The sequence below is a fragment of the Amblyomma mixtum genome, chromosome 3 (assembly GCF_055824585.1).
Source record: "Amblyomma mixtum isolate Tamu chromosome 3, ASM5582458v1, whole genome shotgun sequence".
NCBI lineage: Eukaryota > Metazoa > Arthropoda > Arachnida > Ixodida > Ixodidae > Amblyomma > Amblyomma mixtum.
Genome location: NC_143014.1, coordinates 34,529,005 through 34,673,183, shown reverse-complemented (window position 1 = coordinate 34,673,183; position 144,179 = coordinate 34,529,005). Strand labels below are relative to the sequence as shown.

Here is a 144,179-nt window from a genome sequence, read left to right as displayed (position 1 = left end):
TCGGAATGAGCACGCGGAAGCTGTAAGTGCCCCTCCCTCTGACGGGCTTCTCCCTCAGCCGCCGGCACTGGGAGGCCAGGGGTAGCGCAAAGAGCCGCGACAGGCGGAGCCGTGGGGTCGTGCTATAGCTGGCCAACCGCGTACGGCTTTCGTGAAGCTCTTTTGGCTGCGCGCTGCGTTGGTACGCTGGTTCCGCCGCCACAATTACAGTCGCGCTCTTGCTCTGAAAGGGACCGGCGCGCGAAGTTGCAGTAGGCTTAAAGGCCGTGCAAAAGCTGCAGGCTACAAAAGGCACTGTTTCTTGTCACCTTATAGCGAAGTTTCTGCGTTCAGGATGAGCTTCTTTCCCCTCCTCGCCCTAGGCAAGCGTGGACTTCTAACGGCACGAAAGTCATACTTCGCAGGACTGTGATATGCGCGAGGGGCCCGAATGGAAGCTGCCTTTTCCATTTATTTTATTTTTTACTCGTACGTGCCTGCTCTTTTTTTTTTTTCCCCTCTTCGTGAGCCGCATATTCGACGAAAGCGGATGCCGTATGGCGACAGCATACCTGTTCATACTTTCTTGCGCCGCACGCACTCCTTGACCCAGTGAGTTATGCAAAGAAGGTGAGCGCTGGCGCTCATTTTGAATGGGGCTCATTCAATAAGCCCGTTTATAATTAATCCTTATGAATTTTCAAATGCCAGACTGGCACTGTGAGCTACCCGGCTTGCCGTATTGGAGAGATCGGGAGAAATTTCATTTTAGCGCGCACCGAAATCTCAGTACAGGGGCGCGTTCTTGTATTTATCCATAGAAAAGCGGCCGCCGCGGCCGAGAATCGTTCCCATGACTTCTATTTTGTGCGTGTGCCATATGGAGCTCCTCGCCGCTCCTGGTGTCGGCCTGCCCAAGCGTGAGAGTCCTTTGAGTCCAGTGAGGCGCCGTCTTTCTACGTTCCAACATGCCTTGGAGAACTTCTCACGAATTCCTTGTGTAGTGCGGCTCCAAGTTGCGCATTGAGACAGCCTTTCATTTCATCGCGCTAGAACGCTCAGAGCCCAATTGAAGACCTCCGAGCTGATCAGGTTGAGTGAAACCGCGCATGCACATAGCGGTCACGGCCGTATACGCACCAGAACGGAGATGGCGTACAGGGTGCGTTTCTTATACGGAAAACGTGGTTCGCCCTGTGTTCCGCGCTGACCTGGTAAAGGCGGGACTGAAAGGCTGGGATGCGTTTAGCAGGCGCTTTCAAGTTATGGACAGCAGCTTGCCTGCATACCTCGGAAGGAAAGTATGCAACAGTTGTATCTTGGCGGTATCACCTATGGGGCCAAAACTCGGAGGCCAACGAAGAGGCTTGAAATTGCACTGAGGACAACGCAAAGAGCCATGGCAAGTAAAATGACAGTGGCTGCAACGTTGAGAGGCAGGGAAAGAGCAGGATGGGGCAGGGAACATTAATGACATTATGTAATGCGGAGAACGGATAACCGATGGTGTGTTACGAAAGGGGAAGAGTCAGGAGGGCAGGTGAGATTAGAAGCCTCGCTGAGATAGGGAGGCTAGCTGGACAGGCCTACTCGGAGATCATTGCGAGGGGACTCAGTTCTGCGGTGGACACGTGACCTGGCTAATTATGGTGAAGATAATCACCGGGAACCTCTGTCAGCATCCACCTCTGACTGCGCACGTCTACATATGAGAAAGTCACGAGGTGCATGAATGGCATGGAAGAAATGGCAGCATACTGTTTCAAAAAGTTCAGTTTTTTTTTTAATGGCTGCGAGCGTCCTTTCACGTTTAACAAGCACTGTGAAAGGAATGGGAGTGCACACATCACCTTCTCTTGTGAACTAAAGTCTCCAGGATGCGTGATTGGCGATCCAGCCGCGTACGTGTGATGTGTGCCATCGTACGTGTGATTCAACTAGCAGACGTTAGAGAAGGCGAAGCCGACTTTCAGCTTCACAAATGTGGTTTGGAGCCAGCGGGAGCGAACAGAACTAGGAGCATCGGTTGTTGCTTGCTCGTACTGGAGACTTTTGTCTCGAATAGTAGTAACAGAGTCCTGTGGTAATACTTGGCGAAATCAGAATGTCCCGAGGGCTCGGAATGCCCATCGCTGGGCTACTAGTCGCCTTGAAGTGTATGCAAACGGCGGACACTCTTGGCGTTTTAGTTGATGAGCACAGATTGTCGCTTACTTTTGACACTTTCACAGTTTGGTAATGGCTGACAGTGTCTTCTTATTTCTTTTTCAGTCACGCGAAATCACTCCTCAGTGAGTCTTCCGAGGACGACTTCATCTCTTCTCTCTACGACGACGATGATGACGGAGAAGAGAGCAGCCTGTGAGCATACATAGCTGTCGGCAATTTTTCAGTAGGATGTTTTTTGAGCTCCGCAAACGCTGTCCTTTAGGAGGAAACAAAGGGGAAGAAGGAAAAAGGATGGAAATAAAAAAAGAAGGAAAGGAAGGAAGGGAAAAAGAGCTGGCAAATCTCGAGGCGACGAACGTTGGGACGCTGCTGCTGCTGGCATTGTTCTTGACAGCAGTCACATTGTTGCCCGTTTTTGTTTTTTGCGCGTTAATATTCTAATCTCAGCCGCGGCGGGTGACGCATTTCTGCAATAGTGAAGTCTGTTTGCTTTCGGCGGCTCTTGTACAAAAGTCGTCGTGATTCTCAGAACCGACATTCGAGAGAGGTAAACAAGGTTTTGTTTCGCTTGGCGAGCTTTGTTAAACTGACACGTTTTACGGGAAAAAGACTAGAAACAGGCTTCAATGTTTGCGGAATTGTGCCCAAGCGCAGCGTGCACAAACAGGATACATTCATAACGCTAGCATTCAAAACCTTTCACCTGCGACGTCCAAACCATCTTTGTTGAGAAGGGACCGGAGGAACGAGGCACGCCATTTAAACAACACTCGCAGCTTCCCGGGAAGCGGGAAATTTAGGACAGTTCTGTAAACGACCCGAGAAAGGGTTGACATACCGCGGCCCTGCAGAGCGTCTGGCTCGAGGTGGACAGAGAGGGCGCATTTCTCGCACTTCTCATTGAAAGTTCGAAATTAGTGCGCAGTGCTCTCCAATGGGTAGCATTTTAAAAAATTTTGAAGACTATTCGCGTGGCTATTGCTCAGCGAAGCCACACAGAGCAAGAAAAAGAAAGCAATGTAAATATGAAGTAGTAATCGATGACCTGTTGTAATTATCACCTATTCACTATGCGTGGGAGAATTATAAAAAAAAAATATTGAAAGTGCTTAGTTAACAGCGTAACCTGTTGGTATCCCCTGATAAATAATGTGCTTGAAGATTTCTTACTAGACGCCTTGGGCGTCATATGCATGATACCATGTCATGGTTTTCTGCATTTGCTGATATCGGGTGCTGAAAGCAAAGAACTTTCTTGAAGCATTGACTGTATTTGAGAAAAGCGTTACTGGCCCTTGATTATTACGAAGTATCCATGGCCTCTTTTTTTCCAGTGTGTGTTATATACAAAAAAAAAAAAAATCTTCGTGCATAGCGACTAGATTGACCGGAGTAGTGATTGAGAAACTTAGGTGTTCTTTTGTTTCTCGTTTCTTGCTTTTAGGCCAACTGGTGCGTTTGAGCTACTGGCTAGTGATAGTGAGCATATAGCACGCCTCACCCGTGACGCCGCACTAAATTTTATTTCTGACTTTATTCTCCCAGCAAGGCATATTTTCGTATATCTTTACCAGGGGAGATTCAGTTTAGCAGGTAAAACAGATTAATTCTTGTTTGCACATTTGCCACTTAATGCACTGCCACTAAATACATGTTTAACAGAGGTATACGTAGACGTTAACTGGAGGCATGGTCTTTTAAAAGGTTCACGGAAGTATAAAAAGACACTGGTGCATGTTTGACCTACCTGCCTAGCAGTATGTCACGTTCCCAATTGGTTGCACGTCGATGATTGTTTTCACAAGCCTTGAACCAAAAGTGAACGAAACTATTCATAACTGCAATGACAGCTAAAAATTTGCCGCGACTATGTGAAATATTTTCCGCCAAGCAGTTGTCTTCGACCGCCACAAAGCAGATCGAGTGGTGCCCAGATCTCGCACGTCGTAAAAAAGCTAGCGAGCTTGTGTCGCTTACAAATGAATAGATGGCGCTGCAGATAGGAAGCCCTTAAGCGATACATATGGCTTGTTTTCTAGAGTTAGAACGGTCCGTAAATAGCGTACGCCTTCACGCCCGCGTCTTGATGAAACACGGAAAGCGACGCACTATACACGTGTTTCTCAATATCGAATAGGGTGATTGCGGGCCGCAAAAGGCCCACTAAAGGAACTGCTTTCACAATATGGCGGCTGGTGTTGGTTGTTTTTTCAGAATAAGTTCAGGCACGGCAGACAAATGAATGAAAAAGACACGAAAAACACACAACACTGTCAGTCTCTCACTCGGGCACGCCCCTGAAAAAAGCAAAGATATGTGTATCACTAAGAACTAGAAGTGATTAAGGGTGATTTCAAAATACGGCTCAAGCCTCTTAAAATAGGCCCTGTTGCACCCAACTATTTCGTTTTGGCCACTCCTTTGTCTGTTGGTGCCTTAACCCTATGATGTACTCAGCCATCTATCGTTATCGTAATGTGTCCATGTGCAAGACAGCCTAGGTGAGGCACCTGTTTGTAGCAGTGATTGGCAGGAACTTGGGCTATTATTAAATCAAGCGTGAGGAATGGGAAATGCACGAAAGCAGGGGGAAATTGGAAGGTGTGAGTGAATACAGCAAAGCGAGATTTCTTGCCCGCTTGCGCCACGGACTCCCTCTTTACACTTGAAATTAACCTCTTTTCCACGATTCTGAAGAAACATGTGCAAAACGAATTTTTATAATAAAGCTTTCAAAATTTCCCCACCTGAAAGTAGCGATTCGCTTAGTTTGAATGCAGCAAGACATTTTACTGTAGTGTACGGTCTGACTGTGACTACAGGCTTGAGAGAGAGCCTACGAGTTACCTGTGGAGATAGTTGGAGAGAGCAGTACTTATCGAAAGGGTTTCTTTTTTGGGAATATTGCTGCACGGCACTGGAGCTATTATTAAGTCTCCCACGCGGCAGCTTTGAAGGGATTGCAGGGACGCGGAAAAGTATTTCGGGACTTTTTATTTAGCTTGGTGCGGTCCTCCGAGTACAGGTTTTGCAAACTTCCTTGGAAACGGAGCATCAGAAGTTAATTAGGGCGCCTACGTCCTTTTGGGCTGTTTTCATCCTGATGTAACCTTACATCGACGTTCGATCCCAACGCGTGCTGTCCCTTATTTGGGTAAAGAAAACTAAGCAATCAGAACTTCACACATGCATAGTGGCGTTGACACAACCCTGCCTCCCGGGGAGGTATTTACTGGAAGCCGAGACAAAGATTTTCCTCTCCACCTATTTTAATTAAGTCCCCTTTCGTAAGTAAACTCAGAGGATTCCGTTTCTTATTTCAATAATAAAAAAGGCGCTCCTTTTATAGCTGCCTTGCTGCTTTATCAAAAGTGCTGTAAAGGGTGACATTTGATGACACTGAGGCCCGTATTCTGGCCGTGCACGCTAAGCGGACATGTACAGTTGGATCATGAAACCTGGGGAAAAACCCACCTAGGCGCAAATAATTTGACAAGGACACAAAAAGAGACGAGGAGACAACGGACAGGCGCCTGTCCGTTGTCTCCTCGTCTCTTTTTGTGTCCTTGTCAAATTATTTGCGCCTAGGTGGGTTTTTCCCCAGGTTTCATGATGAAAAACCAACTAGCCCGTCAACATGCCTTACTGATGTACGAGAGGAGCCAACAGCCACAGAAACCAAGGGACACAGGGCATTTTTAATTAATTTATTTATTTTGTGCTGTTGTTCGATTATAATATTACTGGATATGTTATCGGTTAAACCTAATTGATTAGAAAAGCAGAAGAAAAAACAACCACATGCCGCCGGTGGGATCCGAACCCACGACCTCCGAATTACGCGTGCGGTGCTCTACCGCTGAGCTACGGCGACGGCTGTCAAATCTTCTGCTTTCGGGAGTATTTATGTTTACAAATAACCTAACCTTTAGAGTGTTCATCAGCGCCACCCACGTTCTTAAGCGGGGGCCCGTAGCACGTCCTAAGGTACCGCTGATGTGACGTAGAACGTCATCGAACGGCGAGGGTGGAAGCTGCGTGAGAACCCTATTATGCTTCCTATGGCGTCAAGGCTGCCAGAACCGAGGCCCTCGCTAAGCAATTAAGCAAACAAGGGAAGGGGAATGAGGGCTCGTTATAAATATGAGAGGAGCCAACAGCCACAAAAACCAAGGGACACAGGGCATTTTTAATTTTTTTATTTATTTATTTTGTGCTGTTGTTCGATTATAATATTACTGCATATGTTATCGGTTAAACCTTCCCTTTCCCTTGTTTGCTTAATTGGTTAGCGAGGGCCTCGGTTATGACAGCCTTGACGCCATAGGAAGCATAATAGGGTTCTCACACAGCTTCCACCCTCGCCGTTCGATGACGTTCTACGTCACATCAGCGGTACCTTAGGACGTGCTACGTCCGCCGCTTAAGAACGTGGGTGGCGCTAATGAACACTCTAAAGGTTAGGTTATTTGTAAACATAAATACCCCCGAAAGCAGAAGATTTGACAGCCGTCGCCGTAGCTCAGCGGTAGAGCACCGGACGCGTAATTCGGAGGTCGTGGGTTCAGATCCCACCGGCGGCATGTGGTTGTTTTTTCTTCTGCTTTTCTAATCAATTAGGTTTAACCGATAACATATGCAGTAATATTATAATCGAACAGCAGCACAAAATAAATAAAAAAATTAAAAATGCCCTGTGTCCCTTGGTTTCTGTGGCTGTTGGCTCCTCTCATATTTATAACGAGCCCTCATTCCCCTTCCCTTGTTTGCTTAATTGCTCAGCGAGGGCCTCGGTTATGGCAGCCTTGATGCCATAGGAAGCATAATAGGGTTCTCACACAGCTTCCACCCTCGCCGTTCGATGACGTTCTACGTCACATCAGCGGTACCTTAGGACGTGCTACGTCCGCCGCTTAAGAACGTGGGTGGCGCTGATGAACACTCTAAAGGTTAGGTTATTTGTAAACATAAATACCCCCGAAAGCAGAAGATTTGACAGCCGTCGCCGTAGCTCAGCGGTAGAGCACCGGACGCGTAATTCGGAGGTCGGGGGTCCAGATCCCACCGGCGGCATGTGGTTGTTTTTTCTTCTGCTTTTCTAATCAATTAGGTTTAACCGATAACATATGCAGTAATATTATAATCGAACAACAGCACAAAATAAATAAATAAAAAAATTAAAAATGCCCTGTGTCCCTTGGTTTCTGTGGCTGTTGGCTCCTCTCATATTTATAACGAGCCCTCATTCCCCTTCCCTTGTTTGCTTAATTACTGATGTACAGTTGGTTTCGCGCCGATTGGTTGGTGTCCAAGTGCTGGGGTGATAGACGCGTGAAGACAACTTAGCCGTATTTCGGCTGAATCCGCACTTGGTATTGCACTAAAAATACTGCGAATAGTGCGAAAATAGTGCACTTGGTATCGCACTAAAAATGATCGTAAGATGAAGTGGAAAAGTAAATTTTGCAAGACGTGCTACAAATACCTGCTATATATATAAAAAAACGTTTAAAAGCAGAAATGGTTTTATTTAAAGGTGGGTGGGAGGGGGCCTGGGGGGGGGCTTTTACACAACTAACGCCACCCGAGACGGCGGTGACAGCGACATTTGACCTATTTTCTTTTTGAGCAACGAAATGTGCCCCTTTCACACAGTGGACACGTCCACTATGTGAACACTTCCAAAATACGGGCACTGAACAGGAAAGCTAGCAGTCGCATGTTTGCAGCATTTTTAGGCCGCGGATACAACGGCTTAATTCTCCAGTGTCTGGACAGGCATTTGAAGAACCAAATGGTTATCTAAAGAAGCTCCGGAGAACGCGTGTTTTGGGAGTCACTGCACGGCTGAGTGATCCCGTTTCAGTCCATAATAGTGGCACCTGTGGACCAAGTTAGCGCACTTAATGCTTTATGCTTACTCTGGGCAGGGAAACGGGCCACAATTTGCTTGCTCGCTTACTTCGAACCGAAATGGGAACAGAAACCGGACTGCCGCGCAATATCCAGTTCATTAATGCGAATGTATAAGGTAGGGGCGACTTCTCAGTTGCAGCGCACAAGCAGCCGAAACGTTTGCGATCGTTGAAATCACCTTAACAGCATGTGCGACTGCAGCACAAAAATTTCAGGAAAAGAATGTAAGGAAAGGCGTATTTGCACACATCAGACGCAAATCAAGTCTGCGTTTTTGATTTGGAAGAAGAACAGCGAAGATGTAGGCAGGCTGTTGGTTCAAAAAAAAAAAAAAACAATGCTGCCTGCTAAAAGATTATTATTATGATTATGGTTGATTGTTGAGTGCAGGTCCCTCCGGCAGCGTCGCGACTATCCCAAAGCTTTCCTCCTTGCTGGCGTTGCTGCAACACTACTCGTCCTGGCGCTGGTGGCCATCGTCTGGAAAAAAGTGGAGAAACCGGAGCCCGTGCCTGAGCCGTCAGGTGAGGCAATCCGAGATGATGTGCTCTATGCAGTGGCATACTACCGACTTCCACTGAAAAGCGAAGGATCCCAACAGCTAGTGCCCGTACACGACTCAACTCTATAGCCGAGTGCGCACAGAAAGGCCTGACAAGTGTTCAAGCAGGACTTGAAATGACTGCCGTTGTCTCGCGTAAATCTTGTTAAAAAACCTTTGTTTTCCCTCTTACAGTCCTTCAGACCGCCGCGGTGGCTCAGTGGTTATGGGGCTCGGCTGCTGACCCGAAAGACGCGGCAGCGGCGGTCGAATTTCGATGCAGGCGAAATTCTGTGCGATGTCAGTACGCGTTAAGAACCCCGGGTGGTCGAAATTTCCGGAGCCCTTCACTAAGGCGTCCCTCATAGCCTGAGCCGCTTTGGGACGTTAAACCCCCACAAACTAAACTCTTCTAGTTCTTCGCTCTCGTTATAAGGTTTTAGTCGTATTCGAAGCGGTTTCCTGTTTAGCTGACGCACCCGTTTGCTGAAAGCCTGTGCCATCATCGAAGACTCTTTCATATTTGTAAATAAGGATAGCGCTGACTCCATCAGCTCCTTCATGCGCACTCAGAGAGCACCTGCCACGAACCTGTCGCCTGTCACGAACCAAATCCAGCAGTTATGCTTTTTGAAGCTTTCTTTAGTCTGCACCTCATTGACGACAGCATTTCATGCCCTGTGACAGCACTCGTGTGAAAACAGATATGTGAGCGTCTTTGGAACTTGAAACGCGACTTGCGCGACTTGTTCTAAGGGAAAATACAATGGAACCTTGCCCTTGGCTACGGATCTGTGATCGCTGCGCCGGCGAATGCTGTGGCTTGTCCCTTAAATGAGATGTGAATCATTCCAGAGCAGTGAAAATTAATTTTACCTATGCGGAAGCGTTTTTTTGCCAAATTAATTTGCGACCTGTATGTATTAACCAAATCAGTTCCCCACTATATCGATCCTGTAATGCCCGGAAACTGAAAACGTTGGATAAAAGTTTTAACTTCCAAGATTTAATCACTAATGGTACTTTCATATGAAGAAATAAAAAAACTAGGAGATTTATTAAGAAAAGATGATTACGGCGTATTTACATTTTGACAATTTTCATTATTTCTGACTGCCCCAGGACGACAAAACTGTGCGCAAGCATGCGAAATTTGAAACAGCTCCATCAGATGCCATTGCAGCATTGCGACGACAGAAATTTCAGGCTTTCTGCCTTTAGGGCTAGCGCCTGCATGAATTTTTCCTCCTTCTGCCCCATGCTTTGATAAATATGTCGGAAAAGGCCGTTTCTGCAAATATGCTAACAAGATCCTCGAGCGGAAATGAAAATTTTCATTTCTACGAACTCCGTACTTCGCTGTGGCTCTCATTTCATTCATTTTATTACCTTAAAGACCCCGCTAGGGGTATTACATAAGGTGCGGGAAAAAATAAAATAAATGGTCTCTTTCCACGTGATGCGCGGAAACACTTTCACGGAACATCAAGGGACACGTGGTGGTAGCGATGTGGTGGGGAATGTCGTTCCAGTCGGCTGCTGTTCTTGGAAAGAATGACGCTGAAAAGGTGGTAGTCCGAGTACGCCGTCTTGAAACTTGAAAAGGGTGACCAGTGCGCGAAGACAAACGTAAAAATAAAAAAAAAGATGAGAACCAACCTTGTTTTCACTATGGTCGACGTGATTAAATGCGTTCATTTAACCAGTTCCTCGTTGCTCGCAATTATCCTCAGCTTTTGTGTTTACAATGAGCAGAGTAGGTTGCACAGGCTGCGGGTTTGTTGAGGAAAGTCCTTGCAACGTCACGCGATTGAGTTATGATTATGAGGCCTCAGGTGTGAAGGGAAAGTGCGAGCACTGTCGAAAACTACTGATGCGCACCGCTTTAAGAATGCTGGACTGTGCAGGTGTTTTAATTCAAAAGGGCGCGCAAGAACGACAGCGAGCGCAAGCGTTCGTCCAACGCAACGTTGCACGACCGTTTTACAGAGCATACCTCTGTAACCACAATTTGATAGATGTCCCTGTCTAACGCCTCTATATTGCTGTCATGGTTTTTACGAGAAGAAAAACGACCGCGAATGCCGCGGGTTCTGCGTTCGTGTTCGCTCTTTGCAGTCCTTATATATGGTTGGTAGTTGGTTCAGTCGAGCGAGATCGTGGTGAAGAACAAACTGCAGTGCCAAGTTTAATGGCATGATAAATACCTGAGCAAATGCGCGGGATATAAGATAAAAGGCTCTTCATATTCTCGCCTAAATGATCATGGTCCTGAATCGTACCCTCAAAATAAGAACAGGAAACGAATAAGGGTGGTGGCGCCTTAGTCTAGTGCTTCCTCTGCCCGAGACAGGCTCTATTGTCGTAAGACTAGCATCACGCCACCACCCGTGCTCATTCCAGGTTCATGCCGGTCTCCATATTTCGATTTTTTTTTCTTCGATCTACCCTGGCTGTCCCAACCGAGTTTTCTGTGCGCAGGTGTCATCGTTCCGCCAATGAAGAACCCATTGCACCACCGAGGTTAGTGCACTTTAAAAGGGAGACCTTCCTTCTTCTTGCTCTGAATTGGGAGTTCTCTAGGCTGACGTCTCTCTGTCGCTGCTTTCAGTGTTTGTTGGTCACCATGGGGGCTTCCACGGCGGTGACTGGGCGCGCAACACATCCGCGATACCCCGAACCAAGCAGTTCATGATGCCCGGAAAGCGAGCTTTTGCCGGAGAGCCGACCACAGAGTTCTCCATGATGGAAATCGCCGACGTCAACTTGGACTCTCTCCGTTCCAAAAGGCCGCTTGCGGAAACCGTTCCGCCTGCTGAGCCTGAAGTCAACGAGCCATTTCGGCTGGAGCCGTTCACCGTTCACTGGAGGTCGGCTGTGGGACGGAAGGACGCTGCCCTGGACACGAAGCGTCCTAGATTCTGGCTCGGCGCAAACGGCACCATGTCGGTCACTCCAAATTTAGTTCGCAGGTTCATGGGCAGGCGGGGACCACCTGTGGTTTCCACGACTCTGGCAGCGGTGCCTAGTAGCGGAGTCGTTGGAAATAGCAACATCAACATCATCGTCATCAGGCCTGACAGAAACACTTCCTACCGGAGGGCCGACAACAGTAGTGCCGGCATAAATGCAGGCGACGGGGTGGCTGGCACTGCTGACAGTGTCAACACCAGTGCAGGCGGCGTGGACCTCAGCTCCTCGTCCGAAGGGGCTGCTGTGCCGTTCATCAAGTGGGAGGGAGCACATGATATTCCCGATAACGAGTCGCAGACCACGAAGGTCGGGATTTCCATCGATGCCACCGCACATCCAGCTGATCTCGTCTCAGGAAAGCTAGACGTGATCTCTGACGCACACACCACCGAGCAAGGTTTGGAGACGGTGCGCGACATCCACGACCTCTTCGATCTGGCCGGTGACAATGAGAGCGAAGCTGCGCACGACAGTGAAAAGGAGGACTCGCGCTTGTTCGGCTCGCCGTCGTCTAGTTCCTTCAGCGAAACAACGCATGGGGTTGACTCACAGCCAACTGTCAGCGCCAGCATATTTGAGGACAAAGCGGCTGAAGGCATCGAGCTTGCATTCAGATCCAGCCCGTACGCAGGCGCTGTCTCATCGCTGGAGGGATTGAACCATTCCACGGAGCACGCAGTGTCCGCGGCAGCCGGCGAGGTTGGAAGACTAAATGAGAGTATGCCGGTGAATGGCACTCCATCGCTCTTTACAGAGCTTACGGGAGAGAAAATAGCTGTTGTCAAGAATAACAGTGAAAACCTCGAGCCACGTTTGAAGGGAACGCTTTCCAGTGAGCCCGCGGTACACACTTTCAGTGTGAGTGAAGTACCCACGTCAGTCTCTTCGGTTGCTGCAGAGAAAACTCTTGTAAAGTTAAACGAAAGTGACGTTCTGGCACATTTCTCCAACGAACCGAGTATTTCTTACGAAAGCGGAGCACCGGTTACTGCGTCTTCATTACCCAAGGAGTTTGCGGCAGGAAGCCAAAGTATGCCTGCTGGCGGATTATCCCTGCAAGGCGTCGTATCCAATGGTGACATAAATTTGCCAGCTTCAACAAGTGGAAGCGTCAGAAAACTGGACAAGAACATTTCAGAAAGTGAAGCAACTTCAGGGTCCGGCTGGGCAACTTCTAGCAACATCAGTTCGGCAAACCTCGAGCCACAATCCAGTACAGTTACGAAAGAACGTGAACCTGAAGTGCCGCCTGTGCCATCGACTGGTGATAAAATTCGAGATAGCGCTGTTTCTGGTAGAGGTAACTTATTCTCTGGGGGGCTCAAACCATCCAATGAACGCCTTGGTGGTTCGGAAGCCACTACTGCACGAATTAACAACGGAACTGCTGCACCGACAGGAAGTGGCGCCTCACTACTCGGCAAGGCAGCTGAACGCACGGAGGATTATGTGCCATATCAGAATTACAGCCAGTTCTCTCCAGGCATGTTAAGCAACGAAACCATTGGCGCCTTGAAGAACGACTCAACCGTAGCTGCGAACAAAGATGCCTTGTTTTCGGTCTCAACTTCAAGCACGAATGCCGAAAGCCTCCTTTCGTTAACTCATGGAAACGAGTCAAATGTAAAGAATTACGGCGGTCTTTTGAATGCCGAAAAAGTGCCTGAAGACGCCAGTAAGGCGGATGTTTCGGCACTAACTCTGTTCCCAAAAGGGGGAGGAGAGACTTCGCCTCGCCCTCCAGGTACCACAAACGACTCGTCCAGCGTAGTTAAAGCCATGAACGGTACGAAGCTTGAAGAGGGGACAGAAACGCACCATGACCAGAATAACGCGACGCGCGGCTACTTCACAGTTCGGCCGTTTGCCGCGACGGAGGGTGCAAATGGAGGTAAAGCATGGCCCGAACAAAAAGTGACAGAAGAGCATAGCCAAGAACATGCTGCTCAAGACGGTGTTCCCGGTGACGGTGGTGAACCAGAGAAATCGAATGCTACATCTTACAGTATCAGTTCCGAAATGACTGAAATATTCCCATCTGGAAGAAATTACACACCGCACGATTTATTAGACGCCGAATCATCGGCGGAAATAAGCCCAACGGGTGACACGCGTGAAGCTGAGCCGAGTAAAGGTTCCAGTATGGGCAGTAGTGGCCAGGAAGGTAACGAAGCACAAGAAGCCACCGCAAGTTCTAAAGCAGGCATTTTGTCGGGAAGGTCAACTCAATCCCCGGGAGCGACGGACGAAACTACGGGGGCTGAAATGAGCACTCTTCGCACTAGGCGCAAGATCCGTATGTCGAGGCGAGGTCGATATCGTCGACGATCCACCACGAGAGTAACCACTCTAGAGGCGACGCCTACATCTCAAAGTACCATGGATACTACTGAACATGCTCAGAACAGGTACCCATCGAGGAAGCGTTTGAAAAAGAAACGCCACACGAGGCCTACGCCTGCAGCAAAACTGTCATCCGAGTTTACGAGCGCTGACGCAAGCAGTGCCTACCTGAATTCGACACCATCGACAGAAGGAACGTTTAACACATCCGACGTGGCCGGTGAAGAAGCTACACGCAACGCAGCGACAGAAAACGAGACTGGTGGCGCCGCAGGCACGTACAAGCAAAACATCAAGGCCGTCGCTGTCACCCACCGGCATGATTCGAACGAAAAATCAAACGTTTCCGTGCGGGAAAATCAAGGAACAATACCACCCAGCAGAAGCGCCCGCAGCCCGCCTGGAACAAGCGACGTTACAGTCGACTTAGGTCTGTTTCCCGATCAGGCGAATGATACTGACGCTTTGGATGGCACTTATCAACACGCCGGAATGAACCTCTGGGAGATACCAAATGGCGCGTCCGGACTGCAGAAGGAGCACCCTAGCCATAAACGGAAATCACGGCCGCGCGATAGCCGCAGACTGCCTCCCAAGGCAATGCCCAAGCACATCGCGTTAACCAGGCTGCCATATACGGTTCCCATCGAATGGACTGCCGAACGAAGGCGCTCAGTACGCACGTTACATTCCACTTCGACATTGAATCCACCGCTTCTGAACACGACCGCTCTCTTGCCTAATCTGACAGCAGGCTCCCGGTCTGCTTCACCCGCGAGGAGGGAAAGGAACGCAAGTCCTGAGCCGGTAAACGAAACACAAGAAGCCCTAAACACTTCGGCGGCGGTCGCGCCAACTGTCGAAACTTTTAACAACGGTCTGAGCGACGTGGGGGCGAACATTACTGGAATGTTCAGTGAGGATTCATCGGCCAACATTGAGCCCGCTGTAAAGGGCGCCCAACCAACATCACGTGAGTCATCAGGCGAACAAACGAATGACAGCGCCACTACAGTAGGCAAGTCTGCAAGCAACGACAGCAGCGAAAGCGCTCAGAGCTCCGTCACCACGGAAATTTCGACCACTCGTCCCACCCTGGTTCCATTCGACGATTCTGTTCCAGTTGTGCGTTGCGGGACTGCGGACTGTATGGAGGAAGGTAAGCACCGACTCAAAAGCGTTCGCGATAGAAGCTGTACATGTGCTGAGCGTCTGCCTTCCTCAGCATGGTTCTGTCTTGATAGTCGTGGAGAGCGTAGAGAATGAGTAAAATATAAAAGTTGGAGGTAGCCGTTGTTTAGAGCTTGCTCCCGTGGTCACACCTGCCAGCTTTACAGCAGCTGCAGCCCTCTCTTATAGTGAAAGAGAATATATAAACATACGTGAACTTTGAGAACGTTACCGAATCTTTGGACGTAAATAAAATCAACCACCAAATGAACATTAGACTTTCTACCACTGTCTAAATTAACCACCAAGAAAGTACGGGTGCAATAGAAAACCTGAGAGGATGACTGGACACAGATGAATGTCATGGTTAATAAATGAAATGCGGCGAATCATTATATATATTAGACGAGTACTTTTGCGAGAATCACTTTGTCTCACTTTCAGGTGGCCGACTCCATGCGTTCACGGATCTGTCCCAGAAGCCCTGTACAAATTTCTATGAGTTTTCGTGCAGTGGCTGGGTTCGTACTCATCCCTATCCCTCAAACAGAAGAAAGGTTTCGGTGGATGATCTGATTGTACAGGTTACAGAGCAAAAGACGATGGAGTACATCTACGGTAAGACAGCACATCTTCCTCAGGGACCGGCTCCCGTTACCTGCCACCTACCCTTTTCGCAGAAAATGCCCTTGACCACGCTACGTACACGGACCCACTGCTTCACAACGTTGTGAAACTTTTTCAAGGGTGCAGCGATAAAAGTAAGTGCCGGAGAAGGCTATCCATACAACTGTAATGTAAAATGTGCGCCTTTTTTTGGGACTAACGGCGCTCTAGCAGGAAGCCCGATTCCTTTTACTGTCTTTTTGAAGAGAACTACCTTTAGTACACATTTCATTTTCTAACTACTTTGCCTCTAAATATGCAGTTTTGCCGCTTTTATTTGCTTTCGTCGTTTTTCGCCTCTTCTCTCTGCCGTGGCATGGCGCTTGAGGGTGCAGGAAATCAATAAATAAATAATGATAATTTAAAGTTGTCAACGCTGATCGCAAAATGAAGCCGCCGCTACGGGCATGCGCTTTACAGGCAACCTGCTTGATTGCTTTTCTCCCGCTGTCTTATTTGCATTCGTCAAGGTTTTCTTATGAAGAACCCAGCCATAGCGTTGCAGACGGCTCTAGATGACGTTCGGCTTACCGAATGGCCTTACGACGAGGAACCGATGGACTTGGAAATACCCGAAGTTATGGCATTCGCTGCCCGAAAGCTGGCGGTGCATCCTTTCTTCGCTCCTTCCCTGGAGACCGACTCAACCACCGGGTCCGGTTGGATATTCGTGGTACGTTTCGGCCGATAACGGTTCAACGTGCAATACTGAGGCGCAGATTCTTGACGAGCACTGTCGGAATGAGTAGAAATTAAACGATGGAGCGCAAGGCTTTCGGCACAGACGCCCCACGCTTGAACAAGCCCGAGCGCTCTGGAAGCGCTGATTGAAACCCCGGATCATCGAGCTACAGTTTAAGACATAGTCAGGCATGGTTCTTCGTATACCCACGACTTGTCGTTAGGCTAAGCTGATTGTGTCGAAAACCATGCGCTCCGTTGTTCGCATTAAAAAAAAAAAAAATCTGCCTGCACATTAGCTCTTCGCGAAAGTTTACATGTGTTTTTTATTTGCTTCTAGCTTAAGGAACCAAGATCGGTGGTAGCAGAAGACGCCTACATCGCCGGTGACGTTGCCTCCAAGTACCAAAAGCATGTAACCAAGTCAATGGCACTCGTGAACAGCGACAAAAACATACAGGCGCTCTCCGAACCTGTCCTCGACGTCGATCAAGAGGTGTACAAGGTATGTTGCCTTCCTCGCGACTTCCCGCTGCTGACGTTTTAGGCACTGGCGTTACGGACATGCAGTTTGTGGAGAAGAACCGCCGCCTTACCGATTACACCAAGGAGCATCACCGCAAGGGCCTGCAGCACGTCAACAAGAGGAAAGAGGTCTGTTCTGTGGCGTTTTCTTAGTTATTTTTTTCCCTTGAGCTGAAGCTAACGTATAGCATCTCGCAGTTCGACGTTGGATCGTTTCTGAACACGTTGGTGGACGGGATAGCGGTCCTGGACTCGGAAGTTGAGTTTGTCATTCCCACTCAGTCGTTCTTGGAAGACGTGCAGAATATCACAATGGCATTCGAAAAGTAAGAGCCGCTTGTTACGGCGCTTCTATTCTTTGTTATCTTAGGCTTTAAATACGCTTTTTCGTGCGACATTAGTCCTCATGTGAAACTCAAGAGTAAGGTAGGACAGAGCTGCTCTTTGAATACAGGGTTCCGTCTTTTCACCTGTCACTTGTATGAATGAAACCATTAACCTTCTTGCGCGGTACTGGTGTGGTGTTCTCAGTAGCAGCACTGACAACGCATCGTACGTCCAAGTGTAGTGGATTTTGTCCTTACATTTTTTTTATACTTTCAAGGAATATAACTTTGCTGCAGTATTTCAGACTACGAAAAGATTTTTCTCGGTTTCGTCTTTTTTGTACAGTCGCAGTTATGTCGGGTTTTCGTCCTTTCGTTCCACAATCCTCTTCTGGTTAACGCTGAACCTAGTTAGCCCTTAGGGAGCTTTTAGAGGTGCATATGCGGCTCTGAGGCAGCGATTTCTGTTTCAGTGTGGCGAACATTTTGCGGGAGCACGTTGGAACAAAGTAGAAAAATAATAAACGCGTCTTATAATTGCCCGGGACCAAGCTTTACAGTGGCACCCATGAACCGTGGGCCCTTCGCAGGAACGTCCTGCTGAACTACATTGGCTTCCGGGTGGTGCTGTCGTTGGCGCCGCTGCTGCCCCATAACGACGGCCGAGACTTGGCGCACCTGCTCTTCGCGCGCGAGATACCGACGCGCACGCCAGCCAAGCGCTGGCGCTTCTGCCTCCGCCTGCTGGAGAATGTGTACAAGCTTCCGCTGCTGAAGCTGCAGGTGGACTCGTTCGAGAAGAAGGACACCTTCCACACGGTGAGCCGTCGCTGCTGGTCCCCCACGACGCCTCGCTGAACTGTCCTGAAACCTCATATATGGCGTTACCGCAGATCAACCGTACCATGGAGCTCTTGAAGAAGCACTTCTTCCGGACCGCGCGGAACTCAAGCCGATTGGGGCAGCGACCGAGAGAAATCGTCATCCTCAAGGTATGTGAGCACATGCTTTATTGGTCGTGTGTTCTTGCGATGGGAATCGCGGAGCGCCTTGTGGGTTTCTTCTAGAGTTCCAGGAGGGCATTTCTTTCAGTTGCGCCTAACTATGGCTGACTCTTGTTGGGTTGAAGAAAAGTTGAAGAACACAAACTAATTCGAGAATTTAACGTCTTTTCAAAAGCATTCGATAGGCTGACTGGACTTCGAAGAACGGCAGTGTGGATATAACTGACTGCAGCGAATATTTTTTTTTCCCCTCTTTAATAGCTGCGGGGCCTCAAAGTCCAGTCGACTAGCAGCCATCTGATCAGTGACCCGGAAGTCCGCGAGAGGCACTACCACGGGGTAAAGCACCCTCCCCGCAATGCTTCGCGACAATACGCGTCAGACTGACTGTTTTCGATTTATTCCTCTTGAATTGTGACAGGTACCCGACGTCGATCCGTCGAATGTCCTTACTGACTACATTCAAACGCTAATTGTTGTCCTCAAGAACTACTGGAGCTTTTACGGTAACATGGGCCCACAGTTTCGGTAAGTTGGAAGAGTACTTGCTCAGATAATCTCTTTTCATTACCTCGGTGAGATTTTTTTTTGCCTGCTCATGATTCACGAAAATTAAATTTGCAGGTGGCACGGTTCTGTCTTCGACACGGTAGCTACCTACAACCACTTCGAAAATACGCTGTGTAAGCTGTGCTGTAAAAGTTTGATACCAGCACGCAATACACAATGTTTTATTAACATTTCGTTTCCTTTTCCAGACATTCCACCGTCGTTGTTTATGGAAGACGTGAAGTACAACACCTTCCATTCGTAAGCTGCTCTCTGTTGTTGTCGTTCGGCCAGTATGAAGCGTTGTAGCCCACTTCCGAAGTGTAGCAAACAGCCAACGCAACAAGCAGCCAAGAGCGCATGCGCTTGAGAACTACTTGCAGGGCCAGTGGTTTGGCATACTCTAAGAACCAGCGCAGAGTAAAAGAAAGAGCCAGGATGCGGACATCCTAAGGACAAGGATGCTAGACTTTGAATCTTACTCTGAGATTACGTGGACCGCTTGTTACATGGTGCCTCTCAGAATGCAAAGCAGAGTGCACACATGAACATGAACTAGAGTAAATAATTTTGCCAGTAAATTTGGAGTCTTTTTTAATCACTGCCACAAGGACTTTTGAAGATGCGTATAAAAACAAATTTCACCCAAAGATGGGAATGGAACAGTGAGACAAGATCAGTTGACGCTGCAAGAAGTCTAAAATTATAACGCGTAATGGATAACGACGGAAATGACGCAGGAGCCGCGTCAAAGGCTAAAAACAGGGGTTTTGCCTCATTTCACGGTGTGTCTTCTATATGAGATGAGTTTGTTTCTCTATTTACAAGGCTAAGCCTTTCATTCGGCTCGCGATCATGCAGTCGAGGCGTACAGAACAAACAAACAAACAAACAAACAAACAAACAAACAAACAAACAAACAAACAAACAAACAAACAAACAAACAAACAAACAAACAAACAAACAAACAAACAAACAAACAAACAAACAAACAAACAAACAAACAAACAAACAAACAAACAAAGAGAGTGCAACTTCTGTTCTCCATATTTGTTTTGTTTGCTTTTATAATGACGGAAGCGGCTGTTCTTTTATCTTGCTGTATGCAAGTGCACTAGACGTTCCTCGTTGTTGAGGCTGCGTTGTAAACCGCGGCACAAAAATTTTTGCTAAACGCCCACACATGTTGGCTCGCCTGTAAAGGGTGCACTCCCGCTAAACGGCGTTTGGTGCGGGGAAGTTAGTAGACTGGGCACCATGAGTGTGTATGAACGCAGCCGCGGTACAATCGCCGCCCTGGGCGTAATTTGAAGTTGAGTAGATTTTGCGGCCAACATGATCGGCACTGTGCGTAGTGTGCCTGAAAGAAAAGGCCAGTTGTCGTTGCGTTAGGAGCAGGATGATGGCTGTCTATGAACTGGTGGTCGCGACTACTGCTCCCTATTTATGAATGCTGCTGCTCAGACTTCCCTGAACCAAGCAAATGCCAAAGAAAAAAACAGGCTGCGATAAATTTGAATTTATCATCTTTTGTATAGTTTTCAAACTCAGCTAAATTTCATTGTCAAAAATTTCGGCTATATAGTTATTCTTTCACAAGTGCAGACGCGCATTTTCTCCTTAGTACAGCTTAAAGCAACGCTTTTTTCCCCTTTCTTGCGATCTATTATCTTATTTGTGTTTTACATTGCAACAATTTATGCTTGTGTTTCTGACATTGAAAGCTAGTTATTGCGTGTTTGTATTCCAGCTGAACCTTTTTGCTGCCACCGCGCACACACTGTACATTCGTCCTGAAACTAGGACCTTTCATATACAAAAATATAAAAAAATAGCTCAACTATTCCTTTCTTACGATATAAAAAAAACGTTACTTCTTTTTCAAAACGTCCTTCAATGGCATTTATTTCCGGAACATCCTTCCACAATGCAGCAACTATCATTATAGGTTCAGCGCTGCTTCCATGAAACACCGTGCATCACAGTGACTCACGAAAACTAAGCAAATGTCTCTCTAGCAGCTGTGCGCCTCATGTTGGCGTGTTTCCTCTCTGTAGCATAAATCATCTATTTATTTTTTTCACGTGTTGAACGCCGAGAACCTGAGAATAGAAAACATGAAGGAGAGCAGACCGCAAAATTCTCAGAAGCGACGTTTTCGTTTTTAGCTAGTCGACTCTCTCGCCGAAGGATGGCGCGCTCCTGAATTATCATTCTGGCAATCTCTGAGGCATCCTCGTTTTCTCTTCGGGCGGGCCAATTCCCGTGCAGGCCCCTCTATTTCCCCCGGAGCGGACGGCGCATTACGGAGGCCTTGTACAGCATGCTGGAAAGGGAAGGTAAGACACATATTCCCTCGTTCCTTCGGCGAGTCTAACAAAGTAGCTTTGTCCTCTGGGCCAGAGTGTGCTTCTAGGGTGCGATATCACCGTCTGTTTCAGAACGGTCTCGTGGTGCGACCACTAAGAACAGCTGAACGGCCATCTCACCGATAAAACTTCGCACTCAAAACAGCGCTATTCTTTGCTGTACTTTGATATTTAGCTGGTTAAAAAACAAACAAAAGCGTCATGTTCTCGTCGCATACACAAATCAATCCTCGCCTAGGTTCAAACTTCGGTTTAGGCCTAATTTCTCCAACTCTCTCAGATTCTCAGAAAGCTTTCCCTTGGAGCCTTATGGCTGCGCTCCGGTTTATAAGTGCGGTTTATAAGCTCCCGCTCGGGCGCTTAGCTGTTGTCTGTGTGGTCCCTCTGTGACCTTGAAAAACTGAGTGGCAGGTAGGCTACCTAGGTCATGTCATCAAAACCTGGCCACTGGATTGTGAGCAAACTGCCCACCGTGGCAGGTGGCAGTTTGGCAGTTTGGTGGCAGGTGGAGCAACCTGGGTCTCACAAGCCCCACCGGGTGGCAGCACCTGCCATCACAGGGCAGTGGGGCATCGCTTAACCACAGCGCCAGGAGTGGGTTGAGGACTCCCAGTGATTTATGAAGGTAAAGAAAAGAATGATCATTTCAGCATATAAGAGCATTAACCCATTAACTCTATCGTGTCATACCCTTAAGGCGGAGCTTGAGTCTTCTCCAGTTTTAGTGCGCAAGTACGAAGGCCCCGCTCTACAATCGCGCCGATCTTTGCTGACCCCTGCTTGACCTTGAAAACTGAGCCACGACCAGAAACCGAAACCGAAGTGAAAACCGAAGTTTCAGCGCACATAGTTCGCATTTGGCCTGACAACGCTAAATCGTCCGTCATTTTTCTAGTGAGTAAATACTGTCTTGGCTGGCATCTTGGCGACCTTTCCTAAATATATTGCACTAAATTCCTCTTTCACGCAAGGTTTCTTTTCGTACGGAAGCCGCATTGCCCCGCCGTGGGGGCTCAGTGGTTACGGCGCTCGGCTGCTGTCCCGAAAGACGCGAAAAAAAAACAAGGACGACAGACTAGAAGACGGGACGTCGTCCTTGTTGTCTTGCGCTATCATGTGTATGGGAAACGAACTAGCCCAACTTTACGTTATTTGTTTTTGTTGCCCTAAATCTGCAAGGTGTATGTTAACCAAATGGCCCAATACGCGTTCTATTGAATTATATTTCTAATTGTCTGGCCTCTCTTCTACGTACAGCACCCGTGTAGTCTGTTCCTCACTGTTCTTCGTTTTTTTTTTTTTATTGATACTGTTGACCCTCGCTTGAGGGTCGTTACAGGGAGGGAATACAAATGCAATGTACAACAGAAAAAATTCATGTCTCATAACATCAAGTTGGGTGGCCCCGACACAAAATATCGATAGAACGTTCGAACTTGTGCACGTCCGATTGCTCAACAACTTCAACTGGCAAAGCATTCCACATTTCGATGACATCAGGAAAAAAAGAGTACCTAAAAACATCAACACGTGAGTCGTAAGGCTTGATTGATCGAGTATGGCTTGTTCTCGCGCTGCGTCTTCCCGGAGGCTGAACATACCTATCTGATTTTTGTTTCTCTAAATCTGCAATATGCATTCTTAAAATCGGTACCTTATTTTGAAATAAAGGCCCATAGAATTACCGACACCTTACGCACAACAGAAAGCAGTTCTTCAGTATACTTGCCGTGGTAACAAATTGCGACTTAATATGGTGATAAATATTGCTTACCATCTGGTATTGTCTTCCCACAAAGTTCACTCAGCAAGTGTTATTGTGGGAAACAAATTTAAGTTCAGTAAACTTAATAACATCTTTTTGTTTACTACTGTACCTACATTCTCCCGCAGGGCATTGCTGTAGAAGGGTACACCAGGTGTTTCACCCGAGGTGTTCTGCGATTTAAAAAAAATAAGCTTTTTGAGTTAGAAGAACAGTTTTTTCGGCATAACATTGTGAACGGTGTAGCGCATCAGAATACAGCTAAGACGTGGTCACTAGTAGGCTGGTTAACCAATATTGATTAGTTAACTTTTTAATTCTTACTGTTAGTTTCCTTATTTGCTGGGAGGAGTGTCTCCCACCGTAAGTAATATCCATATCTGCTTTTAGGATTTCGAAAACGCAGTTACTCTGGGCGCTGTGGACCCCCAAATTTGGGCAACTTCGACGAGCTGCGTGCACTGGAGGGGTTGCCTTGCCTGCAAGCACCTCGAGAGCGCATATATTTTGGCGGAATGTAGCGAAAATTTGTTGGGCCACAGCGCCAAGGGCAACTGCGCTTTAGAAATTAAAAAAAAAAGCTGATGCGGAAGCTACTTACGGTGGGCTACACGCCTCTCAATAAATAAGAACACCAACAGTAGTAGTTCCGAAGTTAACTTGTGAATATTTGTTAACCAGCCTAGTAGTTCGCACGTCTTAGCTGCATTCTGAAGCGCTATATCGTTCACAATGCTATGCCGAAAAATGCTCATTCCAACTCAAAAAGACCATTTTACAAAGTTGCCGTACATCGTAGGTGAAACACTCGGTATTAAGATGATCTGAGGACAATAAATAGAGGCATCTGTTATAAACAAATTACGAGAAAGGTAGTGAGAACCCATATCAGTAATTAAGAACATAAATAATAGAAAGACTTAATGTCGCGAAGGTGCTGCTTCAGTTTCAGGAATAACTATCAGAGACTGAAAGCACACAATTTGAAAGGCTTCTTACTTTGTTATTGCCCTATCATTTACTTTATTTTTCTGCTGATTTGCCCTGGGCAGTCTACACGGCGATTAAATTCATGCCTGGCATTAGGTGGTAGCTGTTGGCCGCTGTTAAATCGCAGCACAAATGCTGCGAAAGGGTAAGCGCGGTGCGGAGCATTTTCTCTTTGATTGATTCTACCGTCTTGCTGCGGGCAGGAGCACAAGAAAAATTACAAGAAAATATTAATATTTCGACCCCTGTCGCAATATGCACTTTCTTATTTACACTATTAAAGGTCATTCAGTGATCCTTGTCTGCATTCTTGCAAACGAGCGGCTTCTTTACTCACTTTTGAGTAAAAGAGCAACGACGAAGAGGACGGATAAAGTTTTCCGTTAAAAGTCAGCAACACGTGCTGCAAAATGTGTGCGTTTGTGTGCGTGTGTGCGTGCGCGCGCGCGTGTGTGTGTGTGTGTGTTCGTACTGTGCTCAGTCTTTCTGAGCGGCAGCGACGAGGTGAACGTGTGAGTCAGCTCAGACGTTCATGCTGTTTATTCGCTCTCATCTTCATCCAGCAATCAAACTTTGTTCCTGAAGTGAAAAGTTTAACACGAAAACGAAGAGGGAGGTGCGCGTCGCTGAGCTAGTTTGGCGCTCTTCGATCCCCTCGCCTTCGTCATTTCCTTTACATGCGCCCATTTCAAAGCGGAGCCTGGCCGGCGTTTCTCTGCTATAGCGCCAGCAGACGCCGCTTCGAGGAGTTTCTTGATAAATTGCTTGCTCCTTGCGATTTACCGCTGCATTCGCGGTGGGCTCGAAAAGAAACACAACATCGGCGCCTTCAGTGCCCCTCCTCCTGTTCTTTCCCTTTCCAGGCTCCTTCTTCGGTCTGCATAACGAGGTGGTCAAGAGTTCAAACTGGGATTACGCCACCACCGACGGCTACCTGTCTCTACGTGGGTGCCTAAAGGAACAGTTCCGGAGGGCTGCCATGCCCCACCTGGTGCCCGGTCTGATGAGCGTACGCGTTATTTGTACTTAATGGGCCTTTATTCTTCTGCTGTGTACGTGCGCACAGCTCGGCGCCTTCGCTGAAAACCGTGCAAAGTCCTGCTCTATCTCCGCGTGCTGCGCTTGTGCGCGCGATCCGACGTCTTCATTTTATCACTGCAACTGCACAGGCTGCTAAAGGTGGCCGTACGTCGCTAATCAAGCGGCGCTAAGCTGCCTGGAACCAGATGGGGTTTATGAGGAAAGGTTTTTTTCATGGCTGCAACACGGCATCCCGTCTGGTCCCCTCTCTGTCTCTCGCCTCTCGCGGATTAACACGGCCAGTGCTGCTTGCATAGTTTCGCCCACAGCTACCAACGCATTGAGCCCCCTCAATTTTTTTGCACGAGATTCTCGGGGACACAGATATGCCAACTCGAGTGCGCCCCGCGGATTACCCGCTCCGAACGCGAGAACTGGGCCTCGGGAGCTGATTCAAAAGTGAAGTTTTCAGCGGGAGGGAGAACCTACGCTTAACGGGGCTAGTAAGTGCCAGGATGTTTTTCTACGCTTCTGGCACGCAGTGCGGCGATATTGCGTTTAGCTCTATGAGTAAGAGTGTTCAACTTTCAAGGACCTGGCAACACCTGTAGTGTCTTTCTCCCGCATGCGAAAGTAGAACGCTTTTCACCATTACACAGCAGTTTGTTAGAGCAGCTGCGCTCTAATAAATTATTGCCATGAAAACGCATAGTACTAGCGCTATAGGCATGAGCGAAGATTTCTTTCGACACAAGCGTGGCTCTCGCTCAATGCCTCTGCACTGGACGTGCGTGTGCCTTGCACTACTGGGCCTTCGGCGCGGGGCTTTCATGGGGCACATCTGGCGTGCACCTGGAGTGAAACATTTGAAGGTAGTTTTCGACTACACAGAACCAAGTTTTAAATGGTTGCATAACGCAATTAATTGGGTTTTCAGCAGACAGCGAGGAACGAGGCGAAGACGAAACGGCGAGACACGCGCGAACGGCCTAGACGCGTGCAAATCTATTCATCACTTTACCTTGCTTCACCACGTTTGTCGCTGTAAAGCAGTGGACTACGAAGTACAATATCAATTCTCGGCGGGGATTCCATTCCAAAGTCGATGCGCTAAACACGTGCACCAGATTTCGCCTTCAAAGGTAGGCCGAACTCAAAAAGTGCATTAGGGCATGGTTTTGCTCTCAGCCTTTCAGTAGGTATAGCGAGTCTTGAAAAGCAAACATGGCCGCTCATTTAGATCATTTGATTCGAACTTTCTGTCGCGAAAGTTACTTCTCACATTAAAACGACACGTTAACTTAGGGTACGTTCATTTACATTGAGCTTTCGCTCATTAAAATGTGTTAATTCATGCACTGTTTGCATGCACTTATTTCTCAGTTTTTATGTGCAATTCATGCTCGCCGTGAAACACGAAAGCTGCACCCTTTGCGACAAGTTCGGAAGCGCTGTCTTTTCGCTGTCTTTTTTTGTTTATGAACAGCAACATGAGCTTATGGGCGAGTTCACCGGAACGAAAACTACGTGCTGTAGGTTTCAGGCGAGGCGCCGAATTGTTGAAAACAGAGCGACTAAATAAGGCTGCTTAGTAACAGAGGCAGCATCTTGGCCGCTCATGAACAGTTAAGAAAAAATGTTACAATTTGCCCGTTACGACACATCCGTTGGCAAGCAAAGAACAACATGCGATTTCAAAGTTAATAATTTTTTAACACAACGCTTTCCTTTCAGTATCATGGCGAAGCATCCGTTATATATAGTAACCGGATCGACGTAGCAATGCATACGTTGGGGAAACAGGTCAAATCAAAGGCTCGAGGCATGAGAAAAAAAAACGTATACGTAACCACAATTGGAACCACACATTTCTTTTTCTTAAGGCAGCTGGAACCCGCTGTCTCACAGTAAAAAATGTCTTAAGATTTAGCTTTCACTGTTTGCCTAGTGCTGCCTTTCGGCACGTTTTTTCAGTCGAGATGTCATGTGTTCTGCATATGAAGGCACTGTTGTTTCGTACGCCGCATTCTGGCACTGCACTTTTGGTAACCTTCCGCCGCCTAGCGAAAGGTTACCAACGAGCGTTGATCTACAATGCCCCTAAGCTAAGAGCACTGCCACCTACCTCCGTCCTGTCACCTACCTACATGTCTTGTCTTTTTTTTTTGCGCCTAAAATCTATTTAAATATGCCCATAAGCTGTAGCTTTAGTTTTGATACGATGCTGTGTAACATCGTCCTAAACTTCTCTTTTGCCAGCTGGGAGCAAATCAAGCGTACAGTTTCTTTCTATTTCACCGAGTCAAGAGTGGGTAATCACATGAAGACAAATTAGTCGTTGGGCCAAGCAAAAGTTTTATGTGACTTTAGTTGCTTGCAAATGCACATTTTTAAGCTCACGGAACTACTGGAGCTTCCTTTTCGTGCAAGCCCTAGCTTTCGCAAGTCTAATTAATCCCGTTATTCTTGCAGGCGGTGCACCCCTCTCGGCCACTACGTCAAGACGTCAGAGATAGCGCCATTGTCAACATTGTTTTTGAGGTGCGTCCTGGCTGCTTCACATCGCACAAACTCCTTAGCCACGCCCATTTGGGAAGGCTGGCTTTCACATCTCGCTGTAGGGCTGAGGTGGAACTGAGCGTGGTGCATGGTGTCTCGACTTTGCGAGAATTTCAGGCACGAGTGCTATCGAGCGGGCAGAGCACAGACCAGAAGCAGGTTCTCGGTTTCACACTGTATGTTTAGTTGAAAATTCTTGAGCCAGCCTTTTTAATGCGATGACATTCGAAGCCTCATCGGAAAAAAGAAAAACAGCGGCGTCGCGTCATTCCCAGGTGGAAGCTTTACGGGAAGAGCTCGGGAAGAGCAACCTTAGTTTCACAAGCCCCGCCATTCACGTCCAGCGAGGGCATCAACACCTTGCGATGCTACCGCTTTGCCAACACATAATGCAATCTGGCGTTCCCGTGAATTTTTCTCCTTTCTCCAGAAATACATTCTAAAGCAAGGGGTGACATAATTCTGGCAAACATATTGGGGCCTGTAGTAACGAACAAGATTCGTTGCTGATTGAGCTAACAGCGTCCGCCACGACCGTTAGACTGCGACTGGAGTGGAGTAAGCTTGGGAGATTCCAGCTTGGCAGTATATTCGCTAGAATGCAACGTGAACGAGTGGTAATACTCATCAGCCCTCATACCATCCGTAGTAGCAGAGTGTGAGGTTTGGTTATAGTGGCAGAAGAGTGCAGTAGGAAATGAAAGTGTAACAAAGTAATGAAGAACCTCAATCACGGTGTTTTTTTTTAACTGTTAGCTGCACCCCCCGTAACTTACAGCCGCTGCGGTGGCTCAGTGGTTATATGGTGCTGGGCTGCTGACCCGAAACACGCCGGTTCGATCTCTGCCGCTGCGATCGCATTTCGATGGAGGCGAAATGTTAGAGGCACGTGTACTGTGCGATATCAATGCACGTTTAAGAACCCCAGTTGGTCGAAATTATCCTGAGCCCTCCACTACGGCGTCCCTCATATGCCCAGTCGCTTTGGGACGCTAAACCTCATAGAAACAAAGCAAACCCTGTAACGTACAACTTTTCAGTTCTGAATTTATTATGGTTCTGCCTCACTTCTGCGCGTGTTTGAATTTCTCTTGGCTTACTAAAAGTGCAAAGGTAGCTGCTGCCTTTCATCGGCACCTCTCAGTCGTTCGCTAGCAGAAAAGGGGCTCCTAGATCAAATTCATACATAATACGTCCTGTGGTGAGCGGCTGACTATGGTGTTACACGTTGGACAGGAGCCAGTATTGCTCATGATGAGCCGTCTGTTTGCTATATATCCCCTTGACAGATTAGTAAGTTAGCACTTCCGTGCAGTAAAAAAACTGCAGTACTCTCATGGGCGCTTAAAATTTTCACAGGCCTTCAAAGAAACCATGTTGGACTTCGGTTACAAGCCGGGATATTTCGTACTCCCTGGTTTTGCGGAAACTTCGATGGATCAACTGTTTTTTCTTCTGTATGGCACGGTAAGCTGTGGTGAGGCCGGTCCTCGCGCATTAATGGCAGAAAAAGAACTGTTCTCTAATGGCGCGACGCCTACGCACCAGCGATATTACGCAGCAGCGTGGAGCCACACTGCCGATTTCAGCAAGAAGTGAAAGAGACGTCATTTTCCTTCCGTGTTGCAGCAAACGACGTGTATTAGTGATACATGCCGCCTACTTTGTGACAGCTATTTTTAGTTCGTATTGCAGTTTGACACTCGAAGTGCCGGATCCCAATTTTTGTGCCATAGCTTCACCTTCGTACACGCCTAACGTTTTCACAAAATTGCAGGGTTGCTAACTTTTTCTCAGGTTAGCTACCGGGTTTTCCGCAGTGTGCTATCGCAGTCCTAATTGTTGTATTACTGCGATGTCGTGTCTCCGGAGACTTGCTCCGAGTTATGAAGAGATGAGTGTTGCCGTGTTAAAGTAATGGTTTTCTGCGTCAACTTTCATTTTACTGCAACTTTCATTTTACTGTTGCTATCCAGAGACACTGAGAGCTTCGCTTTTTCGCGAAAGATTTGTCCTGGTGGCATTCTTCCGACGTTAGTGAGATTCTCCTTTCATTTCAGAGTCAGTGCGAGCTCACCTCACAGGAAGCTGCGCTGTCCGACGAAGTCATAAACGCTGCTCATCCTCGACGTTATCGGTAAGTGCTGTATAGCTACGAACGGTAATGTAACCAGATATTGCAGAGCTGTACCTGTTACCGTTTCTCAGTGCTGAAACTTCGGTATTGTTTGTACTGTTGCAACACCAAGAGGCACCATGTTGCCCGCAGCGTGGTTTAGCGTGGCGTTATTTAGCAGTGATTCTGCGGCGTCTGTCAGGAGCGAGCCAGGTTGCTGCAGTCTTAGCTAGGTTCGTTGCATCACATTGCTTCTGCGCTTCCCACTATCCAGCTTGGCACACTCTTGTGGGAGCCCAGCCAGAAGAACGAGTGTTCAGGATTAAGGCGGGGACATGCTGGCGCCGTTATACCTTTCCCTTCGTCCCTAAATGCGTGAAAGCCTTCATTGAAGAGCAGCGCCGAGAAAAAAAAAAAAATCCACGACGCCTATAGGACGATGGTGCTACGAAAATGAACTGCTACCGTCCATCTTAAAAGCTGCTCGTATTTATTACCGGACGGATAGACAAAAAGTGTGATATGACTTTTAAAGAGAACTAAATCTATAGCCTCCCGACCTGCGGCACTTAAGTATAACGTGCTCGGATAGACAGACAAAATGAGCGGGCATTAGTTGGATCCGAGAGGAATGACAACGCGTGGCCAATTCGCTGCGGACTTGAAGCCAGCTTGTCGTTTTCACCGTACCTTCTCTTTTGAGATCACATTTGACATACCAAAAATAACCCAAATAATCCGTCTTTTTTCAGAAGGTACTTCTCAAGCCTGTTACTTCGCCCACTGCCTTCAGTGCGCGCTCTGAAGCCGCTATCGTGTCTAAACGAATAACCTACTGCCGTAACGCATGCGGAACTTCCGCGCCCGCACCATCCTATTGCATTTCCCGTTCTTGCTGTTCACGTGCACCGCCCTGTCGGAAAGGGCTCGAAGCGCACCGTCGAAATACCGCAAATAAGCACGTTCCCCGTCGTCTCAAGCGCCACAGTGCCCGCTAAGAATTCTGCATAAATTTAGCGGTAGTGAATCACTTTGAGAAGTTTACATCGCAATGCCCCCCCCCCCCCCCCCCCCCCCCTCTTCAGTTTAAAACGCCAGATCGTTTCCTGTAACGAACTCGCACCATGCTTGGACAAACGACGCACCTCGGTCCTTCGAAGAGAAGCGGAAAACGTAATATGCCTCGTGTTTCATAATATGCTATATGGCTGAAGGTATTTATGCTTGAAGGAAACTGTTTGCATTCGGCGCTTTGAAACCCGAGATCATAGGGCGTCATTTGGCCCTCTTGAAATGCGGATGACTCAACTCTATCATCGTATCTTTCCGCATACATTTCACGCGGCATTCCTATGGCATTTGACATTCCTATGTAGAAATGCAGAGATACGAGGCAGCCCCTGTGGGCATAGAATCCTTTCCAGTGTTTTAGTTGAGTCTGAGTGAACATTCACATTTCAGTTCTTACGTCATACCTATTGCGAATGAGAGCTAAACCTATGACGTAATGAGCCAGGACTCTAGAAAATATGCGCATAGTCGCAGGAATTGTTCTTCTTGTTTTGAACTTTGCACCACAACTTTGGGCTTTTGAGATGCAGTCAGGCAACGGCGTCATTGACGGTTACGAAAAATTGACTGCGGTTCCCCCTATATCCGCGCCGACCCCGATTCATTAAGAAACCAGCTTAGCGAGGTGCCCGTCTAGACGAGGCAATAAAATGAGGCAATTGTATTTCCGTTAGTAAATCACAGCGAATTTTGTACAGCGCGCAACCCTCCTCTTTCAAAGCTCTGCGTATTTTCTATAAGGTACCGTTTTAAATACAGGCAAACAACTCCGATTTGCAGTGCCACCCTGTGACGCTGTTTTCAGATGCATTCTCTGCAGTTGAGAGTTTCGGTCGGTAGGCTGTCTTAGCAACGTTTAGGTTCGCAGTCAACCCTGTGCGGACGATTCATTCTGCATACTTGTCTACGTATGCTGATGGGGAAGTTACGATTACTTCGCGTGTACGAGCAAAGCCGTCCAGAACTCAGTCAGACTGTCCGCGGAAGGTGGTTTCTTAATGAGCTCCGATTACCCAAAGGCAGTCGACACACGAATTTGACTATAGTTAGTTCTTAGCGTCTTCACCCGTTTGCAGTTTCATGTAAACATTGTTCTTGTGAAATCTGGAGTTGTCATTTAAAGTGTCAAAGTTGTCATTAAAAAGGTAAGTTTGCAAAGCTAACAAAGATACACGCTAATTGCTTATACAACGCTGGTCAGACCGAAGCTCTAATAAGCGTCATTCATTTGGTGTCCTCATCAACAGTGCCTTATTATCAAATTAGAGACACTCGCGTTTCTCAAGCGTGACCGTTATAAAAGAGAACCTTAACCTTCCTACGTTGGAAAGCAGATGTCAGATATCACGCCTTGCCTTTTTTCATAAATTATATTTTGACCCCACACCCTACTCCGCACCGCTAATTAGGCCTGCCATGCGCACATTTCATCGACTTGACCACAATAAAAAAATCGAACCTCCATTTGCGCGAACAGACGCAGTCAGATTTTCGTTTCTTCACCTGGCGATAAGAGAATGGAATGCCCTCCCCCATTCTGTAGTTAACACTATTGATCGCGACCAATTTCTTTCAGTACTAAAAGATAGTGGGGCAGAGCAGGTGCGTAAGATTTACCTTTTGATTTACCTGTTGTATTTTGTTCTTTGTATATCTTTGTATTTGTATTTTGTTCTTTGGATTTAGGCATTGTATTTGTTCTTTGTATTTCTTACGTGAAGTCCCCCCCCCCCCCCCCCCCTCCTATATAATGCCCACGTGGGCCTTTAGGGTAAATAAATAAAAAATGAAAGTGACATTTCCGCTCTGAGCGCGAGCATTTCAAGGTATTTTATTTGTAGGTTTTCGAGATGCGCATGGTTGTCGCTGCCTTGGCTCTTCTTCGCAGGGTCAACAATGCTCTGCAGAACAACGAGGCCTTTTCTCGCGCGTTCATGTGCGGCAGTGGCACGGAGATGAACCCGAAGAGCAAGTGCAAAGTGTGGTGAATGCCGGGTACTTCGTGTGCTAGGGGGGCACCGTCCTTTCTTCGAACACAGCTGCTGCATGCCCGGAAGACCCTGCACTGTCAGCGACGAACTTCACCATTGCAGCTTGCACGTAAAAGCATGGCTCTTTTTTTTTTTTCAGCATGTTTTTTTCCTTCCATCAACTTTTCAGTTTTTCTTTTTTGCTGTACTGAAATATGTCGCTGTCACCATGCAGAATAAAAAAAGGAAGTGAAATGCTTTGTTTACTTCACTTTGCCAGTACACGCTACGCAGCGCGGAGACGCGGCCATGGATTTTTAACTCCTCACTTAATTCCGCCTGCTGCCAGTAGCTGGAGTCGTCGTCCTGAGTGACGGCAGTCAGGTCACCACTCAGGCAAACGGTCGGGAAGGAATTTTCGAATGTGTGTTTTGTGCATCCATGTAAGGCTTAATCATGTAAACCTGCAAGTCGTGCAGCGGCGATGGCAGCTTGATTGTGGGTGCTTATGCGATAACAGCGGCCTGTATTTAAGGCTAAGGAAGAATGTTTTAAAAAGAGCAAAAAATTCTTTTGGCAATACACAGCTTACAGCAGTCTCGATGATTGGTGTCCTTGGTTGGCCGGCGGAGGCGATTTGTACAGCTGTAGAAAGCTTAATTTGTAACTGTTATATGAGACGCGCCACACATTGCGATGGCGCTGCTCGCTATATTTTTGACTGAGTGCCATGAGATGACTTTTGAACGAGGTAATTCGCGCTTTTTTTTTGCGAGAATTGTTACTAATACGTGGCCAGTTTCTTGAGAAATTCAGGAAAGACTGGAATGAAGTGCGTCTGAAAAAACTAAGCTATTTCTGTCGTCCCACTGTTGAATGTGTGTACCGGCGCCGAGACAGGGACGAAAAAGTTTGGAGAATACACGTAAGGCGCCGGTTGGTACACTCATCTCGAACCAGCTCACCCAACAGCGCGTTCTGTACACTGTTGAAGGTTCGCGACGCCCAGCTGCCTTTTCAAATCTCCCACAAAGCCCCCCCGTATGTCACTCCTCCTCGATGTAGTGGTCCCACTCGTCGATAGCAGCAAAACGATGATGTGGGAACTTGCCACCATGCACTTTTGTTTAAAAAGAAAGGCTGGCTGCAAAGGGAGCTTCCCCTTTGATGGCGAGCTTACCGTCCAACTTTACTTCAGGGCTCTTTCAGAAACGGTCTGTTTTAAGGGGGAGAATAATCTTTCGGTCGGCGCCCGATAGCAACCCCCCCCCCCCCCCCCCCCCCTTTTTTTTGTTTTTCTCCATACAACAAGACTCACGCTGTATTTAAAGTCATCGTAACAAGCGCCAGTTTTTATATTTCTGGTGAGCAAGAAACACGCAGACATTGCAAATACCGTTTTTTTTTTTTTAAATCTGCACAGTTTTTTGAAGGAAGCCACGAAAGATACAACAGTGCGGCCTGTGCATCTGAATTGTATGGCATAGCAGACATTGTGTCGGTTGTAGTAGGTGGTTAAAAACTATTGGTTAGCTATTATTAACTAATTAACATTCTCATTTTTTACTTTAGGGCGCAACGTTATATTGCAGAATTGGAGGCCTTCAGCATCGTATGCAAACGCAGTTTTTAAAATTTCTAAATCTGCATTGCGTTAGGAGATATCAGACGCACGAAATGCTCCGGCAATGGTATAACCTTACTTCAAGCCGGGGGACTCTCGTTCACGAAGAAAGCACGCCCATGCTTTCTAAATAGAGACTCGCACCTGACTGGTAGCGTTCCTCGTTAGGCGCTTGCGACATGGCCACTTGACACGGCGTATATATAGTCATGCAGAGGAGCTAGATATGGGACTTGCGCTGCGTTCATGGTGATATTGAAGCGGAGAAGGCAGTAACTGCTGCCAGTCTCTCCTGTCGCTTCACCTAGCCGGTCGCACCAATGCATTTTCCCCCGCTGCGTTGCCACGCCGAACACTGCGTTAGTCTCATAATTTATCACCGAAACGTGGCTCTGCGTCAGGAGTGTCGCCTCTCTTCTTAAGGTAATGATTTGTGACCGGCGGAACAGGCGCCCAAAGAACGCTGCTTCGTGATTTGGCCTTTAACCGCTTCCCTATATAGGTTCGAAATGCGGCTATACATTTCCGGAGCATTTCGCGCGTTGGTTTCACTGTCGACTCGTTTTGCACGCATAATTCCCTGTTCGATATCTCGAACCGGTTCCACCATGCAATACAGTCGTGCCTCGTTAATATGGAAACTTTGGTTAACTATAGCAAAGTTGTCTATAAAGAGAGTTGAAAACTAAATACTAAAAAGATGCCCAGGCTTAGCTTGGTTAAGCCAAGAATGCGTTGCATATTGCGCGGTCTTTTTGCGCGAGGTATTGCTTGGCGGCACTCGATTTTCTCAGCAGCTTTTCCTCCGTGACGTATGGATGGATGGATGGATAGGAGCGCCCCCTTTGAAACGGGGCGGTGGCAACCGCCACCATGCTCAGCCGTCCTTTTTTTTTTCTTCTTTTTTTTTTCTCTTTTTCTTGCTTTTTTTTTACTTGGTTTGGTGACGTCACGTCACCACGTGACGTCACGTCACGTGGTTTGGTGGCTGCTCGGCCGCGCCCAAGGGCTGAACTGAGTGATTGCAATATGCTACGCATAAAAAAAAAAGCGCTTTATGATTACGGCCTGCTTCTCTGCATAGCGGCCGGTAGGGAAGTGGACATCGCGCAATTTTCGAAGCTCCAGGTTTAGTATTCTGGTCGCCGTTATCGTTAAAATAATGCGGTTCAGGTTGAAGAGTTCACGTTTGAAGCGCCCTGTGGCCCACGAGACGCGCGATGGCGCCTCTTGGTGTGATGGAGTGTCTCTTACTACGACTGGTCACATCAGAAAAACTCCATACTCGTTCTGCTGATAGCTGATGAATATGCTTTTCAACATAGCGCGCAGAGAGAACTTTTTCGCTGGTGTTCTGCACTCAAAAAACATAGGGTAGAACGTCTAGTAGAGGAACCCGAGATTCTGTTCTCATCGTTGTTCCTATTAACGGGACTAAAATACATGGGTCTTAATGGGCTCCGTGCATTTTCATCGTCAGGACAGCGAGTTTCCATATTAATGAGGCGTAAATAAATTGAAAAAGTTTTGTCCCCAGAAAAATTGTCCTTAATTCGAATCGTCCATAATAACAGGGGTCGTATTAACGGTGGCACGACCGTATTGTGCTCTAAAACCAAAAATTAATAATTTAATTAGTTAATATACAGTATTTAACTGAGTACTAACTACCTAATAACAGAGATTACGTCGGCAATGCCGCTCAATGCACCTGCACAAACCATATTGTGGCTTTCCCGGCTTGAAAAAAAATGCGCAGAATAAAAAAAGAACCCCTGTTAAACCAACGAATTTGCTGGAGGTTTAGCACAGTAGACCGAACCAATCGTGTACGCGACACGCCGAGAAGTACGCGTAGCTCCGAATTTGTGTTAGGGAGAGGTCAGAACAGTTGAAACACCCAGTTTATATTAGTTTCACGATGCTGGCTGGCGGTCGCCTTAGTTACATTAGTAGCTGTGCGCTGAGGCGTCACGAGCAGCCTGTGAATTTATAATTATGAGCCATTTTCGGTACGTCAGGGTGCAACGGCGGGACCCATTATAAGGCTTGTGTAAAATTTCCACTCATCATGTTCATGATAGCCAATTGTGAAGTTCACGTTGTGGATTGAAATCACGGGCCTCTGCAGCAATTGGATTTTGCAGCTCTCAGTATAACTTCCTTTAAAACCAGCAAAACCACACTAGTTGTGAAAGTACTAGACTATACCATTTTGTTCGAACAACTCCGTCCAGGCGTTAAAACGAGACCGTGCGCAATGTAAGACTCTTAGCATAGCAGAGACGAGCTAGCCGATACGTAGACTGGACCAGCCGGAAGCTTCGCTTGCGCAGTGGCCTAGTGGAGATACGCACCTGCCACTAGTCACGCGGAGCAGTATCCGACTAACCAGGTAATAGTCTAGGGTAGCACGTATCCACAATGCGCCGTAGCCGCTACATGTAGGGGCGGACTTTGCCGCTCGTATACCGGGTGTTTTTTTTCTAGAAGGTCCAAAATAAAAAAAGGTAATTTGCTTGAGATTTATTTTAGACCTGGAGTTATACTGGGGGCGACGGCGGGCACTAGGTAAAAGGCAGAATGCTTTGTCGTCTCTTCGAGTGGCAGAAAGGATCACGTCATTTTCAACCCCTGAGAGCGCGACGTGGTTTTGCAACGGCAAAGCTTTTTATTCGCTGAACTGTGCGCAAGAGCTGAAGATGTATTATGTCTTGATCGTGCTCTGGTTGGAAAAGCTTTGAGCGTGAAGCACCTCTCTGAGGACAATTATTGCAAAGAGCGGTTTGGCCACAGCTCTAGGCGGATTTAATTTTTTTTTCTGTTCAAGGCACGTATTCCTCTCGAGCCAAAATAGATGCACCACTCGATAATTGAGCCGTCACGCTGTAATAACGGACTAGATGAAGCGCAAAGTGACCCTTTAGGGGCTCACGACTAACTTCTTGACAGCGCATATAACTTTTAATGCCTGATACATTTGACTTCTGAAATAATTTTTGCTAATCGCTGGCTACAGTAAACTTTCCTAATTGAAACACCTACTTAGCGCAAGTTTTTTTTTTAGAATCCAACGTCCCTATCATGGATGACTAGCAGCAGACTGCTGGCATTGATTATCTTCAATAAGAAATGAAAACTTATGACTCGAAATTCCGAACACACACAAAAAAAGAATAATTTACCTCTCAGCAGTTAGCGAACGTGTAAGATTTGACGGAAACACTTTACTGAGGTGTTGCTTTAGTGGCAAAATTACAATTCGTGCACTCACATGAAAACTGGGAAGCAGTACTGGAAGTACGCCGAACTTATATAAGAAATGCTCAAAATCCTGTCCCTCCGCAGCAACACACACGCATCACTCGTGCACAGAATCTAGTACCCGCCTCAGCATTGTAGGCTCAACTGCAGCACATACTGTGATGAACTTCACCTTAAGGTCTTCTACACTGGCAGGTTCATCAATGAAAACCTCGTCTTCTTTTATATGTTCCCACAGGGTAATCTCTAAGCTAGGGGTCGAAGTCTGGAGACCTTGGGGGCTATGGGGCGGGGCCGTTAAACCCTATCCATAGTAGTGGAAACCTTATATCGAGATGCTTCACAGCACCTCCAGAAGAATACGCTGGCGCTCCATCGTGCTGGTACCGCGCTTCCCTGAGCACTTTGAGAGGCGGGACTCCAATGAAATCTTCCACTTCTTCCAGAATTTCTTAGCAGTACTTTCCCCCAGTCAGTGGCTCTTCACAAAAGTAGGGGTAGACAATTCGGTCGTTGAAAATGCCGCACCAAACTTCGACTGACCACCTTTGTCAATGTTTGTGCGCTCGAAACCAGTGAGGGTTCACATCAGCTCATTAATGGGCATTGTGCAGTTTCGCGGACGAACAGCGACATAAATATGCTTCAGCCGTCCAGATAACCTTCTGTAAAAAGCCAGGATCGCTGTCTAACTGAATCAGGACCCAGTCACATAAATCTTGCCTTCGTTCAAAGTCTGTCGTACTGAGCTAATGGCGCAGACTCGCATGAAAAAGATGCATGCAATGCTTAATAAGGACTCTCCACACTGAGGTCATGCTTGCACCGGCACACGGGGGTATCTGTCGAATGCTGGCGTCTGGCTTCGCTCTCACGAGCGCAAGCATGTCTACTTCAAACTCTTCGTCCAGAACAAACGCCTTAGGCCTCTTTGTTGTTGAGCCCGCAGAAGCACATTTGTTGAAAATCCTCACTAACAGTGTCTCCGATGGAAGCCGGCGCCCCGGAAGCTTGGAAGCGTACAAAACTACGCTACCGGACGATTGTTCTTCTCCATGGGTACATTGCGACAACCATGTCCACTCTTTCTTCTGTGGATAACCTTCCTTCACTCTGCGACGCCATTCCGAGGCCGATGCTGCCACATGCCACCAACGAGAATCGCATGAGCCTTTATTTTTGCCGCTTCCACAAACGACAAAAACCAAGCAGTCGCTCTGACGTCGGATCGCGCATTGAGTTCCAACGCAGAGCGAAGCGAAATTGGTTGTGTGACAATTGGCAGGTGACGTCAGCGGAAGCTGCCTAGCCGGGACTTTTTTTTTTCGCCTCGTAACGCACATAAAAATTTGTTCATAATTTTTTTTTCTCTCGGCTAGACTGTTCGAAGGACGATCTCTAACTTTTGCTAATATAACATACCCCCTAAAAACAAATTTGAAAAAGTAATTAACGTACTTAGTTAATTAGCGAAGTAATCAACGCATTCTGCCTCTTACTTGGTTCTCGCCGTAGCCTCCAATATAGCCCCAGGGCTAAAGAAAAAAAAAGCGTTTTTTTTTTAAACTTTGGACCTTTTAAAAAGGTACCCCCGGCACTAGAGGTCCTTAAGGCCCAGGCGCAACAAAGCTGTGCGGCAGAAAACTGGAACGAAGGAAGCGTACGTGCGTTAGCCGCTCTTGCGCGCGTCAATTCATGACCCCGGGAGGATGCATGAATCGCAGTGTTTAATTGTAATAACTCTTTCCAGCGTCCTTGAGGCCTCACCTAAGTGTGCTTAGCTGAAAATGATCATGCTATTCACATCATGCTTTTTCATGAACGTAAAAATAACGCCAGTGCCGAAAGCAAGCCATAGTTTCTGTGAATATCCGCAGTTCAGTTCCCGGTTTGCTCAATACGTTCGTGTTTCTGCTTTTATGCTAGATGTGGTGTTTATACAACCAGCGATATCGCTTATGAAAGAAGAGAGACTTCAAAGGAGCCGCTCATTGCTTTTGAACAAAAGGAATAAAATACGTTCGCACTTAGCACGCAACCTATTTTTAGGAAAGTTTACTTCACGTGGCGCAAAAGTTTCTGGTTTTGTAAGTTGTCTCTTCCGCTTTTTTCCGCCCCCCTCACACGACCTTTCTTTCATCGCGCGTGTGTTGAATATGAAGGTCACGTATATAAGTGTAAACCCGAGAATGAATGGTTGCTTGCACTAAGCGATCATTCCAGGAACGTGTGCAAACTGGGCTCATAACGTGCTAGCGCTGAAGGGTCCTGCGCAATAGTGGCTGCCGCAAACGACAGGCCGTTTTGATTACGTATCCTCTTCTAAGAAAACTATTCTTCAGTGGCTTTTAGAGGCGTATTCTGGCTTAAGGCACACTGCTATTAATTTTTCCCTCTTGAGAAGAGGCCAAGGTTCGGACGATTGCCTTCATTGAAAGTTGTATGACGACACGTAAAGGCCATTAGAAGGCAACAAAAAAGTTGAAATAAGAGTCTCCTAAACGAGGTCTTTCGAGGCTGCGGGCTTTCTTGTAAGTTGAGTGGGTGAAAACGGGGTAATTAAGCCGTTGGCGCAAAGGACTGGGCTGTGAATGCAAGGATTCGCTGGTCTTTACACACCCTGTCTATACGCACTGAAAAGAGAGGCGTTTATTTTTCTGTTATACGGTTCCAGCCAAGTAAAAAAAAAGCCAGCTTTCGTTGCGATCCTTTCGGAATATCTTAACTGTGTGTCACAAAAAAAAAAAAATGCTAGATGCTCAGTCTTGTTCTTCTACATTCGCAGAATGGCTGAAGACGCTCTTGAGGTTGGCATTATAAATGGAACGCACAGGCTAAGAGGTACTTAAATTTTAGCATTTCGTTTGATGACGTTGCGGGCGAAAAGGCGTGATTCTATGATGCACCTTAATTTCGGAAGGCGGGGCAAGAGAAGAGTTTACACGCAGTCGAGCCCAACGTTGATAGATGTACGTTGTCCAGCCCACATATATAACTGCGGCAGTTATAACGAACAATCGATTATTACGAATGAGGGTGGTGCTACCGTCAAAATATGCATATTAGAACAATGGCTCTGCGCCTCAGATCAATGACCGACCGCGACAGCTCAACTCATTTAGAGCAAACAAGAAGGCGCCGTTCACTCTAACGACCGCAGTCAACCCCGCATTCAACCCCGCAGTTAAAAATCGCGCGCTTCCCACAAGCGCGGAGACCGAAAAGCGTTTCCCAGCTTCCGTGAAACCCCCGCCTCCTTTCCAAAGCAACGTGGTGACTACCCAAAAAAGCAATAAAAAGTCGGCATTGAAACCACCGGCCAAGCGCGCACCGACGGGTTGCAGTGTCAGTTGGTGCATGTATACGTGTGCCAGTCGGCCTAAAATGGAAGCAGAAGCGTGGTGCGCGCGAAAGAGGGACAGCGTTGACAACTGTTCGAGGTCGGTGATCAACCAATGGTGATCAACCAAGAACCTCGGCTGCCACTCACTACGACTTCCAGCCGGTCACGTGATGTACGATCTCCATTCGGTTCTCCAACTTCTGCGCTGGTACCGGGCGGAAGCAGCGCGCATACAGGAGGCAGCGCAACTGTTACGTTCTGCGCGCGAGTGCGTTCTAGTAGCTTCGTCGCTGCATCCGTACAGCTTTGACTATGAAGCGGGAGACGCGGAGTCCTAACTACCACCAAGTGCTATGAACGCTCATGTCTTAATTAGTAATACTGCGTCCATAGAGCAGCTGGTTGGCAGAAATGATTTCGGTGAGAAGCACCACCACCCTGGATAGCTTGGAAAGAACTGTTCAAGGCCTGCAGGAAGAAGCAGATGTGCATAACGTAAGCTTACGGGTGGGCTCGACTGTATAAGGTTTATTTTTTTACCTCCGGAAAGTTGTATACCTGAATCTCTTGATATAGGCCCGTGCGAATTCACCTTAAGCTAGTTCGTAGCATGCCGTTGAGAACTTAGCTAAGACCATAACTTTTGAGAAGCCCACGTTGCATAAAGCATTTGTGTTGCTTTTCCTTTGTTTTAAATTTCCTGCGCGTCTTTTACATCTAAGTCAAACGTTTCTAATGACTGGGAGGTGTGTAATAAGCCGCCCTGCAATAAGGGTAAGAAAACTGCACGCTTTTTGTCCGCACTTTGCATACTAGTGCAAGATGTGACGGTGCAGTGATGCCTGTAGGGCCCCTGAGATCATGTGCGTTACGCTGAATCACCATAATCGATATTTCAATGCGGTCGCAAGCAACCGCTTTGTGTGCTGCATATAATGTGTCCCCGCTCGTCTATACCAAAGGATAATGAGAAACGTTGGTCGGGGATCTGAGGCTTCCCTACCTGCTCGTGTTCAAGTCTGTTGTTCGAGAAGAACCTGGGATAAAACCGCCGCTGAACAGGTGCTTGTGAGTAGGTGATAATGTGTGTGCAGTTAATGTTCACGTACTGCCGCGTTCACCACGTGGAAGCAACGTTGTATTTTGCCGCTGTTTTAATAAAGACACTGTGAGTGCCTTCATGGATGCGGAAAAAAATTATCGGAGCGGTTGCAGAGTGCTGCTTTGCCTGAGGAAATGCGACAATCCATCTATACCTTTCTAGAATACGGCTGTGGCTTGCACTCTCTGCAACCTCGAAACTGCTTCAAAGAGCACACTTCTTGCAAGGGAAGTTTGTTTCACGTCTTTAGGCCTTAAGAAGCTGAATGAACGCTTCTCAGCCTGTCCCGTCCAATTTTCTCCTTGACCAAGGTGGCCCCTATCTGTCTCTCCTGTCGAGCGCCGTTACCTGCATTAGCTGCGAACACATTCACCCGGTTTTCTGATGAAGACAAAAAGGCTGATTGTTTTTAGCTTCTTGCTTCACAGAATTTTTCTTGCAGGTAGCCCTCTGTCGGGAGAATATTTAACACTTAAATATGTAGTACTGGCATTTAAAGTTCGTATTAATGTGCATGCTATTTAAATCTTACACGTCTCTTTTCTTGGCATCGCCTTCGCGCATCCTAGCCTTAGGGGTGGACTCTGTCATGCATGGGGCATAGTCGGGAAACAGTGTTTTCCGCACTTCAGTAATCAACAATACCACTGGGCTTTGAAAAATTTCTGAGTATTAATTGTGTGTGAACCTTTTGTAGCGGAGAATGTATAGGAGTGAGAAAATTTTCATAGGAAAACATTGCTAAATCCAGTCTGCAGGACTAAAATTAAAGAAATATACATGGTTCAAATGAGACCCCCCCCCCCCCCCCCCCCCCTAGTCGCCCCTCCAAGACTAACCCATAAATCCGCTCCTGAACTTGAAAACACTTGAAATTACGTTAAAGGGACACAAAAGGGAAATGGAAATATTAAAAATATATACAGGGTAGCACAAAACAACAAGGACGACACACTAGAAGATGGGACGTCGTCCTTGTTGTCTTGCGCTATCATGTGTATGCGAAACGAACTAGCCCAACTTTACGTTATTTAAAAAAAAAATATGGATAGAGATATGTCTCAGAAACAGCCGCTGCGGTGGCGCAGTGGCTATGGCACTCGGCTTCTGGCCCGAAAGACGCAGGTTCGATCCCGGCTGCGGCTGTCGAATTTCGATGCAGGCGAAATTCTAGAGGCCCGTGTACCGCGCGACGTCAGTGCGCGTTAAAGAATCCCAGGTGGTCGAAATTTCTGGAGCCCTTCACTACGTCGTCCCTCTAGCCATAGTCGCTTTGGGACATTAAACCCCCGTAAACCAAACCAAACCTATTCCTCAGAAGCACTGCCAACGTTTTTCCTGAGCGGAAAGATGACAGGGTTCCTGAGAAAATCGCAAATGAAATTCCAGAAATATTTCCGCATTCAAATCGCCGCAAAATTTACTCACGTCGATGTCATCTTTATGACGTCCTCCTTGAGCCAACTAGAGCGAGAATATGTAGCCTGCGTCACTTGACATGACGCCCTGATGACGCCTGCCAACTAACGCGACGGCGTCGACAGTGGCTCATAGAGAAACAAGTATGTTTCTCTATGAGTGGCTGTTAAGTCTCCGGCTGGATCGTATTTCGTAGCATGCATCGGTGCTGCCATGTTCGGTGTTTTCTGTGTTTTTTTGTCATCGACGGATCAGTGCCCCGTGCACAGGTGGATGTCGCCAGCTTAATGTTTTCGACGAAAAAAACTGCACAGTGAGCGAGCGGAGCGATTGTTTTTAAGCCTATTTCCGCGTCAAAAAAAAGCAGGGACGCTTTCGTCTGCAGTGCTCTCTTCCTCGTTTAGCGTGACTCGTCCACAGAGTGGTCTTTGCGATCGACGATTCTGTGTACCTTTGGATGCGCTCTCGTTGCTGTTTTCAGCGAGAAACATCGCACAGCGAGCGAGTGGAGTGATTTGTTGGACTTGTTTTCGCATCGAGCTCAGGCAGTTCAGCGTTCTGAAAGCTGCCTGTCTGGTTGGGCTTGATAACTTGTAATAAACTATGACAGGCCATGTATACAAAGACGCTAGCCACAGCTCCCAGTTACCCCTGAAGGCGTCGAGCCGGTTTCGAAAAGGTTGGTTTCAGGTTAAAAAAAAAGTTTTCGTTGGAGACGTGTCATAGTTCATTGCAAGTTTAGCGTTAGTTTGCGCAGTGGTTGTTAAATTCGAGAAAAGGAGTGAAAAACATGCCCTTGTGCAGAATCTGCGCATCTAGCGCGGATACATGAACTTCCAGTGCCAGGCAAGTAATGATCACGAAATAAAATGTGTCAGAAAAAAAAAATGCAGCCTGTTAGCATCAGTCCGCTTGCATCAGCCCGCGTCTCATCCATTCTTCATGAGTAATATGCGAAATCAAATTTGACAAACTCCGTAGTTGTGAATGGTGTTACGTACTATCGGCCGCAAAAGTAAATGGACCACCATCGCTCATGCGAGGCCGCACTGCGGCGCTGTTATATCGCGGGGCTGTGTCTGTATCGCTGCTCGCTCGCGGCCAGAGTGCCCCGAGCATGCAATTCTTTCCTTCTTCCATGGCCCCGAGTGACGACAAACTTCACCCTCTCTCTCGCGCGAGTGCTTGTCACGCTTGATAAATTTCTAGCGTGGCGTTCGGCTACTCTGTGTTTGACAGTAGCAACGGAAGGGCGCGCGCATTGGCAGTGGTCGAGCACATCGCGCTGCGGCAGACCATTCGGACGGCCGCAGTACATCAAACCGCTGCAGTGGGAAGGAAGGAGGTGCCATTTTGTTTTATTGCGAAAGCAATACTGCTTGCACTTTCAGCCCGTCGCGTAGCGAGGCCGGTAGCTACCAAGCGCGGCCTAACTCCTGCTCCTGCCACGTGCGGCGCGCTTAGCGGTCTGACGTCACAGCTGCAAGAGCGGGGCTCCAACTCGCGCCGTCGCGTAGCGAGGCCGGTAGCTACCAAGCGCGGCCTAACTCCTGCTCCTGCCACGCGCGGTGTGCTTAGCGGTCTGACGTCACAGCTGCAAGAGCGGGGCTCCAACTCACGCCGTCGCGTAGCGAGGCCGCAGCTAACAAGCGCGGCCTAACTCCCGCTCCTGCCGCGCGCGGCGCGCTTAGCGGTCGGTTCGGGTGTCCACCGAGATGACAGAGAATTACTGCGCCATTTTGTTTCCTCAAAAAGCGGTGCGTTCAAAGGGCAAGGCATGGCGCAGTAATTCTCTGTCATCTCGGTGGACCCCCGAACCGCACCGTACAGGAAGGGAGGAAGTGGAAGTGAAAGAAGAGGGAAACTTCTACACAATCATCCGTTAGCGTCAGCCGCTCGTTTTGGCGACCGAGGCACGCATAAATCTCCCAGCACGTGGGGGCCCTCGTGTGGTGAGTACAATGCCATGTAAAACAAACAGGCAAAACTTTCATAAATAAGCTTTACTAAGAGCACTACCAAGACACACCACCAGGCTAACCAGGCGCAGCCAGGGCTATTGCTTTCGCAACTTACCGGGCTTATTAACTAAGCTAAGCCTCTGTCAAATTTTTTGTTGTCCTTTTATATTGCCCTCGTGTTAAATTTTATTGTCTCTCACCCAAGGCGGCTGCTACTTTGACGCGCGCTTTTTCACGCCGGTACGACAAGTAACAGACACGGCGAGCTTTGCTGCGGGCGCTGCTTCTCTTAAGATACTGTCTTTTCGGCATTGTCTCCGCAATGGGTTTATTATTCTGTTCAGCCAGTCCTCTGAAAACTGTTTTAATTCGATGCTACGGTACGTAGTCTCTTATGAAAACTTCATTGCAAGAGTATGCAGTCACGAAAAGACTGTTAGGAAGGCGAATCACAAAAAAAAAATAATTTCTGTCGAAAGCCGATAAAAATTTCATTCGCTGTCATAAGAGTGTACCTAGTGCGACGAAAAGCTGCCGTCGACAGCGATGACTTGGTCTAATCGTCTTGACATCAAGTCGTAGATTTGACACCGCAGCCAGCTGCGGGGCCGCGGTGTGGCCTCGCAGCCACTCCGCTGCTCTGAGCCGTGGTCCATTTACTATTGCGGCCGATGTTACATACCCCGTCCGAGTGCATTTCGTGGTATGCTCGTCGTTGCGAAAGCAACCCGAGCTTATCTGTCATGCGACGAGGTATACAAAGAGCGTACAACGCCATTCCGTTCCGTTTTTTTTTTTTTCAGGAATGAACACATACAGAACGAATTACGCACACCGGTGGCATGTGGTTTTTTCTTGTACTACATCGTTCAGCCATTACACTATTAATTTCCCACTGATGAACGCTGCAAAAATAAAAAAATTAAAACATTCGACCCTGCATTTTTTTGTTGGTTTCGGTGACGATTGGCTTTCTTCGTATGCATGTCATAACAAGCCCCTCATTTCCCTTTCCTTGTCTGCTCAATAGCTCAATGAGGGCCTCGGTTCTGGCAGCCTTGATGCCATACGTAGCATAAGAGGGCTTTCACAAAGCTTCCGCCCTCCCTGTTTAATCATGTTCCACGTGACACTCGCGGTAATAGAGGATGTACTACGTCCGCCGCTACGGACGAAGGCGGCGCTGGTGAACGTTCTCAAGGATAGGTTACACGAAACATAAATGGCCCCGAAAGTAGCTCAGATGGTAGAGCCCCGCGCGCGAATTTCAGAGATCATGGGTTCGGACCTCACCGGCGGCATGTGGTTGATTTTCTGCTCCCGCTTTCCAGTCAGTTTCCTTTCAGCCATAAAATAATTACTCTTATTTTCCCACCGATGAACGCCACAGATAAAAAAAGAAAATAAAGCATTATTTTTAGTTTCGATGACTGTTGGCTTCCTTTATATGGAGGAAGAAGAAATTAACCAGTTGTTTTCAAGCCATCGCTCGTTTTCCTTCACTTCGCGCAAATTTCTCATTGCTCACAAACGCGCTTATGCGGAGTGTTTGGTCTCTCCGAAAAATCCTCTGGCTACCAGGGTAGCGTCTGGGCCTTACAGTGTGGCGCTCGTATAGCATGCCCACCACTCCGAGTCACCGCACGGTAAGGAGAACTTCCCTATTTACTGCTCCCGACCTTTGAAGGGCCAATGATACTGCTGGACAGAGCTCTGCTTCATGGCCTAGCGGCCAGGAAACGTTTGATAATGACTGAATGCAAACAAAAGAAAAGAGAAGAAAAAGCTGATTATTTTCGATTTATTTTTGTGCGAAAGCACTACTTCACGGGGTCAAACCAGCTCACCGGTTAGTGTGGCGCTTGACCTTGAGAGTGACTTTGGGCAAAGCGATAAATAAATGAAATAAAAATTGCGGTTACTGGGATTCGAATACGCGGTTGCGCGAACAGATCAGCTTCGCTGCCCACTGCACGAGAATACTGGGATATCGCCGCAGCCGATCACGCCTAGCGTTAAAGTGCAACACACACTCGCGCTGTGCTTTGTCTATCGTCTTCTTCATCATCTAATACTGCTACGAAACTAATATCCGCGCTTTGAGCTATGTGGCGGGAGTGACAGAGATATGTGTGTTGCATGCGTCGGCGTGGACAATGTTGTGGCAGAAACCTGGCACTATAAAATACGCGTTGGCATTGACAACAATGTTGCAGAAATGCGGCACTGGAGCACAGGCCGTCGGCGAACGTTTGGTAAATTGGCATGGATGATGAAAAAGTTGAACACGCGCATATAACTGGCTCCCTGGGTCAGTGGACACCTCAATCGCGCTTTCAGGTACGTGGCTCTAATGCCCACCTGCAAAAAAAAGTGTGCTTTCGCACTGTTTCGTGCTTAGCAATGCTAAACTGGCTGCCAATTTTTTTTCTTTCACGTTCATCTTTTCCGAAAAAACAAAAGGAGAAATAGCAGCCGTAATCTGCAAAAGTAAACATGCAGTCGCAAGTCGAAGCTCGTGTTGTCGTTTTGTTCTGGCCCTATCTGGGCGCTGCGTTTTACGTAGCGGGACTGAAACGAATTTTAACGCGAGCACCTCTTCAGACATTGCGTGCTCGGCAGCGCGGTTCTTTGTGATGCTTTTAGTTGGTTTGCGCCCGGGCGATGGCGGCGGGCGATGGTGTAAATGTCACTTCGGAACGCGCGTAGCGATCAATTAAATTGCTGTGTTATAGTATTTCGCCTTTGAGCGTTTCTTTCTCCCATTCCCCTAAGGAGCACCCACGTAACATGCAAAGTGGCGCGCTGGTGGAAGATGGTTTTGAAGCTTTAAAAACGCTCCGTGAAGCTCTTTAATGACATTCAGCAGCGTTACGACATGTAGCGGCGTTGTGATGGTACAACCGCGTTGCCAGCGCTTGCTGCGCGCTGCGTTCGCGTTTTTTTTACGTGCAAGACGTAAACCGCAATCAGCAGAACGAGTGTATACCTACCTTGCACTCTGACTCGACGAATAGACCGCTCGGCAGCGAGTTGGTTCCTCGAGTTGTTCATTCGCCGCTAGATCATTTGGAAGCGCGTAAGATCGTCGCTACGGAGCATTGAGCGTGCGAAGTTCATCACCCAAGTTTTTACGCCGAATATAAGTGTGTGCGTGAGCCCGAGGGCTTATATGTCTGCCTCGAGAAGGAGCCAACTTCTAAATGACTCGCGTTCTGGGAAATTCACTCATTCCACCGAGAAAAGCCGGGCGGCACCCGAGATGACGAAGATGCTAAGCGGCCGCGTGCTCCACGAAGGTGCGCGAACTGAAACGAAGTTGTGCCTTCCGCGAAATGCGATGGATACAATAATAATAAAAAAAAATTGATAGTGGCGGTAGATGAAACTGCATTCGGCGCGTCGAAGCTCCGGCGCAGGCGGCGACAATTGGCTTCGCTCGCAATGCTGGTGAGCGAAATATATTCGCTCGAGTTTTCGCATACCCTTTTTGCTTGAATAATTTAGAGCTTTTACAAAATTCATGCGCGATACGCTTCCCGAGCGCCTGCGAAATGCTTTCTCGATTTTGCTTTAGTCTCGAGGGAATTCTCGCATTTCTACGCGCACCTTGAGAACGGGGCAGAAAGTCTTTCGGGCGATTCAAGTGAGCAGAAAAAACGACGAGAAGAGAAAGAGAAAATAAAAAGCAAGTTAAAGGTGCCACTTAAGTCTAACCGCTTTTCCCGCAGTACGCTGAACGCGCAACAGTAGGCGAATGGGTCTCAAAGAAGGTGGCGAGGTACAGCAGAGGCGCCGCCACTACTGCCGTCGCTTGCGCGGCCAGTAACACTAATTTATCCAGACGCAGCTTCGATAAAATCCCTTCGCTAAGTTCTCGATTTATGCACTGCGCGTTTAAAGTCGAACAAATAGGTTTGAAGTTATGCTTTGTACTGTTAGGTTTGGTTTTTGGTTGTACAATTGTGTTTGGTTGGTGTAACATCGTATTTCACGTGAGATAAAACTCTGAAGAGGAAAGACCCTGAAGCGCAATCACAAGTGCACGCAGTGACATGCAGATGCTTTGCTGCTGTTGTATGCATCGCACTGAATGTATGCAGGGTGTTTCAGCGAGCGCTTTCAAAAATTTTCAAAGGTAGGCTTTTGGGTTAAAAATATGGCTTTTGCGGCATAGTATTACCAGCGTTGGCGGACACCAGGAAACCGGTGAATCATCTGAAGTAGTAAGCTGGTTAACTAATTTTTAATAATTAACTTTTTAACTAGCAGAGTTAGGCGTCCAGTTGCAATTAGAGATTTGTAGTCGGACGTTAGTAATAGCCATAGTAGTTTTTATAATTTCGAAAACTCTATTACTTTTGGCGCTGTGGCTCGACAAAATTTCTCTTTTTCGACTAGTTGCGTGCACTGAAGGGGTTGCTTTGCCTGCATGCTTTCGAAAGCGCATGTATTTTCGCACGATGCAGCCAAATTTTTAATGAAAAGTTAGTATTAGAATATTAACATTAATAAAACAATTTATAAAAATTAATATTTAAAGTATTAATTAGACATGCAAGGAAGGAACATGAAAAGCAAAATACACGTAGCGAAGCGGTATCGATGCTGGGTTTTTTCATGTATCCCGGGTTTAGTTCATTGCATATGGCTCGAGCACCCCATTTCTTGCGTAAGTTTATAGCCCACGGTTGTGCAAAGAGGGCACCATGCCGCATACCTGAGGCGGTGTTCGGATGGATTCTGTGTTCTGAAGGTGAATGGGCATTTATGCGCTCAAGCGCCGGCTCCAGATTCATGCCAACTTATTGAAATGGCTTCAAATGTCTAACTAAAGAACTCTTCCTGCTCTTCCCATGAAAGTAAACCTCGTTTCCCACAGCACTTTAATCTCGCTGTAAAGAACCTAAGCGTTGTATTTGAAAGCTATGAACAGAACTTGGTTGGGAATCCTGTCCAAAAACTCGCCTGGGAAAGACGTGCAATCCCCGGGCCGCTGCATGGCTTTTGAAAGGGTGTGATCGGCAGTGGGGGGCCGATGTATACGGCTCTGGCATTAGCAGGGCATTTGAAGCGCTGCTCAAAGGGCGCATTCGGCCACGTGTGCTGCAATCGGCTTTGGCCCCGATCTCACATCGGGGGACGGTCATCCCCATGCATCAGCTGGACCGTTGGAATGGCCTAGTATGTCTCGCTGAAAGAGCGGTTTTCTTTCTTTACACCTACTACTATCGGCGTCGAGATGGACCGATTGGGAAATTTTCGTCCTCAGCGCAAACAGATCGCTGCTGGCTGGTGGCACACTTTGAATGTGATATTTTGTTAGTTTTCTTTCAACCTTGGTTTGCGCACCATTCAGGTGTATCCAGGGCCGAAGGTGATGCCGTACGACCCCTTTAACGACCGGCACCACGTTTGCAACATTGCCACTCCTCCTCCATCTTTTTCCTCCTCCTCCTCGCGCGCTTATCATCTCGCTGATCCGGCTTTCAATGAGCTCTTCAAATGCAAGACAGTTTCTTCTTACTTCCCTTCTTCTACACTTTTATTTAAAATGACCAAAATAAAAGTACAGAAATCCTAGCGACTTGCCCGAGGCACGACGTGGGCCTTTTTATGGTAGTAGCCATGGCCTAGTGACGCAACAAAATATATATAGTATTCTTTCTTTCATTTCAATGCACATATCTCGGGTAACTATTCCTGCAGTTTGATGCTCGGCAATAACACGCACCTGTGCTCGGGGAAAATCCTAACATGTAATGGACCATATGGCTCGGTCTGGTTTCTAAATCTCTATCGCACCTATTTGTGCTGATGTCTAGTGCCCGTTAAAGGAAGCGAATACGGTCGTTATGCTTTCCGGCACGTTGTCCTAATGCTCGTGTGTGTTTCGCTTTTCATCTTCACGTCGTTTTCTCATGAAAAATTGGTTTATAACTGAAAAACTCGGGCATATGTGGAAGAAGAGAGCAATGGATTGTGACCATTTATAAAATGTTATTTCAATATAAATGTGAGTATGTGATATAAACGTGAATGTTCCGCTTAAACTCGAATTTGTACCGCACATACAGTGAGCGCTACCAGCTTGTATCTTAGTGGACAGCTTATGTTATCCTTTTAAGTACCGCACCTTAGTGCTAGAGTAGGCCATACTCTTAACGTTGAGTGGGCCGTAAGCGAGCTATAATAAAACTAAGCTGTTTGAGGACTGAAAAAAAAAATACTCTTATTGCGAATTTGACGGTCGACTTCGCTTCGAAGGAAGAACAATGCGCTGAAAACCCGCATGCACTCTAGATAAATACCAAGCCTTACGCGCTGCAGCATCCGTCATAACCGGTGTGCTGCATTCAAACGTAAAATGCCGCCTATAGAGCTACTGCGTCTTGTATTCGCGTATACTGTCGCTGTGCACAAGCACTTCTGGCGCAAAAGAAAAAGGGCTCAAGCATAACGTAGACAAAGCTGATAGATAGCATGGCTGGTTGACGCAGTGCGAGGCATGATGCAAGAACGCACTCAATGAGAACTCGGATTATTTCCCCGTGTTCTTACGTACTGTCTTCACTTTTGCTGCCACCATGCCTCACACCATAAGCCTGATCCCACTATGGCCAGCGATTCGCTGCTCAACCCTCCCCCCCCCCCCTTGCGCACACACAGGCCCAAACGCTAGCAGACGCACCATATTGAGAACGGCTTTTTACCTCTCCTCACCTGGTACATGATAACTCGATTTTCGGAGCAGGACGTATATAACTAGCAACATGACATGGCAACAGCCGTCTCACAGAGCTTCTCTAGTTACGGCGCACGCTGTCGCCAGTTAACTAGGAAGACTAAATGTTCAGGTGTGACTTGAGTGGCTGTTGGGCCCAACATGACAACAACGTGTAGTAACAAAACATGTTCTTCGAAATTTCCAGCGTACGCGCATTTCTTTCTCATTTCTGCCCGGCACTACTAAGGAACCGGTGGAGGCGTATTGCATAGATAATTTTTATTCATGCCGCCAGAGCAGTAAACTGACAACGTAGAACATTGTATTACTTTGCAGTGCACGAGGGTCTGAGTATACACCCCCCTACCGCCGCACACTGAAAAGCGACATGTGTTGCCCGCAATGCATGTTCGTTCGTACACCGCGTTCTCCACGCGACGTCAGCTGGACCAGTCTTGATATCATTTTTCCGCTTTTCCCTTGCCTCATCTTTGAGATGGATGGGTAACTTGGGGGCTGTTCACATTCAGTGTGATTTGCGCAAGCTCGCCTGAATTGAAGAGTAAAAACTGCGTGTTGCGTGGGGCGTCAGTGAGCGTTCCATAAGCCTGATTCGAATTCGACGTCTTCTGAGGCCGCCGTATTTAACTTCTAATTCTGGCTGTCGCAAACAGCACACGGCGTTGATTTCGAATCCTGTTCCCCGAAATGTTCACGCTGCAAGGGAACGAGCACGAAATCTGCTGAAGATAGAAAGCCAATCAATTTCTGCGAATGTGGGGAGAGGAGGCGTTTGTAATGCCTGCCGGCATCTTGGCTGTGGCAGCGAGATATAGGGAGAACGACTACAAGGAGAAAGGTAGTGAATAAGTCGCTTATTCCAGCCGTGATTCTCCACGTTCTATGACATTACTGAAAGAATAAATTTAATGCAAAATATTTACGATCCTGAAAAAAGAGAAAGAAAATCGAGATAAATAGCTCAAAAAATATTTGCTCTGACATACCGTGGCATCCGGCAACAAAATTGAAGTGCACTATAGTGCTAGATGTGTAAACCGCTGACGAACAAATACCCATAGCGAACATATTACTTGCATTTTTTGTGTAATCAGCTTTAACTCCCGAAAATTGTTTTCTTTCGCACAGGAAAACAAATTCACCCACGACGACGGCGGGCGTTTAGTCGTGGGCGGCAGAGGGCTGTCACAAAAACCTGCACAAAGTTCACGGAAGAAAGCGTTATTACAAATTTGAGAAGCTTCTTCCCAAAAGTGACAGATGCCGAAGCGGTTAAACAACGAACGGGTAATCCAGAGGACGCTGTGCTCTGACTATAAGGAAAAAAGAAAAAGCACAAAGTCCTTCAGTGCAAAGCAAACACGAGAATGTTGCAACTAATTTCTACTGCAGTGAGACAAGCGCTGTGCCCCCTCCTGTGTCTTTGTTTGAGCGCTTGAATATTTCCACGATGAAGGAGAATGTCACTTGGATTATTTCTCTAAGGAATGAGAATCGTTGAGTCAAAGTTATAGCAGCCCAAGCACGAGACGTGACGAAGAGGTGACGCAGTGGAGAGAATGTGGTGAAGAAATAACGCTTCATCGTTCTTCCGGTGAAGCTAAAAAACAATTGACCTATGTACTATGAACAAAAACAAAAGAAGCAATGTTTTCTTTTAACTGACCAGTGTGCACCTTAGGTTGCCGTCGTGCTGCCCAGACCTAACTTGCTGTCTTGAAGCAGCAGTGTTTTGCTAGAGTACTGTGAAGAAAGGGGTCTTATGATTAAAAGGGGGAAAAAAAAACGAGGGTTTCATAACGAGTGCAAGAACGGTATACAACGCAAAAACGTCGCAGCGCCCGAGGTATCCTGTAGAGAAAAAGTTGCCCTTTCGTCGGAGAAAATGCACAAAATAAAATATCAAATTTTGAGCAAGATTAGACAGAGATTAATCTTTTCTGTGTCTTTTTGCCGCCATTTTTTTTTTTCTGTGCAAACAGCCAAAGACTAAAATAATCCACCCCGGAAAAGTTGTGCACTAATCCAATGCTGCGCATTTCAATACCGCAATTTAACATACCATCTCTCACTGAAGTCGCCCACCCCTCAAGTAAAGAGCCTGCCCAGGGGAATTTGCGAAATAATTAAATAAAGATTCGTAAGCGGGAGATGTCACGACCCTAGGAGTCTACTTATTCGACTCCCCAATCCCAGACAGCGTAGGTGGTAGTCAAAGAATTTCTGGCTGCAAAGTTTCCGCTGCGCTAGAATTCCTAAATTAGCTCGTTTATTCGCAGCCTCCAATTGAAAGGCGACAGCATTGATGTGGAAATCCGTAGGAATTGAGCAGAAATGAATTCATTAGCCTGATTGATTCCGTAACGCCAATGCGGCAGCCACCCACGGCTGACTGGGTGCCGAATGCGAGCCTTAAATATCACAGATTGTGTTCAACCGAGTATGGGTGGTTAGAGCGGAATCATTGTAATTTCTTGTGCAGGTCGCACTTAGTTACTATATCGACAAAGCCGTGTTTCAAGAAGAGAAGTCTTCTTGTCGAAACGTTGGCTAAGCACTCTTACGCTCCTCCCTCCCCTGTTCACTTTGCGTTGTCAAGAGACCCAACTACCTGCCCTCTCTCTACCATGGACTGCTGTCACAATGTCATTTGCCACAACGGTAGCCCTCCCTCCAACTTCCTTGCGGGCTCGGCTTATTTTACGGTGCTGTTATACGTAGGAGATGTCTGTGAATCCTCTGGTGCGTAGCAGCTTCTTGGTGAATTCCCAAACATCACGAACTCGTACTTTTCGCACAGAGTTTTGTGCTTGATGAGTGTTCTTGTTCAAAATTGAAGTTCTTCTCTTCAAGTTCTTTGCTGCGCATTTAAATTTTCTCGAAAAACGCGATATTCATAGTGTTTCAAGTGTTTGGTGTTTCCGTTTATCGCCCTCTCAGAAAGCTGAGCCAGAGTCTACACAAAGAAAAGCAATAGTGTCGCCGATGCTTTTTACCGTAGAGTCAATATTTGGAAAAAAAAAGCAAGGGTGCCCCACTTGTCTCGGCCTATTACGTACAGGAAAGCAGCCCGGCGTTGAAATAGGGCGCACTTTACGACATATAGCGTTTTGCATTGAGTCATTTTGAAATATCAGTTGCGCGCGCGCACACACATATAGGGTGCTTAATGGAAAAGAGCAGGCCTCAAGCAAGCATCGGCCGAAAATAAAACGATTCCCTCTATTTCTGTCGGGGTGCAGCCGGGTACATTGTGCGCTTGTCGCACAACGAAAATATTGTGTCATTGATTGCGGCACTTTGTTTTGCTACAACCGCCCACAGTAGCGGCACAACAGAGTGCTATTGGTAACGCTGGCTGGAAATAGCCCCTCTCTCAGTTTCTCAGACAGCGTGATGCGCTAAAAGAAAACGAAAACAGTCAAAAACGGAAAATGGTGTAAACAGTTCTAGATAAACAAAAAGCAAGCCTGCAGTGTATAGAGAGCATAATGCTCACGCAACCAATGGGATTTTGTTTGACCGAATACCAACAGTATTGCTGCCACTCTATTCATGACTGCTCGCGACGCACTTCATGTAATATGGTCTCATGGCTGCAGGAAGATTCTGTATTTCATTAATTTGTTCCAAAAATCAGCACCACTCAGTGGTCGGATTTGTGAACGTTTTCGCAAGTGAGGTCAATTCTTTATTTGCAGGCATTTTTTCTATCGTCTTGCTGCAGTCCCGATTGGCCAAGCTATGGTCGCTGATCAGTCGCGAAAGTAACTATTCCGAATGGACAATGGACACGGCTCGAGGCTTTAAAGAAAGAAACTCCAAAGGCAATATCTCATCCCAACACCCTAGCCGTCTCAACCCCAAACCATTACATGCATTCCAACACGTTGATCTTTGCTACGTAGTCAGAATTGACTCACCAAATACGAAATGTTTCTATTACTGTATCACTACCTCTGTAATAATTCCGATCTTAAGGAGTATAATAAAAATAAACAAATCGCGGGGATAAAAGTGAAGTCGGTGAGATGTTTAGACAGAAGCAGAAGTTCATCCTTATGCTTTCCTCAACCTATTTTTTTTTTTTACAGCTGCACCCACTTGGTGTTCATCGCATAAATTTTTGCGCTTACTCTTGTCATTGTCACTTTATTCATGAAGCTCGCACATCAAATACACTCAAAATACCAATTAGATGTGTCAGAGTCGAGGAAATGGAATAGATACGGAATTACTAATCGATATAAGAGGACTCTCTTAATCTGACGGCTTCGAGGAACTTCGACAAATGGAATCGCTGCGCAACTTCCTTCCGTAGAACGGAGACAGAATTGTGAGGACGACCCCGTTAAGCAGTCCTGCGCAAGGCGTTGCAACGTCAGTAGACGCACGAGGCATCTCTCATCCAACTCCGCGCTTCGTATACTGAAGCTGCCGGTGAAAGCTGCGACGATATAACAGAACAATATTTTTTCCAAAAAATGGTTCCACACTTTACGCCCTTTCCAAGGGGGAGGATGTGGTGGTGATAGCTGTATCAGACACTTGCGAATAAATTTCTTGGGTGTCAGTTTTCACAACTTCACTGTTAAGCATCGATAATAAGACAGACGTTTCTCGCATTCACAGCGAGCTTGTAGATAGAAAGGAGTGAAACTAATGTTCCCTCTCACTAGAAGTGCTTAAGCCACCGAAAATTCTTCCACGTGTCTCTGTATATGTGCGGCCATCCTTCACACATGTAAATTTCAGTTTTAAGTTATATCGCAAAGAAGGCATACTTAATTCGAACTAGGGGGTACACATAGTTGAAAATGGTAAAACTCGTCAATTTATGCACTGAGCACAAATTACTGACAACGCTAAACAAAGGCATTCCTATTCGTGACGATTACACATGAGTCTAAAATGCTGGATCTATCCGTTTGTGGCCTTTTAAAATGCTTTTCCAGCTCAGGCTACGTGATACTTCTTCGGTCACCCCTCAGACCTATGTTTTGAACGAGCCTTCTAGGCACGCTCTGTGGAGGCTCGGTGAAGTTCTGCGCCATCACCATCATCAGCCTACTTGTTGCACTGCAGGACAGAAGCCTCTTCCACTGACGACAAATTAACCTTGTTCTTTGCCAGCTGATAGGGTACGGCTCGAAATAAATGAAAGGGAGTTCTTTACGCTTGCGAAAAAAGAGTCACGACCTTGAACTCTGACTTACTCGTAGTGAGTGGTTTCTATGTAGCTCTGGCTTTGATATCGTCTTCGCGTCGGGTAGGATGGTGGGCTTGTGGCACAAATGACCCTTGACGGTGATAAGAGCGAGCAGCAGATGGGCAGATTCCCCCGCTATTTCGGCCTCCTTGCTTACCTTCGGTTTCCGTAGTGCCGTATTTACAACACTAACACTTTTCTCCACGTCTTTTTTGTTGCTGCGGTTCAAAGTTTTTCATATTTGTGCTATCGGGTATTCCTGTGTGAACTTTAGCTGTCCTTTGTTGAAATTGTTTTCGTTGTTAACACTTCAAGTGTATAGTGCTTCGATTCTAGCACTGCAGTGGCTATATTGGCTATTTCTGAGCGTTTAGCTGTCATGGTGGCTCAGTGGCTTTGACGTTCGGCTACTGAATTTGAGGTCGTGAGTTCGATCCCTGTTGCGGCCGCTGTATTTCGGTGGGGGCAAGATACGAAAACGCACGTGTTCTGTGCAATGTCTGCGCTCATTAATGAATTCCAGGTGGCCAAAATTAATCCGGAGAGTTCCAATACTGCGTACCTCATAGCCCATGTGGCGTTAAACCTCACAGATTACAATTTTGTTTTTGAGCGTTTACTATTTTTATGCTTAGATGTAGAACCTTTCTGAGCATCAAATTTCCTCCTTTCATCTTGATAATGCACTCTGAGCTGTTAGCATATGAAATAATTAGAGCGGTGCACTGACAACTAGATGGCTGCATAAATTGCATGACATACTTCAAATTCAAGAGTTTTGTTATGCTAAGGGCTCCTTACAACCGGCTTCGCGACATATTCGTTTCTCGGCAAACTACGTTAGGTGTGTAGCATTGCATTAGTAGTGCTTTGTTGTATTTCATTCCCCTTTATGTAATCAACCATCGTTCTGCGACATGTTTGTGCGAAAATTGTTATAGGTTCTAGGTTCCAGGTGTTCCAGCTGTTGGTGCATGCATGCTGTTCTGATGCTCAATCCCGTTTTAAAATTGCCTAGTGTGCTAGTACTGCTACATGTCTGTGATCAAGCTGTGTTGTGTTTTCGAGCTTGTCTAGAAGTTTTTTTGATAGTGTGCGCATCCAGACGACACCATCTTCTTCAAGAACAAAGAAACACGCACAAAAGCAAACAGTCGCGCCAACAAATATTGGGACGCCTATATAATGACGGCCAACTTCCTTTAGCGCTTGGGTGTTAGGCTGCAGATTCTTCGGCGCGCATACGAAGCTCCATTGCTGACATTTCGAGTCCTCGTGACACTGTGCCCTATTCAGCTCTTGTGCGGCACGAAGTGTTTGGTGAACGCATTTGCAGCTGATGATTAATCGTGCAGCACTTCAATGAAAGCACGAAGACAAACATCGAGACACGGAAAAAAAAAAAACTTTCATCTTGAACGGGAGGCCTGCACTTCATGCGCAGAGTACCCTGAAGCTGGTCGTTGAACTTTCTTTTTTTTTTAAGCTTACAGTGGAGTGTATTGAATATTTCGGTGGCTCTTCTGGGTCATTTTCTTAGGCCAGGTCCCCCTCTGCCTCACGTTAAGAAATTTCACTAGCAAAAGAATGTGCACCTTCGTTAAACAGAAATGAGAAGAAAAAGTGCCCACGGGAGTTTTCCGAAAGCTGAAAGACTCCTGGACAGACGGCAGGACTTGGGGAGGGTATACAGTCGGTTTTTTCCGTCTAGTAGAGACACTACAGAATGCTAGGGAAGCCTCCATTCAGTTGTTAATTATTTACTGTCATGCATATCCTATCTGAGTGCAGCAACACCATGAGCTAACTCCGTTCGCCTCTCGGCGGGGCTTCTGGCGGAGCTGCCTCTGAAGATAAATGCATCCCTCAAGAATTAATGAAGTCCTGCTTAATGCAGCACAATATCTTCAACGAGCAGTTGAGAATTAGAGTTAGTGTAGCATTCTTTGCTTGTGGGAACCCATTAGTTTTCAAGCCTTCGAGGCAAGACAACGTACTGGGCTGTTTTATGCTGTGAGATACTTCATACACATCGAGTTCTATGAACCTTGTTTGAGAACTTGCCAGTAAAGCATCACTGTGGCCATCACCATTTTCGTCGTCATTCCTGTTATCTTTCAATATACAGGGTGTTTCACCTAAGACTTCACACAATTTTTAAAATTAGACCACTGTCAGTGGTGTAGTATATCCAGATACAGCTAAGATGTGCTAACTAGCAGGCTGTTAAACTTATTGAATAGTTAACTTTTTAGCTATTGCTGTTAGGCTCCTTAATTGCGGAAGGGCGTGTAGCCCACCGTAATTAGTATCCATGTCAGTTTTTAGAATTTAATTTCGAGAACGCGGTTACCGTTGGCGCTGTGGCTCAACAAATTTTGGCTACATCGCGCCAAAATGCATGCGCTTTCAAGAAGCTTGCAGCTTGCAGGCAAAGCAACCTCCCCAGAGCACGCAACTAGTCGAAAGAGTCAAATTTTGTTAGGCCACAGCGCCGAAGGTAAGCGCATTTTCGAAATTATAAAAACTGATATGGGTATTGCTCACAGTTGGCTACAGCCTCTCAATAATTAAGGAACCTAACAGTAGTGGTTAAAAAGTTAACAAATCAGTTTTAGTTAACCAGGCTACTAATTAGCACGTCTTAGCTGCATTCTGATGTACTACACCGCTGAATATGCTGTACCCAAAAAAGCGCTCTTCTAACTCAAACACCCTATGTTTAAAAATTGTGTAAAGTCTTAGGTGAAACGCCCTGTATACGTGGCGTTTCAGGGAGCACTTTCAAAAATTTCTAATGATAGGCTGTTTGAAACACAAAAATAAATTCTTCAGGAAGACAGTCTAAGCCACGGTGGACTTAAGTCACTTAAAACAATTCGAATTATCTATCTCATTAACTAAAATTTAAAAACTAACTCTTAAAATTTACACATTCTAGTGGTTAGTGAAAACGACGACTTCATAGCCAAGGACAAGACGGAACCATATCAAGGTTTGAAACGAGGCAAACGTAGTTCTCTGAAGCACTGCAGCGCAAGGATATCCGGTACTTTTTTGCGCACCAAACCGAAATTAAGCACATGAGGCGCTCATAAAGTCCAGTACAAATGCAACGTCCTCTGATGACGTGTTGCAGTGACTATGCGGCGCCAAATTCCAACTGCCTGCTTTATCTTACCACTGGGTGCACTTCCTTTTGCTTCACTGCTCTCAAAACTAACAGCCACGTAGTTGACGATGACTATTCCCATTGTGCAGAATGTGCATGACGTGATACATTATCGCAGGCAGTTTGAATATGGCAAAGTCGGCATTGCAACACGTCACCAGCAGACTTTGCGTTTGCACTGGCCTTCCTTCGCGCCACATGCTCTCAGTTTCAGATTGGCGCGGGGGAAAAAAAAAAAAAACATGATTTCTTCGCCCTACAGAGCTTTAGACAGCGGCTTTTTCTTTTCAGAAATTGACAGCAACCCTTCTTTGATTCGTATTGTTATGACTTGTATTATTCCTCATCCTTTCTTTTTTAACAAGCACAGAAATTCAGGCAGGGAGGTTCAAAGAGAGGAATGCATTAAGAATTCCAACGTGCGCAGCGACTCCAGTGGGGGCTTAGTGACAAGTGAAGCTGATCGCAAAAAGGTATACCGCTAGCGCTGACATTACGCGCGAAAACAAACAAACTTGATTCGACGTAAAACGTAAACGCCAGCTGAAGGAACTGCGCTTCTTGAGAGGCGACAGCGCTGCCTCGTCTCTTCTATTCATGAGCCTCGCGCATGAGCGTTCTTCAGTTTTGATTTTTTTTCAGGGCTTTTTTTTGAAGGCCGATCACATCGGATTATACTTCCCTGCATCCCCTGGGACGGGGACTGTTTTCGCGCTAAAAAATGCATGCGTAAGCGATGCGTGCCGCTCGATTTTGCAAGGTAATCTTCATTCCCTGCGCCGTAGAAGCTAGGCCGACGTCCGTCTTGCGGGCTCCGTGGCTTGCGCAGCCTCATAAACTCTGGAAAGGAAACGAGCGATACCTGCGAGAGGAGGCCTAGCTGCGGTGGGCCGTACGCTGGTGAGTGCTTTACTGCCGAAGATGTCCCCACGAAGACGTTACGCAGCCTGTTGACAGCATGGCGCAGCAACGTAATTCTCGTGCTCATTTCGCATTCTGCGAAGTCTGTCGATCGAAGGTTCGCAGAATGCTAACAACGAAAACGCAAAAACTGAGTATTTAGAAATACGCAAGAGTACCTACAATATTTAATGCTCTCATCACTCTTGTGAGAACTAAGAGGAACACAGCAGTTCGAGCCGTGACTTTCGAGCGAGAAAATTCGTTTCGAGAGTGTCATGATTTCTCATTTTGCAACCAAACCAGTACCTCTATACGTGATTTCACTGATGATATGGGCTCTAAAAGAGAAACTTGATATAGTCGGCGTGTTTTGGTCACTCCGGTACGACAGAACTGAATGGAGCTTCTTCGCACAAAGACGAGAGTATGCAGCGGTTCGGTCGTCTCCAACCTTGCTGTTTTAATCATCCCTTCTCAGATTCTTTTCCCTTCACTGGCGATGTCGTCGGTCGTCCTAATTCAGCAGCTGGCAAGGTTGCCGTATCAGCTGATGAAGGCCCATGACCCATCCCCGATGCCTTCCTCGTTTTTCATTGGCCAATGCTTGGCCACTCTCTCGATAGCCGGCTTCGATAGCTTAGAAATCTACATTTGCGAAAAAAATTTGGGACGGCGGCGACTGGTTACACGACTGCGAGATGTGAACGCGTAGGCATGCGAAGGATTCCGCCACTATTGCACACCTGTCCTCTGGCCGACCCGCGGCCGGCGCCTCGCCGTTTCGTCAGCATCAGCCCCTGCTCGAGAAAATATTTGCATGCAATCGACAAACACTGAAAACAACGCATTCACGTTGCAAATGACAGAGTTTTTAAAAAATTCGGGTTATCCAAAATTCACAGAACCGTGGAAAGCTGCGACTACCCGTAAAAAATGAGCCTCCAGTTGAAATTTCCTTAGGGTTTACAATGTTTCAGACATAGTTCTGCGAAAATACAGCCTTTCCTTATTTGCCAGAGCTCGTTTAGATTGCAGTCAACGCTGGTACGTCACAATGGCTTAGCCGCTGTCAGCAAGTGCACTGCGATAAAAAAAAAAAAAAATAAGCCTAAGCTCAGGAAGGAGTGGAAGCAAACTAGCGTTCAGTGGAGCGTACGGTAGGGGGTCTTACCTAAGAATAAGCTGGTGCTTATTTGAGCCTCTGATGATAAGCCCGTATCCACGATTTCGCGATCTTAAGCTAAGCGGCCTGTTTTTCAAACTGTACTGTGTCTCCAGAACGTCGTGGTAAGACACCTTCTAGAAAGATATGAATGAGGAGTAAGGCTGTCAGCTTATATTCTCCTACATGACTGCTCCTGGCTTAAAACGTGAAATTTTCTTAGTTTTAGCAATAAGTAAACGATGGTGGCAAGTCCGTACGGTTCCACCGCATCGACAAGGAAATTTTAGGCGTTGTGATAATCATTGCATTTTTTTTGTAATGTTATTTGTTGTTTCCCTATGTTGTGTTTCTTGTATTTTGGTGCTTCTGTTTTGTATTTTTGTATTTTTTGAAGAAGCGAAAGTGCGGTAACTGTCGCACCAGACCGTGGAATGAGGGAAGGGATAAAGGAAGCACAAAGGGTGAGAGAGAACTTGTCGCTTTGTCCACACGACTCTCTGCCCACAGTGACGGGATTTGAAGGCGCAGGCTCCTTTCCCAAGCAATGTAGCCCTAGTAAGCCGAGCACCAGGCCGGTCCATAGCTTGTACCCATTTTGAGAAAACCGGTGGGTACCCGGCCGGTGGCGGGAGTCGAACCCATCACCTCCCGAGGCCGAGGCGGGCACTCTGCCACGAGGCCACGACTGCGGCCTCCGGCGACTGCACATTTTCCGGTGCAGACGTTCCGCTTTTAATATGCACGTCCTTCTTTCCCCAATTGCGTTGCAACAACAAACCTTTATATTTTATTTGTACGTTAATAAAACACCCAGGAATATAATAATAATCATCCTATGACTAAGGCACGGTGAACGGGACAATGAAGAAGGAAACTCCGACACAACACAGCGGAATATCGTCACCAACTTGCCCAAAAACTTACCTTGCCGAACAATAGTCATACTTTATTTATTTTAGGAGTTTGTAGGAAACTTAAATGGAAAGTGAGTCAGTTTGTCCGTGTGAGCTAAATGAAAGGGTAAGGTAAACGAAGCCTTTGCGGCAGGTGAGAATAGCACCCTAGCGGATGAGTGTTGGGAATTTCTCAGCAGTCGGAAACACACATCGAAATTTGTACTTTAGAGAAACTCAGGCCACTAGAAATTATGGGTTGTTCGCTCATGCCTGTTATGTGTACTGTCGTGTTTCGTAGAGGGGAATGAACAGTTCACACCAACGCGACACCATACTACGCCTCCACTAGTATCGGGTTGTCATGCGCGTTTATTGAAGAATATAGGTCCTTAAAAAAGCGGTAAAAACGCTCATGCGTCACAAAACAGGTGGTTCACTCTCTCCCTCTCTCACAAATTGTTCGCAGTGGAGGGAAGGTGACGCCTCCACGTGTGTGCTCTCTGCTTACGCATTAGCGAGTCAACCACACAGTACTGTATGCTGTAGTCTCGCGCTCGTAGCTGCACACTACACTGCGAACAAGTCGTGATAGAGTGTGCTTTGTTCTTGTGAGCCGCTATTCCGAGGACGGGGAGTCCTCGTGTATTATTTGGCCTCGTATGCACTTGGCTACCAGGTCCCTTCGATGCTGCTCCTTTCAAGCTTTTCCCCGGGCGTCAGCAGGCGAGTGAATGGGACCTTTGAACCGTCGTCGACAGTATGGGCGCTGCTTGCGGGCGCAGTCAGCCCTCGTGGATAAAAGGTTCGAGGAAGTTGACGGCCATCTTCACCTCCTCGCTGTCCTCGGGCAGGTCATCGTCTTCGTCTTCCTCCAGCGCTTGGTCGCCAAACACCGTCTCGTCCACCACGCCTGTCGTGTCCCACACGAACAGGCTGCCGTCGTACGAGCCCGTGAAGAGCTTGCTTTTCACCACCTGCGCCAGATAACCACGACCATGCTGTCATCATGCTCCTGGCCCCGTGCTTATCGAGAGGTACACGCGAAAGAAGATTTTCGCCATTTAGTAGTAAGGCGTGGGGACGAGAGTCGTAAAAATTATGCGTGAAAACCTAGCTTGCAAGCACGCGTTCCTCAGCCGCTCTCAGTTCGAAAGGAAAGAGCACGAAGGTGGGAACTGTTGACGGACGTGTGCATACGCTACTAATGTCCCAGCTGGCCAAATGTGGCCATGGTGACCTAAAACTTTACTGAGGCAAGTTGCAACCTTTAATTACGCAACCATAGGCTGTACACGCATTTTATTGCTTAATGCACAAGCGAAATAAGGGTCCTAGACCCACTGAAATATTCATTGGACCTATAATCATTGTATTCATGGCGATATTATAGGGCCACATTTGGCGGTTTTATGTTGCCCTAAAATGTAGCTCTACGAAGAATACAGAGGTGTGTATTGGTGAAAAGAGGCAGAGAGCTTCAACGTAGGCAGCAGGTGGCTTGTCAAAAGAATGGCAGAACGAGAGGAAAGTCTGTGCAGTAAATTATGGTACGGTGCGTCTACTGCGCAAAGCGAGCGGGCGTGGAGTGCCCAGGCAGAAGTGGAAAGGGAGAGCCTTAGACATCTCCATTAACGGTATTGACGTACTGTCACGCTGGGCACGCGGAGCACCTGAGACACACGTGCTGTGTGTACTACTGGCGCCCACCAAGGACTAGGCCACTTATAAAATAAGACTCAGAAAGAAAAAGAAGCACTGTCCTGGTCGAATCACCTATTCAGAGGTTCTCCATAAAGACTGCACCGCAGCGGCAACGTTTAGATTTAATTGTACACCAAAGGCATGAGAAGGAGGAGAAGATGGAACTGTCATGTACCGGGAGACAGGATTTGATGGACGCAGCAAGAAAAAAAAAAACGATTTAAAGAGCTTTCACGCGATGCCACGAACGAAGGCCACTTTTTTTTTCATTGTGAACTCCGGGTGCCTGCGCTTCTGTATCATTTTTTTTTGTGCACTGATTGCGTATAGCGTACTCACGAATAGCAGACCTTTTAAAAGGGCCCTAACAATGAATTTTGAGGACCAAATTTTTTCAGCACAGCAGAAAGCTTGCTGTCTAAGTGCTGGATTCCGCAACGGTTTTGTTAGAAACGCTGTAAAATATTTTTACCAAAAATTTTGAAATCGGTGCCAGCGCCCATTTTTTTAGTATCCCATGCTGGAAACCATGATCAGCGAGCGGGATGGCGATTGCACGTCGCAAATGGGCTGTACCAAAAACTATACAAATCTCACCCGCCAGACAGTAATCAGATATTTGTAACATAGAGTGGCGTCCATTCTAGTTTCGGCACCGAAATATATTACAACACAGTGATGTACGACGGCGACGAAAGTTTAGTAGACCGTGGCCGCCGCTTCATCAAAGAAATTCAAAGCACTTTGGCACCGTCTAGCTACTTAAGCTAAAAGCGCATGGTCGACCATGCGAGGGGCGCTTTGGTTTTCATCGAAGGGGGCACTGGAAAGAGTGTAAACTATAATAAAACATGATAAAAACTGCTGAAAGAAAAAACGCACTTCACTTAAAAAAAAAGTGGTATTTTACTGAGATGTTGTCACGTGGTTGGCCGCACTGATAATGGAGGCTTTCACAGCAAGATGGCTTTTTATGCGATTTTAAACGCCAAATTAAAATTAGATATCCTAGTTTTTTTTTTATACTGCCAAACTGTTGGGCATTTACTGGCGCAGCCATGCGGTGCGATAGCACCCGCCTGTGTTTCTTCGCCTGCTCGAGCGTGGGTTGGGTGAGTGTGCCTTCCCTGCTGTAGTCCTGGTGTGCCTCCTCCTTGTAACGCTCTACTGGCTCTCGGTCACATTTTGGTGCAGATATAGGGTATTTCCTGAAAGGAGTCTCCAACGCCTCGCTACGCCCCGTGGCCACGACACCTGTCCACAAGGTAAGCCGCCTCTTGCGGGGCTAGGGTCCCGAGTTCCAACCTCTCATGACACCACCCCGCACCATCACGTCTATGGCGGCAAGCCAGACTGTTCATAACTCTGTCAGTTCCCCACCCCTGCTTCTCCATGCGCCTCGCACGCCCGCGTCGTTTCATGACGACAGGTTTGAAGACGCGGAGGATAGGTTGGCCAGCTACGACCAGATCCCCGCGTTTAAAACCTGTGGGACGAGGACCAAAAGCTATGGAATGTCTATTTTGCTCTCGAAGCGCCACCAAGGCGCGGTTTGAAAACCACGAGGCCTCAGTAACCACCTGGCGAGATTTCCGGTGACAGTTGCTCATCACCTTCGGCAGCAACGAAATGAATAAGCGAGCTGAACTTGCCCTGCAGTACCGAGCACAGCGGCCAAATGAGAGCGTCGCCCTGTTCGAGAAGACATGACGTGGCTTTCAACCACGCAGATCCTTCTATGTCTGAATCGAAGAAGGTGTGTCCCGTTAGGGGAGGAGTCAAAGAGCAGCTTTTCGTCGGGCTTGTGCGCGACCCTCCTAGCGCTGCTGTCAATTTTGCTCGGGAGGCGACAAGCATGGAGCGCGCCATGCAGCAGAAGTACGTGCATTACGGCCGTCCGGCGCATGTAACTGCTATGGATACTCACATGCCGCTGCCCGGCACCCAGAGTGAGACCCTCCGTGAGCTTGTCAGGAGCATTGTGCGCGAAGATCTATAGAAGTTTCGCCCTATGGAGCAGCACCCGGGTGTCGGAGCTATCCCGGATGTCGTTCGTGGCGAGGTACGTCGAGCGGTGCAGCCAGTGCCTTCTCCACAGCTGTCGCCTGAGCCGTATGTCATGACGTACAGCGAAGCGCTACGCAGCTCTGCGCCAGCACCACCGGCGTTTTACTGCCCTGGTCCTCCCGCACCGTATCAACGATTTCCCGACTTGCGTGCTCTTTCTGGCGCAGGACCCCCCTTCAACAAAACACGTGTGGTGCACGTCGAACAACCGGCCCCTGTGCTTCCGCTGTGGTGAAGCCCGCCACATACTGCGCCACTGCCTGCATCGCTGGATGGGCCTGCGAGGGTTTTCAGCAGACGCACCCCGGCCACGCTGTGAACGACCCTGTGACATCGACCAATACCTGACCACCGCCATACTCCTTGCGCCCTCACCACAGCGCCAGTCCAGGTCGCCGTCGCCCCGTCGGTTCTCCCTCCTGCTTTCACAGTAACCACCCTATCAATTGTTCCCATGGCAACGCACCCACCGGTTACTCAGACTACTACTACTACTACCGCCACCACTGCTACACCGACGCGAAACCCAGGAACGGGCGCTTAACAGAAAGAGATGTCTCACGCAAGGTTTGGAGCAAATATGGGTGGGCCGAATGCACTCGTGCTCCACTTTTTGCAGTCGCAATAAATCAAACGTCTTCCCAGTGCGGAAACAATTGTAGCAGCTGCTAGGACCCGCTGTGTTTGTTTTGCGCAAATCTGTAAGACACGTGCAATTGAACAGTTTGTAAGTTTTATTGTGCAAATGGCAGTACTCGTTCACGATACTTTGAAGCATACACACAAAGCAGCATTTTAATTTGATTTTTACATTTGTGCAATTTATAGGCACGAAAAATCATAAAAATATTCGCGTATACACAGCGTTATGCTGCTGCTTTTTACAGGCACACCCGCGAGTGGTGGAAGGTGTTTCAATCTTAAATAACGCACTTGTGAAAAACTGAGATGGCCTTCTCAAAGATAATTCGCATCTCTCTCTAGTGAGATATTGAAGTGGAGGCTGGGGTGACCTGGTCGTGGGGTGTCCGGATTCTAATGGCTCATCCGCAGAGACATACGAACTCACACCACTGTCAGCGCTGACCTGAGGAGGTGCGTGTGCCGCGAAAACACAGGGGAGAGCCGTTGTATCCTTCCGTGCATTACTAAGTACGTCTCAGAAGGACGTGAAACAATTTATGGCCCACCATTTCACTCTCGTGTCATTCCAAAACTTGTTTTTCATCATCGCTGGTTACTTAAGTATCATCGTTCTTCGCCAAACTTGGGTCCTGGAATTTGTGGCCACGTAGTTTGGACTTTGTCTGCACTCCAATGCTACTCACCCTATAACGACAGGAAAGAGGTCCTGCACAGACTTGATTCTTGGGGCACATGGATCCCACTTTACCGAACACCATGGCATGCTTTGCGTAATTGAGTGTCAGCAGGGATAAGCCGAATTTACAAGAAATAACAAACAAACGTCTCATTAGTCGAACAAAATGCATCCTCGTTCAGTGCTTCATATAAGATTCGCGTGGTAAGCACGTTGTGATACCATGTACGCCTATCCAACGGCTGTCGCCTGCACATTTATCCGCAAAATGCTAAGAATCCTACAGTTTCTACTACGACACATCGAACACAATACGTCAATAGCTAACCGCGTGCTTGGCTATCTCAAATGTTGCTTTTCCTTAGTTCCACTGTCAATAAAAAATGGCTTTACATCACTTATATCATACTTAACATCGGACCCTGTTCATGTTACTCTGATTAATATCCTTGGGGGCGTGCAAAATTAATCGGTCCGATTCATTCTCAGTAATTATCATAGTACTGCTGGCGTCACTAATACGTATGAAACTTGCACCTGACATTCCACTTCTTTCTTCCCGGAGAAAATTATCTCGTCTTTTTCTCTTTCGCAAGATCTGCTGTAATAACCACGCGTCAGGTCCCGGTACATTACACCAGCATCTCATAACTCCCACAGTGTTGATCATCGCTTCAAAGTTTATGTACCATCGCAGCGCACAGTCACTTATTCATATTCATTCTTACCAAGAAGATATCAGGAGTGAATCCACCTGCCTTCCACACTAGTTGCTATCACACACATTGATCATTTTCGCAGAGCACTTATAAACACAATATAAACCACCTTCATGCCTGCATCTAAAACTGCTTTTTTACCGAGTTGCCATTTATTATTGCCGTTTTCTTTTCCATTGCTTGCTATTAAGGATTCTTGGTTCGGTGTTTCTGCGCTAATTTGAACTGTAGTCTTTTATTTTGTTAGCATTTGTATTCTTATAAAGTTATGTTCTTTACTTTTGTTTGTATTATCTCGATATACTAATGTTCTTCAGCCCAGCCAGTAATGCCTCTTGCAAACCTTGAGGGTATAAATAAATAAATAAATAAATAAATAAATAAATAAATAAATAAATAAATAAATAAATAAATAAATAAATAAATAAATAAATAAATAAATAAATAAATAAATAAATAAATAAATAAATAAATAAATAAATAAATAAATAAATAAATAAATAAATAAATAAATAAATAAATAAATAAATAAATAAAATGTTTACTTTCTGTTCCTCCCGAAATGTTCAAGTTTTCAATTTATAAGTCGTTTTCCATCGCATTTACTAGCAAGCAGTCTTCATTTCTGACTCTTTGTTTAATTCCCTCGCCTACATCCCCATTTAGATGTACTAACAGACCTCCCCGCGCACAAGAGAACCACCTGCGGATACAAACCTAAATCTCCTCGTTTCCCAGACAGGATCCGAGCCGAATTTACATACGACGTCTTTGCGGTGGCTATTTGTGGCAGTGTTGTTAAGACCTCAATGCTTTGCGAAGCACAGAGCATCTAAGTCTGACTAAACGTGGCAGTTGACGCGACAGCCACAAACGCGCGACGCACGGGTCTTAGCTGAAGCCTCGGCTTTAACGGGGCCAAAGGCGGCGTTCTGCAGTACCTGTTAATGCATGCAAGTTGTCAGTTATTTAAACAACTTTTTTTTTTGTCAGGCCCTGCCGGAGCTTGCATTTAAGCCGCGGCGTTAGTGGCTCGGCAAAGGCATGGAACACTGCCCAGAGTCGAGCGTCAACAGCTAGAAACGCAATGCTGGCGGAGTGAGTATACATAGCGTGGTATATTTAGCGTTGCGCAAAGTGGCTGCCACGCATATGGCAGCCACATTATTTCGCCGCTAAAGCCCAGGATACGTGCATTAGCGCAAAGGATACACTTTTACTGCGCAAGGCCCGGCTAGAAAGTAAAAGCTTCTGCTGGACTAACGACAGACGCGCAGCTTTAGGTTGCTCATTTGAAAGGACACACGTGCGCAACTGTACGCTCTTTACGCTGTCTCGGATATCCGTTTGAGGCGCCACTGCTTCCAGAGATGCTGAGGAAATTGCATAACTGTCTTTTTTTTTTTTCGTGCTGTGTGCAAAGCTGCCGACAGTTTCTCTGTAGATGAAATGCTTAGCCGATACTAGAAAAACGTTCCAGCATGCAGCATAGCGCTGGGCTCGCCAGAAATAGCTCGAACATCCCTCCTTCTCTCCACCCTCCTAAAAAAAAAAGACTTTATGCAGCGAAGTTGACCTGAATTTTGTGGCCTATCTCTTGCTACTGTCGCTGGGCATTCACAGCGCTTCATCAGTCTTTTGGCAAGCTTCTTTTAAGCACAAATCGGAAGTTCACCAATATCACGACTGCTGGTGATTCATCGGCAGCAGGTCGCTAGCACTTGGCTCGATTAGTGTGTTGCTTTTTTCTGCCCAGGAAGGTATTATCGGCTATATACAAGCTTAATCTCTTAGGCAAACCACTGTGTGTCGTTTAAATATGTACCGCAGATTCTGTGCCGTATCGCAGTCGTATCAAGGCGTTAACTCTCCTCCTATTCTTGTATTTTATTTCCATGGCACGCTGCCGGAAAGTACGTCTCGGAAATAAACTAGTTCCACGGCTATTTAGCGTCGATGAAATTGGCATGTATCGAAATAATCTTGCCTGCTTAAGCAGGAGGCATTTTCCTTCGCGTGCACGCAAGCTCAAAACTTCAGGCTATAAATTTTGCTGCAGCTTTACCGCCGCTGGGGAAACTCCGTCCAGCGATTCCTGCTTCTGGTATTATTTTTAAACTGCCAGTATGGGCTGATTATGCAAAGTGGGTGCTTATTGAACACAAAGCCAACTAACCTATTGTACGCAAATGGAAAGTGTTATTGCCTGAGTGCGAGCCGGGAGATTTTCAGCTTTGAAGGGTTTAAAGGTGGTACCATAACTAGATTTCACAGCTCGACTGGACATCATAAGTTTTGTTTGTCTTCGGCACTAAACTCCACTGGACAACTTGAAACAAAAATAAACTTCTCAACAAAAGCTGGCTAGTCGAAGACGCCTTCACTGATTGCGTCTTCTGTTACATCATAAAGGTTGGCATCCATGTTTTGCGGTTTGCTTAAACTACCTTGTGACTGTGGACAGTAGTAGTTGCAAATTTTTTTTTTTAAACCATGGCACTCAGTATCCATCTGGTGTTGCTATTGTGGGTGTATGAAAGCTGATACGTTATATATGTATACGCTCTGCTCTTCGATGCAAGTTACCTACGTTGCCAAAACTTTTGTTCTGCCATCCCGCATCTGGCTCTCTTTACGCAAAACTTGTGCGAATCGATATAGAACCGCGAGCTGGGTGAAAACTTTCATCTCTCACAGTAAGGAAACTTTAACCCTTTATGTTTAGTTTTTTTTTTCTGTAACAGCTCCTTGTGATGTGGTGGGTGCTTCGAAATTCAAGCAGAGGAAAACATGTGCTTAGGAATGTGCCGCGATTCGGGTGTTCGGTCAATCTATGCATCGGTTTCACGCAAGCGGAGCAGAAAAGGATCAAAGGTCGCATTTTTCGAGTTCCGGGACGCCGGTGAGCGTAAAGAACTGGCTGAGGTCACCTCTCAAGTCGGTGTGGCTCCGTGCGGCGAACGACTGCAGGAGGAAAAAAAAAAAAGCCAAGATGCTGTCTTCCAACATGCGGTCGATCCTAAGAGCGTGGAGTTGCTCCACCAGCTGAGATCGTATAGAAGTGCTGGCACCCACATTGCGTTGCTGTAAACACGCTGTGAGAGCTGTGATCCCATACGCCCAAGGGAAGCGGATGGCGTTTCTGAACTTTTCTGCTAACATTGCACAAAAAAAATTTGCTCCGTCGGCACAGCGTGCACCAGCTGCGCCCCGCAGATAGATTTACGCAAGGTTATAAGGAACGGGGGCGGTAGATGGACGAAGCGGTCACTTTCTTAGGTTTTTTTTTTTCCTTTTCTTCACTATGTACAACAACTGCTGCAATATATCGCCAGTTTGGGAAGAACTGCAGGTTTCAAAAACAAGGGGCACCAATAGATAGAGTGCATATGTTTACTTGGGGACTGAACCTTGCCACTTGTTTTTATCCTCGGTTCGAAACATGACGTTTCCTGGGTTTCCGTTCGGGAAAGTGCTTGAAACTGTATTAACCGTGCGCGAGTCCAGCGTAGGCAGTGAAAATGTGTCGTCTTTAATGCGCTAGTAGTGCGTACAATGAGTGAGTGAGTGAGTGAGTGAGTGAGTGAGTGAGTGAGTGAGTGAGTGAGTGAGTGAGTGAGTGAGTGAGTGAGTGAGTGAGTGAGTGAGTTTTTAGATTACAGTTAGGACACGATCACCATTATGAGCTGTGAAACCCTAAGAACGTGTGGTCTAGATCCCATTTACGAGCTGTGTCTTTTAGATCACAACTATGCAGTTAGTGGCACTGAGAAATGCTTAAAAAAGAACACTTATGCTCGAATAAATACGGTATGTTCTTTCCTGTACGCTGCAGTTAGCAGTTTTTTAAGTAAGTTTTTTTCTTGTTTTATATTAATATCACATTTCCTAGTTAAATGGTTGCGCTCCCAACAACACTAAATATTTCCTTTGAGCCATGGTGGTGTCCGTGGCTGTATTTTTGTGTGGCCACATAACACACGCGTATGTTTCGAGAGCCACAGAACGCTCATTTCTTTCTTTTTTTTTTGAATGCTGGGCCTGTGCGCCCACTAAACTCTGTTTGTAACATATCACAGCTTGCCTCCACCCGAACGCATTTTTCTCAAGATAAGCAGCTGCAACGGAAGTCTGTCATTCGTCGTCGCAGTGAGCGGCATTTTTGCTTAATACGCTTGAGCAGACTACTGCCATTGTACTGTACACGCTTTATGAAAATGACCTCTGTCGTATTATGCAGATTAGAACGACTAGTGACAACCGTCGGCAGGTCGCGCAAAGTTGGCCGCATCACTCATCGGCGGGTAAGATAAAGATGACACTGCGCCGATTTCCCGCGTCCAATGCCTGCGACTAAAAAGCCGACGGTGGCGAAAGGCTTATCAGCGTTTAAAGTTCGATTGGGCATGAAAGACTGCCTGCATAAATGGGAAATATGAATGAACCTCATCATACTTCCCACTCTCTGGGAGACCGGCAGCCTTTGAAAAGCGAAACCTAAAGCAAGAGTCTATGGATGCTAGCGCTGCATTTGACAGCAAACTGGCCGACGTGACCCCGGTCTTCCCGCCAATCGCACCATTGAGAACCTTTCTCAGTCGTTAGCTCTGCATGCGCCCCTAATTAGACGTTCGAGGGACATTTGGCTGCGCCTGCTGCCTTGAGCGGCACGGCAGCGTGTGAAGTAAAGGACACGGGCGGGAAGAGAGGGCGTAGGAGGCGTTGAGAAACACTCTTTAGGGAGAAGGACACTTGCGCCGAGTTTCCACAACGATTGCAGGTACGAATTGCGCACAAAAGACACACACAGGAAAAAACACACGAGGGAGACTGAAATTCGTTTGTGCGCAATTCGTACCTACAACAGTATGCACCAACTCGCCCAACAAGAAGTTCTTAATTTCCACAACGAGGAGCCTGACCAGATCAGTTTCCAGTAGCAACTATCTGTTCGTCTTAGCACAGTTCACCGTTTAGTGCGTCTACACTGATTAGCGCAGCGTCACAAAAATCGTAGGGTTTTGCCGTAGTTCAACCGGGCAGGACATGCGAAAGCACTTGAGGCAACACCACCTCAAAGGCATGCGCGCGGGGAGGGGGGTGCCGGTTCCGGGCGTTGAGGGAGCTGCTGCACAAGGCCCCTACCACTAGCGCTCCGTCAAATGTCAAAGGGTGAGGCTTTCCACATACCCCGGGTTTTTCAGCTTTGCTAGTGAAGTATCGCTTTTCGCACTAAAACTGAAAGCATGCAGATACTCACGCTTCACGGGTGTACACGTACTGATCAGTGTACGCTTGCAGAAGTAGTCTCACGTTCTAACAGCCAACCGTCCTTTTTTGTCCGCGCTATATCATAATCTCTCGAAAATTGAAATCAATCGCAAGCAGGTGTGTGGCGCAAAGGTGGCGGAGTTGAAAGCCCTTTTGACGGGCGCTGAATCACGCGACCCTCAGAAAAGATACCTGTTTCCTATTCTTCGCGCACGTTCAATGAGGTCCCATTTACATTTAGCCTGAAGTCAATGCGTATTTTCGTAAAGAAGGAGTTGCACATGTTCCGCATTGCATACTTTGTCTCGCAATTTTGTGTAACGAAGTTGGAGCTACAGTCGGTGCCTGCGAATCAGGAGCCGATTTTTCAGATATCTCACTCGTCCGAAGAGCTCGTGACTGGCTCATGGCCGCTACTTCAGCAGTCGTGATTGCTTGACCTACGATAGTCAGGCCCTGACCTATCACGGACCTAACGCACGAAGAGTTTTGAAGGTTCGGCTACGCCAGCTGATGCTTCCTCTTCTGTGCCAATCAGTTGTTAGAGCAGGCGCAGCTACGATCGCACGCTACTGCACATAACTACAAAGGCCTAGTACGCAGATCAGTGCACATATGAACGGAATGGTGACGGCAAGAAACCAGCTAGCGTGTCTGCTTTTCCTTGACGAAGGTAGTAGCTAGGTGAACGTCAAGCTGATCTTTGTTGCCATTCATACCTAAAATAAGCTAAAGCCCGGCATTTTACGGCTAGGATGACATTTTGGGTTTAACTGTACGGCGAACCACGCTTCGGCACCAGAATGTGACGGCGGGAGCCATGCAGAAAAAAAAGGGGGTAGGAGAGGAACCAAACACCTCTGCGTCGTATCTACATCGCTTTCATCTGTCAGCTTGAAGCGCGAATGACTTTGTACGGAATGACGTTAGTTGCTCACCGCAATTAGCCTGGCAGAAATCCTTTCATTGCTGCCCATATTGATCTGAATGATTGTTCTGGCATACTGGTACTGGTTCTTACCGGTTTAGACTGGTTTATCACCTCGAGTTCTTAGAGAAGTCGCCCATTGAATTGCCTTTGAATACTATTTATTGAACGTGCCTTTAAGCAATTCACAATGTAGATAATATTTTAAATCTGAAAAGCAAAAAAAAAGAAACAGACATGGCGTCTCGTTTCAATCTTCATTTCAAAAAATCTAGTGTTGGCGCAAGCGTAGCAACCTACAGCTGTTCAAGCAAGCAGTGAGGCTCCTGAAGGGTGGATGTCGAGCGAGAGGGACTCAGTCATATCCTTCAGCGTAGGCTCTTTCTCGATATAACGCACTGCACAAAAAGTAAGATTTTCAATCGCCTGCTGTACAGATGGTGCGTATTAGCTCAAGGCGCTACGACAGGGACTTTCATTCATGGGTAAACACATGGGCGCTGCTCCTCTATGCTGCAGTATTTGTGCGCGAGTGGGACGAGGAAATGAGGATTTCAGCTATTTAAGAAACAATGCACGAAAAGGTAATTGCCGTGGAATTTAACCGAATCTTGTGAAGAAAAAAAAATTGTAGACTCTTCTCCATCACCTTAACGCATTCTTACTCAAACACATGCGAAAATAAGTTACGCAGCACGAACGGAAACTCAAAGCATTGCGTAAGCATTGGAAACGAACAGTTCAGCTTCTGCACGGTAGAAAAAGGAGGATAAGTGTATGAACACTATCGCCGGCACAAATGAAATATGTCATTGCGGAAGTAAATTGCTATTTTGGAAGCCATGGAGTGCTAAACTTACACTTACTGCACTGCCGTGTCTACAGCTAAGAGTGGAAATGTATTCAAGCTTAAAGCCAGGCTACAAGTCCTCGTGTTTTGAACGAGAAGTAAACCCATCTTTTTTTTTCTGTTATTCTCCTTGCAGAGCGTTTCGGAGTGATAGATGTTTTAACTCAACGATTTGGAATTTTTTACACCATAGTTCTGGACGCTAACAGAAACTACAAAAAATTGCCTCAAAACTTACAAGCTCTTATTGGGTGCCAACTGTAATGGGACAACGTAACGTGCTGCGCGATGTAGGAAGGGTGTGTCGGCATTGTGGCATGCCTCAGCGGGAAGAAGTTAGGAAAGAGGCTAGGCTACCAACTGTTTATTCGACAGAAAGGGGCTCAAATATATCCAGGGCACTCGGTCACATGATCATCACTCACTCGCCAACTTATCAATCAACCGTCAAGGCACAGACAAGACCTGAGATTACAAAGCCCGTGTGCACCTGCTTTCATCAAAGATTGTCACAAAGCACTGTGCCTAATCCCAGCGAAAAAATCTTAGCAAAATCATAGTCACAAACATCATAGCAAAAGGAAAGTCAAGATTTCTTAGCAAAAGCAGAGTCGAAACAATAAAAGTTAGAAAACCATAAAAACAGCAACATGAAACAATAAACAGCAAAGAACCCTGCAGCCCCTAAGCAACAACTAACAGAAAAGAACAGGCGGCACTAAACTTCACTTCAGCTGTAGCTGCTATCTATCGAGTGCTGATTAAAGAAAGGATTCTATGAAGGCAAGTTCTTTCCTTCGCAGTGCAACAGAAGAGTCACTGGAGCAAGCATCACCTTTCTTTGAAATATGGAAGGCCTCGAGTACCTCACACGCCACCTTATCGCCACTCCTGCCTAGAATCCTGATACCACCAAGCCCTGGTTCACATTTGCACTTTTTGCAGTGAAGGGCCAAATTAGACCCGGTTTCCTTTTCCAAAGACTTATAATGACTCTGCTTTTGCTATGAAATCTTGACTCTGCTTTTGCTATGATGTTTGTGACACTTCTTTTGCTAAGATTTTTTCGCTGGGATTAGGCACAGTGCGTTGTGACAATCTTTGATGAAAGCAGGTGCACACGGGCTTTGAAATCTCAGGTCTTGTCTGTGCCTTGACGGTTGATTGATAAGTTGGCGATTGAGTGATGATCATATGACCGAGTGTCCTGTATATATCTGAGCCCCTTTCCGTCGAATAAATAGTTGGTAGTCCAGTCTCTTCCCTAACTTCTTCTCGTTTTCCTGTGTTCGTCTGTTTTTTGGCTGTTTTTTCCATCAACGTTATTGCACTAACTAGCCAACAACGCTTTTTACTAGGATAACTTCCTTTCCTTCCCTATTTGATTATAATGAAAATTACATGCAAAACAGAAGGATAGAGCAGTGGGAGGTAACCCTAAGTCTGAAGAGGTCAGAACGCTGATTAGTGAGCTCATTGCCTGGAACATCACTGTCAAAGTAGAGGGCACATTACAAAAGTATAGCTTTCAGCACAAGCAAAAAACCACGCTCTTGTGGGCGGGGCTTCTTTTAGGTATTTGCAAAGCGCATCTTCTCGGCGCGACCGGTCTTTAACACCTTTTCATGCCGCCAGCATGCGCCGCTTTCATATCCCTAGCGAAAGCGATTTGCTCCGGTGTGTGGTCGAGACGTTTATGAGTGGCACTGAGCTGAAACCATCTACCTCTCTGCCATGTGCTGCCACGAAAACAACGTTCTGCTCTTCCATAAAAACTACCTCGAACTTGCAGGGCAGGGAATGTCGCGACCTCACTGCTCATCCCCAGCACGGGTGGCGCGGTATGCACGCGGCTAAACGGGGCAGAGTAGAAGTCGTGCACCCACCTCAATGCAGACAACGCCGTGCTCGTGTCCTCGGAAGGACCGTTTCAAGGTGCCTGATTTGGCCTCGAACATGCGGGCAACCTTGTCTCCGGAGCCTGTGTACACTGCGCAAGGAAAAAAGGCATGGAGCTCAGAAAATCTTAGAGCGTCCAGTTCCTATCTCTACTGGCTGCGGGTCCAGCGGGAGTGCATTCAGATTTCCGCAGAAACATCATTTTCAAGAGAAATCGACCTTACGAGTGAACATGTTGCTGCATGCGAAAGAGATGCTATTGTGATGGTATGTGAACTGCCGTCTGTGTGATCAGCCTGAAACTATTGACGAATACTACGTTTTGCGTCATGTTGCGCCCTTCTGTAGCGTTCTCCATGGAGCCCTGAAAGGTACATCGGCACTGCATCGCAGAGTATTTGCTTCCTGTCGTGAGAGGAAACCTCCCGAGTTTCATATGCCAACATTATGCTGACTAGGTAGACGGTCTGTCTAATATCTGCATGATATATACAGCCTTTCAGAGACACCACGTTCTCTCTGTCGAGAGCAGTATGTGGTGACGAGTAACATGTGTACGGGGCACGCGCACCTCCCGAAAGGTTCATTCTTTGACGGACCAGTTTTTGCTCAGAAGATTTGTTGTCTGCAACGTGCGTTCGCGCATGTAAAACGGGCATTTATTTTTTTCATGCAGAAAAGAAAAAAATATTGGCTCATGGCTTGCCGGTACCGGGAAGGCGTTGAAACTCACAGGATCGAGGGTTCTCTTCCCGGCTGACCTCGTCCGTGCATAGTTTCCTTTGTTCTATCACTCGACGGAAGTCGACACAGCGTAATGGACAAGGCTGTGCTAGGACTTGGATGATATGCGAGACTGAGCGACTTCCCTCGAAGGCCGGCGGCCGACCGCGGGCGAGACAAAGCGAGCTTTTCGAGACTCGGCGCAAACTTTCCCAACCTCTGGGAATATGCAGCAAGCGCGATACTGGGCTAGAGTTTGGCTGAAAAGCGATTGACAGGGCCCCGAAACAGTTCATGCTAAAACATGTGACAACCAGCTCGGCGACTGTAGTGGGGAAAAGCCGCCCAGAGTACATAAGAATGGGTTTGAAACCGGCCCTTTACAACCTCTTTGGTATCAAGAGTAAAACATGGAGCTGCTTTTGTATGACCGGTGTGCGCGTGCTTGCCGAGCATTGACTGCACTATCGATTCGTTAACCGTTAAGGAGGGATGATACTTCGCGAGGTGTGAATGTGTTTTTTTTTATGTTTCTCAGCTTCTGTTCCCTGAATGTTTTATCTAAAGTTTGTAAATTTTCGTGAAGTACACTAAGTTTAATTGAGAAACATTAAGCCAATTTAAGTTCAAGAAAAAATAAATATCCTTTGTCAGGAGCTGTGAGGAAGGTACATTTACAAAATAGCTGTTGCCATCAGAATCACAAAAAAATTTACATCAGTACTCTTAAATGCGTTTAGTATTGACTGAACAAGAACAACTGCGCATGATTATTTATTTTGCGAAAAACAAATGTGAATTTTTGGCATTAAATCTGTTATACCGTCTTCAGTGATATAATTATTTATTTTAAAAATATGCAGTGGTGTTCTGATTTTACTAGTTAAGTAGGTGGAAAACGTGTGCATTTATAAGTGTTTAAAGTTTCATTTGAATTTTTTCTCAAGGTTGACGTGAAAGTGTTCATTAAATGCACAAAAGCTGCTTTTTAAGGAACTGCTGTTTAAAAATTGGTCACGCGGTATCAATCCTGAAATGTGCCTTGTGCCTAGCCTTCAGCGTCATTTGTTTAAAGTGGTTTATAAAGCCGTTCCTGGCACATTCCTTCATCTTCTACCTCTTCTTCCATTTGGCAGAGCCACGTAAGTATGCCCTCGATATCAGGTTGTACTCCATGTGTTTAAGCATCACGTTACGACATACATGTTGCGTTGCACACTGGTTTGGTCAAAACGTGCGCTTCTCTCGACTATTAGAACAGCAACGAGGCATTACTGTCTATGCAACGCATTCAGACAGTAGCAAGCAGCCACCAGGTTTTCTAAACTCAAGTGTAGGCTGCACGACTAGCAAAACAACTGACGGTGGTTCAACACCAACAAACAGCGCTAGTTCACCAAAAATGCAACTATATAAACATATAATCTTTTTTTCCCAGTATGTTTTGTCTAATTTATGAAAGGAAGAGAGGCTTTAGGGGAATTTATCTTTATTTCGAAACAAAAGAACGACGCAAACGCATCTTGTCTCAACTCACGCTTCCTTTACACAGTGAATAGCTGTGGCTGGAACTATTTCAAGACACTTTCCAATGCTCATACAAGAACGTTGTTTGGAGGACAAATTCTTTCGGAATCCTGGCGTTTTTAAGAGCAAAATAAAAAAAAATTCTTGGTCAATTTTGCCTACCATCCCACCTGAAGGGTCCTATGACCAGTTTTGTTGCCTCTCGCCTTCCCGTGCAATGCTCCGAGCAACCATAGAAATGAAGCTGCAGGAACGTTACACACGAGCTGCAGGACACTCGAACGCAGGCCCGTGAGCAAAAACCCATCAGCTTCGACATCCTTCTGTAACACGAGACCCGCCACAATGCAATTTGTCGGCCATTCATCTGCCGTCCGTCCACGGCCCGCCGAAGCCGGTCAAGCGCGGAGAGCTCACGAGTTTAGAAGCGACTGTCTTCTAAACTGCCTTCTAAAAGGGCGAAGACCACTGCAAAGTGTGTGAACGTAAGCGAACGCAAAGAAAATGAGAAATTTTTGAACATTTTCTTTCCACTAATTAATTAGATGACAGCCACTCGATAAAAGGGCACTTCGAGGGAGCATGTTTTGCAGCTTCTTGGGTGTTTTCATTTTGCGCGGAATTTATGAGCCAGAGAGACCACACGCGGGAGAAATATTAGGTGTGACAAAACAACAGAAGCAAAAAGCGACCCCCCCCCCCCCCCCCCCCCGCTCGTTCTCCTTTTCCCCTGTCCCTAATTATGCAGCGCCTGCTTTAACAGCAAAATGAAGCAGCACGTGGAGGAAGCATTCTTTAAGGTTTATTCTCCTACTCTTATTTCTTTTTGTCTTTCCATGTTGGAGGAGTAACTTGCATAAGAATGGTTCACAGGTCCGAGTAAATGAAACAAAAGTGAATATGAAAAAAAAAAATACGCACATTCGCGAAACCCGTATAGCTCTGGTTAGTTGTACGTCATACTTTGCAGAAATATGCATATTTCACTCATAGTGCGACAGCCCGATGGCCCGTATTGCGTGACCAAGGGGATGGGAAATTTCAAAAGGTCTGAGAGCAATTAATCCCTCTTGAAGACACAGCTAAAGGCGTTGAATATGGAGTGACAGCCTAAAACAGGCGCTTTCATCAGGTCTACTCCAGACAAAGAATTATGGGAGGTGGGAACAATGTGTCACCCGTGGCGTGCTTCTTAGAGCGGTTTAAAAAAAAGGATGCGCTGTTTTTTTCGACGTTACTTGCTTGCAATCTCGGGAACAGTTTTTTTTTCTTCTGTCAATACGAAGCGTTGCAAAAATCGAAGCATGCTGGGTGTCTCTTACGGATTAAAAACGAAACCTTTCACACGAAGCCGCCCATTGCGAGGGCGCAAGGACAGGGCATGTGGCGCATTAATTAAACTCGAGCGGAAGTCTCAGTTTTTGCACCATCTATGTTCAGTATGTATACGGGCAAGTATTGATTTTTCCTTGTTCCTATTTTAACAGGCGTAACAGCGAAGCTTTCTGCAGGAGATATATAATAATCGAGACTTTCACGAAATTTTGGTGTGGTCTAAGCATAATAATAGAAACGATAAAATTGAAAAAGCAGCTCGCGGGGGCTCCGAAATGTCAATACCATTTTTTAAATTATTACTTGGTCAGTAACTGCATTTTATCGCTTCCAAGAAATATATAGATATAGAAAAAAGATCGCAATGTGGTGTAGCTACATAATGAGATGTTATACAAGGTTTCTGGAGGGCTGAATGCAAGTAGGATATATACATTAGGCGACCATTGCTGAATACTTCTATGCGCACATATCATTACTGGCCCCAAATAGTGGATGTCATGGTAGCTCACGCGCGGGGCTACCGCCTGCCAAGGGGCTAAAGGTTGTGAGGTCTTTTCGTCACATTTAGCTGTCAAATTTTAAGCGACCTGCGGAGAATTTCTTTTTTTACATCGAAAACTGTCATAGTTTAGTCAAAGAGCGAAACGTAGGTGGTACAACGGCAGAGTCAATGTCACACCACTCAGCATTACGCGTTACACTGGGGAAAGGAGGAAAGCCTGGTGCGGTGACTACGGAGAGTTTTTTCTCAGTTCGCTGTTCAACCACTGTCGCTAATCTTACTGCTTAGTTTATAGCAAGATCTTCAAGCTCTAGTTTTTCACTGAAATCAGCGCTGCTGCAGTCGCGTGCCAGTGGCCAGAGCATGCTTTCACGTAATTTTAGTAACTGAGCAAAAAAATAAGTAGATTGAAGAACTTATTGCAGGTATCGCGTGTGCCAGGACCGGATAAACTGCAGCGAACTTTTAGGGTATTAAGACAAAAAATATTGAACGCGATAAAGAAAACAAATATGCATAAGGGTTTTCTCATAAGTCCAAAAAAGCATTTTGTTAACTTCCCAGCAATCTATGTAACTAGTACCGCCATACCACTGGGACCAACATATTGTCATTTGATTTATAAAATATATGCAACGCACTGCGGCAGTGTGACCAAGGTGCAGCATCTTTCTTGCAATAATGGTTAGATGTCGGGTGAAAATAGTAATAGTGCTTAGTACTTGGAGTGATTAATAAAAGGTGCACCACATGCTTCATTCCCATCTCTGAACACCAGAAGATCGAATCTTGTTTGTGTCCATTATTGCTTGACCAGAAAGCATCTATTCGCAAGTTTATTCGCACCGAGAAAGCGCTTCCAGGCCTCATGCACCCCCAGGGGCTGCAGAGGAGGATACCTACACATTCGGTCGTGGTAGCAGAGGCAGTCGACGGTGTGCTGGTGGCCCCGGTAGACGCGGGTGCACTCGCCGAACTCCATGACCCAGGCGCGAGCCGTGTTGTCCGAGCTTCCCGAGTAGAGCATCTTGCTGTGCGCCTGCGCGCAGATTAAAAAAAAAAAAAAAACATTAGGAGGACGCTTTACCTTCTCCTTAAGAGTAGACGCGACAGCGCCTTCTCCTCCCTTTTCTCTTTTCTTTTTCTCTTTCATTCTCTCCCTTTCTCTCTCAACAGTCACTCGCCTACAAAAGGGCGGCGAGGTATAATAAAAATATCCGGACAGCAGCCTACAATGATATCACCTAGTGAAGGAGCATGCATTCATTGCGTTTATTGATAAATGAACGCCAACATCGATCTAGGGAGACAAAAGAGAAAAATGGCACATGAGAATCAGCGTAATTCGGGCATTTTGTACGTATGCAGTGGAGCGCTACACCTGCGATAACGAATAGCGCACACATTTTGAAGGAGGCCCAGTGCAAAAGCGCCTATGCGTTGAGAATGCCGTGTACATTAAATAAATAAGTGAGGTTTAAATTAGTCCGGAGCACTCCACTACCTGATAGACCACAGGGATGTGGAACGGGAAAATCCACTAACCATTAACCATTAACCTTTAATCATAAACCATTTTCCTTTTTTTTACAACAAATGGGAACTGAACTGATCACGAGGGTCTCAAATAAGTTTTATTTTCTTTCCTTTCTTATGGTGCGCTATAGTAGCTTCAAGAATCAAACAACTCTGCAGCAATCAAGGGAGACAGAAAAAAAAAAAACAGGTTTAATCTTTTCAAGCTGTCAGATGTGAAACAGCAAACAAGCGGTCAAAAAAACAAAAAAACAGGCAGCGTTTGCATAAGACTTTGGAAAGCAAGGGCTCAGTTTCAGGCGGGCAGGTATTCTCTGGAGGATTGAGATATAGAACTGCACCTGCATTCTACATGAATGAATGTAGTGGTACAGGCAGAACCATAAATGTAAAAATCACTTAATTCAAGCGCTACGAAATCTCCTACCGAGATAACTGCAGAAAGGTTTGCCAGTGTGATCATATTCAAACCTCCCGTAGACAATAAGTAAAAAAAAAAAGGACCATTATATTGAAAAGCATGAGCAGAACAAGCAAATAGCAGTCACATACAAAGTCGCAATGAGCTGATGATAAAAACGAGACAGAACCTTGAAACAAGAAAAAAAATTAAGAATGCACATTTCACGAGGAAACGGACATGGTGCGGCTTAAATGGTCGCCCTCACCCTCTCCGAGCACGACGCGAACTACAGTGACCTGAAGTTTTTTTGCTGGAGAAGTATCGTATTTCATATATGGTATTTCTTTGATTACTTGGTGATAGTAATGACATTTTTCGATTGTCTGTTCACAAATTATGTGCCGAAAACAGCTCGGTGGTTAACAGCGTTTTGGCACAGAATTTCTACGCTGACTTCTCCTGGCTTATACGCTTTGCTAAGCAACACTGGCTCACAATTAAACCAGATTCCTGTATTTACCACCGGCTGCCAAAAATTCTTAATGCCGAACCCCTTTCTCATTAAAATAAAAATTGAAGTTCGTGATAACGGGATGCCCTTTTCTCATTTTTTCGAATTCATCGGTAAATTCAGAAAACTGAAGTCCGTCGATCTCCAGATTGAAAAATATGTAAAACCCTGAATAATTTGCTTACATAAGTCGATCAAAAACTGTAAAGCTCAGGAAGGTATGGCATTTTCTTTTTTTTTTTTTTGCTGTCAAGTGCTGAATCTCGACTGCATGATGCCTCTAACAGGAGTGGCTTCCTTTCTTGTTCTTCAGTGGGCCTTTAGAATGGCGAAATATTCAGGACCTACGAGCAGTCACCACGGTAACAACGGATAATTGCATCGCAGTTAACAGCACAGCTCCTAGGTACACGAAAGTTCCATTAAGTGGGTTGCTAGTCGAAGCACTGTCGTCGAAAGTACTAAGATCCCCTGGGCGCTGTCGTGACGATGCTTTCCTGTACATGATTGTTCACGGCAGAATTGATGCACTACCTGGCATTTTAAACAGTTTGTGCACGCATGTTCCGAGGCGAACTACCCGCCACAGTAATGTATGTACTCCACACGACCGCCGAAAAGGTTCTGCGATGAAGAAGATGCTAGTATTATGTAACTTGGATAAAAGACCGTGGAGTTTACTTTTTTTTGCCCCGGTTGGTCTTCCGCAGATGCCTGGAATTTTTGCAAACGTACATTGTTAAAACGAAAGCCTTAAACTGTCCATTACCAGCGAAACCCTGCGTTGTTGTCGATGTCCAGGAAAAGTGGTCGAGAAAGCCCCCAATAACTTCATCAGCGAAGAAATAATTTCTCCCAAAGGTGCGAGAAATTGAACCAAGGACCTTTAGATTGCGATGAGAGCACGCAACCCATAGGTCGCAAAACCTCATTGCTTCTTAGCGAACAAAGGAGAACCTAGTGTACGCGTTGCCTTACAACTGCATGCTACTGAGTAGGTATGTCAACAGAATATATATATATATATATATATATATATATATATATATATATATATATATATATATATATATATATATATATATATATATATATACATCTTTTTTTTGGTAAAATGTTTCCCCCAAGGTGGAGTAGATTTGTAATAAGGGAGTAATTACTCATTGACGTCCACCTGAGCGCAGCCATACGGCTGCAAAGGAAAGCTGCACAGCTTTCTCAGAAACTTCGTAGTTAAAGAAAAATTAGTCCTGGTCCGGGGTTCGAACCCGGGACCACCGTTTCACCGGAACAGTCGCTCTACCAATTGAGCTAACCTGGACGGCAAGCTTTTGGTAGGGCGACAGCGAATCGATCAATAACTCGAAGAGGGAACAGTGCTGGTCAAATGTTCATTCTGTTTCATGTGGGTGTTCACTTTTGCGAACATAAATTTTAGCGGTGGTGATTTTATTTGCAATAATTGTGACGGGAAATAAACATGCAAGTATTTAAAGTAAAGCTGTATAGCTTTACCCAAGGAGCACCAGCGTGACGTCAAAAATGTGGATATCGTATCAGGCCCACTTGCTCAGCACGCGCAGAAATCAGGACATCAGATCGGCTGGAAACGCGGCCGGTCAAATTGGCAACCAAGACCGTGAACCACAGTACAGGAAGCGTGCCACTAATCTACACCCAGTCATTACGTCACGAACTTCGCTCTAAAAATGCCGCCTACTCGTCTTGTCCGCCTCGCGGTGATTAAGGAGTCCGCACGGGTTCCCAACAGTCTTACATCATTCTTTACTTGGCCACTGACTTCAAACCATTTCTCATCATTTTCTCGGAGTGTGATAGTTGGCGGCCTAGTGCGAATAGTTCACACTTAACTACTTCTTTGTTTTTCAATGACAACAGCCTGGTAATCAGAGAAAGCATTTTATTCATTTCTTATTTGTTTATTCGTTACCTGCATCGCCAGGTAGGGCATTGCAGCAAGAGGGGGCTATAGTGGTTAAATATGGGTATGAACAGTTAATTCAGCGCATGGAAATATAATAATTTAATTCGTTGCATACAATGTCACATGACAAACTGCTCCATCGGACAATGTGAACAAAAAAGGAATAACGAAAGGTGTTACTCTTACTAGAAAATTCCCTGAAATTCAAACAATGTTGTGGCTGCTTCGATGTATAGGTTGGTGCCTGAATATATTTTTTTGACAGTTTGTGCATATATTCTAGAAAAATAAATGCTGTGGAAGAATTTTAATCTGGAATTTGCTCTACGGTCCTTTAGCCTTTGCCATATAAGTCTCAGTTTGCTTTCTGGAAAACCCAAGTTTCCCGCGATAATTTCCTAGAACAAATGTCTGACTGCATTAGTCTGAGCTTTTTCTGATTTCCTTATAAGCTCGGATGTATATATGTGGGCCCCAACAAACGCATTCATATTCAAGTACTGTTCGCACATGACTAAAATACTGCTGTGTTTTTAAGGTACTTGGCAAACGACTTAAATTCCGCCGTAAAACCTCAAGAACTGATTCTGCCGTATTTCTAATGCAGTTAACATGTTTATTCCACTAAAAGTCAGATGTAATGAAGACGCCCAGATATTTCAATTCCCTGTTTATGCTTAAAGTAATGTCATTAATTCCATACTTACACGGATGGCTAGCGTGTTTTTTTAAATGGGAATGTGACTAGTTTTGCTTATATTTAATAAATCATTAAGCCTCATTAAGTCGTCTTCATTAGTTGTGGGAATCCGTTTTTTTCTCGCTCGCGGGAGGCGGCTCTCTTGTGGCCCACCGCAACTGCGCTTCCCCCAAGGCCTTCTTCGGAAAGCGGCTGCCAGCGGAGGCGAAGGAACACACCCTCCCCTTTCTCTTCTTTGAGTTTGCTTGGTGCGAGGGAGACGACGAAGCAACGGCGATGCAGGCGGACGGGTCTGGGCCACGCTTAGAGCCGCAGCTGTCAAGTTGACGCCACTCCATTTGTTTTCCTCGTCTGCCTGCCGCCAGTGCTACCGAGGTGATCGTCGGTTTGGGGAGTCCCCCACTAAACACCTTCGCCTCCAGGCTATTCCTCGGTGTGTTTTTCTTCGCGGCAACAGTTGTGGTCCGAGTTAGCGAAGCGGTCCTGTCTCAGACCGCGCTGCAGTTCCCACATAGTAATGGATTAGTAATCCATTAGTAATGGATTGCCCCTTGCAGTCTTTCATGTTTATTGTGCGGCATCAAAGGCAGGCACCGGGACTCAAAGCAAGAGGCGTGAAAACAGCTCATATACAGACGCAGGCGGAACGTGGAACAGCTTAGCATTGAAGCGCGACGGCCGTGACCCACTTACCCCTCAGTCTTAATGCCTGATGATCACGATGAAAATTTACCGTAAACGAGCACGTTTTCAACACCGGCGCCACATTCACGGTGGGGAGCAGTCTTACGAAAGAGTTCGGTTAGGATGGAAAGGAGTTTGTCTGAAACTTTTTTTGTGACGAAGTAGTGTTGACGCCGTTCTATTTTTATTTTCTGGTCTACAGGTCAAGCTGCCTTATGCGATAAACTTAGTCGGTAAAGAAACTTTCCGTGAGAGAGCTGTAATGTACGCAATCAGAGCGGATGTGTTACACGGTCTGCCGGCGGCTTCGAACGACAGCATGCATTGCACTGTACTAAACTCTGGGCTCCTATGCGCAGTGCACTGACTACATTGGCCTCATACAGCCAAACTATACATATAGGTATCACGAACCACCTGAGATTTTCATATTTATCTACCACGGCACTAGAACTCCTTGCTATCAGAGGCGCCACTGATCACGAGCGCATGGGGTATTTTAGCAACAATGCAGTGCTGTCGCGACGGAATGCGACAAGAAAAAAAAAAGCAGAGGAACATTCCAAAATTAAAATTTCGAGCGGGTCTGCCGGTAAGCACCGTAGATGGCGATGTGCCGTCTCCTTAAATGGTGGTTGATCGGCATAAAACTCCCACGTATGCTGGCAAAACTTGTTCGCTGCGAGTAACAAGCGCCCACAATTACATGGAAACTACAGGTGCTTTGTTCTGCATGCTCGTCACGTGTAATGTACGACTATTTCCTGGACAATCGTAAGCATGTACAGATGAGGACTGTGAGGATGCTCTGGCACCGAGGCATCTAATTATCAGCGATGCGCGTCGCACCACACCCACTCACGAGCAAGCAGACGATGGGCCCCTGGTGTCCGGTGAGAACGTGCTGGCACTCGCCGCTGCGAACGTGCCAGCTTCGGATGACGCCGTCGCCGCCGCCTGTGAACACGTAGGTGCCTTCCGCGTCCACCGCCATGGCGTTGATGGGCGCCGAATGGCCTCGCAGGATCTGCGATGGGGCCGGGACACGACTGCGGTTGACACTTTCGTCCATCCTGATCAAGGAGGGAAAACTGGGCCAAAGGCATAAACAGCACCAAGGAACGTTTCTAGCGCTTCTGCTGTGATATGTGTTCGTTCGTTCTCGTGCCTTTAGCGCTGCTCTCTCTTTCATTCGTCAGGACCGTACGTGCAACGCTGCCTTGCCACGTGACATTTTTGGCTGTGGTGTAGCGTTTAGGACTGCGCGTTGCAACCGTTGCGCATGGCCCCAGACAGCATCGGCTCAAGTTTGCGCTGTGCATCAGTAAGCAAAAGGAAGTTGCTTAGACCTTAGCGCGTCGTTAACGTGTCCAGTGCACGGACGTTGCGCTCTCGGAGCGGAACCAGTTGCTGGTGTAAGGTACGTTGTCGGACTAGTTGGTACTGCATGAATAATCGGATTATGAGCATGATATATAAGCATGATTATGATTATGAGCATGAGATATAAGAAGTGAAGCCCGACAAAATAAATCATTATTGAAAGGTTTTTCTAGTAGAGCGAGACCTTCTTTTTGTGTTTCTCTTCCACATTCCTTCGTCACCTTCTGTTGTCCAACACCGCGAAAGGTGCTTGTAACCGCCTTCTTGTTACGCTATTTTCTGTTTTTCCATAGTCTAATTGATCAGTTTCTGTGCTTACGTTATTGGAAATAGATGATAGGCTGGCTGGCATCCAGCTATACGTATACTAACAGCTTGAAAACTGTTAGGTTAGGTGAATAATTTTAACAATACATAACGGCGGTTTAACAATGCAATGGCTGTTTATAAATACATAAAAAACGTGAAATAACACTACACAGTGATTACAACGTGTTCATTTAAAAGGGGAGACAAAGAAAAATAAACCACAATATAATTACAAGTTTGCAAAAGTATTCTTGAAGCTATTATAGGAAGTCCCAGATGACGGAGCTGTTTTAACGCATGAGGGTGCTGAATTCTATAAACATAATACCGTGAAAAAAAAAAGATTCCTGGTTTTAGTGTAGACTTTAGGGCGCAACAAATTGTAGTTTTTACAAATTCTAGTTGGATTATTACTCGCAAGGCAAGATTAGAACATGCCAAGACGTCTTCATTAGTAGCGCTGCTTTAACGTGTCAATTTCTGCACGAATAGATACAACTGAACACGTTGGGTAAACCAACACCCAGGGCTTTCAGATCATAACAGTTGGGTTGCCGGCTACAGTGTCTACAATGAGTTTCTAGTGTTCTTCTTGCGATCTTCCTGCCAAAACTCTGGTTGGAACCGGTTCCATTGCCCTTATATGGTACACATGAGTCATCACCTTCTAGAATGTTCGAGTACCTTCCATTGGATTATCATTTGGGAATATGCTAATAATCTCAATCAACTAATCCACCTCAATCCAATTTCTGGGATAGGCCTGGTTACAAAATTTTAGGTGTCCTCTGAAATTTTTGGGGGGTCGGCCAACTTCCAAATTTTTGGGGTCCTCAGATTTTCAAATTTGGCGGTGCCCTATGATAGGTCGACCGGTGGTCACTTGGTGTTGACGGCGTCAAGATCTCAATCGCATCAACAGTTCGCGGGGAGTCGTCATATCACTACTGGCGCAGTGGCGCAGCGGTTAATTAAGCGATGCGCCCGGCTTACCAGGCTTACCACCTCAACCGACCACCAGACACTCGAATTGAGACCCATGAGGCCCAACACCGGGCTTTGTTGACATTTATAGCCGGCATAGGTTTGAATATGTATGCATATGACTCTCTTATGCCGAAGGGCACAGTTCCGCAATTAAAAAAAAAATCTGCCACCTACCACGGTAGACAATTGGCTTGCAGTCTAGTGGGCAGGTTGTGATGGCGTCACAAGGTCACGTGACATCTCGCGACCAATCAGGGAATCATCAGGTTTCCTTATATTTGTTACCTTGCGCTTATTGATTAACTTTGATAGCGCTGCCAGCTCTATTTTGTCTGCTGAGTTTGATGCTTTCATGCTGTGGCGTTTCTTAATCATGTATTTCGTCTCCAGAGAGGCCTTGCCGGTATCCTGTCCAACCATCCTACCGCCTACTTTTACTGCGCACTGCGTAATGATAGCTGAGAGATTATCGCTTACTGCTTTAACATTAAGTTCATCGTCCTCAGTTAAAGCCGAATATCTGTTCCGGAGCGATATCCTGAATTCCTCTACTTTCCCTCTTACCGCTAACTCGTTAATTTCCTTCCGTTTCGATAGTTTCCTCCGTTCCCTCTTCAAGTCTAGGCTAATTTGAGACCTTACCATTCTGTGGTCCCTACAACGGACCTTTCCAAGGACCTCCACATCCTGCACGGTGCCAGGGTGACCGCATAGTATGAAGTCTATTTCATTTTTATACTCACCATTGGGGCTTTCCACGTCCGCGTCCGGTTCTCCCGTTTCGGGAAGAAGGTATTCATGACTCGTAAATTATTTCTCTGTGGACTTTACTAATAACTCCCCCCTGCTATTCCTGGGTCCTATGCCATAGTCGCCTATTGCCTGGTCTCCAGCCTGCTTCTTTCCAACCTTGGCACTGAAGTCACACATCACTACAGTGTACTAATGTTTTTACTTCGCCCATTACCAATGCCACGTCTTCATAGATGCTTTCAACGATCTGGTTGTCATGGCTAGATGTAAGCGCGTAGGCCTGCACCAACGTCAGCCTGTACTTTTTATTAAGCCTTGTTAAGACAGCTGCCACCTTCTCGTTAATATTATAGAATTCCTCTATTTTGCCAGCTATAACTCGAGGAGGCGCGCACAGATCAGCTTCGCTGGCCTGTGAACGAGAGCACTATGCTATCGCCGCAGCTAATCCCGCCTCGTATTAAACTGCAACGCAATCTTGTGCTGCGCATTACACGTCGTCGCCTTCATACACTAATGCAACTATCAAAATAATATCGTCGCCAGACGTGCCGACGACCTAGTCAAGAAAAACTATGAGTCAACCAGCCAAAACACATGCTTTCGCACGTCTGCTCGGTTTTACTACCTTAAAACCCTACCACTTTTTTTTTATACACGCACCCATGGGAAGCTTCGCAACTGGTAAAATCAAAGAGCTCTGACCAACACCGATCTGTGACGTAAGCGAGATGCGATTGCGCTGTTGTCGCAGAGTGGGGTCACAGCTGGGGTTACGTCTCCCTGGAATGCATGCAGACAAAAGTTTTGAAAGTAGTTTTCTGATTTTACATTGCGCCTATGAGGTCGGCCCTTCGCCAACAAAAGCAGAGTACATCCTACAACAGAACGTGGAAGTATGGAACGCGATTTTAAAGCCGACGTATTTTTAAAACACTTCAACGTGTGCGTGCCGTACCTACCGCGGGTGGAGGTACAGGGCCGGAGATAGGCACATGGGAACAGATGTAAACAAAATACATTAAAAAATTATTTCCTCATTTCACAGTGCACCCATGATGGCGGCCATTCGTTAACCGCTGGTCAATACATTTAAAAAGAGCATGAAAATTGTGCAACGTCCTTTCGAAGATTAAATTAAAAAGAATAGCACGGCAAATGTGTGTCGTGATGCTCTTATCAGCTGGGGGCTTCTACGAAACGCACAAGCTTCTGGTGGAGTTCGACATAATAATGCGCGTGCTACATTTACTCACTAATACAGTCGTTGAAAGGAGACAGTCTGGATATCATATTCATTTCATTTAGCGCAAACGACACAGCAACAAAAAAAACACAAATAAAGAACACGAGCATTGACGCTTTGTTGTTTTTTTTTCGTGTTCTTTCTTTTGTCCTGTCCTTTCCGCGAAATGAAATGAATGTGATGTGAGGCTACCAGCCAACGGTTAACTTTTTCGACAGTCTAGACAGTTCTACTTGGAAAGCAGTTCCCAGATGACAGGATAAGTTAACGCAATTGTTGATCTATATGAACGTAATTATTGATCCATATGAGGTACATAATGTCACCCCTGCTGTTCAGTGCAGCTCAACAGACCACACAGACGTTTCTCCCCTAGTTGTTAAAATAAAAACCTGTAAAGGTTAAAAAAAATCCCACTGTATACGAGGATGGTTGGGCAAGTAAGAAATACCGCACTGACAGGGCTTTGGCCTTATGCCGCCTACCGGGCGCAAACGCGGAAAGTTACAATGCTCCGCCATTTTCAAATAAATAAGGCGCATTGCACGAACCTGTTTCTGAATGCTTTACAGTATTTTTTTTTGCTGCCGTCATAGAATCTAGTCACGTGCATTATTTTCTTAGCGTGTTGAGTCATGTGCACTAAAATGGTTGCAGTCTAAACTAGTGCTGCAGCGGAGCAATGGTAACGAATTTGCGTCGCTTACGGTCGTGGTTAGCCGAGGACAATTGATTTGAGATTCGTTAGAGAAACTCCTGCTTCGGGTTCCATGTCAAGAAAATGAATTCGTTTTTCTGCATATTTCGCTTGCATAGAACTTTCAACAGCCTCAAACAAACAAAAAAAAGAAACAAACAACAAATATTATTCGCAGTGTCGACGAGGGAGAGCCCTTTTGTTTGAGTGAGATAAGCCTAACGAATTGCGCGCAGGGTTGATTTGGCCAGCCTCCACAAAGTAAGTGCTGCCTCGCACAGTCTTTAATGAGCTTAACTTTGTGTGCCTGACAGTTATTTCGGGATGAAAGCCCTGATTTATCGAGGAACGCCTCGAAGCCGCAAAGTTTACAGCTGAATGCCACCATTGATTATTCCTAGCCTTTTCTCGGAGCTTCGGGGAATTGCCTCATAGCACTTTAGAAGGAAGGTTTTCGTAGTTGTCCTCACTGCGCGCTATTTTTGGCCTCTTAGAAGGACGGCCATTTGGGTCTTTTCGGCAGCAGAGCACTGGGCTTGGTCTCGCATTTGGCTAGGACCTAACACTGACTTTCAGCATGCGCTAAGAATTTTGCATAGCCGCACCATGAACAAATAGAGAGTTTGGTGCAATATTACGCATTAAGAGCAAGAAACAGCGCTAGGACTAACGACTTCAGGCAAAAACGCGCACCCTCTTCGTCCTTTGCTTCACTTGTCCCATCTACACGCTATTTTTGCATTTCAAGCAGTGCGTTCGATCGACCAGTAGAGCAGCAGGGTGACAAGAATTATACCGGAAAGCAGGGAATATTCAGAGAGGATGTCGGATCAGAGGGAAGACGAAAGGCGAATCAAGGAGGATTACCATGTGCGCGTTCCCTCTTCACTGCCCTACGCGCGGGGCGCAGGAGGCAAAGAAATTTCAAAGATAAAGAGCAGAATGTGGAAAATCCATGAACTGCAGCAAAAAAGCCGGCAGGTACAAGAGGCCTGTTTACATCAAATATCTAAGAAGGGTTTTCGTGGGCTTGCGGGCGGATGAAAGGCGAAGCGACGGCTCAGAGTCTAGAATTCTGGAAGCTGCCTGCTGCCACTTGGCACGAGTGACACTCAGAGAGACACTCAGCCGATCGCGAAGTACTTGGGACCGTCTTCATGCATATGTATTGGTTGCACGTCAGAATGGGGCCTATGATTTTTCTGAGTCTGGTATTTCAAATATACCGCACGTCTATCCCGACAGCTGTGAGGGGGGTGTGCACTTAGATAGATATAAACGCGCCGGAAGGTCCTGAAAAGAAAGGTAGTAAAGGCATGAAGAAATGCCCATGAGATCACTAACACTCTGCCGAGACCGTGAAAAGTATTTCGCAATGTACAACCGGCGCCAAAATTTTACGGACCGCGCAATTCTCGAAAAAGGTGACTTTTGACGCAGACGTTATGTATAACCTGAAATCAAAATGCGCAGCGCGCGCTTTAGTGCGTGAACATGGCGGACTGCTTGCTAATTTCGGGCCTTACGCCAAGGCTTCACGGAAGCAGCGTTTTCTCAGCGATTCGTGTATCCCGCAAACACGGCTCTAAAAACACGAGCAAACAAGATAGTAGTTAGAAATAGCCTCAGTGTACATTTCTAGGCGATTTTTCTCGGATGCGCTGAGCTCATGCATAGAAAGAAAATTTCAGAAAGAGCTTAATTTTAACACAGAGAAAAAAAAATCGAAAATCAAATCAAGAGAGGGAAGTTCAGCCGATTCCTGACACACGCGGATGGCAGATATTTGAAGAAACGAGAAAGTCATTTTGTCGGCAGCGCAGTACGTTTTTACAAATGACCTAGGGAGTGGACAAAGGGTAAAAAAAGTCTCGAATCCCGCTTTTCTGTTCACTGCTTACCTAAGGCGTCTGCAGGAGGATTGTACAAGCTGAAAGACAATTTGCTTCTGTCGATGGGACAATAAACGCGCCGTCTAAAACTAGTCGAAACGAAAGTTCTCTCCTCCATTAGTCTCTAGTTTGCATTTTTCAGTCTGTGGAGAAAGAACGAGGCAAGAGACAACGCGTGTGAGTTCAGGCAATATATGAACGGGTAAAGTCAGAACAATGGCGGCGAAGACACGGCACATTAGGAAACTGTCCCCGCCGGTGGTCAGTTGCCATTATAGACCGTGGGCCTGCGTGCGCAGTTTCGCCACAAAGAGTCCTGAGGTTTTACTTCAGCCGCGACAAAGAAAGAAAAGGGCTTTGAAAACAGCGCGGTGCACAGACCAGGTTATGAGACCGCCTCGGGAAATACTGTTAATCCCTGTCCTGGAAGTAATGAATGCGGAACATGTAAAAATGCGAATAATAATGAAAACAATCACGATGATGGCATAATGGAAAAGAAAAGGGGGTTTGGTTTGGATTCTGCAAGCCCTTAAATTATTTGCTATGATTCAGTAACGACGCTAGGTGCACAAAAAGCGCACAGTATGAGAGTAGCTTTTCGCCCGTTAGTTTTTCATGTCACAACCCAGAATATAGCAAACGTAACTAAACCGAGTAATTATTGTCGCACGAAACAACAACAACAAAAAAAGGACTCACATTTCGATTCATAAAAACACGAATCAGCGCGGAGGAATAAAAGTAATGGTCATCGCAACATTAACGGCAACGGAAGCAATCACTGCTAGTAAGCTCCGCAGTGGCAGCGTACAGCATCAACACGGAACGGGATTTATAGCGTGCCCAATATTCTGCGACAAAAATGTTGAGTATTGGAAAATTGTAAGCTACTGTCATGGAAATATTGAATGCAAGGGTCTATTCTTCCGATGTATAGCAAAATCTCTCTTTTAATGCTTTCCCACGGGTCGCATCGAGCTGTTAAGACTGCCATTGAAAACAAATGGGGAACGCTTTTGACGAATTGAAAAACTGTTAATAGCAAGAAATGCAAGCCTGCCAACGGGAGATCTTGGGATATATTGATTGTTGTAGCGAAATCTTATATTGTATCAAAAATTGTTTTCATAAACTTTATTTCGTCCAAAAATGGTTTTGTTAAGAATTGTCGAGTAAACAAGTTTGACTATAAAATAACCGATAACAACAGCTCGGCGTTAACAAGTGAAATTCACAATGTATGCACCCTATCTGCGGCAAATTTTGCAGCGTACGCATAGGGCCCCTCACTTTCGAGTTTTATTTTTTCTGAATTCGGGAGAGAGGGGGAGGGGGGGGGGTAATAAATGAACGATACGTTTCCAGATGAATTCCGGGTAAAAATGGAGGTTATTCTGCAAAACATTCGGTAATACGGACTTCGCGGGGACGTATTTTCAAACAGAAGCCAATTTGCTATAAGCGCTCATTTCTGCGCGGAATATAAAATGCTCCAATTTTACACATTATTTTCTAAACAATATGCAAGTGGCCAGTCGCACTGCAGGACTTTAACAAGATCAGGCGTTTCTTTTTTTTATTTATTGCGATTTTTCCGCAGAGTACGTTATTATCTACTGCACAGCACTTCGCCGTCCGCATCAAGGCCTGTCTGTCTACAACATTCGTTCAACGATATGTAGCGATCATTTTAAATGCAGAAAAGCAGCCTTGGAGCAGCACGTTGTTTGCGTGGGTGTATAAGCTTAATACTTGTACATTGACGCCAACCAGTACCTATGTTCTGGCCTGTCGCTTCCGAAACTTAGTTCCCGAACTTGACCTCGAATTAAAGAATGTCGCCAATAAAAAAGCGTTAACAGTGGTTTAAAATAATCAGTTGACAAAACAAAACCCCTCTGGAATCGGCGCTAGATCGGCGCTAATTTCCACACGATGTCTTCATCTTTGGAAGGCTTATTTTCAGGTAGAAATCGGGTTCAAGCCGATTTCTAGGAAATTTGTTGGGGGTGTAATAATAAGATAGTGAGGGATATTACCCGAAATCAGAGGGGCTGCGTATATACAGGGGAGCTTTACACTGCTTGACTCTGAGATACGCAAACGCAAATGCTTTTCTCTCATTAATTTTGTACCGTTTTTCGAGGCATCGATGGCTGCGACGGGATGTAAGCGCGGCAGCTCAGAGTCCAGGCCAACTGCCTGTTTCTTTCCTGACAGGGGCGACGACCCTCCTCCATCAGTTCGGCCGCGATCGTCGGCGTTCTCGGATGTAATGCAAGCCCACGCAGTGATTGCTCGCCGCTTCGTTCCTACACGCGCGACGAGCCCTCGAGGGGCGCGGAGGAGCGGCCGGCCGGCGTCAGACATGTTGTTCTGCGGCGGCGCGCGTCCGGCCCCTGTCCAGCAATTCGGGACCGGCTTTTCCGTAGGAAGTTGCCGTGACGCCTCCAACCGCGTTCCTTCCGCCGCCACTGCTCCCCGCGTTGAGCAACGCCGACGTGTTTCCGCCGCCGACAGCCGGCGGGCGGACTCAGCGTTATTGCCGACGGGCCAGCGCTAGGCGACGATTCATTCTGGCGGAACGTGCGGACGCTTCTGTTAAAAAAGCAGGCGTTGCCCGCTCGTTCTACGTGCCTCAGTGGGAAGCGTGCAGTGTTTTGACGCAACAGCGAGCGACAGCTGATCGGAGATGAAACTTTCGCTGAGCGGGCACTCACGAACAACGCTTGGTAATAGCAGCTCACCGCATTTGGCTATCATTTCAGTGACTGCAGTGATTTGATATGACATAATTGTTGCAGATTAACGCCCACCTGTCTTTCGCGTAAAAGCCTTAGCCTATTCTGGCGCTGGTTAGATGCCACGAGGTGGAGCCTCCTTCGCAACGCTGCACAGCACAGTTTAGACGAGTTTGGGAAAGGCAGCCGAAAGTCTGGGGCTAAATTTAACAGATCGGTTCTGTGCCGTCCAGTGTGCTCGCCCGCGAGCTTAGTGCGTCTGACTCGGTGTCGGCGCCCGCGGGTAGGCGAGGGTGTGGCTGATTTGTGGGCCTCTGTTTTGCGGAGGTCTTCAGCACGGCGAAGAACGGGCCATCGCGTCGGTCGTCAGCCTCAGGTTAACAAACAGCGCCCCCAAACCGGTGAAATACTGCGCCCCGCTGAGCAGCGGGCATTGTGCGCAATCTGCGGCCGCGACTTGCAAAGGGATAGCGTGCGTGTCAGAGACGAATTCGTGGTTTGGGCGTGGGAGGGGAGAAGTGGTAAATTGGTCCCGCGGGAAATTCCAGCCTTAAAACGGACTCTGTCAGGATTTTATGTTTTCTTTGTTTGTTATGACTCTTAACGCAGATGTGTTCTGTGCTGTTTGACACAGCGGTATTAGCAAAAGCAATAGGTGCCACAGCGTACCATAAAAAAAAAAGGACATTGACGCCTATACTGAGGCACTTCCGCACAAGTCTGTATATAGATACCAGAAAAAAAGAAGGTGAAATAGACGCGCTTCCATTGGATAGGTTGATGCTGTGAATGAAATTCTTAGTGGTTAGTACCCCATCTCGAAAAAATTGCCCGGCGTCGGCGGCGTCCGCGCTGGCCGCCGTTTGAACCCTCGAAGCCGGATTGGCTGGAGCAGCCGGCCGCTCCGGCAACATAGGTGGGCCACCTAGGTCACGTGGTCTTGTAGCTTCATCACAACCCGCCAACCGGAGTGTAAACAAACTGTCCACTGTGGCAGATGGCAGTTAAATTACTGATTGGTCGGGAGAGGTTGCTAGGGAAAAGCAACCTGAATCGCATAAGTCCCCATCGGTGGCAGCACCTGCCATCGCAAGGCAGTGGCGCTTCGCTCAACCGCTGCACCATTGCGCCAGGAGTGGCATGAGTATTCCTAGCAATTTATGAAAGTAGTGAACGACCAATTCCGCATACATGAGCATGAACCCAGTAACACTACCGCGTCATAACGTCATACGCTTAAGGCTGTAGTGCCGGAGCTCCCATTTCGCTGGCTGGCCCCCCTGGAAACAAGCGCTGCGCGCTCGCCGACGCTCAAAGCAGGCCCAGACTTTCTCGGACAAGTCGCGATATGCAGCGTGACTCATCCCGACACCGCGGCGCCGACACGGACCCTTCCTCCTCTCCTCCTCTCCGTCGGTGCGAACTCCTCCGCCGCTCGCCGGCTCTCGACCATTGGTCCAATTTGAACGGTGGCCAGTGATTGGAGGATTTGAACGGCTGGCTGCCGTAACCGTTACCAGCGGCTATAAAAACGGAGCCGCGCTGAACCCGAGCAGCAGACGGGCAGCAGAAGAGCCATCACGCCGGAGCTACGCTCGCCGCCGGGGCCGCCCTTCTGTGTGCCTGCCCGTGGTGCTCATGACCCTTGTATCATGTAAAAGCCCTTGTACATACTGTACATAAACGTCCTTTTACTCACCGTCGCCTCGACCGTTTCCTGGCTCGGATGCCTAAGTCCCAACAGTGGTGACAACAGTGGGACTCCCAGTCCCAACAAGGCGGAGCTTAAGTATACCCCCCAGTTTCTTTTCTAATTGTACTGTTGGTTGTTTACCCGCATTATTTTCTATGGGCGGATTTCTGCATCCGATCTGTGCCCCACCTTACGAGCGATGGCCTGTTCCATATAGACCACTACGGCAGTGGATCTGTCCCGACGTCGCGACGCAAAGCCCACATCCCATCAGCGACGGAGGAGCAGGGGAGGGAAGCATTGACGTCTGCGGCCGGTGAGGAGGAGCGATGGAAAGAGGGCATGCGTGGGTGGTATGTGACGAGGAAGCGGCTTGGGAGGCTGAGTGGCCGGCCGTCGGTGAAAGGTAATGATGTCGTGTTAGTTGATCGATCCGGGAAAGGCAGCCCACGTTATTTGTAAAATACAGTATTATGTCTCGGAATTTTATCTGCACTTAAAAAGCGACGGAGTACAACACAGGAAAGACAGGACTGAGGATTAACAAGAACTAAATACGCCATTCAACCGCCCAACGCTGTAGAATACCGACAAAGTGGGCGGGCAGTCGAAAACATGAAGGATAGAAGGAGAGCGCAGCGGCTGGTTTTGCGTGCGTCGAAGTGCCCATGCCTCTCAGTGGACCGCTTTCGTGGGCAGGGAGGAAAGCAGCGGAGCGCCGGAGGAGGGGTTCTTTCCTTCTCTTGCTGGCTGGTGCGGCAGCCGTGCAGCGTGCTGCACTTGTTTTGAAAACCAATTATTTTCTTGCACTTTTAGTACATCCCAGCCAAGCATGATTCTTTTGCAATATATAGTCCCGGTTATAGTCATACGTAGCATGCTTAGCCAATCAAACTCTTCTAACCCCTTACCTAGCAATAAATAGGTCTTCTCACCCCTTACCTAGCGATAATTATGAAGTACTTCATACATTATTAAGGACATGCCGCTGGTACGCTCGGAACTGAACTTCAGAAGCCTTCGTAGCTTCTCTACGCAATGCGTGAGAAAATTTCAAACACCGAACCGCGCTCCGTAAAATTTTGGCCGCACCTCTGCATACGCCCCAGATGAGTCTTCGGCAGAGATATCTCCACGTATTTGGATTTCGAGGAAAGAAAAGCGAAAATAAAAATGTGCAGCACGCTAGCCCTCACGCGTTCGCTGCATTGATTTGGGCCTTCATAATGGCCCGAATAACCACAGTGTAGTTATTCAGTTAAGGCAGTGGCGAATAGTCACGCACTGAAAAAAAAAAAAATAAGGCACATCAGGAATCATGTGGTTGTTTTCTATCCTGAGCCGTTGTATACTGCAGGCATTGTTTACAAAGGTGCCAGGAAATTTTCAAAGCACTTATGTGCAGAACATATTCTTTTCGACGAGACAAGATGTGACTGTGCATGTTGACATCGCGCATTCGAATTATGCAGGCTGCCAGAGGAGGATTGTAACGAAATTATGAGTAGGTTTGATTTAAATCCCACAGGGGATCTCTGTCCGCCAGCAGACGATTCGTTCCTGGCTTTACCAAATGTTTGAGTGGGAAAAGTACCGGGTAGCGGAAACGCAATCCATGCAGAGAAAAGCTCGACTACGGACTAAATTATCAACTTAAATAGGCACAGTTATATCCAAGAATCTCGCTAAAATGCATGCGCTCTCGAGAAGCTTAGAGGAAAGCAACCTCTCCAGTGAACGTAGCTAGTCGAAATGGCCAAAATTTGTTGGGCCACAGCGTCGAGGGTAACAGCGTTTGCGTAAATCTAAAAAAATGATATGGATATTACTTCCGGTGGGCTATACACCTCTCAATAAGCCGAACAGTATTAGTTAAAAAGTTAAATATTCAATATTAGTTAACCATCCTGCTAGGTAGCGCCTCTTTGCTGTATTCTGATGTACTACACTGCTGGCAATGCTATGCCGAAAAAGCGCTGTTCCAACTCAAAGAGCTATTTTTAAAATTGCAGAAAGTCCTAGGTGAAACACCCAGTGTGTACTGGCTTTGAAGGGCTCTGCATGTCACAAGCAAACTAGCTGCTCTGACACTGTGGAAGCGTTTTTCGTTTGAGCTCAGAAATAATATTTGTAATAAGCACGACAAGCTTCTTAGCGGACAGTCTCTTTCCAGCTCAAGGGAATTCTACCGAAATCAAACAAGGCTAGTGGAAACCGAGGAAAATCAGCGGAATCCCCAAAAAATTCCCTCCACCAATAAAAAAACAAAAAAAAACAAAAAGGAGTGGTATCCAGAAGAATCGTGAGCGAACAATTGTACTACTGAATATGAGAACATACGTAACATTTCGGCGAAAGCTTCCCGACTACATCATAGCAATTCGTTATAAAGATAAAAAATTTAATCCCGTTTTGACAGAAACCCGCCTGGTCGGGAATAATTATTAGGGCGGAAATATGACAAGCGCAAACCTATCACTAAAATAAAGAGACATTTAGGCTTCGCTACAGAACCTTGTTCCTAATGAAAGCAAGAGACTGAAAGCTCGTTATACAGGGTTATCTTCTTTAACCTGGGCAGACTTCCGTTTTAAACAAGACGAGAACTACGTCTGTGCGGTCTGTGCATATGGATTATGCAGCAAGGCGGACATAATATACGTGATAGAGAATAATGATCTAACTGAAATTAACTAATGAACTGAAGGTTGTTAAAATCAGACGTGAGCTTCCTATCCAAATTTTTGTAATCGCCAGTGCGGATCGAAATATCGAATGACAAAAATACCTGCTTGAAAGCTCGCTGTGTCAGCTTTCTCGCGAGCTATATTTATAAAATGGCTTCGGTCGCATTTCTTATAGATCAAATACGGACGCTGTTTGTGTGTTTAATGATATAAAAGTAGTTAACATGATTCTGGCGGCAATACCACGGGCAGCGACGCCATTTTAGAAATATGCAATGCGAGAAAGCCCACTCAACAAGTTTTCAAAAGTGTATTTGAAAGCGTATTTTGACGTCCGATATTTCGAACCACAGTGCCGTTTAAGAAAATTTGAAAGAGAGATAACCTTTGATGTCGATGGCCCTCAATTTCGCAATTTGATATTGCCCGTTCAAATCAAAAATAAAAAGTTGATTAGTTAATTGCAGTTAATTAATAGTTTAATCATTACATTCTGTCGCGTACATGATGTCCGCCTTGCTGTATAACCCACCTGCACATAGCGCACAGCCGTATCTGTCATAGTTTTAAACAATACAATTCTGTACAGATTATCAAAAATCACCCGGTATAGGCTTCATGGTATGACTTAACCAGCGGGTGTATATCTGGGGTACAAAACCCAGAAGGCAGGCTGGGATGCTCCTGTCAAGCTGTCCTGTGCCGTACTGCACGCAGGGCGAGACGGCGACGGCCTGCAGTCTTCCGCTGACACGGTCTCTGATCATGTCCTCAGCTCCTGCAGAGCGGTACACGAGTTGCTTCACCCGCGCCTGCTGGACCGACCAGGCGGCTACACGGGAAGTTGTTAAGAAGAGTTGTTAAGCGGGTTGTTAACGAACCAAAAAATGTCTGTTACGCTTTGACAGCGCGCACTCTAAAGTTGTTAAGCGGGGTATCGTGTCTTCCTGTCTCCACGGAGCAACTACAAAATCCTGCACTCACCGCATGGCCACTAGCATCCATAAGCAACCCAGGCGCCTGCAAGAGGCTGGATTCCCCGTAGACCTTATATTGGCAGTGTGTGAAAGCCTTTTGCAAAAGCTGAAAGCATCCAAGGTTTCCTGTAGTGAGCAGGGAAGTGAAGAGAACAAAAGCAAGACTCCTGCCCAGGTAATACCATATTATCATAGGTTTTCACATAATTTCAAGAAGTTGGCAGCGCGTAAAAATGTAAAAGTTGTTTTCTCTGCCCCATGTTAACTTTCCAAGATCTGCACTAAGAAAATGAAAAAAAAAAACGAGATGACTGCATGACGAAGCATCAAACGAAGTTAACGGAATGCAAGGCGAACGTTGTGTACAGAATTCATATCAGCTGCGGGCGTCATTACATTGGGCAGACAGGACGATGCTTCAATGAGAGGGCGAGAGAACATAGATTATGCGTACGTAACAAATCAGGAAGTAACCTAACCGACCATTGCATAGCATGTGAAACAGAGCAAGAGAACGGAGGCTATCCAAAGATAGATAACACAGAATTCTTAACATCAGCTAAAGGAAAAACAGCGTGAAGTTATTGAGGCGTATTTTATAAGAAAAGCTGGGAAAAAGTGCGTTAGCGCACCTTCTATTCATTTACTTTACAGTGAGGTTGAATTCCTGGATGGCTACCTGTAGGTGTGAACCATGTCCTCAAGACTGCTTTCTGTAAGCACCCTTTCTTGTTGTCATGAACTGGAATGGTTCCGCGTTTCCTTTGCGTTTTCTTGCTTCTGTTCCTTGGCGTTTTATTAGCTTTTAATTCATTTGTTATTTCCATTTCTCATATTTGCATATCCCATTCTCCAATGGTCATTACGCCTCCCCCCTTGTTTTAGCGTGGAGCCCTCTACACTCGTGTTTTATACTTCTCGTTTTTTCCTTTTCTGTTTCGTTTTTTCTGTCTCTTTTTTCATATACATATATTTTATAGTTTCCTAGTTTTTAGTTTTTTCATTTTACTATATATAGTTTCAAAGCCCTTGTCTGGTTTCGGCCTAATTTTCTGTTATCTTTTACTTCCCGTGCCCTGCTCATGAATGTGATTTTCCCTTTGTCACTGTGACCTTCTTCACCACTTGTTTGTCTTAGTGTGGAGCCTTGTACACTCCCTTCATCTTTCACTCGATCGATTTTTATCTTATTTTTGCCGCGTTATTTGTTTGGCTCTAAACCCTGACAAGCTTGAAAAGCACACTTTTGCAGCAATTAAGATTCAGTACGCGATGTCTCTTTTCTGTTCGTTTGTTCCCCTGGCAACGTATTTTTCTTTTTCTTATTTTATCGTAATTTTTCTTATTTGCTTATTTTCCACACGCTGTAATCTTGATTGTGCTCTTCTTTGCGCATGCTCATCGCTTGATGGTGGTGATCGGCTCCTATATATTAGACATGGTGGCTTTTCGAAAACAAAGTTGCAAGTTAGCCCCTGTACCGTCCAGTTCTGTGTCGTCCGTGTCCTTTTTTGCGCTATGTTTTCAAAGAACTGTTACCAACTAGCCCAAGCCAAGCTACTGTTACATCAAATTTCCCAATGACCCTTTCGGCGCAAACCAAGTGTGCAACGAGTGGCGCCGATAGCTGGCCTCGGTTGACCAACGAAAAAAGGCCTGAACCGAGGATATGTTCTTACGCACATTTTTCTTTCAATTACGAATGCGAAAATTCCCATTGAATTTCATGGTGCTCGCTACTGGCGGCCGACAGATGGCGCTGGTTGGTGATGTCCAAGAAAGCTGGGCATGAATTTTCGCCTTCGTTCCGGACTCATTGAAAGCTTAGGGCACTATGGCACAGTAGAAGTCAGCAGAAGGGGAAAGCTGTGTGGATAAGCGCATGAAGAAAAAGACTTAAAACATGGTAGTCGCTGTAAACTAAATTGTAGGAACCTGTAAGACCGTGCAGTTAGTTTTTAAAAAGCAATAAAGAAAATTGGGAAAAGTTATTTGGGGAGGAAAAAGCGAGACGAGGCGTCCTTATTTTTGGGGGCTCCACTCGCGAGGGTCAAGCCGTATTTCATGCGCTGGATGCATTCAAGAGAAAAGTGTTTCACTCTCCCGAATGACGTAGAAAAGATTAGGAGCAGAAAAGAGAAGATCACTTCCACTTCACCGTGATTTAACCTGCTATTACAGCCATCCATCTTACTCAGCAGCAGCTTTGCTTTCTTCGGGTTAGCTTCTACTCGGCATTCAAGACGCAATGAATAGCTCAGGTCATCCAGCGAAGCGAAAGTAGTGCATCACTGAGCCCAGTTTCCAGAACCATGGTGTCTGACCTTAGTTCATGGTATCAAAAGGACTGCCATGCTAGCACAGCCGTGATTCGAAACTAGTTTTTAGCTTGCGGGGGCGATAACAGATTCATGCCGCAGCGCGCAAACTACTGTTTGGTTTTCGGGGGAAATGAAGAAAGAAGTAGGCACCTTGAGGCATTCGCCGGAGAAAAGGCCCCAGGTTCGGGCCGTACAGTCGTGGGAGCCCGTGACCACGATGTCTTCGGCGTCGGCGGCTGATAGGCCGTCCGCTGGCACGAAGATCACAGGGAAGACGCTCTTTGTGTGGCCCTGAAAGGAACCACAGATTACACCGGCTACGATGCGACAGTGATTTGACCACGCACCATCAGCTCCAATGTAACGTCACTGTCCTGAACGGTGATACCCAGATTCTGAGACTGCAGAAATGAACCACTCGCTACGCTGGCTCTGTGTCTATGGTGTGTATAGCTGGTGAGTCAAAGGTAGCGGTTTCAATCCCGGTTGCGGAGGCTCCATTTAGATGGAGGCGAAATACAAAAACGCCTGTGCACTGACATTTCAGGGCACGTCCAAGAAACTCAGGCGGTCGAAATTAAACCACAGCACTTCACTAATGCGTGGCTCAGATTTCATGGTTTTGCTTTGGCATGAAAAAATTGATCGTCCCAGGCTGAAGGAATAGCGTAATTCAAAGACACGCAGAAAATCGAAAAGATGACTGCACGGTACACGCGTGTGGGAGACAGGGTCGTTATGTCACAGCGAGTCCAGAGAAAGCGTACTTGCACACTGCGAACGAGCGTAGGCGGTTTTAATGCGATTGCAATAAAAGCCTCACCGGGAAAAATGTGTCCTCGATCATAAAGTTCGCCCAGTCGCTAGAAGAAGTTACGTCACCAGACGGCGAGTGAAGTCACTTCCGGTGACGGCATAAACAGTGCTGCGGCATTGCCAAGATATAAGGTAACTATGTGCAAAAAAGAAAAATTGGTTTTTGGGGAAAGAAATGACGCAGTATCTCCCTCGCACCTCGGGATCGCTCTGACTGCCTTGCTGAATTTTTCAGTTACTATTTCTGTCTTTACTGATTTCGGTCCTCGCCCTTCCTGTGCTGTTCTCTCGCTAACGTATCATCTACAGTCTTTTTTTCTTTTTTTTTTTCCTATTTCTCTTTTTGCCACGGAAATGTCCAGCTGCTTAGCCTTTCTATGCTTCCCGATTCTTGGTCGATCCCCCAGTGTGTGCATGTGCGATTTGTTGTTAGGACAACACAACAACAGCACGACGCATACGTGTCCTCAAGTGGCATCCGGCGCAAGCCACCGAACGAGTCTTGTCACTCCTCCTGAAAACTGTCTCTGACCCTCGAGGCTTGCGTCTCAGCTGCTTTCAACGACAAATGTCGGCCAAGGCTGGCTCACAGTATAAGGCAGTGAGACGATTCATAAGCGCGCGGCCAAACGAAAAACGACGGCGCCGGGACGCCACTTGGCACAGCCGCGGAGCCCTTCTCGCTGGGATTTAAAGCTGGACTAGAGCGCAGGGTTGCGCCCACAGACAAAGCGTTCCTGCTCTATTTGGGCTGTCGTGCGCCGTTTCTCGATGGCACACCACCCCAAAAGGATTGCGTGGCGTCAGTCACGTCCGCGCTTCCTATGTCATCACTGAGTGGACGCCGATGACGGGATGTGTGCCCGCTATGCAGAGGTAACTTGCGTTCCTCTTCTCTCCGGCCACCTGAAAGGTGTTCTACTGTTGTTCCAGACTTCTGAGCGCCTCCGCGGTCCTGCCCAGAACCAACCGATTTGTTGCCAAGCTCCACCAAATGAAACTGCCGTTTCCGAACGATAAAGAACGCGCTGGTCAGCATGAACACCTGTTCGGAACTAGAGTCTACGCTAGGCACTGCGCTATCATCTTCCGCACTTAGCACGTAGCGGTACTGGGGTGGTATTCTCCCGGTGTCGCCTTTTGCGACATGTCGCATTAGGGCGGAGCCTAAAAAAGTGCGTACAGTTGCTCGAAGAAACGGAAAACGCCGCCGGCACTTTCGTCGGCGGTGCTTTCATTCACTCTGAGAAGCGACAATTTACCACTGCTGATTCACTACCAGCAGTAGTTTCGTATCTTTGATAGCAAGAATATTTGCCATCACATGACGTCTAATGTTCAAAAAACATTTGCAAATTTAATAAAAACTCGCTTTACTTCGTTTAAGTCTATAAAACACCGCGAAAAAGCTCCAAATCTATTTTTGTGTCGTTCCGGGCGGTTGTGCTAGGTTTCGGCTGCGTTTCGGGCAGTTGCAGACGGTAGCAGTGTAGCTGGAGGTCCCATTAGGCTTGCGAGCTCCAGAATCGAGAGCGTATCTTAAAAACTAGGCTGAATTGCAGCTTAAACTTTATGGTCGAAGCAAGGTAAGTCATAGCGAAAAGCAAAAACACCATGTAGTTGCCGGTAAACATGCCGACCGGAATCGCAAGGACTGCTGAATTGGCTGAAGCGGGCGGCTCTCGCTTGGAAGGACGCCGCCATGTTTTCACGCTAAGGGCGCAAAAGCCGCAACTGCCGATTGCGTTCGTACGCTAACGCTATTTCCCCGCTAGCGTTCTGCGCATGCGCACTCTGGACCCGATATGCATGCAAAGCCTGCAACACTAAACCTCTCTAATGTTCTGTTGTAGGTTTGTAGGCTCAGCAGACGGTAGCCACAGTGCTGTGCTCTTCGACAGCCGGTAATGCCGCCGACAAGATTCGTCGGCCAGGGCAAACTGGTCGCGATGTCCGCGGACACGCCACTCTTCTTCGCAACTCAAAAACCAGGCAAGGAGAGTGGGATCCATGGCGTCTAGTATCAATTTCGTAGCCCGTCGCCCGCGCGAATCGCTTCAGCGCATTCCGTTGTTCGACTAAGCGTAGTAAATTGGGGCGACGTCACGATGACGTAGCAGGAAGGCGGATCCGTGTCGTCATGCCGCTGTCACCGCGGCTCGAGCCAATCAGCGAAGAGCGAATGCGACATGTCGCAAAAGGCGACACCGGGAGAATACCACCCCTGGTCGCACATGGTCTCACCGTTGTCGCTGCGAGGATGACCACCTCATGCCCCAGATTCTCGATCACGCTGCCAGTCAATTCCGTGAAGTAGCGACACACCCCGTTCTGTAGGTGACCGGTGCGCTTCCGTTGTCCGGCTTCCTCACAATTGAAAGCGCTGAGCTCGCGGCTCTACTAGAAGATCTCGCTCAGGATACCGCTGGCGTCATATGCCCCTCGATAGAACTAGTACAACGAACTTACCAGCAGCGCTTAAGCCACTAAACCCCCCCACCTCCGAAGGTGCAGAATAACATGCCATCCTGCCTAAAGATGTGGCCCTCAAGATGCTGTCCCCGCGGCAACCACCTGGTATTCTGGCGGAGCCAAAGGAAGTTGCCGTCGCAATTCCTCCGCATCAATCGAGTTCTCCCCTAAATACTTTTTCCCGAAAAAAAAAAAAACCCGCTTATAACGCCACAAGAGTGCACACAACAAAAGGAAAAAAACAGCGCTGACTCAAAGAATGATAGGACGCGTTAGGAAGCTTCAAAAAGAGGACAGAGATTAGAACTCGGGCATCGAATCCATACAAAAAAGCAATCGCTTCATCTGTTCTGTGGCTTGCTCGAGGAAGAAGTGGGCCTCCTTTGCTTGATGAAATGTGCTTCTTTTATTTCTCTTTCCAGTTTATCTTCTGACTGACCAATCAATGCAGTTTTTTTTTTTCAAAATCAGGAGAGCGTCTACAACTTATGCAGTGTATCGCAATGAGGCTATCATAACCATTATTCACCTGCGTTTTATGCTATCTCGCTCTATCATTATTGCACTGTCCTTCTTTGTCCTATGCATTAAAGGCCTCAGCAGACACATAGGGCATATGACAGACAGAATACATGACAGAATGCATAGGGCAGACAGGCCAGTGCTACAAACAGCATAAAACACAGGTGAAGAATGGTTATGGTAGCCCCATGGCGACACACAGCAAAAGTTGTAAATGCTCTCGTGGTCTTAAAAAAAAAAAAAAAAAACTGGATTTTCTAGCCCGTCAAAAGACAGACTGTAAAGAGAAATAATAGAAGCGTATTTCATCAAGCAAAGGGGCCCCATTAAATTCAGCAAGCCGTAGCTGTCAGTAACCGATAAAGAGATCGCTTTTTGAACGTTTTGATGCCCGCGTTTTAATCTCTTTGCTCCTTTCTACGCTTCCCAGTGTGTATTAACCTCCTTTGAGTGAGCTCCGGTTTCTTTCTGTTGCGTGCTTTTGTGTGGAGATAAGAGTTTTTTTCGGAAAAATATACTCACTTCGCAGCTGGCGCTCGTCCTGTGTACTGTGTGTTTACATGCTTTTTTTTTTCTCGCGCCGTTTCATTTCTTCAGCTACATGTCTTACCACCAGCAAGCTCAAACCAAAGGCTTGGGTCTTGCTAGGAAGAATTTGTGCGCCGGCTGCTGGTTGTTAATCAGACGGCCGTTGGCCTTGGGATAAGCCCCGCGTGTGGTACACCTGCTGCACTTTGTTCACCTGGCTTCCGTGTGGTCCAGAAAGAGGCGGAAAAACGCGTGCTCGAAGTCACGCAGCATGATCATACAAGGCGCACCGTAGCTGATAACCAGCGGGGCGTTCAGGCTACAGCAGCATGGCTGCCGGCATCTGTTGCGGCTGCAAGCCGGCCGCAACTGACTGGACGGGGAAGGAGTGGAGTGGCCTTCCGAGCCTAGGACTTCAAGCCCTGATAGATCAGTGGCAAGAGGCTATGTTTTGGGGACCTTGCCGTCATAGAGCTACTACTTATTCTAGTTTTTCCAAGTAGTTCAGTGCATTAACCTCGACTGCTAATTATGCTGGTAATGCTCAGTTTCGTGAGGTTCGCGCTGCGCGTAGACTTCTAGTGGTCCTTATGAAATTTAACTGCTTGTTCCTTCATAGATTAGCTGAGACTACTCCTGTTTTTAGTCAACTCAATTTGCTGTGGAGAAGGTGTTTTTATGAAGAAGAAAATGAATGAGTGCGAATTAATTGCTGCCTGAACTAGCAGGTGCCATCTGTCAGAATACTTGAACTGCACATCAGCGCAGTCGGGTAGGACTGAGCCTAATCAACTGCAGACTCTGCGCCCCGTCGCGGGAAATATGCTCGAAAGGTTTTAGGCGCTGAAGCGGTTGCTCTGCGGCAAATAACTTTGAGTCAAGTGCGTTTATTGTGCGAAGAAGCTTTTGGGCGGCGACAATGAGAAACGACTTCAGTGCTGTTCAAAAGTTTTGTAATGCAGTTGTTCTGCTTTGAGGCAAGTAAAGTTGTTGACCTGATTGAGCCTGACCAAGCTACACCTGCATTTGTGACTCCTGCTGTCTTTCTCTCGTTGATATGAACTTGGTGCCCATGAACGTGGTCGTGAACTATATCGACCAATGTTGACTCTGCCCGCTTTCGTGGAGATTGCTGTTTCAATGAGCAGAGACGGGTAAGTGTGGGAGGGGCTCACTGGGATGGCATAGGAAATAAGCCAACATTCACTGAAACCAAGAAGAGCATGAGGAATGAGGATTTTTTTTTAGAGTGGTGTTGGTTAGATTGCCAGAAAGGGAGAAAGAAACACCTTATTGAAGGTCAAGTTAGAACCTTACATGTCGTTTTCCTCAAAATTAGTTGCGTAATAATTTAATTTCATATAAAGCAGAAGAAAATAAAACCTTGTTGCTGGAGGAATCTGAATCCTTGTCTTCCGCCACAGCGTTCTGCAACCTAACACGCTCTCGCAACCAGAGACATAAATGTTTGCTGACTGTGTCCTAAAAGACTGCGCGCGCTTCATTAATGTTGAAACCAAGCTTGAGTCGGAACGCTCAGAGCTTGTAAGTTTCGTGGTTGAAGGTGACAGTGATTGTGGTATGAACGTCGGAACTGACATACTTCACAACAGTAAGCAAATATGGTACAAAGGCGCGTGAGCGTTATCATGTTTGTGCATCTACTGACTGAAATCGCATTGCCGTCAACAATACTCGGGTATCTGGGAAACCATAACTGCACTGAAAAAAAAAAGCCTTCTCTTAAACTAGTATTTACTTCTCCGCCCGTACAATATTTGTTGTGACCGTTAATAGGTTAGTAAACTGGTATAAGCATGAATCGAAGAAAGAAAATGTTGGTGACGTTTTTGGAATCTCGTCAACAAATTTAGAGGCCCCATTGCACCCTTCTTGAGCTCCCAAGAGCACCAGGTAAGCACCTCTTGCTGGAAGCTAGTTATGCTCGCAGTAGCGCCAATTAAGAGCAGGAAGAGGAAGAGGAAAAAAGGAAAGAAAAGGCAAGGATGTCAATAACAAGAAGTTCAGGTGGAGTCCTGCAATTCTTCTGGGACTCTGGTTCATGTTTTTCCACCCTGCACTCATCAGACGGGGAGAAAGAAACAAAAAGGGCGAAAAAGAAGGAAAGGAAGCAGAACACAATGAGCACAAACGAGAAGAAGCGTGCGGCAGAGTCGCATCCTGCAGCTCAGGCCTGTCACGTGAAGAAGCGGGGCAGCACTCGAGAAGCTTTTAGGGCTGATTAGTGCGGCCGCTATTTTCCGGAGATCTGTCCTTCGTCGGGGGACGCTCGCTAAACCAGTCAAGTGCGCAACACGGAGCTTTCTTTCCACAGCAGTCCCATGGCTCACACAAAGGGCGCGCTTAATCGTATCGCTGCATCTGCAGGTGCCACAGGCACGAAGGAGCCATTGTTGGTAAATGCCACTTTGAGCCACAAGTGCTACACGAAGGTTTCTTTAAGTAGCGGCAAGAAAAAAAAATTTCTGTTGATAAAAAGAGGAGTGCTTTGGTATTGCTTTACATGATGTTGGTTTGGTTTGGTTTATTGGATTTAACGTCCCGAAGCAACTCAGGCTATGAGGGACGCCGTAGTGAAGGGCTCCGAAAATTTCGACCCCCTGGGGTTCTTGGCGCCAAAAACGAAGACCAAAGTGGGAGGAAGACACAACATGAGCGCTTTTTCGCAAAAGCGCTTGTGTTATGTCTTTCTCTCACTTTGGTCCACGTTTTTGGCGCCAACTGCATCATGAATAAGATTCAGCCCGTCGAACTTTCCACCTTACTACTGAATATCTCTTTACAGCTTTGCAAATTTTACAAGTTTGTATCTGTAGATAATACGCGACCCTATCCCTGTAGCTTAGAGGAGGAATAAAACAAAAGGAAGACAGGTATATTTCCCGTGATCCTAAGGCCACGCTGTCAGCTCTTCACTAGTGGCAATATCAGTTTGGCTGGGCACACAACAGAAAAAACTTATTTTTGTACTTACAATAAACATAATTGAGGAAGCGCGAAAGTGGTGCGTTATAATGACACATTTAAGTAAGTAATGACACGAAATCAACGATGATATACTTTTTTGCTTCAGGAACGTGGACCAATAAGAATAAAGAATCATTGAGGAATTTTATCAAAAGCATCGTTAAAGCGCCCTTCTTGGTCTAGAGAGTGGCATGCAGTATAAATGCATACTCTTTCTTGTGTTGAGGGAGGGGTGAGAGATGCCATGCTTTCTCCGCACTTAAGATTCATCAAAATGTAACAGCATGGCCACTCGCAACGCATTATATACTCGGGTATACTTCACTGCAAACATTACTGCCGGTACAAGGCACCTTACACATTTTTTATGATGATTATAGGAAGGTATTCCCTGCCCTTCCTTTTCCTCTTTATCTCTCTTTCTTTAGGAGGGTATAGATGTATAGGCAAGTTTGTGACTTATGATAGCGACAATTAACCCATAAGACACTGAATGCAGGCAGAATATAGCACAATGCAGTATGGATTCACCACAGGCAACCTTTTGGGAATTTTAGCAGCAGCAGCGACATGACGGGCAATGCTTGGTCAAAGAATACTTCCAAACTTCTTAAAATGTGTTCCGGGCACTTTCTAGGCCGACTAGACCAGCACGTTCGTTCTCCGGGCACGCTCACCAATACGCCACCAGTTGTTGCTACTGTGAAGTTATATCGGCATTATAACATTTGAGCCGCATTTCTCAACGTTATTCTGAAGCCAGGGCGTGCGAGATCGCCGGCCAGTGAAACAGCATTCTGCGAGTGGCACTGTTCCGTACCCGGAAAACAGTGATACGATCGATGACTTCACCCGTTCGGATCCTGGAGTCAGCCTCCTCAGAGAATCCGGAGGACGTGGAACCCTCGTCCTCGGAGTTCTCCTCTGCGGTGCTCGCTTGGCTGTCGGCTTTCTTTCTTGTGGCGCTGCTGTCTCGGCTACTGCGGCCGCTGCTGGCCACTTGACGCAGCAGCCGTCTCTCTTCCATCTCCTGCGTCGGGGAATAACAGGGGGCGCTTGGGTCGTCATATCGCGAGAGCCTCATACGTGCACGCTCCACACGAAAAGTGCACGCCAGATGCGGCGCGATTTCTGTGGCAACGTTTTTACACACGCCACACTATTATTCCCGAGCTCTCAAGTTCTCGTGTCGAAACGTTGGCTAGCGAATTGAGGTTCTTCCTCAACCCTTGCTCATTTTGTTCTGTGTTTGCACGAATTCCATCTTCCTGCCTTTCCTCTATCTGTGGCATTGGTATATTTTGCTATCAATATTTCATTGTACGCGCGGAAACAAGGTGCATTATATATGCATGTTTGACCAATTCGCAACATTACTCTGGATTCTATTTCAGAAACGAATGAATACGATGGCTGAAAAACGGTTCAGTAACAAGGTAAAGATTTCCTTACCGTTTTCCCCAAACGAAGCATTGCGTCAGAACTTCTGAAGGTAGTTTTGCAGTTCCTGCACGTGAGCTCCTCAACTCCTTCCCACCATCAAAAAGAAACTCTATAGACTAAACCTCCGTGTCAGGCTTGTTCATACACAGCTGCCCCCAGGCGCTAATGCCCCTTTCGGGCTTCATTTTTATGTACCGTGTTCTTTCAAGGACTTTTAAATAGTACCCACGGATGACTCTTGAAGACTCTGGTGAAGTGTGATCGAAGAGACAGTACGCTATTAAGCAAAAAAGAAGCTCGTATTATGTTCAGATGCCATTGTGCTATGTGTGCGCACCTTGACATGATCAGGCAGACCTCTCCATTATTCATTAAAGTCTATCTCTGTCTCTCTCTTCACATGATCGCAACGCCGTTTCTGCTTGAGACAGTGGTGTTTATTTATACTTTTATTGCATTAGAAAAAAGATGCCCAGGCTTAGCTTGGTTAAGCCAAGAATGCGTTGCATATTGCGCGGTCTTTTTGCGCGAGGTATTGCTTGGCGGCACTCGATTTTCTCAGCAGCTTTTCCTCCGTGACGTATGGATGGATGGATAGATGGATAGGAGCACCCCCTTTGAAACGGGGCGGTGGCAACCGCCACCATGCTCAGCCGTTCGTTTTTTGTTTGTTTTTTCTTTTTTTTTCTTTTTTTATTTTTTTAAGTGGTTTGGTGACGTCACGTCACGTGGTTTGGTGGCTGCCCGGCCGCGCCCAAGGGCTGAACTGAGTGATTGCAATATGCTACGCATAAAAGAAAAAGTTATTAAGCGGCCTAGCTGCACCCATATCCCTTCGTGCCGTTATGTGCAATGTTATTTTACAACAGTGCACCCCGAAAACTCGAGTCAACTTCAGTGTGTGGGCCAAAAAGTGCCAGTCACACTTCTTATTGCAGAAAAGGTGCTCTTCGCTCCTAGAACGGTATTTCATTCAACAAGAAGATGTTTCCATACATAAACAGAAACTGCAAGTTCATCTCATTGCGACCGAGTGACTGAACGCGCCCATCGGTCAGCGAAGATCGGGGGAGAGGGGCACCTGGACTTCCAGGTCGGCGTTGAAGCGCCAGGCCCGAGCCGTCTTGTCGTGCGACGTGCTGAGCACCAGGTCGCCCGTGCAGAGAACCCTGTTGACGCGGGCGCCGTGGCCGTGGAAGACGTGCACGCACTTGGCGTCCACGATGGACCACTTGCGCACCGTGCCGTCGGACGAGCCTGTGACCACGTAGTTGCCGTGCACGGTGCAGTGGGTCACGTAGCCCTCGTGGCCGCTCAGCGTGCCCAGCAGCTCGACGGGCGTCGACTGGCTGCTCCACAGCAGCACGCGGCCGTCCTCGCTGCCGGACACCAGCAGCGAGTGGTCCTCGCTCAGCGCCAGGCAGTTGATGCCGCCCCGGTGCTGCTCCAGCCGCTCGCTGAGGTGCGGCCAGCGCGTGGCCTCGGCGTCGCCAGCAGCGGCGGCCTTCTTGCGACAGCGGGTGCTGCAGGCGCTGCCCATGGGTGGCGCGCCGCTGCCGCCGCCGATCGCGCTGCTGGCCTGCGTCGTCTCGGGCACACTGCGAGAGCGAGGGCTGCTCGGATCTCGCAAGCGTACACGGACCGCCTTTCGCAGGCGCGCATTTTATTGCAGTTTCCTCCCGTAGCAAAGTACCCGAGCGGTTAAGCGAGGTTCTGTGCGGTGCCTTTTCGCCGGGAGTACAAGATGGCTGACCGCAGTACAGCGCAGAATGCGTTAGAACACGAGTCATTTGAGTGAACAACGCGAGGAGAGAATGTAAAAGGCGTAATAAAAGTCGTTCTGGGCTGAAAAGTGAATCCTGATTGCACTGCAGTCCGTATAATAAAATTCGAACCACTGAGGTAAAGATTTTATTTTGTATGTGGAGTCAGGAACAACCTGAGCGAGCTGAGAATATAAAAGCGCTCGCACAGCCCACAAAATTTCACGCAGGCTGCGCTACAAAGGAAGCAGTTGTTTGTGCCCGAGGGCTCTCTCCTCTAATGTAGTACGTGTGCCGGAACTTGAAAGGTTAAAATGTGAGGTAAGCGCCTGCCACTCACTTGAGCGGCCGTTTCCTTGCGGGTTGTACCGTGCTAACTCTGCAACGTTTTATTTCAAGCTGTGCTCTGATCAGCCTCCTAGCTAATAAACAACAACAAGAATTAGTCCTTGACTTCTTCAAAAAAAGAGAAGAAATTAAACAGCGAAGGCTGTGTTGCTCACATGGGGAAAAAGGGAAGCGTGGTTTAAAAGGGCGGACCTGTTGCAGCTGTAATGTGGCTTTGCAGATATTAAGGGTTATTGAACGCAGATATCACAATTCGGAAACAAGCTTCAGAAAGCATGCCTAGCTAACTGCTTCTAATGAAACTTGCTTGTCTGGTGCATAACCACTACTGAGTTCTTTTTTACGCTAAAGGGGCTGACCTGCCCTGTCAAACGTTCACAGTTTTAAGTGTGTCCTGTCTTGTCACGTTTTAAATGTACGGACATTTTTGCAGCCACCAGCCTTAGCATCAAAACTCTTAAAGCGCCCTTTGTTACTGGAGCACGCGCAGCTTTACCGCATAACCCGTGGCGCCCGATGACGACCACCGTACATATTAATATGCCCGCTACTATGCTGGGAGTTGTAACAGACTGTGGCTGAAAAGACGTGCAGTCCGACGTACCGCGCCTTGGAAGGGAGGGGCATGAAAAAGAATGCAAATATAAAAAATAGGAGACGGCAGCTTACGGCGCCTCATACACTCCACCCTTGCGCGTTGTTTTCCAGAATCGTGCAACGTTTTCATTAACCGCGCGTGAGGTAAACATTTTACGTACAGGTGCCCACTAAAATTTTCGACACCGCGAAATCACGCAAAACTGGAATTTCCGCGCTGCCTAGGGTCCCAGTCAGGCATTAAGTAGTATATTGTGCAGGTCGGACAGGGAAGTGCACAGCACACTCTTCAGTTCATGGCCGCATGCTTAGACAGAGGAGCAATTTGAAAGTTGTTGCAGTAGTCGTATTCCGAAAACTTTTGTAAGCATGTGAACATATGAGTTACTTGTTTAAGCTCATTTTTTAGAGACAAAAAAGCCTCTTCTCGCAGCTTTATGTATAGAGGAGTAATTTTTTAAAGGAAAGTTTCTGAATGTCGAGGAGGCTTTATTGGGTAGCAGTCTTATGTGCTATATATTTAAGGCTATGTCATTAAAGTATGTGTTTCAGTGTTGCCGGGTTAGTTGGCCATGCATGACTAACTAGACTAAGGCTCATATGGAGGCAGCCAACAGCCACCGAAACCAAGGAGCATAGGGGAATGTTCCTATTTTTTAATATAATTAGTGGTGTTGATCAATGGGAGATTACTAGTGTTGTTGTTTTATCGCTTACAGATAATTGATGAGAAAGCACAAGAAAAATATACTAAGGTGCTACAGAGACGAAACTTGAGACGAAAAGATGATCACAGGCGCCTGTGATTGCCTTCCGGTTTTATGCCTCATCTTATGTTTCGTCCATGTTGAGCTTTAGCCTAATTAATCAATTTGGCTATCACATTGAGAGGACAATTTAGATGTGGGCACACGGCAGGACGATGGTATAGTTCACTACCGGGTTTTTCGTTCGGCGAACACTTTCAAAAAAATATTAAAACAGTTTTAGAAGAGCGAATTGGCGGGCTAGTTGGTTCTTTTGCATGGTGAGGGAACAGCACGTGGGACAAGACACAAGATGCGAAACATTGAAGGACGTGCACTCTACTTTAAAATCGGGTGGTTGAAATAGAAATAACGTCTTCAAGAACACTCTCTGCCGCGGCGACGTCAGATATAATATGACACTAATTAATTACAAATTAATTAAAACTTCTTAATCATTCTTTTAATTAGCAAAGCCAGGTGGTTGGTGCCAATGGTAAGTTCGTAGCCTCTCGGACAAGGCGATATCATATTAATCTCGGAAGGAAAAAGAAACCTTCTCTAAATCCTTGTAGCGTGAGGAAATCCAAACCTCTATTCCACACAAAAGGCGCGCAGGAAGCCCAGAGCAAACGCAACGTCCGCTGGTGACGTGTCGCAGTGACTAAACAGCGTCAGATTCGACCTGCCTGCTTTATGGTACCGCGGCATGCATTTAGCTTTGCTGCGTCGCTCTCAAAAATAACGGCCACGCAGTCCTCGGTAACTATGCTTCTCCCTGCACCAAGCGGCGAAGCAAAAGAATGCGCATGACATGGTACAGCAGTGCAGGTGGTTTCAGTTTTGCGGCGTTGGTTATGGACTCAATTTCCTGCGCGCCTCATGCGCTCAGTTTCGGTTTTGAGCGGAAAAAAGCACCGGACAACGACTATTTCTTATCTTCAAGAACTGATATGGCATCGTCTTGTCCGGGGCTACGACCACGTTCTTGGCACTAACCACCAAACTGATAACTAAAAACGTTAATTAACAAAGCTCCGTTTATTTTCGAATTACTGTTTTTTTTAAGTAACTGATTTCCGCCGCGGCAAAGAGTGTGTTGCTGAAAAGATTTCCTCTGTATTTCAAACGCCCCACTTTTAGGATTTTTTTAAAGTGCTTGCTGTGACACCAAGGACTACATCTCGAGTGTTGCACGGAGGAGCCACTAACTTCAACAGACGCGCCGGCGACCGCTGGCGCGATGACAGCGAGCGTTTTCTAAGAGGGCGTGCGCACATCCTCAACTATCAGCATCACTGCATGCGCTTTCTGTAACTATTACAAATTTGGGTAGTAAATGACTGGAGAAGAAAAGACCACTGGTTCGTGTACTGATTGCGCTTTAAGCTGAGATATCTATCCACGATAAACAGATATGTAGGGCTAACATTGAAGGAATTCCTTTCTTTCAGCCGCATCTTCCTATCGACTGTTTTTTTTTCCCATGCGCGGCATGCACTAAGTTGCAAGACTTGGCATGTGACCACGTGACCTGGCTACCAGCTGACACGTTGCAGCTATCCCTCAGCCAGCACTGTATACGGACACATGCGTGGAACCAGCACTAACATTTGCTCTGATCGATAATGAAATCAAAAGCATTGTTTTTCGACCAATAGAAGGGAGGAGGTTGTCATTAAATTCTGCAGTTTATAAAAACAGCTGGCGAAAAGACAAGAGCTACTTCTGCATGAATCTTCGCCAAGAGCGTGATAGACAAATACACATGACAAAAATGAACAGGTCAGTTGCAACAACCAAAAAAAGAAAAATGACGGAAAATTAAAACAGTAATGATGACGAGGGCGTGACCCACAAAACAAAGAAAAATACAAAAGTATACTGTCAGAAATGTGCAAGGGAATTCACAAGTAGAATTGAAGCGTGCGGCATATTAAACCCAAATTTATTTTCCTTCTTAAAAGTGTCGTTAAGTTCAGTAAACTGTACTGCGTTCAGTACTGCGTTCAGTAAAATAAAATTTTATATCCCAAAGTTTCCATTTACCATGTAAAAGAAACCTGTTGACGGATGCCCTTAAAGGCCGGCATTTTTACATTATCGGGTGCCGAAACATATCCAATAACACCACTTGAACAAAGGGAGCTTAATCTTCTGAGCAGGTATAGTGAGTCTAATCGACTATTCAAATAAGTATAAAGTTTATGTGTTCTCGGGTCTTCCCGAGCTTTTTCTTTCTATGACCTCGTTTCTTTCCTTTACGTAAACATCTCAAGGCTGAAATGAAGAGTGGCATGTGGGTCGAGTGTCAGCATATTCAACATAGAGGAGTCAGCGGGAAAAGAACGAGCACACAAAATAGTGAAAGTCGTGTTCAAAACATTGTCTGAATAACCTCCCTGTTGTGTTTTTTATTTTTCTCACTCTCTTTACTTACTCGTACCAAACAGGTTTAGGCTAACAGGTTATATGCAGCATAAGAAATTTACTAGACTTCCGGTCTGGTTCGTCCAACTCCGCGAGGACTAGGCGAGGCTTGCGCGGAGATCAAAGTCGCCAAGATCAAAGGAATTGGTAGGAAAAGCGGTAAAAAAAATGGGATAGAGACGTCCTAACCAGTTTCGGACAGGTTGACCCAGATCAGGCCACTCCGTTTTCTAGTACTGGATGCGGCGCTGTTCATGTGACTCACCTCGGTGCACAAAGTTGAGTTAGAATACGGCGACGGACTAACTTTGTTAGAATATTCGTAGTAATGCTAAGATCGATTAACTGACGAAGAAGTGGAAACTAGAGCATGTCGGCCGCGGCGGCTAGAATTTCTTTGGAGGAGAAATTCTAGAGGCCCGTGTACTGTGCGATGTCAGTGCACGTTAAAGAACCCCAGGTGGTCGAAATTTCCGGAGCCCTCCACTACGGCGTCTCTCATAGCCTGAGTCGCTTTGGGACGTTAAACCCCATAAACCAAACCAAACTAGAGCATGTAGCTGCCGCGAATCGTAATAGGTCAAAGAGAGTGCTGCTGTCACAAGCACATCATTGCAGTATTTATTAATGCCGCCGCGGTGGCTCTGTTGTTATGGCGCTCGGCTGCTGACCCGAAAGACACAGGTTCGACCCGGCCTCGGCGGTTTAATTTCGATGGAGGAGAAATTCTGGAGGCCCGTGTACTTTGCGATGCCAGTGCTCGTTAAAGAACCCCAGGAGGTCGAAATTTCGGGAGCCCTTCACTGCGGCGTCCCTCATAGCCTGAGTTGCTTTGGGACGTTAAAACCCCCATAAACTATAAAAACAGTATCTATCGCACATGGGAACTGCGTCATAAGAAACGAAAGCATTCCGGCAAGTCTGACTTTTAGCACAGAAGACATGACGGCATACTTCTGAGACATGACCTTCACACTGAATTAGGGGGCTCGAAGGTCATGTCGCAGTCATTAGAAAGTGTCATAGCAAAACCACGCTGGCAAGATACAACAGCAAAAAAAGAGTCGCTGTTTCACTATCCCAGTGCAGTTTTCCTTTTAAAGCGATGCGCCAACTAGCCAGACATCAAGCCTTGTTATACTCAAAAATGATTGTAGTAGCTTGACCTTCTCCAGCGGCCGCAGACTAGAGAAGTGTCGTTACAAAAAGAAAAAAATAAACCGAGGCCGAACGAACAATTTACAGCTTTGTTTAGAGTAGCTAGGCGGGACAAGAATTCAGCAGTACTGATTCAAGCACGATCGATTTACTTTATCATGGTGGGCCTTCCCAGCTTTAAAATATGCTCAATTTGTAAGAAAGTGCCCGTTGTCATTTCCAAGTACTCAAAACCAAGCAACCGCATAGCGCCATGTTCCCCTGAGCTGCCGTGTCAAAAGTGCGCTCATCAGCACCCTGGGAGCGAAGGCAAATGCACCGGCGTAGTTCGACACATTTAATTTTCCTTGGGGGATTAAATTAAAAAAAAAAGATGGCTCTCTCCTCGCTTACTTTTTACTTGCGCCACCATATCGCGTCCCTGGGTTCTTTTTCATATTTTTTTCTCCATCAAACTGCCCTTCTAATCAATACGCCACGTGTGATGACAGGGCTGCAAGGGGCTGTGTAGTCTTTGGCTTGCTAGCGTCCCCGTTATTTTTAGTATTTTGACAAATTATTGCGAATTTGCGCAATAACCTTGAGCCTACTGAAGATGAATCAATATTCATTCAAACAGGAACGCCTTGAAATTAAAAAAAATAGAATAAAATTTTTCTGGTGCCAACATAACGCTATCTTTTGCCCTCTAACCAGGCTTTCAGGATATTTGGTACGAGGAGCGCAAATAAATGTATCAAATCTTCTACCTCGTTACTATAAATTGACTGCGCCTTTGGAACGTCATCGGAGTGCAGCCTTCGCAGCCGCCGGGTGGCGCCACGATGTGCTGAATTGGCGTAGGTTTGTAATCTTCTGTGTCACATCGCGGGAAATTGCCCTTTTTAAACAATTTTGAACAAAAGACAACAGTTTCAACAGAAAACAAAATGGTGTCATCTTCAGCGTAGCAATGCAGCAGTTAGAGCAGGAACTAGATGGCAGAGGTTTCCCAGCAAAAGACCTACGGCATTATTTATTCACCAGGACCTCGTTATATTCACTAGAAGCGTGGGCCACCATTTTTTAAACTAAATTTAGGCAAATGCAGTTTTGCCGTGGAACAGGGGAAAAAGGTGACATACAAGTCACATGACTGGGCCTTCAGCACCACAGCAGATACGTGCAATAATACAGGTCAGGTGAAAACCATACTTGTCCGCAGAGAGCAGCGCGCATGTTTACTTAAATATTCATTTAACCTCTGCTTGATATTTTTTCGACTATCTTTTAAAACAGCGGGAGTACTGATATTGGACGAAAGTTACTAATACAATCGCGCAGCTACAAAACACAGTTAGTGCGCACAGTACCCTCCCCAAGAACTAGCTGTCGATCTTTATGAAAGCAACGCAAGGCTGAAGTTTATCACCGGTGTCATTGTGTCACCAATTGCCGTCAAGTGCTGCAGTATCGCCTGCACATTGTTATGTTGTGCTTACTGTCAAAGACGCATCGCGGCGTCCGAATACTTGATCCATGTCTCCCTAGGGCGTCCCAGGAGCAAATTCCATTGCGCTGTTCACAGCGTTCAAGCCAACCGTAGGAAGAGTTGAAGCCGTCATATATTCAACTCATGAAGCAAGCCTTATTAAGCACGAAATCCCTTCAGCATCGATTCTCGTCACTGAGACGAAAATAGTCCCAGCCTGAAGTCGAAACTATTTTTTATTCAATACATTTGTTTGTTCCCCTTACTATCCTAAACATCACGAACTTTTTCACTGAGACGACAGCAAGGCGAGAACAAATTTCGCCATACTTATGGCACCACGCGTGATTCGAAGTAGCGCTTCATCAGCTTCATTTTTTGATGCGCAGCTTCATTTTTCGATGCCTTAGACCTCACGGCCATCACTGAGTTCGGACTGGCAGCCTCTTGATCTAAATGCTTTGAACTGTCATTGGCATCTATCATCCGTTCGTTGAGCGCTTCCAGTAGCCAGTAGCGCTGCACCGTGGTCATGCAACGAAGTCGGTTGAGTCTGGAGATAGAAAGTCTTTTAAGTAGTTTTATGAACCCAACGGTAGGTTATATAGCAGCCCATGCGGCTACCTCTTGGCAGGGATAGGACCATATGTGCATGGCCAAGTGGTGTTGTTGCAACCTAGATGGTTCTGCCTATGAGCTTCAACGCTTTACTGCGTCGCGTGTCCTCTGTCGCAACGCTGCCGTGCCGATTATCTGGCGCATGACGAAATTTGCAGAAGTGTTTTTCACGCGTCCTGTTTGTTCGAGGCCGTCCCCTTTTCAGGCCATTTTGGAATGCCGGAGCTCGTATTGTCACGCTGATGAAAGAAAGCCGGTTACTGAGAGCAGTCATCGTGGTGAAGTTGCTGAAGATTCGGGCATCCTTTTCGTAAAGTTCGCAGCGCGCATGGAAGCAACCACATTCGGAAACGGTGACCTCGCCAGTGATGGTCGCAGCTATAACCGAGTAAGGTTTCACTCACGGCACCAGCCGTTTGGCCTAGTTAGGAAGATTTGCTGTCAAAATAACAAACTGAACATCGTGCCCTAACTGTAGGATTTGGACGAGAAGACGAATATGTGGTCCACGTTGCTTACAATATTCAGCAGTAGTGGAAGCTAACTCATAATGCAATAGTGCCATATAAGCGATTCCAAAAAGAGCATCATTTTGGTTCAACAACACAACTGACTGTTCGCTCTTTTATAGAGTAACCTTTCCGTGTTCGAGATAGCTGCGCAGTTTTAAAAGCGGTTAGTTCGATAGTTTGGACGGCTAGACTGTCAGGACATTGAGACTTCGAGGCAACTCCGTGATAATTGTGGTGGTTTGTCGTAACATGTATCTCGTCCAGTTTCCTCGTTGCTTTCAGGCGTCTGACATTTACTGATTGCAGGCTGCTTGCTTAATGACAAACGCGAGATATATGCGAGTAACCTTGCGCTGTCTATCCAGTATGTCGTCTTCATCCAACTGAAAGCTCACCATTAAGGTCGATAAGCCGCCGCGGTGGCTCAGTGGTTATGGTGTTCGGCTGCTCCGAAAGACTCTGGTTCGATCCCGGCCATGCAAGTCGCATTTCGATGGAGGCGAAATGCTAGAGGCCCGTGTACAGTGCGATGAAAAATGCACATTAAAGAACTCCCGGTGGTCGAAATTATCCGGAGACCTCATCTACGGGGTTCCCTCAGGCTGAGTCACTTTGGGACGTTAAAAACCCCATAAACCTTTAAGGTCGATATGTGCACATGGGGGTAAGGACATCTCAGTGGGCCTGTTTTTATTTTACGTACATTATTTTCCTTGCATCACTGTTGTCTTTAATGATAGTAAATCAGCAATTCCTAAGTGTTCAGGCGTTCTGATATATTGCGCAGAAGTGAGAAAGAAAAGGAACTCATCAAACAGAAGTGCCTGCTGCAAAAACTAGTGAATTAATCCATTTTGTTTTTACATTCGAAAACAGTCTGATGCATGGAAGTAAATTTCTGAGGGCTAATATTTTACAACCGTCAAGAAATTACTTTTGAAAACTTCGAGTACTTCAACAAGGTACATATAATGACAGAAACATGCACTATATATAGTGTCTGTATGTGCTTCATTTAAACTTAACTAAGCTCTCATGCACTCATTGCGAATGTCTAAGAATATAAGAAAAACGCCGACCAAAGGTTTGGGTAAAAAAATGTAGACGTTTCGGCTTCCATATAGAAGCCTTGTTCACCTTTGGTCGGCTTTTCCTTTTTTTGGTACTAATTATGACCCTGCTACCTGACCAGACGAGATTTCGTCAAACCTTAGACTTCATCTAAAAATATACTTTCATTGGAGGCGCCAGACCCCAAGATAAGCATGATAAGAAGAAACTTCCGGAACATGGCGCGTGTTGAAATTCTCAGCCACACGAGAGAAAGAAAGGAAACGAACCATTTGCCGCAGAGATGTTTACAAAACCTAATAATAAGTTGGTTCGTTTTAAGATAACTTAGTTTCTTTCTTAGCGGAAAGGCGGGACTTCTGCGACTCGAATAGAATCATTTCGCAAGCCTTAATATGTTATCTCTTCACTGTCGTACGCATGCTGGTTTGGTGGCATGCTGTCGCAACTTTCGTAATTAAAAACCTGTTCTGTGCCTCAGTTTCTGCATTGTGCAATCGACGTCGCTTTTTGGAACATATCAACAGCGATCAGCGAGCTGCATGTGAGGTGGACATGGATGAATTATCCCTAAAACATGTTAGTAATTAGTACTCGAAGCGTTAGCTAGCACTCATATTCTTTAATGTTTGTAATAGATACTGCCATAAAGTCGGTTCGCGTGTTTGCCTCCCTCTCAAGTGATCATCGTTGAAAGGGCGAAGTTCTTGTCGGAAGAAGAAATGCACGAACAAAATGGAGACTATTTTTCACTAACTTCTATAAAACGATGAAATGCGCGAACTTGCTCTTCAGTCCATCGTTTGAAAACTGCAAAGGAAGCCTTCCGAGTTGCGGCGACGAAACCATTAGGAGCGCAGTTGTGTCGGAGACAGCGACCTCATTTATTTTATAGTCGCCGCACTGAAACTTCCCTGTCATCCTATCGGCGTGAAAGAAATTGCACTTCTGAAAAGAAAAAAAAAACTCAAGGAACGCCGCTTTTTTGGCTAGCGAGTGAAACAAGGAAAAGGAGTCGTTGTATTGAACCCATCTCGCCTCCTAAAGCAGCGGGCAGTCTTCACATACAACTGAAGTGCTCATTCTGCCCTTTCCACGCCCGGTATTATTAGTCAACGGAATGAACTTTGAAAAACAAATCAACTAAGCACGCTATAGCGTTGTTGGACAAGGGTGAAACAAGGAATACTCTCTTTGCCTGAGGGAGTTCTTACAAAACAGGAATTTCATTCCGTGGTTAACGGAATAGGAAAACGGGCTCGTACAGTGCGCCGTTGGCGACAAGGTGCGTATACGAATCTTGCGCAAAAATACTCTTGATGTGACGACACGAGAAAAGGTGCCATTTATTCCGCCGTGCAGAAGCGACTGCTTCGTTAGTCAGTGCGCGAACGCCCACACACACAGACTCCATTGTTGGGCAAGTGCTGAAAACCCTGCGACTATCGCGAGCTCTTCGGCCCAGACGAGTTTCGCAATCACGTTATGTATTTGCATACTTGCACCCTTGGAACGTTTGAGATTGCCTCTAAGAACGAACGACTAGGAAACGATGGAGAGCAAAGGAGTGCCTGATCGATAAATAAACGAGGAAGGGAGCCTGCGTGAGGCAAAACCTCCAAGCAGAGCAGATAACGAGGGTCTCAAGCGGCAGCAAGAGGGTTTCTTTCCAGACCGAGGTAGAAACAGCGATTCAACTACATAATTGTTTCCAACAAGTTGAGATTTACAGGACAGAGGGAAAAGTTTCGCCAACTAAAAGCAGAATCGCCCTCATTTTCCACCATTGTAACTTTTCCTACCAACAGTTAAAAAAAAAATGGCAATGTGAAATGAACTCCGACTAAAGATAAGAACATGCGAAGACACCGCTTTCTTTTTATCAACGGAAATAGTTTCTAGGTTCATGTGCTTTAATATTTTAAATGACTCTTCAACAGTTTTTGTTTACTTTGGCGGTGATCGCATTTTATATGTTAATATGTTATAATACCTCTAATTACAATAATCACTTTTTAACAGGGGTTTCTGGCTTCCCCAAAATATGGCACACGTAAATAAGTCTTTGTGCTTGCGTTCGTCGTGAGCATGAGATTTTTTCTTTTGGCGAACTTTTGCTAATGCCGTAAAGAATCTAAAACGTTCTAAAATTTTAACCTCCAGTAACTTAAAGACGCTGATCGTCCTGTCGAAGAGAAAGATATTCTTATGATAAAGGAAAGGATGCCATATGCCGAGGACTGTCAGGAAAGCAAAAATACAGAAGGGAGGAGAGTGGCAGATTTGTAATATTACTGCTGGCGTGCCTGCTTCCTATGGCGGCGGGCACATTTCACAGTGGTACATGCACAATATACAAACGCGGGAGAACTGATTCAGCAAATTTAGTTCACTTTCAGGAAGTGGCCCATCTCCGGTTAATACCTTGGTCGTGGCAGTGCGTCAAGTAATCAGAAAGTCGTGCGTGCGTCTATGAATTGGTACACTCAGGTAAACCTGGCTGTGCTAGTGGTAATGTGGCATGATTTTCCATATCAGTCTTGCCGCAAAATGAGAAAGAATTGTGCACACATGGGGCGAGGACACAGATTTCGTAATCTGTATCTGCATGCATCAAAAATACTTTTTTGTAATTAAATACGACACAGATTCTTGTCACACTTCCATGTAGCCTCCGCGCAAGAAGACAGCCATGCCCCGGGCAAGAGCGTGGCATTGGCTTCTGCCTGCCTTCACTTGGCGTGGAAGGCAAAGGCTGTGAATTTTTTCTGCGCGCTTAGAGCCCCATGCCGGCTTCATGCGACTTCAGGTGCAAGCTTTGTTAAGCAATAGAGGGAAACGGGGGCTTTTGGGCAAAAAAAAAGCAAAAATGAAACGCTAAAGCTCTGAAGTGCCATAAAGTGCCAACTAAACGGTTCTATCCCTAACTCGTTAAATTGAAGCGCTTTACACTTTTTCTGGCGGGACGGCCCACTAGCTAGGCGTGCGAGTTAATAACGGGGAATGGAATTTCGGCTTCAATCCTGTTCCTGCGATCACAACAGCATGCCCCATTTATTAGGCGCCACTGTGGATCGCCAGTAAGAAAACATTGAGCCTGAAAATATTTATGAAAGTGTACACAAGAAAGCTACGCGGAGAACAGTAAAGTGCGAAAAAGGGCGAGCTGCAGACACTTTTATGCAGCTGGTAGCATGGTAATATCTTGAGCTGATAGCTTACAGCATATTTTTTCAGAATGTCACTCAACTCACCGCGCTTACGAAAACAGAGAGCGATGACTGCCTAACCAAGAGATCAGATTCGCAGCTGGTAGCGCCCATTTGCCGTTTGCCATCCCAAGATGTCGCCTGTATCACGCTGGACGCGTGCATGTTGATAAGACTATTTCACTTTCGTTAAAAAGGAGAGCGCAGACTCGGGGCAAAAAGAAAAAAAAAAACGCGATGGAGCAAGCATCGAGCATTCACTTTACGTTCAGAATACGCCCACGATTTCTTTTCGATTCAATGCAGGAAAGATAACCAGCTTTTATATAAAATGCACTGTATTAAAGAAGAAAGCCGCAATCTTTTGAAATCTTTTTCACCTCTTTGATGCTACTAAGTTTCATGTATTCCTTGGGTAATTTGGTGAAAAGATGTGGCGCCTGGTAGTTTATAATTCGTTTCCAATAATCGGTGTACATTCGTGGAATATGACAACTTACAATTTTTCTGAAAGCTCTTTTTTTGGTTTCCAGTGTTCTGTATTCATTGTAATACTATCGACAGGACAATACAGCGTAAACATATAGCTGATAAAAATTGACCTTGGAAATTGCTTTCATAATTTCTTCTGCATGTGCTTCGTGTAGATTTCTTCATATGCTATACTTGTACCTATTCTGTGTTCAAATTTGCTCAGTTTGTTCTTCGACTGTCAGAACAATCTACGTGGTCAGTTATGCCATCTCGAAGAATGCTCTCTCCTAAAGATTTCTACACCTTATGAAAAGATCGGTGTTCGCACTGTCACGCAAACTATGAATATATATGGTGCTACGGATCTTAATCTTTTACATATATACATAAAATGTTCTTTAAGTAAAAAAACACATCTATATCTAAACCTAAATAAAAGTTTGAATTTCCTATTCCGAAAGCTCCCGTCCATTTGTGTCGCTAGCATCAAAGACTTCTCAGAATAATATTGAGCAGCTACTGCATCTCGTTACCGCATGCTACGTTCTGCTAGCTAACCGTATATACACGCAACACAATTTCTAATTCTATTCCGATGACAACGTCTGCATAAGCTTGCGTGCAGCACCAGTATGCACCAGACGACCCGATGTTGACTACGCCTTCCATCCTTTCAGTGGATCGCCGAGCGGCCGCAACGTGGCACCTGTTTGATGAAAAATCACGGACAAAGCTGTGCCTCGTAGAAAAGAACGCGACAGAAATTCTTTACGCTGAAGGTTCTGGGTGCGTGCAAGCTATATTCATTTATGCGTGCGTGCGAGCGTGCGCGCGCACGTGCACGCATGTTGGTGTGTTGATGTGGGCCCATACACACACGTTTGTCTGTGCGTGGGCTAGTGTGTTTGTGTTCAGCTTGATCAGTGCTCACGAAAAAGCAATTGAGGGAGATTTTATTTCGGACATCCAGCATAAAGGTCAAGTTTGTTCATTTGCTTAATACTTGGTTAAAAGAAAGTTATCGTTACAGCATGACCATCCAGGAAACTGTTGGAAGCGTTCACAGTGCCTAATTTTGCGAAATATTTAAAATAGTGGCGGTAAAATGGATACTAAGCCCCTACTTAATCATGGATGAGGACACAAGAGGTCCTACAAAGAATCCATCGCAATCGGAGAGGTGCAACTGTCATGCCGTTTGATCAACCGAAAACTGAACCGTTTTTCTCTCTCAATTCAGTTCAAGCCTACCTACCGGCAGCAAAGACAAGCCAGCGTGTTTGCGTACTTTGTGGTACAATGAAGCGAGAATCCTAGTGGTCTTCGCTCACGTTTAGGTCGAAACATAAATTAAGAGAAAATAGAGGGAGTCATTTCTTTGGCCCTCTTAAAAAACAAATGTTGTTAATAAAGGCGAGTTGTTCGCCATTTTCTCAGTCCATTCGCTACTTTGGCTGTTTGATAATTGCAACATGTGCGTCGGTTTCGTCAGATTCGAAAGAACGAGGCTTTATTGAACGGAAGTTCGCCAAAGAGAGTTTTTGAAAGAGCTACCATAAGCAGGCCATTATTTTGTCTCTTTGTGTCCGTAAATGGTAGTGCTGAAGCCAATGATGCCTAGCCACACACACAGACACACGCACAAAACGATACACAGCGGCTAAAGCGGGCCGAGGGGGGGGGGGGGGGGGGGATGCGTGGCTCGGTGATAGTTGGCGCGCACCTTTTCGCTGACTCCTATCGGAGAAACTGGAGTGCCTGCCGGCCCAGAATCAGTGCGCACAGGAAAGCCACTCCCACCCCATTTCCTCTGGCTTTCCTTCTTGGCCAACGCTGCCGCTGCATGTGGCAGGCAGTTGGGTCGTCCTTTTTATGGCGCCGAAGGAGACACAAAGTGTTGAAGAGGAGCTAGGGCAAACGTCACCGTGAGAACGTGTGGGCGACGTGCCTTTGATCGTCTCTATACTGACTGGCGATCTCGTTGGTGCCTCCTGCGGCTTTTGTGCACAGCCCAGATGTCGCCAGCAGAAGCTTTAGTCGGAACTATTTGTCTCCTTCCGGCTTTTACTTTGCTTCTCCTCAATTGCTTCTGTCGCATTTCCTTCCTAGAGAAAATATGTAATGATTAAAGTAGCCTTCAGGCCCTATTTGACTCTATAACTGAGCAAAAAATATTTACTCTTTTCACATGAAAAATATAGCCTGTTCGGACTAGTTGGTCCTTGTCGGGTAAACCCTGAGCTAGATCTTGCGATGCCTGTGGGTTTGCAGTTTTGGGCGTTTGTGCCAAGTGAAATAAATAAATAAATAGAAATCAAATAAACATCCGTGACTGGCATTCGAATACGCGGTGGCACGAATATCAGCTTCGCTTGTTACTGCGGCGAGAGCCCTAGGCTATCGTCGCAGCCGAACACGCCTCGTGTTATACTGGAACACCTCGCGCTGTGCATCACATATCTGCTTATTCATCAACTAATACTACTATCAAACTAATATTCGCGCTTTCAGCTGTGTGGAGGGAGTGATAGAGACATGTGCGCTACATGCGTCGGAGTGGACAACGTTGGGGCAGAAAAACGACACTATAGCAATACGCGTTGGCGTTGATAACATTGCTGCAGAAACGGGGCACTGCAGCATAGGCCGTCGGAGTAAACTGTGTAAATTGGCATTGACGATGAAATGTTGAAGACACGCATAACTGAATACCTGGGTCAGCGGATACCTCAATCGCGCTTTAAGGTACGTAGCGGTGTTGTCCACCTGCAAAAAACGGTGCTTTCGCACAACACTTCGTGCTTAGCAATGCTAAACCACCAGCATTTTTTTTTCTTCCAGAAAGCAGTTCGAAATGTCTGCGCCAACAACAACAAAAAACAAGACAACTAATGAGCTTGTTTATAAAATCAGCTAAAAACTAGATATACAATCTTTTGTTTGCTTGCGGAACCTTTTGCTGGGCTAGTTGGTCCACTCTGACATTAGTGAAAACAGCGCGAACGAAGAAGCCCGAAGGCGAAACGAGGAAGTGCTCTTTCCTGTCACTTCCTCGTTTCGCCTTCGGGCTTCTTCTTTCGCGCTGTTTTCACTTTTGTTTGCTTTATGAAAGCCTTAGTTGCATATGTGCACAAACTAGATTTATTTGTGAAGCAATGAATGGGCGGAAGTTTACGCATGCACCGCTACTTTTAACGCGAAAGCGTTAAGGCTACTTCATGTGCAAGCGAATGAGGGAATCAGCGGTTGAGCGGCGTGTCGCGGCGAAAAATTTCCGACTTGTTGGAAGCTCGTCGCTCCGGCCACTCGAGCCGCCGCGACGACTCGAGAGTGGTCTTTGCGCCATCGCGGCGGCTTGGCGGGAGGGGGTGATGTGTGTGGTGTTGGGTTAACTTGAAGCTTCGTAATGTCTAAATTAGTGGAGTGAGCTAGAGACGTCCTAATTAGTGCCATACTAATTAGAGTAACATTATGTGCATAAACTGCAGTGTGCAAGAGTTCATTGACAAGAATGTGCAAACTGAGCTGTGATAATTAATCCAGAACGGCAGCCTTAACGCTATTACTTTAAAAGCTCTTCCTGGAAATACCTCACATACGAAAGATGCGGAGCTCGATTCCCAGTGCCCCCGGGTTCTCATCAGTGGTGCAATGGGTACATGCTTTCCCATGGACTGGTGCTTCCCTGGGCTTCCCTCTGACCCTACCTTGAGTAGACAAAAACAACCTTGTGCCACAAATGCCCTTCAGGCATAAAATTAATTATCATCATCTTGTCAATCTTCGTGTTCACTCTTTAAGCAAGAAGGTTGTTTCTTTGTACGGGATTTAACGTCCCAAAGCGGCTCAGGCTATGACGGACGCCGTAGTGAAGGGCGCCGGAAATTTCGACCACCTAAGGTTCTCTAACGTGCACTCACGTCGCACAGTACAGGGGCCTCTAGAATTTCGCTTCCTTCGAAATGCAACCACCGCAGTCGGGATCGAACCCGCGTTTTTCAGGACAGCAGCCGAGCGCCATAACCACTGAGCCATCGCGGCGGCTTAAGCGAGAGAGACAGCATTTTTGTTAAAGTATAGGTCCAGCCCCGCTGGCATAAATGCTTTCATAGCTGATATCCGAATTCTCATAGGATCACTTTCAACACCGAAAAAAATATAATAAACTATGCGACTACATAGACACGTACTACAGAACATGCGTTTAATAAGGTGAGGAGGTCCCAACCACGGAGCTGGATAACTCGATGTCCTCTTAAACCTCAGAGACAATTCTGCTATTGCTGACCTATGCATCACGTTCATAATAGTGCACGGACCGGTATAAACTGCGGTGTAGGTTTCCAAGACAGCTGGCAACAAGAATTTGCGTAGCTTAATTGCTACATGCATAACATGTTGGAGAATTCCGCTTTGCAAAACCTGAGCTGCAAGTCGCGTATTGCGTAATTAAATGATAACCAGAACCACGCTGGTTCTTTACAGAGCTCTAGAAGGCAGTTCTGCACTCAATTTTGACCCGCTTTGTTACGTTCCAGTCCGCTGCTGACCCCTAATCGGCGTGGATTGGATTGCTCTTGGCAGTGCCTAAAGAAATATGGCTCTCAATAGAGAGTTTTAGAGCACCGGATACATACTAGCATAGACGTATGCCGGATTACCGGGCAACTATACGTTTTAATGGGATGCCTGGTGCACACGCGCCGTGGAAATTGTGCACCCCATCTGACTGTGCAACCACCACTGCATGCGCCCAGCAGGCATCTGGTAATCGGGTATACGCCCACACTAGTGCCTCTCGACTACTCTAAAACTCTCGTACGTTGCCTTTCAGGCAACCGTCCCATTTTGAATTCCGGGTATAATTTGTTTTTTCAACTTTTCTGCATGATGCGTAGCATGATGGCTACTCAGAAGATTCTCTCAGGCCGCGACCACTTTCACCTTTGCGGATTTGACCGCGATCTGGGAAGAACTTTCTCATTGCATTCAGTCTCGCATTAGCAATATGCATGGTTAGTGACACACGCGTATCGCACTGGACCATGCGCACAAGGGAGAACTGGGCTAAATATACTTGTGCTGGCTAGATACGCCATGCGGGCGATCCGCTCGCAGTCACGCAGACAGCAGTCGTGGTCGCTGTGCAGTCCTGCCTTGACAAGCGGCGTGTGGGAGTGGGGACTAGCGGAAGGGGCTCATGCAATCATTAACCACTAAATGTGAGCACGCGTACATTCCACCTCATCACTGTAACTGCGTGAATATCATCCCTGTAATCATTGCGCCCATTTAACCAAAATGGTGCCGCTTTAGAATTGTCGAGAGCCTTCGTGACGTAGATACAAAGTTTGAAGCGCGACGACTGAAGGCCCAATGGCAATTTCTAAAACTCATTTCTGGGGAGCCAAGCCTGTGCACGTGGTGAGTGCCGTAATGTCCAAAGAGCTCTTTTTTGACGACACGTGGCGTACTAGAGAAGAGAAAGTGTAACGCGATCATTTCGAAACTCAAATCTTTCTCAAGAGTCAACAATATCTTCTTGGGGATTCAGATTAGCATATGGATGAGACACTAGATATGCTGTTCCACATGCGAAACATGGGACAGTATTGAGGTTACACGCAACAACGAAGGGATTTCATTTGCAGGGTGCTGCAGTTAGTCTTGAAATTTTCTCTTGTTTTTTAATGGTATATCTGGCGCTCAGAAAACTTTCGCTTCACAGAAAATATTGTACATCGACAACACAGCGAATATATGTCCGAGCACGCTGCTGTATTATTAGACCTTCATTAGTTTTTAAGACTTTCTTTTACACGAGATTTTGGTATCCTTAATAGCACGGCTACTCTCTATATCGTCCTACACGAGCATAAGCGCACTATGCGAAAGTTTGCTCCCGTAGACGCCGCATATGCAGAACAATTGTAGCATGAACGTCGTGCGCGAAATAAATTTATTCAGCACTTCTTACAATCCAGTTTGCCAACTGTGATAGCAACAGAATACAGAAAGGCGCAAAGTAGCGAAGTCTTGAGGTAGATCCGTACAATGGGCTCGAAGCCAGCTGCCTCACACGTATGTGAACCTTGTGGTTTGAACTCAGGCTAGCTCTGCCGTGATAGTGTGTGCTAAGACAGGACATACCAAAAATGCAGCGTATTTGACACAAAGCGACCTAATTTGCGCACCATGCGCGGGACTTTGTGACCAAAAGTACTGTTATTGACATCGGGTTACTATTTGTGTAGCAAAATAAACAAATGCCATAGTGTATCTTCCTGAGCAAGCCTGCAGCCTTAGCTTTCACTGGGAGAAACTGGACGCTCAGATGAACTTCAAACATAGAGCCATGCTCATGCAGTTCTGCACAACGCGCAAGGCTTGGAAAATTCCATCCAAGTTTTTCACAGAATCTCCAATCAATTTTTTCAGTGCAGCTCGCAGGGAAAGGGCATCGAACTCGTGGAAGAGACCTCTACGCACGGGCGTCGAGGGCATTGACCTATGCCAGCCGACCTCCCACATACTTACGTTTAGTGCTCCTCAGGGCCTGTGTGAAACCGAAGAAAAGAAAAAGGTTTTCAGTTCAGCCACCCAGGCCCTAAAATGGAAGTGCCGGAAGTGGAAAAGGCGACGATGAAAACTTGGATCACTAAACGTTTCTTTGAACGGTGTAAACAAGTGCGCGTCGAAAGCGGAAGCGGAATTACCCGTTATTGAACCAAAGTCATGGAGTGGTGCTTCCTTCCTATAAATGCTTTGCGGCTGACCCTTTGGGTAGTACCGTTTACTACAGCGAGTCAACGCCCTCTTTTTATGGTGGTGTAGCGGTCCTGCTGCGCTTAAGCGTTTTTATACGAAGAGTAGGGCAGTTTTCCGGACTCGTGCTGACGACAGGTGAGACGGGAAGTCATTGTTGTGTAAAGTCTGTATGACCACTTCCTTCTCTTTACCCCCATTGCTCAGGCATGATGACGGCAGAGCTCTGTGGTGTACACTGATTTGGCTTAGGGAAGATTAGACCTGAAGCGTGCGTTGTTTCCCATCCGCGGCAAGGCGAGTATGACAAGTGCGGGGTGAAGAAGCAGCGGCAGTAGGCTTCACAATTACTCTCCATACATCCCTACTTCGATCACTGTCTGACGGGACTGAAAATGCGTACTTGCAATTTGTATTAACATTGTGCAAACCGCGCGATACTTAACGACCCTTACGAAGGGGGGGGGGGGGGGGGGGTAACCGTGCTTGTTTACTGGCCTTTCATGTGTCTGCATGATCTGCGATGTTCTTGAGCCGCTTGTGCTATTTGTTGGTTTCTTTATTCATTTATGGGCAAGCACGTTTGCGTTTCACCTTCAGCAAATTCGGCGGATGGAGTCTGATTCGAACCGGCGGCTAAGGGATCAGCAAGCTACACCATTCACTATAGAAACGGATTTGGGTAACTTGGAGACACGCTTTTGGCAAAAGGGTAGCAATAAATTTACGACCGCTGGATCCTTGCGGCAGTGCTGTCTATGATAGTATAAAAACCTAGAGCGGTGTTCAACAACTGCATTGACGAGCTTTTCAAAAATTAAGTCCTAAGGCAGCTGAAGCACTGGGGTACGAATCAGTGTTTTCCTATTGAAGTTGGTAACATACTGAAAACATCACGATTCTCTTGTGCACGGCCTTCTTTGACTCATTTTACTGTTCTGAGAGTAAAAAGACACAGTTGTTTTTGACCCAGGCTATCGTTTTTCTCCCTTTCCCTGGGAAAAAAAATTCTCACATCTTCTCCGCAGAACACTGCAATACCAGCGGACGAATCACAGGCTGGGCCTGTTATGGGAGTAGTTGATCGCATATATCTATGTGCATAGCAAAGGAGAAGGCACGCAACGTAAAGCAGGCGCAACGCAAGGGGCTAGTGTCATCAGTCCTTGTTCACGTGTCTTTTTCTCTGCACACGCGCGTGAGCTCAGGCAACGCTTCTTTGCGTGCCTCCCACCTCGCACGCAAGCGCATAAATGTTGGAGGTGCCTTTCCTCCACGTGCGCGCGGTTTCGCAGCTGCATTCGTTTGCCTATTGCTCACCAAGCGACGTTCGGAAAGCAGGGAGCTCCATCCCCCCCCCCCCCCCCCCCCACTCCCTTTTCCTTCTTCTCAACCCTTTTCAAAGCGCTCGTGCGTTGCAATTATCGTTACTTGTTTCAAAACGTAGGCAAGAGAAAAATGGTGACTACGAAAAGGAATAGGCTGGAAACGCGTGCCTGCTTCAGGAGGAGAGGGAAGAGGAAGGATGTGAAAGATAGCGAAGAGAGAGTCTATGTTGGGGAACTTGTCATTTAACTACAAAGTTTCTATGGAAGCTGTATAGCTTTCGCGTGTAGCCGTTGGTTGCGCTTGGATGTATGCTAATGAGTAATTACTCCCTCATTACAAAAGAACAAAGAAACGGAAAATACAAGGCGCACAGAGCAAACCGGAGTGCGCAACGCGTAAGAAATAAAAATAATAAATGCGTGAAGCAAAAAGGGTAGAATGCCCGGTTGATCCCCTCTAAAGTGCGACATTTGCAAAATTGTCAGAACCTGTTATTCCTTTATCTTAGTTTGTTTACAGTGAAAGCTGCTTTACGGAGCCCTCCCCGGTGGTCTCGCAGTGTCCGTCAACATCCGGCCACGTGAAAGTCACGGGTCATCGATGGACCACTAGTGCCCACGTGACCGTGTACCCATTGCGATCGCTGTGGTTTAGCTCCGGTAACCGCAAGGTCTTGTATACGTCTTCGACCTTACAGTATGTATTAGCAATTAGCAAGAGACAGTGCGGTGCGCAGCAGAGCGTACACATTTGGCAACATCTGAAATGGCGTCATTGGCCATGCTCCATTTGTTCCAAAGAGGAATGTGCGCATATTAGAAATATGAGAAAAGCTAATCGAATATCTTCCAATGCGATGCGGTAAATAGAATACTTACTGCGCGTTGAAAAAAATGATTGCTTCTCTGAAAAGCATATGAGTACTTTTCGAATAGTTTTGGAGTGCTTGGAAATCAGACTCGTGCCAGAGTGTTTCTTGACAACCATCGCATTAACGGAGCCCTGTCCGAAGCAGCACGAATATACAGGCGTGATCGATGTCTCCGAATATCAGTGCGTGCTTCCAAATCTGGGTTTCCAACATACGGTTTCCAAATCCCGGATCGCACGCTCGCCTCATCAACCATGAAACGAAGCTATTCACTAATGTAGTTTATTCCCGATACAAGGCGTGAGCTTGTTTTTCTAGTTCATCCTTCTATCGTCGTACCTAATACAGTTCCCTTTGCACTTGAGCTACAGGCGTTGTTTACGTGCGCACGCCATTAAAGGAAGCGGTCATGGATTGCATGTTCAGCTTGTGTAGTCCCTGCACGCTGGTAGACGCTTCTACTACGACGCTCTATACTCGAGTTTTAGTGAACAGCTGGTCGAAAGGTGTTGGAAAAAAAGCTTGATGCGGTTTGTCTTTTTAGTTTTGTCAGACCCATAAATCTGGTTGCTCGCTTAATTTCGATGGAAGTCGGCATAAAGCGGCCTGCTACTTACTCAACAAGCCAGCGCTTTTTGTCAAATGTTGTCTCCTAGAAGCACGATGCTGTTGTTTAGCTGCATATTTTTTCTTCCATTATTCAAGTTAACCACTCGCCGCGGTGGCTTAATGGCTACAGCATTCATTCGCTAAGGTCAAGGTTACGCGATGGAATCCCGGACGCCGCGGGCGCACTTAGATGGAGGCGAAATGCAAAAACACCCTTGTGCTATGCAATGTCACTGCATGGTAAAGAACCTCCGGTGGTCGTAATTAGTCCGAAGCTCTCCACTACGACGTCTCTCATAGCTTCTCGGGACGTTAAATCACATACATATTGTTGTAACCCCTGTCAGCCCTTGGGAAACTTCGCTTAACGTTGTTTTCATGTGATGCTAACAGTGTGCTAATGTTACACATTGCTAACGTCTCTCTGAGAAATATTCCGCGCTCCTCACTAAGTACTAAACGCTTTTACTCGTGCGCGAAGCTCATATAACCGGTCTCCTGTTAACCTTCTCTCGATGAGACGTGTCATTAGCATCAGGGCTGTCGCGTCAAGAGATGAAGTTGCTTTTAATGTACTTCCACCATAAGTGGGCTTAAATCTCACTTTTGGGCATTATATCGGGCCGAGTGCGAGTTTAGAAGGGGAATCGCTGCCCGAGTTAAGAATTCACAATCCGTGTGTGTCGTTCAAGAAGTGGCGCCGTGCGCCAAGGATCATTTGTGTCTATTATAAGCCAGCTTCTCTTGACACTTCCGTCAAATGAGCCACACTCTTCAGTGATTTCCTTCTTAAGCGTTTAAATGTCAGCACAGGGTAGCAGTTGACGCTCGCTGCTCGCTGCTCGCTGCTCGCACTGACCGAGTGCAGCTGCCTGCTGCTATGCGTTACTGGCCGCCAGTTGTTTCTTTAGAAGAACTTGTTACTGAATAACTCGATTTATGATTCAAGATAACTACAGCTAACAAACATGTTCCACATAGGGTAGAACACACGTACTCGAGGCTGTGTACGAGTGTTCTTCTCTGTGTGGCGTCTATTTGTTGGCTGTAGTTCTCTTAGTTCTTTTTGGCTGGTTTGAGACTTCGGCCTGACTAAACCTTGCCACTACCGAACGTTGAAGACCAGGAAACGGAGGCTTGACTCGGGCCCTTTCCGGAAATTAAGGGGTATCAATGTTAAGCCACAAAGCGCACACAAACCATCCCGCTTTCTCAAGCGCGAATACAGTGTATATGGTCTCTCTTCGGGTCTCTCTGTAGGACACTGGAAGTAAACTCTGCACTTTCGCGCGCGCACGAAATACTGGAGCACACAACACGCTTCCACGACCATCCTCTGTCGCCACTTTGCGGCGGGATCGGCGCAAGGCGGCCCACTCACCTGAAGCTTCGGCGCACGCAGCTCGGGCGCGGCTGGCTCGGTCGCCGCATGCGGTCCGGCGGCGCGGCCGGGGTTTTCATGTGGAGCCCCAGACGCGTTGCTGTGACGACCGGGGGTCCGAGAACTGCAGCCATGCAGAACTGCGACCTGCTCTCCGCGCCGCTGAACTCCGCCGGGTCGCCAGCAACGTTGGCCCGTTGCCTCTTTTTCGGCGAAAGCTTGGCGGCGACAGTAAACGAAGTGCGCGGGAGCCGCGGCCAACCGGCGCGGAGAATCTGTTGCGTGTCGTCGCAGGCAGCGCCTGTGCGCGGTCCTGTGTTGCGATGGGCGGTGACTATTTCGAACAGAGCAGCAATCATCTTTGCTACTGCACTTGTGGTTTCTGCACATTTAGCGGCACCTACGTGGAGAGGAACTGCATCACGTGATTGAGGGCCTAAACAAAACAGTGGAACTAAACACTATTATGAAGAAGCCTAAAATGATGATCAGCAGTTTGGGAACTGGGCAACAGTCAACGCTAAATAGATAAGGGCTAAAGTTCAGTAGCAAGGGAAGATGTCTATCTATAGGGCAAGCAATGAATGCGATCTGGGCCCTTAATGTGTGAATAGCTAGGAGAACAAGATTTTGGCTGAGCGCATTTGGAACGCGCTCTCAGGCCTTGAATAGGAGGTTACCAATACCCCTCAAGGGGGAAGTGCACAGTAGCTGTATCTTGCCAGTACTCACCTACGGGGTAGAAACGTGGAGGCTAATGAAAAAGGTTGAAATTAAATCGAGTACACCACAGAGAGATATATAGTAATCGAAAATGGTAGAGTGCAACGTTAAGAGACAGAAAGAGAGCAGATTGGGTAAGAGAACACACGCGAGTTAGTGGCATCCAAGCTGAAATGAAGAAGATGAAATCAGCATGGGCAGGTCATATAGTAATGCGAAGGAAGATAACTGATGGTTACCTGTGTGTAAACAGAGGGGACTCCAAGAGAAGGAAAACGTAAGCAGAGAGTCAGGTGTAAGACTACTAACACCCCTGTCAAGCGCGCAAGCTAAGTGCACTTACGGGGAGTGCGCTTCGGCATCCGGAGAGATACTTTAGGCTACGCGGTGCTAAGCGGGAAAGCAAAGTGCACTAGTAGTAAAGAAATGAGACAGAAAATGAGCAAAATTTTTGAAAAGTCCGAGGAGAAAGAAAAAAAATTCAATTTACTGTTCGACGTGAGAGCGCAAATAAAACGACCTTCAACAGTTTTTAACAATGAAAAAAAAAATTAAAATAGAAGAGCCAGGACAAGCCAAGACTGTCCAGAATTTTGAAACATACAAGATGGCGGCTTGCTGCGGAATTGCTTCTGGTCTCGGTCTTTTGTGGTCTTACTTCACGTGTAGCTCCAACTAAGAAGCACATTTTATGCACTGCATTTCTGCCTTCGAAGTCGCTGCTGAAGAGGCTACGCACTCGGCCCTCAAAGTGTGTTCTGTGAACACACTCCAACCTGAGTGCGCACTTTTGCGAGTGTACTTTCGTTACGCGGTTTAGCTGCGCTAGAGTGCACTTTTAGCAAGTGACACTCTTCGTAAGTGCACTTTATTTTGCGCGCTTGACAGGGGTATTAGTCTGCGGGAGTAGGGTGGTCGCAGTTAGCAGGGCAGGGTTAGCTGAAGATCAGTGGAAGAGGCTTTTGCCCTGCTTGGACGGCGGTGACGATTGCCTGAAGGCGAGATAGAGTGTACGTGAGACATGTAGACAGAAGGCAAAACTAACAACCACGTCCGCTGGCGACTGCTACCCATGCTAACCTAGCCTTTGTAGATAAATAAAACTAATGGCAGAGAAGCTTTGGCAGACAAGCAGCGCGAGTCGAGGCTATAATTTGCAAGGACTATTTTCCCGTTTTATATTTAGCCTCTCCTGCATTCGGACATTCCCGGCTTTCCACTTTGTTCACAAGTGAGCAGAGGCAGATCGCGCGTTTGGCTTCATAAAAGTTCGTTTTTTTAGCAGTAAATTCAGGGGGCTAGGCAAATTATTAAAGATAATCCTTCAGCTCGTAACTGACTCACTCTATTAAGGGCCGTTCTAGTGGGAAGTCCTCCTTATATGCTCTTCTCTTTCAGTAAGATTTCGATTCGTCTGTGTTGTTATCACTTGCAGACACTTCAATGTACTGTCTGCATCATCCTTGCGTAAAGTGCTCGAGCAGTATGCATAACGCAGAAAGAAATGAAATTAAAAAGCAACCCTTGGTTCCCTCGCAAAGTGCGTTACCACCTTGCTCTGAGTTTTGCAGGTTCACCCAGCGCCTCATCCCCTTCCCCCGTCGCAGCCCCTTCAAAGCCTTTTGTTCATTATACACCCCCCGGATATAAGTTGTTCCACTATTGCAGCCTAACGAATCATGATTCACCTCCCTCCCCTTCCTGACACGCATCCCCTCCCACACCACTTTCCTTCCCCACCCCCGGGGCCTTCCTCTTCGGAGCGAAGGCCCTATTTAATCCCTGCCGATGATGAACGCTTTGCCCAGACGAAGACAAGTCCCCTTGTCGAAACGTTGGCTCTAGCAAACTGAGGTTTTCCCCTCCCTTGTTCATTTTGTGATCGCCAAGGACCATCTACCGCACCCTCTCTCTACCATCACCTTGCTGGCAGGTCTGTATGTCTCTACTTCCGCGCGGGCATCACCTTTAAAAGCTACAAGCTGCGACGCGATGTCTATTTTTACGCAGGAAAGTGTGCCGCTCGAGCGCTCTACTCAAGGGTGACGCTCACTGTACAAAAATAAAATCGATACACAACGTACCATTTAGAAAGTTAAATCTGGCAACTTAGCAGAAATTATCATCAGGGCCTCTGGTCGGTGCCGTTCTCCAATTTTCGGGCACTCGTCAAAGCCGCATTGGCACGTATGCGCTAGCTTGTGCGCACGGGTGAATGACATGGGAAACGAGCATTCAGAGTTGTCCTTGGAGTTTGGTTCCCGACGGGTTTTCGCAGAGGTGGCCCGAAGTTTAATTATTGCTGTGCGCGATGTATGCATGCTCTTCTCCACTAAGCTTCGTTGCGAGTCTTCCTGGGATCCGCCAGCCGTTCTCGCATGCCTCACCATCCAGCTGATGCGCGCCTCACTTACAACATTATACTGCTTCTTTTCAGCGCTAAGAACTATCGCGTTTTTTTTTCTACCTTTGTTGTGCGTCCGGGTAGTCCGCTGAAACGCATCTACGTTTGTACCAATGGGACGCTCCGCGTTAAGAGCAGAGAACGCGATCGAATGTGGGCTGAGCGGGCGCGTAGCGGTGCAGCAGACGATTTCGCATTCGTGCTGTGGTATTCCACGCGTTGCGTACGCAGCGGCTTTAGTACAGTATGCATAAACACCTTATCTCCGTGCGCGTCTCACGCTCCGCAGGCTGCAGAAAGGAACAGATAAGCATGTCGGTATAACGACTGTACCTTGGCGCGGACAGGATGATGCAGAGTGGGGCGCGAAAGTAAAAATACCGCTCGAGGAGGCGTCACCGGTCACCGTCCGTTCTACTTACAATTCGGCAAATGTATGGTCAAGTAATGGTGGATGCAACGTAGTTCTCGCGCCACGCACCGGTTAGCGCTGAATTTTATAAAGGGTCCATTGTTCCACTCTCTTACCTCTTGAGATTACTTTCCTACTTCGTCATTCCGCGGCTATGTCCACGGCACGATAAAATCCTCTCCCTCTGATCTCCAAGTAGCTATAGCCTTCTTTAAGAGGGTTAACTGCTGAGCTAGTTGGTTTTCAGACATAATAAAGGATTTTTAGCGCAACGACACAACACAAGAAAGACGACAACACGGGCGCCCGTGTTGTCGTCTTTCTTGTGTTGTGTCGTTGCGCTAAAAATCCTTTGCTATAGCCTTCACCTGCTGCAGCCACTCTATTCCCGTGAATTACTTAATCTCATCCTGCCAACAAGCCTCTTCATTATTCATTACAGTCTCTCTCTCTTCCCAACAAACTGCCCTCTCCTATGGCGTTTTTTTTAACCTACTCCGTAACTTTTGAGCTTGGCGCATGATAGCCTTAGATGCTCATAAAACACTAAACCCAACACAGCACAACACAGCACAACACAACATACTCCGTAACTTTAACGGATCGTCGTTTGTATTTCTCCGCATTCCATGTCACGTCTATGTCCGCTTCCGCTCCTTCATCTTACCTATAGAAGACCCTTCAATCAATTAGGTTC

The 144,179-nt window shown here is 46.6% G+C and overlaps 2 protein-coding genes across 2 annotated transcripts in view; one reads left to right on the top strand and one right to left on the bottom strand.

The window, feature by feature from the left end:
* The window catches only part of LOC149349632 (uncharacterized), a 33,619-nt gene extending 662 nt beyond the window's left edge, over positions 1-32,957 (top strand). Inside the window, exons 1-23 of the mRNA XM_089578664.1 lie at positions 1-22; positions 2,251-2,340; positions 8,455-8,588; positions 11,087-11,128; positions 11,217-15,080; positions 15,536-15,709; positions 15,772-15,852; positions 16,228-16,430; positions 16,779-16,943; positions 17,009-17,092; positions 17,162-17,289; positions 17,880-18,108; positions 18,183-18,281; positions 18,555-18,632; positions 18,715-18,821; positions 18,918-18,976; positions 19,052-19,103; positions 21,114-21,181; positions 24,830-24,975; positions 27,459-27,527; positions 28,905-29,012; positions 29,606-29,682; positions 32,621-32,957. The exon at positions 1-22 is cut by the window's left edge and continues 662 nt beyond it. Of these exons, the coding sequence (XP_089434790.1) occupies positions 6-22; positions 2,251-2,340; positions 8,455-8,588; positions 11,087-11,128; positions 11,217-15,080; positions 15,536-15,709; positions 15,772-15,852; positions 16,228-16,430; positions 16,779-16,943; positions 17,009-17,092; positions 17,162-17,289; positions 17,880-18,108; positions 18,183-18,281; positions 18,555-18,632; positions 18,715-18,821; positions 18,918-18,976; positions 19,052-19,103; positions 21,114-21,181; positions 24,830-24,975; positions 27,459-27,527; positions 28,905-29,012; positions 29,606-29,682; positions 32,621-32,720 (6,174 nt within the window). The 5' untranslated portion in view covers positions 1-5 and the 3' untranslated portion in view covers positions 32,721-32,957. The remainder of the gene's footprint in view (positions 23-2,250; positions 2,341-8,454; positions 8,589-11,086; positions 11,129-11,216; positions 15,081-15,535; positions 15,710-15,771; positions 15,853-16,227; positions 16,431-16,778; positions 16,944-17,008; positions 17,093-17,161; positions 17,290-17,879; positions 18,109-18,182; positions 18,282-18,554; positions 18,633-18,714; positions 18,822-18,917; positions 18,977-19,051; positions 19,104-21,113; positions 21,182-24,829; positions 24,976-27,458; positions 27,528-28,904; positions 29,013-29,605; positions 29,683-32,620) is intronic.
* A 30,931-nt stretch (positions 32,958-63,888) lies between these two features.
* Positions 63,889-139,978, bottom strand: LOC149349631 (uncharacterized). The gene is made up of 8 exons (XM_089576806.1): positions 139,944-139,978; positions 115,673-116,189; positions 113,969-114,178; positions 105,973-106,113; positions 88,996-89,160; positions 83,258-83,393; positions 78,252-78,355; positions 63,889-64,482 (listed from the first exon to the last, which is right to left on the bottom strand). Exons 2-8 carry the CDS (start codon positions 116,129-116,131, stop codon positions 64,291-64,293), a joined length of 1,407 nt encoding a protein of 468 aa, XP_089432932.1. The 5' UTR covers positions 116,132-116,189; positions 139,944-139,978; the 3' UTR covers positions 63,889-64,290.
* Positions 139,979-144,179: the final 4,201 nt, after the last annotated feature.

Coding starts and splice junctions, on each gene's coding strand:
- LOC149349631 (XM_089576806.1), bottom strand. CDS start 116,131: ATGGGCAGCGCCTGCAGCACCCGCTGTCGCAAGAAGGCCGCCGCTGCT. Junction 106,114..113,968: donor ATCGTATCACTGTTTTCCGG/GTACGGAACAGT, acceptor GGTTCCTTTCAG/GGCCACACAAAGAGCGTCTT. Junction 83,394..88,995: donor GGCCCATCGTCTGCTTGCTC/GTGAGTGGGTGT, acceptor ATCTGCGCGCAG/GCGCACAGCAAGATGCTCTA.